The 140,862-nt window shown below is 33.7% G+C and overlaps 2 protein-coding genes across 6 annotated transcripts; both read right to left on the bottom strand.

The window, feature by feature from the left end:
- Positions 1 to 33,023: 33,023 nt before the first annotated feature.
- LOC114328787 (uncharacterized) lies at positions 33,024 to 104,770 on the bottom strand. Of its 5 annotated transcripts, XM_050645855.1 has the most exons (4): positions 104,184 to 104,770; positions 102,493 to 102,600; positions 100,148 to 100,242; positions 88,670 to 89,793 (listed from the first exon to the last, which is right to left on the bottom strand). In XM_050645855.1, the coding sequence occupies exons 1-4, from the start codon at positions 104,636 to 104,638 to the stop codon at positions 88,745 to 88,747; spliced, it is 1,707 nt and encodes a 568-aa protein (XP_050501812.1). In that variant the 5' UTR covers positions 104,639 to 104,770; the 3' UTR covers positions 88,670 to 88,744. The 5 variants fall into 5 exon arrangements, with proteins under 5 accessions (XP_050501811.1, XP_028133548.1, XP_050501812.1 ...); XM_050645854.1 differs by lacking the exons at positions 88,670 to 89,793; positions 100,148 to 100,242; positions 102,493 to 102,600; positions 104,184 to 104,770 and adding exons at positions 33,024 to 34,290; positions 37,538 to 37,645; positions 93,600 to 94,089; XM_028277747.2 differs by lacking the exons at positions 88,670 to 89,793; positions 100,148 to 100,242; positions 102,493 to 102,600; positions 104,184 to 104,770 and adding exons at positions 33,024 to 34,290; positions 37,538 to 37,645; positions 39,000 to 39,496.
- LOC114328786 (uncharacterized) lies at positions 62,379 to 68,686 on the bottom strand. Its single transcript, XM_028277744.2, has 3 exons — positions 68,193 to 68,686; positions 67,315 to 67,422; positions 62,379 to 63,649 (listed from the first exon to the last, which is right to left on the bottom strand). Exons 1-3 carry the CDS (start codon positions 68,648 to 68,650, stop codon positions 62,461 to 62,463), a joined length of 1,755 nt encoding a protein of 584 aa, XP_028133545.2. The 5' UTR covers positions 68,651 to 68,686; the 3' UTR covers positions 62,379 to 62,460.
- Positions 104,771 to 140,862: the final 36,092 nt, after the last annotated feature.

Genomic DNA, 140,862 nt, shown 5'->3' with positions numbered 1-140,862 from the left:
GTAACTGACTTAATTAAGGTTTGTAGACTTATTCGTATCTTTTATTATTACTTAAAAAATAAAAAATACTTTTTAACTTCAGTAATATGAGAAAATATTATTTTTTAGTTTAGGACATGAAACATTTTCTGAAACAATTTTAATTTGGCATGTCTTAGTTGAGTATTATGTTTTTTTTGTGGGATTAAGTCATAATTGATTGTAATGTAAACTACATTTTATACTGATTGTAATAACTATTTTAAAATAAACTCTTTTTGAAAACGATTTCCGGAGAGGAAATTGAAACGACAAATAACAATAATAAAATATAATTTTGCAATACAATCAATTTTGAAGCTTAATCCCATATAATCATTATATTTAACTTCAAAACTTTACTGTAAAATTCGTGAGATATAATATATGGTCAATGAGGTAGATATTTTCTTAATTATTTTTTTTGCTTCGTTTTATGTTAATTCCTTCCGGAATGGGGAGCAGTATTTGAAATAATAATATTGATACTGTTGGTATTTATATATATTAAGGATTTCCACAGTTTTCGCCTTCTTTCTTCATTCAATTGTTTTCTGCAGTCCGTTTTGCTTTGCCAGTCCCTTTCCTGCAGATTTTTTTCTTTCCATTGCTTTATCTCTGGAAGATCTTCGGGGTCTGCCTCTCTTCCTTTCTCCTATCGAGCTACACTGTGTAATTCTGTTTATCCAACGGTTTTGGTCTGCTCTTCTGACATGTCCTTACCAGGTTAATCTCTTCTGTACCTTCTATGTAGTCTATCATATCTAAGCTCATTTCCATTCTTTTTTAATACCTATGTTATTTATTCTGTTTCTTCGTGTTACCCTGCAGCTTCTCCTTAGGAACTTTATTTCTTATTGTTGTTCTGAACCTATTTTCTTGTGGCATTTTTGAAATTAACTAGTTTTGATGGGAAATAAATTTTTTTTAGTAAAATTGTGGCTTATTTTCCATCAAAACTAGTTAATTATATTTCTGTTGCTCATATTTTTTGGTTTTCTTATTTATTAAACAATTTTCACACCCATAAGTCAAGATACTTCTTGTCATAGTGATATATATATATATATATATATATTTTTGTATTTATACTGATTTTTTTATCCCAAAGTACCTTCAATTTTCGTATGCAGTCTCTTGTTTGTCTAAAGCTATTTTTTAACCAAGGCCAGAATACAAAACAAAAAATATCAATTTTATTTTATTAACTTTTATTGTTTTAACGTATTTCATGTATTTTGAGTGCAATGTTACAAATGTTTGTAACTGTTGTAAATAAAGTTAATATAATGTTTTTTAAGGTTTACCTCAAGACATAATTAATTGTATTGTCTTCCTATTTTCGCACACCATCAGCAAAATTCAGAATGCTTTGGTTGCCAATACTTAAAGAAGAAGCGAACGACGAGAATATACCATCAATAGCGAATAAGTAAATGTGAAACACAGGTCTCAATCATACACATTACATACAGTAGGAAAAATGAAAAATTACCCATGAATGAATATATAAACTGTCACCGTGTTCCAAAAAAAAAAAAATTGGCCAACGCAATTACATGTAATACACGAATAAAAAACCGCTAAACGCCGTAAAAATGAGTGGCGCGTACAATATTCCAGCTACAAAAGATCTGATATGAATATTGTGTGGCGCAAAAATATATTTTCATTTTGATGCAAAATAAAAATCTAGATTTATTTTAAAATATTTTTTATAATATTTGCTAAATTTGATCTAAAACGTGCCACAAAATAGTAACTTTGATACAGTTTGAATTTTGAAGCTTTTTTTGTGGTGCGCGTTTACTTCAAATTTATCAAATATCATGAAAAAATCTTTTAAAATAAAACTAGAATTTTATTTTGCATCAAAATGAAAATACATTTTCGCGTCACATAATATTCGTATCAGATCTTTTGTAGCTGGAATATTGTATGCGCCACTCATTTTTACGGAGTTTAGCGGTTTTTTATTCTTGTATCATGAATTTTTCAAAGTTATTTATAAATTAAATGTATGAAGTTGAATGTAATGTTTCTCGATTACGCGTTAAGCTTTATAAATGGTCGCCTTTCTCGCATTATCTCCCAAAAATGATCTAGTGTCCATCGAAAGTAAACTAGATTTTTTTTCTATTCGAAACAGATTAAAAAAATATTGGGATGGCCGGTAAATGAACTAGGATTGCTCGTTGCCCGATAAAATTTAGCGTCGTAACCACTACAACTACATGAACCATTACGGGGGTAATGGTTAATTGGATTATACTTTTGTAGCTTAATAAGTTCTAAACGGCTTAACGGAGTTTGAAAAGTATTGACAAGTAATATCTGATGCATCTAAGATCAATTATGATAACTGAAGGTATTACATGAATTATTGAGCTTCAAAAACCGTTTTTTCCCATAGGAAATAGATTTGATCATACTTATGAAGCCTATAACTTAAAAATTCTAATTTTCCCGGATATAAGGTATACACCGTTAGATGCGCCTAGAACCCTTCTACAAACGCTCAGTTATTGACGCAATTCGTAGGTTGAAATTTTGAGTAATTATCGAAAAACCAAAATTTTCAAAGTTTAGTTTTTCAGTTTTGTATGTTTTTGTTTTGTTTTTTGTTTTGTTTTTTGTTTTGTTTTTTCAGTGTGTATGTCTGATACTGACGGATTAGACACCGTTTGAAAGCTTAATTCAATACTATTGATTTGATGTATTTGCGGTTCTGCTCTCTCTTCTTGAACCGAATATATATACCCCCAAAAAATATGCTGTTTTGTACCTAACAACTCCTATAGCTGGCTTATGGGTTGTCACAAGTCACAAACTACACCGGTTCTGAATCCGCCCTGACCCCCTCTTTAAACACAGAAAAAAATTCAGATCGGTTTAACTTCTCCAAGCAAATTACTGAGAAATCACTAGAGTGTAATAGACCAGCATTTCTATGTCTGATTGACTTGAAGAAAGCATTTGACAGAGTAAGACTCAAAGATATAATTCATCTTCTGTATAATAGATTCCAAGATATCATATAAGCCAGGGGCCATCAATTAGCGGATCGCGGTCCACATCCCGACCGTGAGCTAGTTTTGTGCGGAACGTCAATAAATTCAGAATATACCTAGTATTTGGCAATTTTGAAAATGTTTGGCCATGAAATTGTGTACTATGTTTGGTTCAACTTATGTGTGCAAAGCCACTTTATCAAGAATGAACTTTATTAAAAATCGGTAGAGATCTCACTTAACAGATGAATACCTCAACTCCCTAATGAGACTCAGTTGCACTAAACTCACTCCAAACTTCAGACAGGTTGTACATAAAAAATTGTCATTTTTCTCTCTGATAATTTAATTTTGTAAAGAGTTTTCCCCCTTATTGTTATACTTATTAATACTAATCATTAATTTTGAAATTAAGGTGTAATATAAAATTGTCATGTGTATTTTTTTATATTCATTTCCTCTTTACTATATGTTAAGTGGAATACTTTTACACAGCATTTTACATAATATGTTAATTAGCATTTTGGACTATGATTATTTATTTTAAATTCCTCAGTTTCCTTTCTACAAAATTGAAGATGTCTAAAAACTTCACTAGCATTCAAAATATAAATTCCTAATTTTTAAAATATTCTCAGTAACAATTTACAATACTGCTGTTTTCAAAATATACTGATAATAACATCAAAACAATACACAATGAATTTATATTTAATTTATTGTACCAGGAAAACTTACAGAAAAGTAACAAAAAAAGTAACTCCGAAACAATTTTTTAAGCAAATTCAAAATTACTTTTTTGCCTCGAAAGGCATTTTTAGGTTTCTTGGGTAATTATAAACAATAAAGGCCTCTTGTCATATTTCTGAAGAGTTGATAGTTTTCGAGTTATAAGCGATTTAAATCTGAAAAATGCGAAAATATGCATTTGCGATGTTTGAAAACCCTTAAGTTTTAATAAAATGATAGATCTTTTTTATTTAAGATGACCCAAAAATGCTAAAAACATAATATTTTCGCGGGCAAAAAAGGTGATATTTTGAATTTAAATAAAATTTTTATTTTGTTTTTATATTGGTCTTTACTCCTTCGAGTAGCTAGGTCCATTTTCTGTTGGAATTTACCAGCTGAACAGACGGGATCGTGAATTGTAAATTTTTTGAATTCCCTCTTGTCTTCTTCGCTTCAGCATCCATTTGGCTTGCAAATTTTAGAAGCCTTGGAGGTGTTACCAAGGAAATGCACCAATAAGTTTTCGATTTAAAAATCTTCTAGTAATATTTTAATATTTTCTAAATATTATTAATAATGCTATTAGGATTGAAAACTTCATCTTTTAATTGCCAGATGACGCTAGTCACCTAATATTTTCACTTCAGTTGCAATGGGTGGGAAAACCTCTCAGTGCGGATCAATTGGGATATGGAGAACAAGCCTACGTTCTTTCCGATGAGGCTCCAATAAGAGCCGAAAATCGCGATTCAAGGGACTGGACTTCGCTCCGTATTCTAATTGAAAAGTAAGATTGTTTTGCCTTCGCATTGCAACTGAATTAAAAATAAAATTTTTATTTTGTTTTTGTATTGGTCTTTACTCCTTCGAGTAACTAGGTCCATTTTCTGTTGGAATTTACCAGCTGAACAGACGGGGTCGTGAATTGTAAGTTTTTTGAATTCCCTCTTGTCTTCTTCGCTTCAGCATCCATTTGGCTTGCAAATTTTAGAAGCCTTGGAGCTGTTACCAAGGAAATGGACCAATAAGTTTTCGATTTAAAAATCTTCTAGTAATATTTTAATATTTTCTAAATATTATTAATAATGCTATTAGGATCGAAAACTTCATCTTTTAATTGCCAGATGACGCTAGTCACCTAATATTTTCACTTCAGTTGCAATGGGTGGGAAAACCTCTCAGTGCGGATCAATTGGGATATGGAGAACAAGCCTACGTTCTTTCCGATGAGGCTCCAATAAGAGCCGAAAATCGCGATTCAAGGGACTGGACTGCGCTCCGTATTCTAATTGAAAAGTAAGATTGTTTTGCCTTCGCATTGCAACTGAATTAAAAATAAAATTTTTATTTTGTTTTGAATTTGTTAAAAAATATATTAAACAATTTCTGCCCAAAAATTTCGCCCGGTACAGGGATATTTTTTAACAAGAATCCACAAAGAAACCGAATTAGAATAGTCAGACACAGGCAGCAAAAATCCGGACCCCGGAAGTGTCATAGGTTTTCTAAGCGGACCCTCAGGGAAACAAATTGGTGACCCCTGATATAAACTATTGAAAACATCTACCAAAACCACAAAATGAAAGTCAGAATAGATGGACAACTTACAGAATCTATAGACACTAGCAACGGAATAAGACAGCGATATTCATTGAGTCCTATTAGCCCAGTAAATGAACGACAAATACGGCGGTACCGTGTAATTTTCAGGGGCAACTCCGAATTGCATGAAAATTTGGATTTAGGTTCTACTTACCCTGCACTTCTAAGTTGAAATTGTGCCGTTGGTTGCTTTTACTTGGGGGTGACACTCACCCCTTCTCGGAGGTGAAAAACATACGTTCAAGATAAGAATTTTAAGAAACTTTTGTTCTATAGAGTTTTTTATGTAAGCCAATACTTTTCGAGTTACTTTCAGTTATTTATGTCATCATAACAATATTACAACCTTCATTCGATTATACAAATATTGTTATCCTAGATCACGATTCACTAATAATTGCAGAGTCAATTATAAACACTTTTCATGGTCGATGCTGAATAGGCATTTCTAAATATATAAACAGCAAAACTATAACAAGGGAATTCTTATTATTATATTAGACATTCGTCATTCTATTTTGTGATCAGACGTAATATTTCCACATTAAAGATAGTGTCTCTTTTTCTTCACGAGACGTTCTTTGGGTGCGGTGCTACCAGCTTATGCTCATGCGAGTGTAAATAAAACAACTCAACAAGTAAAAGCGTATCAATTATTCCACCCCTCGGATAAGGGATAACCACCCTCACCGGGAGCAGATATCTTTAATGCCAGGGCTGTCATATGGCGATCCAGACCAGACGTGACCTGATGGATCAAGGATGGGAGGAAAGTCATCCAAGGATGAACTCCAGGAGAACGGAGTGGTGAACAGCAACTTTATCGTCAAGAATAAGGACGTCAAACCCGATACGGAGCTGAAGGTGCTGCTTTACGTAATTACGGCTGTTCTGATTCTTAGATTGGCGTGGTCGTTATGGAAGGCCCACAGGAGGAACCTCAAAAGGAACATTCATCGTGGACTGGCGAGATCAACAGCGAACATTGACGTGTAAAAGTGGTAAGTCCATATTAGCTATTTTTATGGTATTTCCTGATTAATATAAAGTATAAAGTATAAACATTATGTGCTACCTTAATTACATTAATATATGTTTCAAGTTTACCTATTTTTACTTAATTATTCTATTCTATTACCAATATTTATCAATATACAAAGATTTTTTTACCCTCATATTAAGTTATTATAGGACGCAATGATACAATTTTATATGATTTTTTTTACATATTTATCAACGTATACTTTATCCTTGCTGACTTTTATTCATTTATTATTTGACTACTGATTTTTAGTACATTTTTGCAATTTTTTATGATTTTAATATTTGCTATCGTAAATATACCTATCAAAATAAATATACGATATATAACAAATATACGCTATATGCATAATACATTTAAATTATTATTCTAACTACTTATTTACAAGGGTTAATATAACGTTATTTATTTTTGAATTTTTTATTACCACTGCAATTTTTACATATTTTTACCATATATTGACGTATTATTTTATCTCCATATTTTTTTACTATATATCTATATACTACATATCTATATACACCGTAAGACTATCGAATTTATATTTTCGCTAAGAAGTGCAGGAGCTGAAAAAAAAATTATGTATAAATGAGTAGCAACAAAGTTACTTGGGAAGATTTTGTCAAAATAGTTGAGGAAATTGCACAAGAAATAGACAGGCAAAGCAGAAGAGTCTTAAAGAAAAAAGTTCCGAAATCTAAGGACATAAAGGAAGAAGTGACGACACAGCTAATTAAAGCTTATAACAAGTTCACGCAATTGACTAGGAAAAACTGGGAAGCACTTTCGGACAAACAAAGGGAATCGTGCAACAAATATTTTGGAAAAATCAGAGACAAAGTTATACGATCATTTCAAGCAGTAAATGTGAGAACAGTGGTTCCAAGTTCAATACATCAACCAATCGACAAGGAAGTTGAAGAGGAACAAAGCGATGAGGAAATAGAAGAAGGAAAAAGCGACGAGGAAGGAGAAGAAGAAATAATTAACGACGGAATAAAAGAGGAAAAAGGTGACATAAAACAAGATATAACAATATTAAACATGGCTTTGACAATCAATGAATTTTTGAATATCGCAAGCAAGATATTGCCCAACGAGTTCGATGGAAGCGCAGGGAAATTACAACCATTTTTAGACGCATTAGAACTACTTGGAAAATTGGCAGAAGGTCATGAAGACACAGCTGTAACGCTAATAAAAACGCGACTCACCAATAAGGCTAGGAACCTAATAACCACAGAAGATACGATTCCACGGATAGCTGAAGCACTAAAGAAAGAATTAAAAGGTGATAATCCGAAGAATTTAATAGCCAAATTAGCCAAAAAAAGGCAAGGGCATAGAGATGCAGCAGTGTACGCATCTGAAGTGGAAGAGTTAGCAGAACAATTAAAAGTAGCATACATAGCGGAAGGAATGCCACTTGACTTAGCAAAGAAATATACGACGGAAGCAGTAGTAACAACAATGAAACGAAACGCTAATGCAGAGAAAGCTAATACTGGAAGCAGGTAACTTTACATCACCGCAGGAAGTAGTATCTAAATTTTTGTCGATCGATACGACTGAAGAAAATGCACAAGGAAGAGTCTTAAATTATAGGACAAACTACGAGAATAGGAGAGGACAGCAGCAATACAGAAGAGGATACCATAACAAATATGACAGAGGAAGAAGAAATAACTTCGGACAACGGAACGAAGGAGAAGCAACGGACAATCAACGAAATTATTCGAACAGAGGATACAGACAATTTAACAATCAAACATACAGAGGAAACCAGAGAGGCGGACGTAACAGGAACGTAAGGTTACTAGAAATAGAGGACAGTCAAGAAGAGCAAGAAAACCAGCAGTTGGGGTTTTGAATGAACAAGAAGTTGGAAGCACACAGGCAGAAATAAAATATAACATTTACAACTTCGACCTAAACCTAACGAACTTTGTACGAATGAAAACAGGAATTCTTGAAAACACAAGCACTTTTATCATAGACACAGGAGCTGACATTTCAATACTAAAATGTTCACAAGATTTTATGAAGGAACAGGTGAAACCAAACACAAAGGCGAAAATAAAAGGAGTCACTAAAGGAGAGTTGCAAACAATGGGAGAAGTTGAGACAACACTCGAAGTAAAAGGAACTCGATTCGAACACATCTTTCAATTGGTAGAACCTAACTTTCCAATTCCAACAGACGGAATCATTGGGAGAGACTTTATTTCTAACTTTCAATGTATACTAGATTACGCAAACCTTAAAATGCACATTAAAGAGGACAACGATTGTTACATTAGTACGAAAATTCTGGATAATATAGACAATGACACCATAATAATACCGCCTAGATGTGAAATTTACAGAATCGTAAAAATTTTTCAAACGTTAAAGAAAGACAGGATAGTGGAACAGCAAGAAATACAACCAGGAATATTCATAGCAAGAGCAATTATTTCAAGTAATAATCCATAGATCAAAATTTTGAACACAACGTACGAAACAGTAAATGTAGACGCAAGCACAATCAGGACGTTGGATATTAAACTATTCAATATATATAGGCTAGTCAACTACAGCAAGGACAGAAAAAAAGAATTACGAGAATCACTGAAATTAGACATACCAGAATACATACGAGACAACTTAGTATCGTTATGCGAGGAATATTCAGACATATTCGCCCTAAGGCATGATATGTTAACCTGTAACAATTTCTACGAACAAAAACTAAGAGTTAAAGACCAAACTCCGGTATATATCAAGAATTATAGGACACCTAATGCGCAAACAGAGGAATTAAATCGACAAGTACAAAACCTAAGAGACCAAGGAATCATAGAACCATCTACATCCGAGTACAACAGCCCAGTAGTACTGGTACCGAAAAAAGCTATAGATGGAGGAAAAGCATGGAGATTATGCATATATTTTAGACAACTGAACAAGAAGATAGTTACAGACAAATTTCCATTACCAAGAATAGATTCGATATTAGATCAACTAGGAAGAGCAAAATGGTTTTTAGTTATAGACTTAATGTCAGGCTTTCACCAGATACCATTAGAAAAATCATCGAGAAAATACACATCGTTCAGCACAGAAAATGGAGCATTTCAATTTACCAGATTACCTTTTGGATTAAATGTAAGCCCAAATAGCTTTTCAAGAATGATGTCAATAGCATTTTCAGGATTAACACCAGACAAAGCATTTCTTTACATGGACGATATCGTAGTAATTGGAATATCCGAAAAACATCACTTAGACAACCTGAAAAAGACATTCGAGACATGTCGAAAATTCAATTTGAAACTTAACCCAGGAAAATGTCAATTCTTTAGAAGGGAAGTAACATATTTAGGACATGATCTTTCTCAAGAGGGAGTATCACCAGACAAAGCGAAGTATGCAGCAATTGAACAATATCCGACACCTAAGACAGCGGAAGAAACAAAGAGATTTGTAGCATTTTGCAACTATTACAGACGTTTTATTAAAAATTTTGCGGAAATATGCAGACCACTCAACAAATTATCGAGAAAAGGAGTAGGAATTTTCGTGGACCGAGGAGTGTGAAAAAGCATTCAAAAAGCTTAAAGCATCTCTGACGAAACCACCAATTTTAAAATATCCTGATTTCAACAAACAGTTTATCTTAACAACAGACGCATCCAATGAGAGTTGTTCAGCAATCCTAAGTCAAGATTATAACGGAATTGACCTACCTATAGCATATGCATCAAGAAGTTTTAGTAAAGGAGAATGTAATAAACCTATAATCGTTAAGGAATTACTAGCGATTCGTTGGGGAATTAATTATTTTAAATGTTATCTATATGGAGCACCAACATTCAAAGTAAAAACAGACCATAAACCTTTGACACACCTATTTGCAATGAAAGAACCAACCTCAAAACTCACGAGGATCAGATTAGACCTAGAAGAATATGACTTCGAAATAGAGTATATAACAGGGAAAAGTAACTACGCAGACAGCCTTTCAAGAATAACATTGCATCAACTAAAAAACCTATACATAGACAACGCCCATATACTAGCTATAACAAGAGCTCAAGCAAAAGAAAAGGAGAAAGAAGCAAGACAAACAAAGGCTGAAAGTGAACTCGCACTACAGCCAGAAGCCACCAAACAGACAGTAAGGAAGGTACTAAATAATTTAGAGGCGCATAGACTACCAATTTTGTCCTTTGGAGCAGAACTAATCTCACCAAGACTGAGTATTAGGGCCAAAAACAAAATAAAATGCAGCAAAAGCATAGCCACAGGATTGAATCGTTTCGATTTAAACCAAGCGTTGGTACAGCTTGATAAGCTGGCGGTAGAGAATGCAGTACGTAAAGTAAAAATATACGTAAATGATATTATTTTTAAAATGTGCACAATTGATGAATTTATTAAAGAAGGAAATAAAAAATTGAAGAATATAGAAATATACATATGTGAAGTACCAGAAACAATAAAAGATGACAAAGAAAAACACAGATTAATAGGAGAATACCATAATCACCCGATGTTCGGAGGACACGTAGGGAATAACAGACTAATTAAGAAGCTAAAGGCAAGATTCCGATGGAAAAATTTGGAAAAAGACGTAAGAAAATACGTAAAACAATGCCACAAATGTCAAATTAACAAACCGAAAAGAACACATGTCGAAGAGTTCGTGATATCGGACACATCTTCCAAACCATGGGACATAGTATACATAGATACAATAGGTCCATTCACGAGAAGTAATGAAGGTAATAAATACTGTATCACAATGTTGTGTGAACTGACAAAATACGCGGTCAGCATACCAGTGTGCAATAAAGAAGCAGAGACAATAGCAAGAGGAATCTTTGATCATTTCATACCAACATACGGACTCATGAAGCAAATAAGAACAGACCAAGGCACAGAGTATAAGAACGAAGTAATGCAGGAATTAACAAAGCTATTAAAAATAGAACACAACTTTTCAACGGCATACCACCCACAGTCCATTGGAAGTTGCGAAAAACTACACAGAACGTTGAACGAGTATGTAAGAGCATTCATAGACGAAGACAGAGAAATTGGGATGTGTGTTGCAGAATGTTCACATACTGCTACAATACAACCCCTAACGCGTATCATGGATACACACCGTTCGAACTGCTATATGGCAGGAAGGTTAACCTGCCGGAAGACCTTACACATGAGATTCAACCATGTTACAATATAGATGCCTACTACAATGAGTTACGATACAAACTACAAAGCGCACACGAGAGAGCCAGAACCTTCTTATTAAAACACAAAAAAGAGCGGCAAGAAAAGAATAAGCTCAAAGCAACACCACAACACTTTAAAATAGGAGACCTAGTCCTTGTAAAAAGGGAAGAGAATGGTAAGTTTGATAGTCTTTATGTAGGTCCTTTCACGATAACAGAAGTAAATAACGTTAATTGTAAAATCAGAATAGAAAACAATAAAATCAAGGAAATACATAAGACTAGATTATATGCTTACAATCCGAAAACACAGTGAGTGACAAGTGTTACGAAACAATGTTGTTAAACGAACATTTTATATTATTTATGTATTTGCGTAGGCTTAGGAAGTTTGTATATAAAATAAATTTTTTGTATTGATTACAACACAGTATGGGTTGGTAGCACGACTTGCAAATTTCCCTCCCCGTAGTCGGAAAATTCCTAAAAAGGGAAGGTGTACAAGAATTCATCTGTACTCAGTAGATATATCTTAAAAACACCCTGTAATTATCTACGATAATTACTTTCAGTTATTTATGTCATCATAACAATATTACAACCTTCATTCGATTATACAAATATTGTTATCCTAGATCACGATTCACTAATAATTGCAGAGTCAATTATAAACACTTTTCATGGTCGATGCTGAATAGGCATTTCTAAATATATAAACAGCAAAACTATAACAAGGGAATTCTTATTATTATATTAGACATTCGTCATTCTATTTTGTGATCAGACGTAATATTTCCACATTAAAGATAGTGTCTCTTTTTCTTCACGAGACGTTCTTTGGGTGCGGTGCTACCAGCTTATGCTCATGCGAGTGTAAATAAAACAACTCAACAAGTAAAAGCGTATCAATTATTCCGCCCCTCGGATAAGGGATAACCACCTTCACCGGGAGCAGATAGCTTTAATGCCAGGGCTGTCATATCCTCAGCAAAAGTGTAGCTAATAAAAAACCGAAAAAATGGTGTATCAGTAAAGTCTATCAATCGAGTAAAAACAAAGTTGTAGCTCATGAAAAATACGTTGTTATTCGTCTAATTCCAAATCGAATATTTCAAGGTGAAATCACCGAAAAATTAAGCACTTTTCGGGAAAATCCCATTCAAACTTTTTTAAAGTGTTTATAGAAATCTTTATTTTAATTGTTTATAAAAGTTTCTAGTATTAAAAATAAACGAGTTGCGCTCAAAATAAAGTTGGCCCTCTTTTTTTTTTGGTAAAAAGAATCATGAAAATCTCCCCGTGTTTAGCTCCCAAAATGAAATTAATCGCTACCGCTTTACAAACAATTTACTTACTTATCTATTTTTTATGTGATCTGTCAGTCTCACGGGTTTAAAGTGCTTATTTTTGAAAGGTTTAAAGTTGAAAAAGCTTGAACGGGTCACTAATCACGAGTGTATGCAAATTTTGCACAGCCATATCTTAACCAATTTTTGTCTTACGGAAAAACAAAAGAAACTAGCATATTTATAATAGCAAAACCTACATTTTTTTACTCTTTAAGATTTTTCTTATCACTAATACTTTTTAAGTTATTTTGAGAAAAGGAAATTTTTCAAAAATTTTTAGAAATTTTTTTTTAATATTAAATCAAATTTTTTCAAAAATAAGCACTTTAAACCAATCAAACTTACAGATCATATAAAAAATACACATACAGTTAAAATAAATGGTAAAGCGGTAACGATTAATTTTATTTAGGGTGCTAAATAGAGGGAGGTTTTCACAATTTTTTTTACCAAAAAAAGGGACCAACTGTTTTTTCAGTGTAACTCGTTTATTTTTGATGCTATAAACTTTTATAAAAAAACAAATATAAAGCTTTTTTAGATACTTTAAAAATGTTAATAAGCTTTTCCCGAAAAGTGCTTAATTTTTTCAGTGATTTCGAGTTGAATCATTCGATTTGGAATTGGACGAATAAGAACGTATTTTTCATGAGCTACAACTTTGCTTTTACTCAGTTTATAGACTTTAGTGATACACAATTTTTTTCGTTTTTTTATAAGCTACACTTTTGATAAGAATATTTTTTTCGATAAAATATTTACTTTTTGAGTAATTTGCGAAAAACGGTCTGAAAACGTAGTTTTTTGTCGAAAAATCAACATTTACAATTGCGAATAACTCGAAAAGTATTGATTTACATAAAAAACTTTATAGAACGAAAGTTACTTATAATCTGTCAATTTATCCATTTCCAGTCTTATCTTGAACATATGTCTTTCACCCCGAGAAGAGGTGAGTGTCACCCCCCAAGTAAAAGCAACTAACGGCACAAATTCAACTTTGAAGTGGAGGGTAAGTAGAACCTAAATCCAAATTTTCATGCAATTCGGAGTTGCCCCTGAAAATTACACTCCAAAACGGTCATTTATTGGGCTATATGTAATGCTCTTTAATTTAACCATGTATGAAATCATGAAAAGCGCAAAGAAAGAAAGAGGATAGAGAATGGGAAATAAAGAAGTAAAAATTCTCTGTTACGCAGACGATGAAATATTGGTAGCCCAAGATAAAATTAGTCTGCAAAGATTAGTCCACGTATTGATCATAAGAGCAAAATAATTTAATACGGCAATTTCATCTCAGGAAACTAAAACAATAGTCATCAGTAAACAACCTTCTTCTTCTTCTTTTTCTTCTTTTGCCCTTTAATTCGTCCAATTTTGAACATAGGCTTCCCCCAGTTTCCTCCATTCGCTTCTGCTTAGAGCTTTCTGTTTCCAGTGCGTTCCTCCTATCTTTTTAATGTCGTCTTCCCATCTCATCTGGGGTCGTCCTCTTGCTCTCTTTCCTGTTCATGGCCTACATTCTTGTATCGTGGTATTCCACCTATTGTCCATTTGTCTTGCGTTATGACCTGCGAAGCTCCATTTTAGCCTGGCTATATGTTGTCCTGCGTCTTTGACTTTTGTTCTATTTCTTACCCAGTTGTTTTGCTTTTTGTCTGTTAATTTTACTCCTAACATTGCTCTCTCCATGGCTCGTTGTGTCTTCATTATTTTATCCATGTTTGCCTTGGTCAAGGTCCATGTTTGGCATGCGTATGTGAGAACTGGGAGTATGCACTGGTCAAACACTCTTGTTTCTAAGTATTGTTGTATTTTTTATTATTTAGGACCCATTTTAATTCCCCAAATCCTGCCCAGGCTAATCTGATCCTTCTTTTTACCTCCGCTGTTTGGTTTTCCTTATTTATTTTTATTTAAATAAAAAATAAGGTAAACAACCAATCAGATGTAAAATAGAAATTGATTATATCCGTATTGAACAAGTCATGGAAATAAAATTCCGAATTACATTGTCAAGCTACGGAGACCTGGACAAAGAAGTGAGAAATCAACTACAAAAAGAAAATAGACTGGCAGGATCTTTTAATAACACTATAGTGAAATCGACATATTAACACTGAGATAAAGTCAAGATTTTATAAAGCCAGTGTAAGACCAATAATGACATATGCATCAGAAACAAGATCCGAGAGAGCCACAACACAAAGACTACTGGAAACGGCAGCGATGAGATTACTGAATATAATTACAGGAAATTCGCTGAGAGATAGAAAGATGAGTGAAGACTTTCAAAGACAATGTAACGTACAATGCATAAACCAATGGACACTACATAGAAACAGAGAATGGAATAACCACATAAGCAGAATAGGGGAGGTGAGACACGTGTGGTCAAAACAGTAAGAGAGAAATCACCAGTGGGTAGAAAAATATCGGCCCACCGTACCAAAGATGGAATGAGAACCTTCCACAGAGGTATAAATCTGTCAATCTTCTTCTTTAAGTGCCATCTCCGCGGCGGAGGTGGGCAATCATCATAGCTATTCGTATTTTAGAGACGGCTGTTCTAAAAAGTTTATTTGATGTACATCCGTACCACTCTCTCAGGTTGCGCAGCCACGATATTCTGCGTCTCCCTATGCTTCTCTTTCCTTGAATCTTTCCCTGCATAACCAATTGGAGCGAGCTGTATCTCTCTCCACGTGTAATATGTCCGAGATATTCCAATTTTCTTGTTTTGATGGTATTTAGGATTTCCATTTCTTTATTCATCTTTCTCAGAACCTCTTTGTTTGTGACGTGTTCTGTACACGATATTTCAGAAATCTTCTGTACACCCACAGCTCGAATGATTCTAGTTTTTTCATTGATGCAGCATTCAAAGTCCAAGCTTCCATTCCATAAAACAAAGTCGAGAAAACGTAGCACCTAGCCAACCTAACTCTTAGCTCCAACTTCAAATCTCTTGTGCAGAGCACTTTTCTCATTTTGTTAAAATTTGCTCTAGCCTTTTCTATTCTGATTTTCATTTCCTGTAAGTAATCTCCTGTGGAGTTGATCATTGTTCCAAGGTATGCATATTAGTCGACTCGTTCGATATTGTATCCGTTTATGAAGAGATTTTCGTTATTTCTTTGAGTTTTCGATATTCTCATAAACTTTGTCTTCTTGATTGTTAGCCCGTATTCTTGTCCAAACTCTGCTATTATGGTCACCAGCCTCTGAAGATCCCCAATATTTTCAGCAAAGATGACAGTGTCATCCGCATATCTAATGTTGTTAATGGGAACTCCATTTACCTTTATTCCAGCTCTTTCACCCCCAAGAGCTTTTTCAAGAGCTCTTCCGAGTAGGCATTAAAAATAATTGGCGACAACACGCATCCCTGTCTCACTCCACGTTCGATTTCAATTTTCTCTGACAGCTGGTCGTTAACACGTACTTTTGCTCGTTGTTTATAGTATAAATTTGATATAATCCTGAGGTCATTGTAGTCCAACTTCTTTGATTCCAGGACATGTATTAATTGTTCATGTCGTACTTTGTCGAATGCTTTATTATAGTCAATAAACACGCATATATATCTTGATTGACGTCCAGGCACCTTTGTATAAGTATGTTAAGTGAAAAAAGAGCTTCACGAGTTCCCAGACCTTTGCGAAACCCAAACTGCGTATCATTAATGTCTATGTCCAGTTTATGATATATTCGGTTATGGATGACTTTCAGTAGCAACTTTAGCACATGGGACATCAACCTAATGGTGCGGTAGTCGCCGCATTCTCTTACGTTTTTGTTTTTAAGGAGGCAAATAAAGATCGACGTCAACCATTCTTTGGGTTATGTGCCTGAGCTATAAATTTTGTTCAAGAGTACCACTAAAACATCAATATGCTGCTCATCTATAATTTTTAAAAGGTCGATAGGAAGCATGTCAGGTCCTGGGTTTTTCCTGTTCTTCATTGTTTTTAACGCATGTATTATTTCTTCCTTTGTAATATCTGGACCTATTTCTCCCGAAGTAAGTTCTATGTGTTCCAGGTACCCTCTTTCATCATCGAACAGTTCATCGAGGTATTCTGCCCAACGTTGTACTTTCTCATGGGTCTCTGTTATAGCAACCCCGTGTCTATCCAGAAGTGCACCAGTGAGATTTTGCTTTCTTAGTCCAGCCATTTCTTTGACTTTCTTATGTAGGTTAAATAGATCGTATTTTTTGGAGGTCCTCGATCTCTTTGCATTTCTCTTCAAAGTGTTTTTCTTTTGCCTGCTTTATCATCTTCCTTATCTCGTGGTTAATCTCCCTGTATTTATTGTCATCTTTGTTCTTATATTGTCTCCGTTGTTCCATCATATTCAGTATCTCGTCGTTCATCCATTGCTCTTTTCTCCTTGTGGAAGTCTTTAGTATATCTTTACAAGGTTCTAGTATGCAATGTTTTAGTTGCTCCCAGTGCTCATTAATGTCATTGGTGTCTATGTTCAGCTATCTACAGTTCGTATGCAGTTCGTGTTGAAGACATTCTTTTGCGTTGGGTTCTTTAAGCTTGCTTATGTCTATTGTAGCAGTTCTCTGATGCCTTTTAATATTTTTAAGTGTGAGTGTAATTTTGGCGATAAGTGGGTTGTGATCTGAGGCCACGTCTGCTCCGGGATATGCTTTTACGGCTATAACAGCATTACGGTATCTTTCGTTTATCATAATGTAGTCTCTGGTTCCTAACTACTTTTTCCGATGAATCTGAGGGCGATCGCCATGGATACAGTCGTCTGTTGGGTAGTTTGAAAACTGTGTTTGTAATAATGAAGTTCTGCTCTTGGCAAAATTGTAGTAGACGATCCCCTCTCTCATTGCGATTTCCCAGACCATATTTTCCTACACACTTTCCGCTTTGCCCCTTTCCAATCTTTACATTGAAATCACCTAGGACTGTCGTGATTTCTCTGCTTTTTTTTCAGTGCTTCTTCGATATGCTGATAAAATAATTCTAGTTCTTCTTCATTGGCATTCGTCGTAGGAGCATATATTTGTATCAGGTTCAACGTGGCGTGAGATGTCTCTAATTGTAGTAACATTACTCTTTCTGAGATGGGGACAAACCCTTTCACAGATCTATTAGATATTTTATTAACAATTATTGCCACGCCGTGTCTATGTTGGTTGTCATCGCTACCTGAATAATATATTGTAGCTTCTGCTGTTGAGAAGCAGCCCGAGTTAGTCCACCTGGCTTCACTGATACCCAGTACATCAATGTTCATCAACGTGTTTATCTCTTGAATGATATTGTGCATCTTACCAGGCTGAAACATGCTCTGAACATTCCAGGTTCCAATTTTAGTATTGGACAGTCATATTTTCTCGTCTCCGCTTTCGTGACAAGGAATTCGCTGATTAACGACCTGAGAGGCCTTGTCTTTTCCTCCCTTGCCGGATCTTGGCTTCCGCGGGCCATCATCAGTATTACTGTTGTTGGTTTCTACCACCATGATGATTGTACTAGGGATATCCATATGGATCTTTAATGTAGTGGTTTCCCCTTGCCTTCTACAGCCTTATGCCGTTGACCATTACTTGGTTCTTCCGCCTTTGGGGCCGATTTCTCCAAAAGGGTGCCCTACCACTTTCTAACTCCGTCCAAAGCCGTTGGCCAGTAAGTGGGGGATTTCTTATTCCGGCGATCATTCGGTGACTAATTTGATTCTATATTACCCCTAAAATCGAGGGTTGCCATTTCCGCCATCTGCACCGTACCGAAGCTCCGCTTCTCCGCCGTAGCTGCCGTTGTGGACTTCATCCGTAACCCTGGACAAGGGACCCTAAACAGGTACTAGTTCAATGAACAAGCAGAATTGTTTATAAAGAGGAAGAAGAAGAATCAGAAGAAGAACAGCATACTACTAGTTGCCCTACTCTAGTATAAGTACATTTGGGAGTATGTATATAATAAGAAAACAGAATATTATACAATTTGTGTATTTATTATAAACAATCAAATATGTATAATATTTTACATTAATATATTTAATTAATAAAAAGTCAGTCTTCAATACAGGCGTTGTACTTTTTAGTACCGGTTTAGAGTATACCGTCCCTGTCTACCAGTAAGTCTATCTGTCGTTCTAGGGGAGCCGTTTTGGTCAATAATTTTTGAGGAACAGAATTTATTTGTTGGAGTGAAAGTACGATCTGTTGATGGATCAGTTCTTGTTCGTATATCAAATCCTTGGGTACAACATCGCCTTGTTGAATCACTTGGAGTAATTCGTCATAAATCATAAAGTATTGGGAAATCATCTCCTGAGGAATTATAGATCCTTGTCGAACATAGAACTGGATTGCGTGTCTAAAGCAGGCTTGTTGGTGAACTAATTGTTTGATTAAAACATGAAGAAATTTTTCCACATACTGGTAGGTCATTTTTTGAAAGTCAAGTAATCCCTCGGATATAACTTGACCCTCTTGAATCAATAGTTGGACTTTTTCATTAAGGTGAGTTTGTTGAAGGAATATTTGTTGGATCAATGTTTGGATCTGTTGATATATACTTCTTTGTTGAACAATCAATTTTTGATTAAAAGCTGTATCTAGTTCAGTGATGCGCTGAACTTTGCGAGTGATAAATAGCTGTTGGTAGTGCAGACGTTCCATTAATTCATGAATTTGGTGGTATAACAATCTCTGTCTGTCAAAGATCTGCTGAGGAACTGTAGGTTCTTTATCAATATGTTGTTTAACTTGACTTGTAATAAGGTTTTGATGGTATCCTATTTGTTCAATTAGTTTTTCGACTTGTTCGTTAATATGTTGTTGTTGGTGGAGAGTATGTCGAGTGATGGGTTGTTTTCTTTCGATAATTTTTGTCCATTTTTTGTTAACTCGTTTTTGTTTATCAAAAACTTGTTCAAGAATTTGTAAATCAATAAATTCCTCAGGAACTCCAAATGTTTTTTGTTCATTTAGAAGTTTCCGAGTAATCAAAAAATGTTTTAAAGGGATTTGGACAAGCTTTTGTCTATCCATTTGGTTAGTGTTTAGTTTAAAATGTTTGCTATGTTCATGTTTTTGAGACAAATATTGTTGTTGGCCTAATAATTCTTGTTGGAGTTCATGTGGCTTTTTGATTTGCTTGCTTAAAGGTTGGTAATGTTTGAGTGGAGAATTGTTTTTGAGCCATGCTTGGTTAATATTGTTGCTATTGTGTTGCTCTTTGATTTTCTCGTTTAAAGGTTGGAAATGTTTGAGTGGAGAATAGTTTTGGAGCCATTTGTGGTTAAATTCCCTGAAAAAAATTGTGCATAATAATAAAATTATTTAGTACAAGGCAAAAGGTTAATTCACTTTGGAGTAAAACCAAGCTCTGTGCTCTATTGACAGCTAGGGACATCTTGTGGTAGGGGAGCCCAAGCGGGGATTTTTGCAGTTATTCGAGAGGGTCAGATTATCATATGGGGAGAAACCTGGTACCCTGCAGATGTACCTCTACTATATATTGGTTCTTAACCCAAGGAAGTTCGTTAAGGGGGGCCCGAAAAAAAATCTGATTAAGATAAGGTAAGTTAAGCAAATGCAAAAGAGTGTATATTTCAAAAATCTGACGATTTGAGTGGGGCGTAAGGAAATGGGCGAGTCAAAAAGTTTCACAAAAAAGCGAATATTTCGCGAAGTCTTCAATATTTTTCAAAAATCTATCGAATGGTACTAAACATGACCCTCTACGGAGAGGGGTGGGGGGTAAATTTAAAATTTTAAATACAAACCACGCGATATTTCGCCAAATGAACATCAGATCGAAAAACTGCAAGGTACACATTCAAAATGTTTTTGAAAAATCTATCGAATGGTACCAAACACGACCCTACACGGAGGTAGAGTGGGGGGTTACTTTAAAATCTTAAATGGGACTCCCAAATTTTTATTGCAGATTTGGATTCCTTACTTAAAAATAAGCAACTTTTATTCGAGACTTTTTTTCGAGTTATGGATAGATGGCGCTATAATCGGGAAAAACGATTGTTGGAAATGGAAAATTAAATTAAAAAATGGAAAGTCGCCACTAAAATGGAAAATTTTATCTAACTTTTTTTGGTTTTAGGACCTAATAATCACAATCCAATAGGTCCCCATAACTCTCGAGTGACTGCAAATTTAGCATACTTTGCTCCCCTACCATTGGTGAAATATAAAAAAAGAGCAGATTTTGGTACAACTAAACAATTAATCGACAGAGACAAACAGTATCTGGTTTGAGTTAAAAAGTGGAAGTACGTTATATTTTGGCCAGAACATAATAGCATATTAAATTGTTCAGCACTTATATATAGGCTATTGAAAATGAATGTACGACACCCAAAAAGAAAACAAAAAATAATAGGAAAAACAAAACAACAAGATAGAAAATTCAGAAATTCCATAGATTAAACAAGTTAATAAATATTGGGGGCCCTAATTCTTAAGGGATACAAAAGATCTTGAATAAAATACTTTACATTAGAGCATAATAACTATTAGCGCATAAATAGAGGTTCAAAATTATGGAATAAATTAATTTTTTGGAGAATAGGCAACTTTTGAGAAAAATCCTGAGACAGCTCGATTTTCATTTTTAAATTATGATTTTTGACATATATTATATGTCGATCGGATAGCTCAGTGCGACTAGCGGCTGACCCGCACTTCACTTCGCCGTGAGGTACGAGAGTTCAAGCCCAGCCCAGGCCATCGGAAAACAAAAAGGCAAACGCGTCAGTATAAAATTCTAAATATGAATCTGGCGCTTAGACCTGAATATGCGGGCATCTGATCGACCTATGAGGGAGCAGTACGGCAAGGGATAAGGGCTTGCGGCTCGGTGATACTCCCCCATAGATCCCTACCGAAGGGCGTTGACGCCTAAGAACGGTGTATATACATATACATATATTATATATCATACTAGTGACATCATCGATCTGGGCGTAATGACGTAATCGAGGCTTTTTTAAATGAGAGTAGGGGTCGTGTGCTAGCTCATTTGAAAGGTTATTCAATTCTATATCTAGTAATATAAACGTTAACATAATTATACAGGGTGTCCAAAAACATATTTTTAAATTAAAATTATTGATATAAAAAGAAAAATGTGTTTAATTTATGTAATTCAAAATACATTCTATTGTTCTCAGAAAACAGAAAAAAAGTTTATTTGACAAATAAACATTGCGCTTCGCTTAAATTAAATGTTTAAACTGACAAGAGACAGTTGGATGACAGCTTGAATATTGAATTTAAGCGAAGGGCAATGTTTATTTGCCAAGTAAACATTTTTTCTGTTTTCTGACAACAGTAAAATGTATTTTGAATTAAATAAATTACATAGATTCTTCTTTTTGTGTCAAATAATTTAATTCAAAACAAATTATTTTGGACACACTGCATAAATAATTAGGTTAATGCTTATATTACGGTATAGAGAATTGAATAACATTTCAAATGAGCTAGCAAGCGATCCCTGTTTTTATTTAAAAAAAATCATCGGTTACGTCATTACGCCCAGATGGATGACGTCACTAGTATGATATATTTTACAAAAAATCATAATTTAAAAATAAAAATCGATCTGTCTCAGGATTTTTCTCCAAAGTGTCCTATTCTCGAAAAAAATGAATTTATTCCATAAGTTTAAACCTCTCTATAATAATATACGTATACTCTATGCAAATACAAAATTCAAAAGTATAGGTACTAATAAGAAATAAGTGAAGAAATTTATTTATGTCGTTTTTTGTTTTTAACACATCTTTAGAACTGCTAGAAACTGCTAGTATAGTATTTTTACTACAAAAGCGATATTACGTAGGTCAAAATTTTTGACGTAAGAGAACTGTCAAAACATTAGAATGTGACTTTTCATTATTGCCATGTTTATAATAAACATGGCAATAATGAAAAGTCACATTCTAATGTCTTGACAGTTCTCTTACGTCAAAAATTTTGACCTACGTAATAAACGTTTATAATAAACATGGCAATAATGAAAAGTCACATTCTAATGTTTTGACAGTTCTCTTACGTCAAAAATTTTGACCTACGTAATATCGCTTTTGTAGTAAAAATACTATAGTAGGGGAGGAAAGTATGCTAAATGTGCAGTCACTCGAGCGCTTTGGTGACCTATTGGGTTGTGAAGGTTCTAAAATCAAAAAAGTTAAGTAAAGTTTTCCATTTTAGTGGGGACTTTCCATTTTTAATTTAATTTTCCATTTCCAACAATGGTTTTTTCCGATTATAGCGCCATTTATCCATAATTCGAAAAAGTGTTTCAAGTAAAAGTTACTTATTTTTACGTAAGGAATCCGAATCTGCAATAAAAAATGGGGGCTCCTATTTATAATTTTAAAGTAACCCCCCAACCCACCTCCGTGGGGAGTTGTGTTTGGAATTAGTCGAATGATTTTTGACAAATATTAAGCATGCATTTTTTTAGTTTTTAGATCTATTGTTCATTTCACGAAATATTCGCTTTTTTCTTGTGAAATTTTGTGACTCATCCATTTTCTTACGCCCCGCCCAAATCTTCTGATTTTTGAAATATACACTGTTTTGCAAGTACTTAACTAACCTTATCTTAATCTGACGATTTTGAGCGTTTCTAAGGATAGATTATTTTTTCGCCTCCCCCCCTTAACGAACGCCCCTGTGTTTAGAGCCAATATATGGTAGAGGTACATCTACAGGGTACCAGATTTCTCCCCATATGATAATATGACGTGCTCGAGTTACTGCAAAAATCCCCGCTTAGGCTCCCCTACCATAACCAATCTCAGTTATGTAAGAAAATACTACTAATTCTAAAATAGTAAAATTTTACCGTTTTTTTTGTTTTTCACACTGCAAATTTTCTCCATCGTATTGGTTAAGATTTGTTAATATTTGGTCGGGTACAATGTCACTGAAAATTAAATTATTATTAAAGAACTGTGGCTATAACATAATAATATTAAATTTTTGATCATTTGTGTTTTCTTTGAATAAATTAAAATATCTCATAAAACTTTTAAATATTTCAGAAAAAATTTTCACAAAAAAGCAGTCAATATTGCAAAAAGGGAAACCTGTGAAAACTTGGTGGCGGCTTGAACGAATGATATGTAAAATGAATAATAGACAAATCTGGGCTTACACAAAGACCTTAGAAGGCAGCAAAGAAAATAAATAAGAGCAATAAAAGACAAAAACAGACAACTAAATACGAAGAGAATAGACATATTATACACTTGGAAATATATTGGATTATACAAAATTATTTGGGGGTGAACTGACACAAGAATACTTAGAGGAAGACGAAGATATTGAAACTTTCCCAGGGATAACAAGGGAGAAAGTGGACGAAGCAATAACTAGAATACAAACAGGAAAATCATATGGGATGTGGATGTGGGATGGATGAAATTGAGCCAAAAATGATAAAGTAACTAGACGGAAAGGGCAAGGAAGGACTGTGGATATCTTGTAAATAAGCTTGGAAAAATCAAAAGATGCTTAAGCAATGGGAAAATAATTTAATCGTATCAATAGATAAAAAAGGAGGAGAAACCCAACGTAAAAACTACAGAGCAATGCGCATACCCTAAGTTAGGTAAAAATATACAATAGAGAAAGAACTAAGGGAGTACGTTGAACCAAAATCAGATAGAAAATACATACAAGATAGTCAGAGGAACAGTACGAGTGGGGGGGCCAAAGATCCATTAAATTCAAAATAAACAAAGGAATAAAACAGGGAGATAGGGAGATAGAACTATAAAGTTAAAATTACAGAGTTTACTCAAAGCAAATGATATTAGACTGGAAACGAACAATAAAAATAAAACGCAAAGGCTGACGAATTCGTGGACTGACGAGATACAAAAAATAATAATGGATATGAACATAAATACGACAAAAACAATGTTAAAACAGTGCCAATAATAACATACGCAAGCGAAAACTGGGCAATTCATAAAAAAATATGAATAATAAATTACCGTATTAGAAATGAAACATTTAAGAATAATATGTGGAAAAACAAAATGGGACAGAATAAGAAATGAAGATATAAGAAAATGACAAAGCAGAAACCTATCACTGAGTACCTACATCAAACAGAAGCAAATGTTCTGGTTGCGACATATTAATAGAATGAAACCAGAAAAAAATACAAGGCTAGTATAATGAATGGGAAGTAGAAGAGAAAGACGCAGAAGGAAATGGATAGATTGGATAGAAGAAATAATAAAGAGAACGGTATTGAAGAATTGAAGACGATAGCGAATAATAGAAATGCATGGAAAAAATGGGTTAAGCAAAAACCGGAATCGTAATCCAAAGCCTCAGAGGGAAAAAGGATATGAGAAGAAGAAGAAGAAGAAGAAGAAAAAAAAAAAGATTGAGAAGAAGAAGTGTTTTCTTTAAATAAATTGGTATATCTAGCAAAACAGTTTTTAAATATTTCAGAAAAAAATTGAGTTTTACCTAACTCCTTGCATACGGTATTGAACATCCCAATTTCTGATAATATCGTAGACAGTTTCGTTGATAAGCCCGGCTTCAACCAACGATTGAATTCTGTTAAGAAGGCTGTAATATTTTCTATCACTAACTGTGCCTTCATGTGGGCGGAAAATATCTGCAAGAATATCACCTTGGTTATATTCTGATTGAGCAACATTGACAGACAGAAAGTTAGTGTGTCTAGGTCTGAGTGATTTCCCTATTTGGAAAACTATGGTTCTTGTGTTTGGACTCTTGAGAATGACCTCTACTCCTCTAGGGTCGGTACTGCTCTTAAGGATCTCTATTTGAAAACCTTCTGAGTTAGAGAGGATTATAGTTCCATTGCTTTGAACTTTTACGGTTCTACTGAAAAGTTTAGGCAGAGTAACGCAAAGTGCTACTAAAGAAAACAGAACAAACACCTTCATCTTCGTGCTGTGTTAGTGAGTATGCCTTAACATTGGTGTTTTACCAATTTTATACACCTTTTTTTTGGACGATACTTATTTTTGAACTGTTATCACACCTAATAAAAAATACCAACTAATTTGCAAAACGTAAGTCAACTTGGCCACAAACTTAAGATTATTATTTGTCATAAAATTTTTTTAAATACCTACCTATATCTGCAGCATATAGGTAAACAATTATTTTGTTAAATAAACGTGTTTTTAATTTGAGTTAGTAATAAGTAAATATTTGACAACGGTCTTATGAAGTATGGAATAGAAGAAAAGTTAATATTATCTCTATTATATCTCGGTTTAAACAATAATCTTTAATATTATGGCTTAATATTTATGGCGAATGGACATTGACTCCGAAGCCAATAATGCTCAAACACACACACACACAAACAATAATCTTCTTAAATTTCTTATCAAATTAATAGATTAATTCCTGATATAAATCAAATATTTTTGTTCTTTTTCAGCAGTATTTTTTTATTATTTGTGAATTAAACAAAAAACGGATGGCGTCTGCATAATGTTATTCGTTACAATCCTCGGACAAATGTCGATTTTGTAAAAAAAAAGAATGTGTGTGTACTTTGTACGCACGTAAGAAGTTATACTTCTATTATATGATTATATGATTATAAACGAAATTAATATACTTTTTATTTATATTTTATTTAAATATTAAACTAATTTATACTTACTACTTCTCAAACATTTTTATTAAAACAGTGCCAAAAATTAAAATAATAAAAGAATAAAACACACACAAACACATTAAAAATGCCACAAATAATTTTTGAACATTAATTGGCGGAAAAATTTTTAACTAAATACGTATTTTCTGAAAATAAAATTATATAATAAATATACCTACAATCATAAAATGTATAAAAAAATAAAAAAATAAAAGTTTCTATTGGGATTCGAACCAACTTACCAGCGCGGCTAGTATTGGCGTTGTATTGGGGTTCACTCGCATTAAACGCTTCGCCACGGAGACAGTGTGTCATTATGTGCGAAGATCGACTAACTAAACGGATTAAACTTTTGACATTTTTGAATTATGTAAATCAAATTATTTTGATTTTGAATTGAAATGATTTAGAATTGAAAAAATACAACAAAACATAGAGTAAGAAAACAATATATTAGGTGAATATTGATAGAAATTTTGATGGTAATCAAATTATGTAAATAAAAGTATTACATACTATGTATTTTGGTAGGTTCAAAATTATTACGTACCTGTTGCTTTAAAAACTATTTAAAAGTCACTACAATTATAAACTTTTTTGTTTCTGTCCCCACAACAATAAAACTAATATATTATACATTTGTTTACCTTCATATTGAACAATTATTTATTATTGACAGATCATTTCAACACCCAATCAGAGCCCGTATAACGACTAATAAATTTTGCAATCACTTGCATCGTGCAAAGTGGCTATGTTCAAATATCATAACAAAATGTGCAGTGTAACATTCTTTAGCTTTGAATAAGCGAGATTGTAGATCGTCTCGGTTGATTGTTGTTATCCACAGTTCTCTACGCCTTCGAGCTAATAGGTTTTTTATCAGTAATTTTGCGGCACTCATACTAGTCACAGTTTGATGGGCTTTCACATTGGAACAATCATCTCTTCTATGTTAATAAGTCCAAAAATATAATATGAAAACTATTTAAACTTTTATATAACAAACTTTTTGTTTGTTGTTTCTCTTCCTACAAATTTTAAAACGCAACAACCATACATAACGAAACCACAGTCCCACAGCTGTGCAACAGCTGCCATATTGGATAATTTTTGTCATGTCATTTGAACATCCAATCAGAACAAAGTTGTAATGCGACTGCGCCGGGATCAAAGGTTTTAATCCTATTAAAATTCACCCTCATATCGCGCGTAAAGAAGTATAACTTCAATAACTTTTGCAGTTAGTAGAACTAGAAAGAAGCTTAAGCAAAGCTATACCAATTGAAGAACCTAAGACATACAAAATGGTATAGCCGCATAGCAGCGGTCAAGAAATGCTATGAAATGGAATAAAAGGTATACAATTCATATAATTCTTCGAATGGTCTTCTTCTTGTAGTTACTTCTCCTATAGGAGGTTGGCTCTCATCACAGCTATCCGTACCTTATTGGCGGCTGCTCTGAAAAGATCTACTGAGCTGCAACTATACCACTCTCTTAGTTTCTCAGCCAGAAAGTTCTTCGTCTTCTTAAGGATCTTTTACCCTTATTTTACCTTGCATTATGAGCCTTAATATCTCATATTTCGCACCTCTGGTAATGTGGCCTAAATATTTCAGTTTTCTTGTTTTGATGTTCTTGATGACCTCGCAAATACTTCTGTATTTGTAACTCGTTGGATCCATGGTATTTTCAAAATCCTTTTATAGCACCACATTTGAATTGTTTATAACTTCTTTATAGTCTATTTACTTACTTTTAGTGTCTAGCTTTCTATTGCATACAACAAAGTCAAGAACATGTAGCATCTTAAAGCTCCTATCCTCAGCACCAGAGGAAGGTCTCAATCACTTTTTTCATTTTTATAAATGCTTGTCTTGCAATTTCAATGCGTGTCCTGATTTCTCTACCTTGCTTATTGTTTTCATTTACCCAAGTTCCCAGATATCTGTAGTTATTCAATCTTTCTATTGTCTTATTCTATTGTTTCTAGTTCTCGTCTTAATCCAAACTGGGTGTGATCTATATCTTCTATATTTTTTATATAGTCTTCCATGTATTATTTTGAGGAATATTTTAAGTGTATAGCTTAAAGGAAATTGTCCTGTACTGGCAGCATTCTGTCTCATGTACCATGTACTGACTTTGGTAGTGTTACAAACGTGGACAGCAACAAATCCTGTTGTATGTACCTTGTTGAACAGATATGAAAGAATATGCAGTGTTTGTTCGTCAATGCATCTAATTGGCTGTCTGGTGGTGAACAATTTGGGAAGGACCAACCATTGACTTTCCCCCGCCATCCTCCTCTGGTAGTAGCCAGAAATGTTTATTTAACATAATTTAGCAGGGAGTAGGTACAGTACCTACACTTTCTGCCAAGTATGACAAGGATATGTTAAATGATTTTAAAGTACTGTTAAATAATACACATTTTATTTTAGAGGATCGGTACTTATTTTCGGCTGCAATGCTATTCAAATGGGGATTCATTTTTTTCGAATCCTGAGAAAACTAATAAGTATTTTTGAAAAATTTAAACGCAGAATGAAAGATTACGTTATTAGCGAGGGCTGAAAGTCCCTGAGAACTTCTATAATGTTTATTTTAATAAGATACAGGGGTGAGACCCTAAGAGACAATGTAGTGTGATTTTTAATTTCCAATACCTCATTCGAAAGGAACTTCTTATATATTCTAAGGGACTTTCGGCCCTTGATAATAATTTAGTCTTTCATTTTGTGTTTAAATTTTTTAAAAATATTTATTAGTTTTTTCAGGATTCGAAAAAAATGGACACCATGTCCGTGGAAATTAAACATTCGCTATCTTTGTCATACAATGCACTCATTCGAATATAATGTTATGACAAGACTCAAGACAGTGACAAGTAGAGATGTGTCCGACCCGCTATTTTGATATAGCAGTTCATTCTGCTACTGCTTTTTAATGCTTTTACGATGATCATAAAATCAATCAAAGAGTTGTTTATTAAATAGTATTGATAGTGTATTTGAAAAATAATAATTGATTTAAGGCGTACAATTAATAAAAAGTTATTTATTGTTTATATATTATTTATGGAAAATCCAAGTATTTTAAGTCATTAAAGTTCAAATAAAAGTATTATTTTATAAGAGTTTGTTCCGATAACCGTAAATAGGTACGAGTTTAGCTATAAAGTAAAGTGCCCATGGTGGCATAAAATGTAGTAAATGCTAATGTTTCAAGTACGTACTACATTTTTGAAGATTTCACTACACTTAAAAAGCATTTGCGTTTCTCCGTAGTATTTGCTACTATTTACCAGCCTACATATAAGAATGTACTAAGCTTTTGAAATATGTGCTTGTTTAGTAGTATTTTGCTTCAGTTTAAGTGAAGTTGGTGGGTGGACGTCTTCGGCGTATGTATTTTTTTGTTACAATATGGCAGCATTTATGAATGTGTGTCATAGGACAGAATACCTGAATGAATTATTTGAAGACGATAGAAACAACTTAACTCAGATAATCAATGCAACTGGGCCAGACATATTGAAAGAAGAAGTAGAATACGCAATAAGAAACGCTAAAAATGGAAAAGCAAACGGACCTGATGAAATTCCTACAGAACTGCTGAAGCTTTTGAATGATAAATCCGTAACCATAATATTGCATATATTCAATACAATATACAGTACTGGTATAATACCGCAAGAATGGTTGCTTTCTACGTTTGTCACCATACCGAAGAAAACTAAGGCAATGCAATGTTCAGATCATCGAACAATCTCCTTGATGAGTCACCTGCTTAAAATATTTCTTAGAGTCATTCACAACCGAATCTATCAAAAACTAGACATCGATATTAACGATACACAGATGGGATTCAGAAAAGGATTAGGTACAAGGGATGCTCTCTTTGCCTTGAACGTTCTAACACAGAGATGCCTAGATGTTAACCAACAGGTACACGCCTGCTTTGTAGACTTTGAAAAGGCCTTTGACAAAGTACGCCACAGTAAACTCAAAGAAATCCTGGAGAGTAAGAACATTGACACCAGAGACATACAAATAATATTAAATCTGTACTGGAATCAGCGAGCTAATATAAAAATAGAAGAACAAACATCGGACGAAATAGAAATACGTAGAGGAGTACGACAGGGTTGTATATTGTCACCGCTCTTATTTAATATCTACAGCGAACAAATATGCCAAGAAGCTCTCTCATATGCAAACGAAGAGATAATAGTCAATGGAGAAGTTATCAATAACATTCGATATGCTGACGATACTGTGATAATGGCAAGAACAGCGGAAGATCTACAACATTTAGTTGAAACTATGAATGAGATATGTAATAACTACGGCATAAGGATGAACGTCAAAAAAACCAAATATATGACCTTCAGTAAGAATCCAATAAATGACACTAGTATCACAATAAACGGTACCCAACTTGAAAAAGTAAACGAATACAAATACTTGGGAACCCTTATCAATGAAACAGGTGACCAAAATCACGAGATAAAAAGACGTATTGAAATTGCCAGGTCTACTTTTATAAAAATGAAAAAATTATTTTGTAATCGTGATATTAGTATTCATCTACGAACTAGAATGTTAAAATGCTATGTATTCAGTACTTTGCTCTACGGTGTGGAGTCATGGACTCTTAAACAGAGGAATATTAAAAATCTTGAAAGCTTTGAGATGTGGTGCTACCGCCGTATACTACGAATAAGTTGGGTGGATAAAATTACAAATGAAGAAGTAATACGCAGAATAAATAACGAGCCAGAAGTTCTACGGAGTATAAAAAAGAGAAAACTTGAATACTTAGGCCACCTGATGAGAGGACAAAAGTACACATTCCTACAAAATATAATGCAAGGAAAAATCCAAGGACGAAGAAATCCAGGCCGTAGAAGAATGTCCTGGATGAGAAATTTGAGAGAGTGGTTTGGCTGTACCACTAACGAATTGTTCAAAACAGCAGTAAATAAAATTAGAATCGCCCTAATGATATCCAATCTCCGATAGGAGAGGCACTCAAAGAAGAAGAAAGTCATAGAAAAATTTACAAACTAAGAAGAAGATTCTTAATTTTTGGGGTTATTCTTTTATCAAATAAAATTTTAATAATTGTGAAGAAGATTAACAAATAACAATTGTTCATTCTTATCCTCCCGTAATTCTTTTCTCGCTTCGGATCTGAGTCACTCATTTTTACTCATGTACTACAATTCTAATAATTTGGTACGTAAAAATGTGAATTCACAAATCACAAGCACATGGAAAACTAATTCCATCACGATTGGTGTAATGCAGATACGGCTGGCGCTACGCTTTGTAGTGATCATAGTAATAAATAATTTGATGTGATCATTTGATATGACCACAAACATATCTACAATCGGCAAAAACTTCCAACAATCCAACATATAGTTTACCCCTTTAAACGAGAATTAAATTTAATGCGAAAATTATTGGTTTACCGATAGATTTTATAGATCATATTTTCACTATAAATTTAAAATTAATTTGAAAAATACAAAAGTAATTAATTTGATTTATGTAAAAAAGTACTTACTTCAACTGAGCTAACCGTCTATTTCTTCGCTTTTCAGTAACACATTTCTTGTAACAACGTCCCATATTTTAATTTGCGCAAATAAAGAAATAAATAAAGTCTTTATAAATTAATTGAGTAATACTACATTTATACAACGCAGCTTTTCACATGTTCAAACCTTATCTAAGCTTTCCTGGGTAACAGGACATTATTAAAATACCTTTACAACTTTTTTTCTTTTTCGACTATTTGTATAGTATATAAATAATGGTAACGACTGAATACATAATTAGTGAAAAAATAATCCTATCATTTATACAAGTAAAGGTTATCCAAGAACATTCAAAAACTGAACGAAACCGAAATTGCCATCTCTACCTTTCTAATGACAATGTCACTGTCAACCTAATGTTTACATCTGCAGTTTCCATACCAGTGAGAATTTTACTACACGTAATTTGCCGTGTAAAGACAGAAAAAGTAGGGATAACCGTAAAATATTTGCGAATTATGTACCCATAGCCTTAAGTTGTTTTATGGTTTTAGGTTAAATGTTCTGATCTTCTTCTAAGGTTTCTCCAGTTACTATACGGACAATTCTTAATGAGACTAAGATGAGACTTACGGGCATAAGGATAATAAATAGTATCTTAAAGTTTATTTCGAAAAATAGAAGCAAGGCCAAAACAATGGAGTGAAGATTCCTACTATTTGAAGTTTTTAATAATATTTAAAAATATATTATCATAATGTTATATTAGTTCTAAAGTTCTCTTGTAAGGACAAAGACGATATAAAATCAAACAAAGACATAATATACAAAAAATATTTATTTATTTGTAGCAATCATAACAAATATTTTAAACAACATATTAAAAATAAACCAGTCTTTACATCATGAGTGGTACTCTTTGGTAAGTTCTTTGCATCATAAGTGGTACTCTTTGGTAAGTTCCTTGAGTTTGCCACATACGGTCTTGTGTGTTGAACACGAGTTGGTTGACTAATTGTTGGGGAACAACTTTCAATTGTTGGAGCATGAGTACGATCTGTTGGTGGATTTGTCTTTGTTGGTAGATCAATTCTTGGGGTACAATATCTCCGTGTTGGATCAATTGAAGTAATTGGGTGTACATAGCGAAATATTGGGAAACCAATTCTTGAGGTATGGTGTGTCTTTGTTGTCCCAAAATTTGGATCAACTGTTTGTAGTTGGTTTGTTGATTTACGAATTGTTTAATCAAAACTTGAAGAAATCTTTCAACATATTGGTAGGTAATTTTTTGGTAAAGGACGAGTTCCTGTGGGATAACATGTCCTTGTTGAATTAGTACTTGGATTTGTTGCCTTACGTGAGTTTGTTGGTACAAAACTTGTTGGATCAATTGCTGGATCTGCTCGTTAATAATATTTTGTTGTACAACCCATCTTTGAATTGAAATAGTATCGACTTCAGTTGCTTCAGTGCTTTCGGCTAGATGATTCAAGAATATTTGTTGGGAGGTCAAACGTTCAATTACTTCATGAACTTGTTGGTAAACCAATCTCTGTTGAGAGACAAGCTCCTGAGGAACTACTTGTCCTTTAACAATGTATTGTTCAACTTCACGTGTAATGAGGTTTTGATGGTAAGCTAATTGTTCAATAAGTTTTTGGATCTGTTGGTTAATCAGTTGTTGCTGGTAGTGAACGTCTTCAGTGATTGGTTGTCTTCTTTCGGTGATTTCAGTCAATTCTTGGTTGATCAATTCTTGCTTGGCGAAGAGTTGTTCGAGAAGTTGAACGTTAACGAATTCTTCAGGAACTTCGTATACTTGCTCTCCGTTTACAAGTCTCATGTTAACCAAATAACGGTTCAATGGAGATTGTCCAAGTTGTTGTCTATAAATTTGGTTCAAGATTTGGTTAGTGTTCATTTGATCTTCAAGAAGGTATTCCCCAGATAGATATTGTTGAGGTAAATATTGTTGTTGGGTCAATAAACCTTGTTGAAGTACACGTTGCTGTTGGATTTGTCCGAGCAGAGTTTGGAAATGTCTGAGTGGAGAATAAGTTTGCAACAAACCTTGGTCAAGAGCCCTATAAAAAATTACACATGTTAATAATCAATCAATAAAATACGTATAAACATAATAAAGTAAGATCTTACTACCTTGGGTGGCTTTTGAAAGATATAGGGATATAGGAATTATATCCCTACATCTTTCAAATTAAGAAGATAAAAAAATATAAAAGTGTTATAAAAACGTTCATTTGAGTAAAATTAAAGATACAGTTTTGACAAATATCCAGTTCTGGCAAAAGTAGATTAATTCAAGTATTATACAGATATAAATCTACAAAAAAAAAAAATGAAATAAAACGTCAAAGAACAAAACACAAAGAAAAGGCAGAGTACAAAAATGGTATGGAATAAAAAACTGAAAAAAGAAATTCACTAGCAGATTTTGGCAACTGTTGGGATCTTCAACAAAAAGACACAGACGAATAAATAGTAGACGTTCATCAGAAACTTGATACATGGAGAATGTACAAAGTAATAGAGTCTATAACAGCAGGACACAAATTCCACCATAATTGTAGCCCAGTCGGGATACCATTTGACCTTGCATTAGGAGCTGCCTCAAATTTTATTTTTCTAATCTTTAGGGGGGGGGGTCAATAGTATTATAAATTTAAAATCTCAACTGAATTTGACCGTTGCGTTAGCCGCCATCTTGATTTTAAACGAGAACCGTTATTGCTCAATATCTCCGCCATTTTCAACTTTTCGACAAAAAATATACACACTGAAATTGTTGAAAATACGATTTTATATAATTTCGTCTATTATAATTTTTTCCCTGCGGTTCATATTTTCCGAGTTATGGGGAAAACAGTAACAGTTAAAGCATAATTATTGATTTATTGAATTATCTCGTTTATTATTACTTTTATAACAAATTTTAACCTATACAAAAATGAAGAGAATTAAATTTTGTACAATTTTAATCTCTTTAATTTTTTTGATAAAATCAATATTTAAGGTAGTACGTATGCGGTAAAAGCGCGAGCGTAAGACCCGATTGATTTTAAAGCAATTGTTTTTGTTCAATATCTTCCCCATTTTCAACTTTTTGACAAAAAGTGTAAAGACTGAAATTGTTGCAATTACGATTTACTACAATTTTTCGAGAGAACCAGTGGCGGGTTTAAGAGGGGGGGGATGGGAGAATTCCCTTCAACGGGGTCCAAAATTAAAAAAAAATTGTTGAGATATTAAAATATTATGTTAGCTGATATAAAACTTAATTATCGACAGACAAATTCAACCAATAAAACCCGCTAGTTAATAAAATTACGGGAACTTAATGCATATAAGTTATTATTTATCTTATGTCTTTTATGTAAGTATCTTATGTCTTTATCTTATGTCTTTTATGTAAGTACTTAGTTGGTTGTTGTTTCATTGGAAGTTTCAAAAATTGTATAAAATATAATTCTCTTTATTTTTGTTTATGTACAATTATGTCGTAAAGTTAATAATAAATGAGACAATTCAATAATTATGCTTCCCCTCTGCTTCCACTATTTTCCTCCTTAACTCTGAGAATATTGATCGCATAAAAAAATTGTGGAAAAGGAAATGTAGGAAATTGTGTTTCTTAGTTCCTACCGTTTTTGTCGAAAAGTTAAAAATGGCGTAGATATTAAGCAACAACGGTTCTCCTTTAAAATCAATATGGCGGCTAATGCAACCGCGGAATTCAGTCGAGATTTTAAATATACACTACTATTGATCTCCCCTAAAGGATAGAATTATAAAATTTTGGGCAGCTCGGAAAAAAATTCAATTCAGTAATTATGCTCCCCCCACCATTTTTTACTATTTCCCACTTAACTCGGAAAATATCAACCGCATGAAAAAAAATGTTAAAAAGAAATTGTAGGAAATCATATTTGGAACAATTTAAGTTGAAAATGGCATAGATATTGAACAAAAACATTTGCTACAAAATCAATCAGGTCTTACGCTCGCGCCATTATGCATACATACTACCTTAAATATTAACTTTAGCAAAAAAATGAAAGACACTAAAATTGTGTACAATTCAATTCTCTCTATTTTTGTATAGGAACATTTTTGTCGTAGATAATTCAATAATTATGCTCTATTTATATATAACTGTCACTATTTTCCGCTATAACTCGAAAAATATCGATGTCACGAAAAAATTGTGCAAATAGAAATGATGAAAAATTACATTTTCAACAATTTTGGTTGTTATACTTTTTGTCGAAAAGTTGAAAATGGCGGAGATATTGAGCAAAAACGGTTCTCGTTTAAAATCAAGATGGCGGCTAACGCAATGGCGGAATTCACTCGAGATTTTAAATTTACACTACTATTGACCCGCCCTAAAGATTAAAAAAATAAAATTTGGGGCAGCTCCTAATGCAAGGTTAGGCCTGTTATTCGTCTAACCCGACTGGACTATTGGGAGACTAGTTGAGTAACTGAAAACTAAATTTGTGGAGGCATTAAAACCTGAAAAAGTTCCAGGTAAACGGATAGTGTAGGTATCTGGAAAAAATTGAAAAAGTCAAAAAAGAAAATATGGATATCACCGTTAAGCTGTTCCAAGGAAACTTCTCTAGAGAATACATCACTCAAGATTATTTGAGAATAAGCTTTCTTGGAATTTCGTTTCTTAAAGTTTCTGACTGATCACACATTTGAGTTCGATTTTTAAAATACAAATTTAAAAACAAACAAAATACGAGACACAGAGATGGGATTCCTAAGGAGAAGCTGCAGAGTAATAAGAAGATGTATAATAAATAAGATAGGGATTAAGAAAATAGTGGAAATGAACTCAGATATAAAAGACTACATCGAAGAGCTTTTAGAGATGAAGTGGACGATAGAAAGAAGAAATCTACAGGAAGGGGACTGGCAAAACAGAAGAACTGAAAAAAACGGTTGAGTGAAGGAATTCAGCGAATTCTGTGAAAATCCTTAGTAGATATAAAAATGCTAAATCCTTAGTGTTGTGTATGGTCTATTCTGTTGTACGAAGTGAAAGCATGGGCATTAAATCCGGATCGCTTAATAAATTAAAGCTTTTGAAAGCGTTGAATTGTCCTTTCTGAATATTGAATACTCATAATATCATGAAGAGACAGAATCAGTAATGAGGAAATGTTATGTAAATATTGTAATCGATATGGAGAATTTTTTACATAAATATGAAGAGTCTAATGTAATAAAAAAACAATGTCCTATTCGATCAATCTCAAGAAACTACAAACATAATAACTATATTCCAAAAAAATTATATCTTACCAGTTTCTTTGGTTTCCATATTGCAAATTTTGTCCAAGAGGCATAACATCTCCTACTTGTTCAGCATATTGGCGGAGGGTACGTACTCCTTGGACGGGGACAATGTCACTAAAAATAGAGTTACACTATATACATCGCATTTATTACCGTATGAAAGAAGAATAATAAAAAATATGATAGAAGAGTAGGCTTACATTTGAGAAAAAGGGGCAAAAGAGAACAAAGTGGGTTATTGAATACTAACTATAACGAAATAATCATGACGTGTATAAGGGTGTGCGAGAAGATTTCAGTAAATGGAATGAAATTGAAGAAACCACCTCTTTTAAGTACTTAATGCATGGGATACGCATAGGAAGATATAATCAAACGTGCGAACTAAGCCGCCGCATAACTTGGGTGGCAATCGGCAGGCTGAGCTATGTTCTTAAGTCAGAACTGCCTACGTGTCTCAAAATAAAAGTCTTTGATCAGTGCGTGTTGTTAGTACTTACATATATGGTGCAGAAACTTTAACAGTAACCAAGAAAATAAGAAATGAAATTTGTGTTACCCAAAGAGCCATGGAACGCTCCATGTTAGGCATTTCTAGTAGGGATCGGATTACGAACAAGGAAATAAGACGGAGAACAGCAGTGATAGATACCATAGAAAGAATTATGACCCTTAAGTGGAACTGAGCAGGGCACATAACTATAATGTCGGATAACAGATGAATACAGCAAATAATACACTGGAGACCAAGACATGAAGCCTTTCAAAATAGAGATCGTCCGCCAACAAGATGGTCTGATGACAAAAAACGGATCGACATAAATTGGATGCAAACAGCACACAACAAAAATACATGGAGAAAACATCATGATGATGATGATGATGATGATGATGATGATGATGACGCAATATCTGAGTTTCCTCATCCTCATCAATGATGTTTGACCAATCGTGGGCCTTTGATATCTGATAATGAACGACCCAAATTTCTATGTTAAAAAATTATTTGTTGTTCTTCTTCTTCTTCATGTTCCTTGTCCGTTGCGGACGTTGGTTATCATCGCAGTTGAGATTTGCAGCCATGAGTGTCTTCTTCTTCCGGGTCGGCGTTTGCTTTCTATTTTACCCTGTATTATAAGTTGGAGTATATGATATTTATCACGTCTCATAATATGACCGAGGTAATCAAGTGTCCGTTTCTTAATTGTGAAAGAGATTTCTTTTGTTTTCCCATTTGGCGCAATACCTCTACGTTGGTGGTGTGAGTCGTCCAGGATATTTTGAGGATACGTCGATACATTCACATTTCGAATGCCTCTAGCTTCCTCATTAATGTTTTCCGTCAGTAAACATATAATTTTAGCAGCCGTATTCTTAGTGGGAGAGGTATGTCCAGAATTTGTTGTAGAATAAATGAATATTTTTCATAAAAAACTTTAAATTTGTCGAAATAAGAGACTATTCTTACCTAATTCCTTGCATACGGTATTCACGATCCCAGTTTCTGATGACATCGTAGATGGTTTCGTTGATGAGTCCAGCTTCAACTAACATTTGAATTCTGTTAAGAAGGTTGTAGTATTTGGTGTCGTCAAGAATACCTTCATACTGACGGAAAATATCAGTAAGAATATCAGCTTGGTTGTAGTTTTGGTAAACGGAAACACCAGCGAGGGTACGACGGTCGATAGCTTCTCCAGTTCTAAGTGGTTCCCCAACTTGGAACATCTGGGTTCTTGTGTTTGGACTTCTGAGAACAACTTCGACTTGACTGGGATCGGCAACACTCTTGAGGATTACGAGTTGGTATCCTCTAGAGTCGAAGAGAGATACAGTTCCATCTTCTTTGACTCTTACGGTTCTACCAAGGAGTGTTGGTAGAGCAACGCTGAGTACGACTAAAGAAAACAGAACTAGTACCTTCATCTTCGTGCTGTATTAGTGAATGTGCCTTCTTGTTTGTATAGCCTTCTTTTTATACAAATTCATTGGAAGATACTATTTTGTTTTTTAAGTGTTATCACTCCTAACAACACAATTAAGTATATGTCTAATTTGCCGAGGGGCAGGTCACCGTGGTCAAAAACTTAAGATTATTATTAATAATAACATTTTTAAATTTAAACACCAATATCTGCATTATATCGATAAACAATTTCTTTGTTAAAAAAATAACGCTTTAAAATTGTTTTTTTATAAATAAGTATTTGATAACCTGCGTAACAAATATGGATTATAAAAATTATTCTTATTTCTAATATATCCTGCTTTAAAGAATAAAACAAATTATAGGAAAATATAATGATAACTTCATATCTTTTTAAAAGTTAACTTAACATACTGCTGCTATAAAGTTAATCCATATAGAATATCCCAACAAGTTGCTATTTTGATGTTGCATAAGTCATTATTTATTAATTTGGATAAGAATATTGCTTAAAATAGGACTGAGAATGAATTACAATAAAACAAAGATTATGACCAACACGGACGAAAACAACTTAACGATCACGTTAGGTCAAAATGTAATAGGATAAGTTAAGGAATATAATAAATCTTCAGGACAGATCTACCAAACGCTCAGCAAGGAAAACGAAACGTATATATGTATCGGTTTTAGAACGTCTTTCGACGTTGTCCGATGCCTAACTTCCACGTCCTTCTATCATCCCATTGGCCATCTCTAAGATCCCTTGCACTCATTGCTTTGGTTACTCCTTCTTTCCATGTCTTTTTGGGTCTTCCTCGTTTTTTGCCGTTTGGTGGTACCCACTGCATGATCTTTTTGGGAGATCTTGTGTCTTCCATTCTTTGAACATGACCATCCCAAATCAACTGTTTCCTCTAAATTTCTGTTGTTAAGTAACCATCTATTCCAATTCGTCGTCTTACTTCCTCATTTCCAACTCTTTCCCTACCGGATATACCTAACGATCTTCTAAACACATCCATTTCTACAGCTTCTAATTTTTTCCTGTTGTTCTCGGTTATTCTCCAAGTTTCTGCTCCGTAAAGTAGGCTGCTTTTAATAAGTGTTTCATAGATATTGTATTTTCGCTGTATTCCTATTTCGGAGCTCCAAAGTATTCCATTTAGGCAGCCAATTGTTCTTCTAGCTTGTGTTACCCTTTTCTTTATTTCCTCATCGTCTTTTCCTGTTTTATCGAAGATTACTCCCAGGTACGTGTAGTCACTACAGGGTGTGATTTGTTCATTATCCTCTAGTTCGATATTGGATAACTCAGCTCCTATGGGTAGGTATTTAGTTTTTTCCACATTAATTTCCAAGCCCCACTGTTAATATTCCTCATTTAGTTCTCTTGCCATATACTGTAGGTCGTCTTTATCATTAGCTATGATCACTTGGTCATCAGCAAATTGTAAGGTATATAAACAAACCTCTCCGAGGTCTATACCCATACCGTGGCATTTACGTTTCCACTGGTTTAGTGCTTTTGCAACATATATCTTGAACAAAGTTGGTGAAATACAGCAGCCCTGGCGCAGACCCTTGTTAACTATGAACTTTTTAGATAGTGTGTTGCCAATTTTTACTTGTGATGTAGAATTTTCATATAGATTTTTAAGGCGTTGACTAGAGTGTAGCTGATGTTAGTTTCTTGTAGTGATTTCCACAATTTAGTCACAGGAACGCTGTCGTATGCTTTACGGAGGTCAACAAACATGAAATAGGTCTCTTGATTGGTTGCTGATTTTTTCAACTAAATGTTTTAGGCAGAAGACATTATCTGTGCAAGTCCTTCCAGCGCGGAAACCAGCCTGTTCTTCTTCTTGTTCCCTATACTCCATCTCAATGAGATTTCTAAGAATGCGCCCGTACACCCGGCTTAGTGTACTAGTTACCGATATTCCTCTGTAATTTGAGCAATCCAACTTATTTCCTTTTTTATGAATGGAAGAAATATAAGCTACTTTCCATAAACTGGGTGGTGTGACACCGTTTATATATATTTGTTCATACACCAAGTAAGTGCTTGAAAGAGTTTATCTGTGCCACATTTTATTAATTCGGCAGGAATATTTTCTGGCCCTGGAGCTCTACCATTTTTTAGTTCATTTACAGCCTTCTTCACCATATCAACTCCCACTACTATCTCTTCACCTTCAACGAATACTTCTGTTGGTGATTGGGTGGTATATTCGGCTCTACTTTCTGTTAGCAAACTCTCGTAGTATTCTTTCCATTTTTCTGTTGATATTAACTGAATAGAAGTAGTATTTCTTTCTGTGTCCTTTATTTTGTTTAAAAATTTCCATGTCTCTGAACACTTCCTTCCGCCTATGTAAGTGTTGATCTCTTGGCATTTCCTATCCCACATTTCTTTTTTTGGTGCTGTTACTGCTCTTCTTGTTGTTCTTCGTAGGTCCAAATATTTGTCTTTGTCTACTTGATGTTTAGTACTTAGCCACCGTGCGTACGCTTTCTTTTTCTCCATTATTAGGTTTTGTATGTCTTCGGTCCACCATAGCTTTTTACTGTGGCGTTCGGATTTTAAACCAAGCGCTTCTTTTGCGGCTGTTTGCCCATTGTATTATATTATATTATATTATATTTGTCTATTATATTTTTGTACACTTCTTCCACGGATACATTTTTTATTATATCTTCTAATGTTTCATTTAGTCTTCGTTGATATAGTGTTCTCGTACTTTCATGTTGTAAGCTGTCCAGGTTGTAATTTGTTGTGTTAAAAATTTCTGTGGCTTCAGTGGAAAACGAAACGGCAGAAATAAAATGGCGAGTCGGACTGGCCTGGGTAGCATTCGGTAACTACATTTTGAAAAACAAAAAATATCCGCAATATCTTAGAACGCAAATTTTTAACCAATGTATACTTCCTGTTTTCACATATGGCTCCCAAGTTTGGACACTCACTTCCAAAGGAGAATATCGATAAAGTGACAAAAACGCAAAGATCGATGGAAAGACAGATGCTGCATATAAAACTTAAAGATCGCAAAAGAAACTTCTGAATCAGAGAAGTAACCAAAGTGAAAGACGTTAAGGAACAGGTGATAAAACTTCTAAATTTGCAGGTCGCACCATCCGACAAGCAGATAAGAGATGGAACAAGCAAATAATCTACATGGGAACATAAGAGAGGAAGAGGAAGGCCTCAGATGAGGAGCGACGACCTAAAAAAGCATGCCGGGTCCAGATGGATGACCACAGCGCTGGATAGAAACTAGTGAAAAAGAGAAGGAGATGCCTATATCGAAAGATGGATAGATTAAGGCTCGAAGATAGATAGATACGGTACATTCCATGTCAAATCACTCAGGCAAAAAATTTTGGATTTCCGATTTGTCTGAAAATTGGTATATAGCTTCTGCGGGACGTAAAAATAAGATATTTAAGTTAAAAAAATCTTCTTCTTCTTTTTTTCTCAAAATGTTATTTTATGCGATTTTACAGTGATTTGGTGTTTATATAACTTTGCATTTTCTATCGTAAAGTATCAATGAAAAACAAAATATTTTAATAGAAGGTACTTAAAAATGTCATTATATGGCACTATAACAAATTATTTTGATACAAAACAAGTTTTTGATAAAATTTTATAGTGTAAAAAACTTTCACTTACGTTTTTTACATTTTCCTCCATTGCCAAAATACATCATGATCGATTTGGCTGAAAATTTGCTCACAGATAGCCAAAATATAGGACTTTAAGTGGTTAGAAGGATTTGAATTATATTACAATACCAAAAAAGTTACATGCAGTAATATCAGACTCAAAAGTATATTAGTCCAATCGGTATAGTATTTGACCCTGCATGCCGAGCTGCCCAAAATTTTATTTTTATAATCTTTAGGGGAATCAATAGTAGTCTAAATTTAAAATCACGACTGAATTCCTCCGTTACGTTAGCCGCCATCTTGATTTTAAAGGAGAACCTGTTTTACTCAATATATCCGCCATTTTTAACTTTTCGACAAAAATGTTAGGAACTGAAATTGTTCCAAATAAATCGTATTTACAATTATTACAATTTCTTTTTTAACAGTTTTTGTCGTGAGGTCGATATTTTCGAGTTAATTGTACTTACAGTAGACGCCTATATTTTTGACTATGTTATTGCATGTAACTTTTTTGGTATTATAATATAATTTAAATCCTTCTCACCACTTAAAGTCCTATGTTCTGGCTATCTGTGGGAAAATTTTCATCCAAATCGATTGTGATGTATTTTGGGAATGGAGAAAAATGTAAAAAACGGTATTTTAACGATTTATACACTATAATATTTGATGAAAAACTTGTTTTGAATCAAAGTAACTTGTTATAATGCCATATAATGACATTTTTGAGTCCTTTGTATTAAAATATTATGTTTTCCATTGATACTTTACGATAGAAAATGCAAATTTGTTTAAATAAACACCAAATAACTGTAAAATCTCATAAAATAACATTTTAAGAAAAAAAGAAGATTTTTTTGACCTTAAATATCTTATTTTTACGTCCCGCAAAAGCTATATACCAATTTTCGGACAAATCGGAGATCCAAAATTTTTTTTTGCTCCAAAATTGAGTGATTTGAAATGGAATCACCAATACTTATTGCATTTTTGTCAGAAGTCAGAAGTCATTTGTCAGAAGGAATGAATAATGCAGGATTGATTACAGATATAGAATACTCCTAAAATACATGTATACAACAATGCATCTATGCAAATTAATGTAGCAGGTCTAACAACAAACAAAATTAGAACGGAGAGAGGAGTTAAACGAGGGAGCCACTATCTCTCCAAAATTATTTACTCTTGCATTAAAAGATGTGTTCAAGAAGTTAAATTGGTAACAAGGCGAAATTGAATTGGTGGTAGATTTTTAAGTCATATAAGTATTACCGATGACAGAGTACCCATAAGCAACAATACAAAAGAACTAATTTACATGCTAAAGGAGCGTAAACAAGAATCTGAGAAAATCGGTTTAAAAATGAATTTCAATAAAACAAAAGTAATGACAAATCAAAATATCACAATTGAGAGATCAAAAGTGTGGAAGAGTATATTGAATATCTTCGTTACAGGCAATCCAGGATTAAGAATCTTGAGGCCCCTAGGCAACCCAAGCTATGAGGCTCCTTAAGGCCTCCGCCTTCTACCTCCAAAACCACCTCGGTTAACCCCTCTATCTCAGTCCTCTACCTGCAGTTTTAAGTTCAATATCTTCTCTCGGTAATGATTGACTGACAGCGTTAATGCGTTCTAAAATTGTTGCTCAAAACTCATTCATTATACATGTTTTTTTTGGCAATTCTTTCAACAAACACTTATTCTCATGAACTGCTTGATCCTTTTGATTATTGTTTTCAACAAGAGAATGCACAGCAGATTTAAAGGCGCTGTAACCTTTAGACACAGCTCTTGTTGATTCAGCCCTTGCACTCCATCTAATGCTGCTTCTTCTTTTAATGACCAGATCGTGGTTAATGGGATCGCTTAGTGGAGTTTCATTTAAACATTTGATCATAACTTTACAATGGTGGGTAGAGGCTGAAAAAAAGTGTTACATGGACTGAAGAAACCCAACATACGATCACATAAAATCCTTTATAAAAGGTATATTTGTTAAAATCCCTATACAGGGCTACATCAAAGACAGAACTCGTTTTCGATCGGTAGACCGATCATCATCAGTTTATTTAATCTTCAGGGTCGCCGCTAAAGTGTTGGCCGCCCGTGTGCAACTTAATATTTGCCCCCCCCCCCTTCCAACACTTTAAGACGTTTCAACATAGGTATTTTACTAGTATTTCAAGAAATGTGCAGGAGACCGTAACGCGTATATAAATGTTATAGTCAAAGCCAGAATTTCAGGCACTCCTAGGTTTGACTAGGCAATCCTCAGGTCTGACTGACGGTCTTAGTCAAAGCCCGAAATAAATTACAGTTTCATTACAGTTCCATTCAATTACAGTTAAGCTATTAACAAATTTTCAGCTTGCTATTAATCACCTTTTTTTTCGTACGCGGGATCCAGGCCTATTTGAAATACAGTAGTATGCAAAAGAAACGGGCACACTACTACATGTATATTACAAACAAAATCGTTTATCAAAAGCGTGTCTAAAATCATCATCTTCTCAACTTAGACTGAACTATAACCCATCTATAACCATACATAAGCATAAAGGAACAATATAACAGAGCAACCATCGAGTAATAAAAATGATTTTTTTAAACCATCGAGTAATAAAAAAGACTTTTTTATTACTCAATGAGAGCAACTTAACAAGCCCTTATCTAAATTCTCGGAAAGTATCCTAGTGTCGTATCCTACTCTCTTAACAAATCATAAATGTTCAGAATTTTAAAAAATCGCATATGAACCAAAATATCAACGTCCTAAAGCCGCCAGCAACTTTGAATTACAAAGCATTCCCTCCAGGGGTGTAGTCGCCAATTAAGCAGTACTGGAACGTTATGACTTTGCGATATTATTTGTCAGTACAGTGGTCAATTTTCCGCGAGGTTTGAGGAAACCAAAAAAGCAGTACCGGAACGGCGTTCCGGTGCGTCCCGGCTCTACTACATAAGGGGAGTGCATATAGATTTTCACCTCGGAAAAAATCAAACAAGATAGAACTTTTTGTAATTTCATTAAGAAATGTTTAATAAACAACATATCAAAAAGTTCTACTCGAGAAGTGGGAAAGTGAGAAATGAACTACGAAATTAGATGTTTTTTAAATAACTCTGAAAATATAAATTTTAGAAAAAAACTGACTTGACCATTGAAAAATTCAGAAAATTTTACAAAAAAAAACTTAAATAAAGAATTTTCTAAATTTAAATCTGTATCTTCTATAATTTGTTATTTATAACGCTAAAGTCACCCTTCTCACAAACATTGGCGCACTGTAAACTAACGTACGGCGAAGTGCACGGTTGAGTTATTTTAATGTAATTCTTTAACTAATGGATCAAATGAAATTTTACAAATTGAATATGAAAGAAGAATAATTAAGCTATCTTATGGTTATAATAGAAAGAAATAAAATTTATGGGCATAAGTACGGTGTGGGCGGAAAGTGAGCCTTACATGAATTTTGTTTAAAAATGATTTAAAAATGTGTAACTAATACAATTTTTCTTATAAAACTCTCAATTTTGCACAGCTTACCTTTCAAGCATCTTCCTAAGTGATGTTTCATTCAAAACAAATCTCAAAAATTTAATTCAAATAATATGACGTCTCAAAAAATGTAATTTTTGAAATCTTCGTAGTTTTATATAATTACCACCAATTTAAGACGGTATTACTCAAGTTTGAACAGATCTATTACAGTTTTATAAGTGCATCGTATATAAGCTATGATGCAATCATCAAATATCAAATTTAATTAATTTTATACAAGGTATGTCAAAAAATATAAATTTCACTCAAGAGTAAAGTACCGTTACATTTCACAATATCGAAAATTGTTATTAGGAAAAGTTGTTTGAAATTAAAAAATTTGTTTTAGTGTTCAATTACATCCTTCTAATTAAAATATTGTGAATAATAAAGGCACTTAACTCTTAAGAAAAATTCATATTTTTTATATACCTAGTACAAAATTAAAAAAGTTTGATATCTGATGGTTGTATCTTAAATTTTAGACCAGGGAGAGCATTTTATGAAGAATAACTTTTTTTCGTAAAAGTGATAATAAAATAGTTACCATAATTGTAATAAAATGATGATGAGTATCCGTAATTTGAGAAAAAAGTTAATTTTTATTTCGATTAGATTGATGTAATTGTATATTTAGACATAGTTTCTAATTTTAAACATTTTTTAATAATGTAATTTTTTGATATTCTGGAATATAAAGGTACTTTACTCTTTAACGAAATTCATATTTTTGACATAACTCGTATAAAATTGATAAAATTTGATATCTGATGGTTGAGTTTTAGATTTTTGACCATCCAAAGTATTTTACTAAGAATAACATTTTTTCGTAAGAATGATAATAAAAAAGTTTTCCATGTAGTTCCTAGCTACGCAGACACACAGTATAAGAGCTTCTGTATAAGAATTTTCAAATTGCAATGCCATATTCGGATTCAGCATAATCAAAAACAAAATAGAAACATATTTGATCAAAGTAAAATGATGAATTTAACGATATTTTTAAAATTATTTATACAAAACAATTGTTATTGTTTAAACAATTAGTAACAAGTAGCCAAATCTGCGAGTAGAACTTTTCACTTTAACATGTATGTAAACTAACAAAAAAAGTTTTAGAATTATTCCCGGAACTACTTTATTACTACAGCTGCAAAAGGACAGTTCATGTAATAAATAACATTCTCTGGCATTTTTGTTTAGATTGTTTGGAATATTAGAGTTTATAGAAATATCTGAATCATTACTATTTAATTTTTTGAATTTATTTTGGTTTTAAAAAAAGTATTCTCATCAGTGGCCTGCTTTTGGCCGCCCCTTTAATCGACCGCCCGTGTGCGATGCACACTTCGCACACATGGTAGTGGCGGCCCAGAATCTACATGCTAACCACCAAAGTAAAAATATTTGGGTAAAAACCCTTTACAATTGATCCGTCATAGGAACATATGAAGAAGGATTGGAATATGGCTTTCCAACATACGATATTGGTCCAACGCAACTTTTAGCAGCACTTATTCCAACTAAATTAAGCGAATGTGCGGCAAAAGGAATCTAAATTGCTTGTTTGTTAATCTTAGAAAAATGAGCCTAGATACCATTTTATTTGCCTGGCACGTTTGCTGAATGATTGTCCCCTCATGTCGTTTACATTAATGCCACAGTCGATTAAAATAGCAGAAAAAAGATTTTCTCCAGTCTGGCTACTCATGGGTATAATGTAAGAAAACCCTCATACAGTTTACCATCAAATGGACTAAAATATATTACTAAATAGTCAACTGTTCAATATGAGACAAATCTGGTATTGAATCAACAGTTAAGGAGTAATATCCTTAATTTCTCTAACAATTGTATTCAAAACGTGTTTTCCCATTACTTTTATTATTTCTTCAGACCTTTGTAGATAAGTAAGAAGGTCTTCCAGTGCCCTTATTGCCATACTTAGCTAAATGAGAGCCCTAAGAGGATCGTACTCTGCAAGTAGCTCTAACTCTAATCCGCGAGAAGATAAAAACTTAACCAAAAAGACTCCTCTTTTTAGAATTTGAATCCAGTAATCTCGTTATTAATTAAATTAAATTTTCAACGAGCTATCAATACGACCATGAAGGCATTGCCTGTCGATGAGTGTTCGCCAAATGTTCACCATGTTCGCCAAAAAGAATACATGGAAAGTAGTAAATATTTCCATTTCAGGGAGAGTACGTTAGCCAACCTCTTTTAATTTTTGTTACACTGATATATTTTCGGAAAACCATAGATTGTGTAAAAAATTTTGTAATGCCTTCAAAATTTTTTTTGATGCTGAAAAACTTTCATCAAGCTTTTTACATTCTGAAGAACCTTTCCCAATTTTTCCAAAATTTCCATATTTCTTTAGTTATGGTACTCCATAATCCTATGTTGTTTCCGAATTCTGAGCCCAATTTACCTTTAACTTCAATTTCTAATTTAGTTTCGGTTTCTGGTTCTTTTCTTGAACTGGAATATGTATAACAAACTGTCGTATGTTTTTCAATCTTCTTTAGTTACGGAAGCTATGTTTTCCTCAGCTGTTTCTATTCTATCACGTGCATTTTCATTGGTTGCAGCTTCACTAGCTGTGGATTTCCGTGTGAAATCGACTTTATCGAATTATTTTTTTCATTTTGGGCCTCTTTTGGGCCGAGGTCCCTAGCCAACTGCTACTTTGCCTAATGGTTAATCCGGCACTGGTTACAGGATCAAACTAGGTGGTGAGGCAGTGGACTGTCAAATGGATGGTTCCCTTGAACAACTTCGTCGACGGAAGGATGGGTGCACTGGTAGGGTGTATTATTACCAAAATCCGGATGCAAACACAATTTATTTTAAGCACAAACTTGGTTACATTTTTAGCGGTTACAAGTACATACAATTTTTTAATGGATATTATTAAGGTCTACATTCCCATATCACGCCTGCGCGCGACGCTACCATGCAGATCCCTACACAGGTCGATAATAATGATTTCTGCAATCAATCAAGTAGCAGCTCGCTGCGTACACACACATTTCTACCTTTTTATACGGGATGGCGCAAACATGGCCCCCACGTTGATATGTCGTACATTTTTCAGAAAAAATAAAACTAGACAAAGCGTAACTAACAATGTGCGCATATCAATAAAATACAAAAAACTTGGGCATTATACAGCAAAATTGTCACATTAGCCAAAAATTAGAAAAAATTAAATTAGATTTATACCCCTGAATAAAAATCAAAATTAACATTAAATTATCATTAAAAGTACATTCAGAGACGCTTGTAAGTATTAGTCCTTTATAAGCGCCTCACTTGGAAACACTTTACACCTTATTATCGCCAAGAGGCAAAACACTTAACTTCACCACAGGTCTTTTGAATAAGGTGCCACTGGAGTCCTTGACGGTGGCAGCACGAATTATGCCGTCCCTTCCAGGATGGACAGCTTTAATACGGCCTAGATGCCATAATCGGGACGGTACGTTGTCTTCATGGATCAAGACTAAATCATCGACGGCCACAGGTTGGCCTTTGGATGTTCGCCATTTAGGACGAACTTGTAGCTGAGTCAGGTAATGTTTGCTCCAGGTTGACCACAATTCATGTTGCAGCCTTTGAACTCGGCGCCAACGAATGGTGATCGATTCCTTTGGCTCATTATAGCTTGTACAAGGTACTGACCTTAACTCAGTGAATGCAAGAAAATGACCCGGGGTCAAATACTGTAGGTCATTAGGATCAGAGGAGAGGGAGCACAAAGGTCGGGAGTTTAGGATAGCTTCAGCATCTATTAATATATTTGTTAATTCCATAAATGTCAAATTGGCAGTACCAGTTTTTCTGTTAAGAATATTTTTAAAGCCCTTTACGGCGGCTTCCCAAATTCCGCCGAAATGGGGGGCTCGGGGAGGAATGAACTGCCAGTCTATACGAAGTCGTGATATTTCCGACCTTAAAAGCGTTAAATTATCTAATAGGAATCGGTAGGCTTCATTCAAAATGCGGCGAGCACCTACAAAATTAGTCGCATTATCAGTGAATATACACGAGGGCAACCCACGTCGAGAGGAAAGCCTTCCGAGGGCCGCTAAAAACGAGTCCGAGGACAAACTGTCCACCACTTCACAGTGTACAGCCTTCGTACTTAAGCAAACGAAGACACAGCCATAAACTTTATAAATTCGCTTAGATTTAGGATAATCCTTTACATTAAAGGGACCAAAGAAGTCGATACCAATATTAGTAAAGGGTTTGGTGAGACTGACACGTTCAAGCGGCAATTGTCCCATTATAGGATATGTGAAACGAGGACGAAAACGGATACAGGAGATACAGTTTCTTAATACGTTCCGAGTAGAACTACGCCCGTTCAATATCCAAAAACGGTTTCTCACTAGAGCTAAGGTGGTTTGAGCACCGACATGACCATTCAAAGTATGAACACTGCGAATAATCAGCTCAGAAAAATGACCTTTCGGTAACAATATAGGATGTTTTTGGAATTCGGTCAGATTAGACAAAGCAAGACGACCTCCTACGCGTAAAATACCCGCAGAGTCGACAAACGGATTCAGGGATAATAAAGATGAACTCTTTGGTAGATCTCGGGATTTCATTAAGTCATCCATTTCGGATTGGAATGCACAACCTTGAACTAACTTAACTAAGGTAAGTTCAGCACTTCTTAGTTCTGGGACAGAGAGTATACCGAATAGGGGAGGTTTAACACGACAGTTGTGAGAAAATCTTAAGCACCAGGCAGTTACTCGTATGAGTTTCTCTAGGTTTGAAATTCTCTCGATGAAAGAAGAATCTATTGACTTGGTAGCCACGGTTAGAACCCGCAGTTCAGGTAATTCCTGCGGAATCTGGACGGGATTATCGGGGAATTCATCGGGACCGTTCCACCAAATTTCGGAATCCTGTAACATCGAAACCGAGCATCCACGAGAGATTAGATCTGCTGGATTCAACCGACCGGGAACAAAAAACCAATCATCTGGGTTGGATAAATCAATAATATGGCTTACTCTATGAGCAACGAAAGTTTTCCAACGACTTGGACAAGAGCGAATCCAAGAAAGTGTGACTGATGAGTCGGAAAAATAACGTTTTCTCGATATTTTTAAGGGTAAGGCGTTAGAGACTACATTCATGAGGTCAGCTAGTAGTACTGCCGCGCAGAGCTCTAACCGGGGAACGGAGATAGTTTTAAGTGGGGCTACGCGCGATTTGCCGCATATAAGGCTATGAGTGACGTCGTCACCGATACAGGAAACAAGATAAATGCAGCAACCGTAAGCCTTTTCACTGGCGTCACAGTACCCCCTTAAATCATAGGTACTGGAGCAACAAGATATGCATCGAGGGATCGTGATTTCACTTACTGAAGACCAATCTAGACTTAGATCTGACCATTCGGATAATAAATCTTCAGGCAATACCTCATCCCATGAGTAATTAGATTTCCAAAGTTTCTGCATGAATAACTTGGCACGAACAATGACTGGGCCGATTAACCCAAGAGGGTCAAACAGTCGGGATATTTCGGCCAACATGCATCGCTTTGTACGAGCAGATCTGGAATTTATGTCACAATGGTATTTTAGATGATCACCACGATTCGACCAATATACCCCCAAGACTTTCGGTAATTCATTTTCCGACGCATCCAACATTTTTTCGGTAGCTAGATCGCTGGAGGGTATGGCTTCACCAAATTTGGTGGAATTGGTACACCATTTACTCAATTCTAAACCAGCTGTGGAGAATAAACTTACCAAACGGTTACACAAAGAGATTAATTCCTCTTCGGAATCAGAGCCGGTTAAAGCATCATCCATATAGAAATCATTACAGACTAATCTAGCTAGATCAGCGTCAGAATGAAGAACAGATTCACCCAAGACCTTTAAGCACCTTGTGGCAAGAAATGAAGCGGGCTTGGTACCATAAGTTACGGTATTCAATCGATATACTGAGATTGGTTGGTCAGTATTAAATCGATATAAAATATTTTGGAAAACTCGGTCGCCTTCTCTTATTAAAAATTGTCGATACATTTTGCGAATGTCTACGGTCACAGCCCACTTGTAGCAACGAAAACGTAATAATAATACAAATAGATTATCTTGGATTACAGGACCTTTCAACAATATGTCGTTTAAACTGACACCATTGGAGGTTTTAAACGAAGCATCAAAAACAACTCGGATTTTGGATTCAATACCGTCTTTCAAGACAGCATGATGTGGAATATAATAACCAGAATCACTCGCACACGAAATGTCATATAAAAGGGACATGTGACCAAGTTTTAAATATTCCAGGATAAATTCGTCATAGTGCAACTTAAGACTCGGATTACGCTCTAATTCGTTTTCGAGATTCAGAAATCTCTTCTTACAACCAGTAAGAGAATCTCCTAACCTTTCGGGGGATTCGACAAAGGGCAGCGCAACTACAAACCGACCGGAATCATCGCGATGAGTATGTGAGGAAAAATGACTTTCAGCAATCTTGTCTTCAACGGCTAAGATAGGGCTTGCGTTAACGAAATGTTCTATTTCCCAAAATCTGGATATGGATTTCTCTACTTGAGATAAATTTAGTAAGTGACACTTAGAATGGGATTGGGAAATTTCAGTGTTCACAGCACCATTAATTAACCAGCCAAAAACACTGTTTTGAAGTAATAAATTTGGGTCGATAACGATTCTATCTTGTTTGAGGCATCTCCAAAATAACTGAGCACCTATCAATAAGTCAATTTCATTGGATAAATTATATTGAGGATCTGCTAGCCTTATTTCAGCGGGAATATTGAATACACTGCGATCCACTGGTTTAGCAGGAATACAATCTGTGATGTGATCTAATATATAACAATTCAAGGAGGCAGAGAAATTTTCAGAAAAGGATGAAACTTCAACGCTGATGATTTGGGCAGCAGTAACAGCTTTACCTCCAACACCCTGTATGGACAGCTTCGCAGGATGGCGACATAAGTTTAAGCGATTTGCTAATCTGGAAGTGACCACGTTTACCTGTGAACCGGAATCCAAGAGACCGCGCGCAGCGTGAATTTGACCGGTGTGGTCCCTTAGCCCGACTATGCAAGTGGTGAGGAGTATGTTTTGATTTGGTACACCAAGACTGGATAAAACATTACTTACGGGGGTTGGTGTAGTACTATTCACATCATTATTGGCCGTATTGGAATTAACCGTGTTCGAATTAACCGGCGGAGTTCTGTCTACGTGCAGTACCGTGTTATGTCGACCACTGCATATAGTACATTTTGACTTTCTGCAGTTTTTACTAAAATGTCCTGCATTAAAACAATTTAGGCAAACACGCTTGCTTATAATTAAAGCAACTCTTTCTTTTGGATTTAATTTCAACAAATCAGGACATAAACGCGTGAAATGAGGAGACATGCATACGGCACATTTAATTTTCCCACTGGGAGGATCGGAATTTATACATGCTAAAGACTTGCAATTTTTAGTACTATTGTCACGAGTGTGGGTTGGAGTGGTCTCAAGGAGCTGACATTTTTTCACTAAAAAGGATCTCAACTGTTCAAAGGTAGGAAACTCATTACCCTTCAAGGTGGCGTCCCATTCATTCTGCATTGAACGAGGAAATTTTTCATGGATAATTTGGATAATAAAATCATCACAATGCTCTACTGGGCGCTTTAAATTTTTAAGAGATCTATGGCTTTGAACTAAAGTATCTAACAAATATCTGATGGCGTCATATGACTCCTTTTGGATAGGTGGGATATGACATATTGCCTTTACGTGACCGTACACTGTGACCCTGGCATTGTCAAAACGTTCAATCAAAGACTGCATCGCAATCTTGTAACTACCAGGAGTAACGTCTAAACCACGAACTACGTCTAGCGCGACATCGGAAAGGGAGGATAGCAAATATTGCAACTTGTCAATCTCGGACAAACTACCACGACAATCTACTAGTGTGTCAAATCTGGATTTAAAGGAAGCCCACTCGGTTATTTTTCCCGAAAATTTAGGCAAGGATAGAACTGGCAATCCAATTCCGGAACCCGTATACCCCGTCTCGCGGGAGGATGAAGAATACCCATCTTTAATTTTAAGAATTTTATTGTCTAGTTCGGCATGACTTTCAAAGTAAGGAGCGTATTCCTTATCAAATTCTTCAACATAATTACTCTCAATTGCCAGAAAAAATGAATTTAAAGCTCGTTCGGCATTTTTAATTGAATTTAAAATTATATGCACATTCTGTGGATCTTTCTCAATGGTATTACTTAAAATAGTGAAAAACCTTCTGGCAGAACCTCTTTTATTATTTAATTCGGATAAATTAACATTACTTTGTTCTGCTTCAGCCATAATTGCAGATAAATCAAAAAATAATACTGCAATACTACGAAACTTTTATTAAAAATTAAATTATTAAAATAGGAATTTTTGGTGGAATCAACTCGAGCTTAAACAAGAATTTCTATGCATTTATCAAAATTGTTGTTGGAATATTAAAATTGCTGTAATAAATTTTTGGTGGAATGAACTAGGACAAAATCTGGTATTAAAATGGCGGGAATAAAATAAATAAATTGGAAAAAAGGTTGGTTGGGTATTAAATACGGTTACAGTGGATATCAACAAGCAAAGGATATTATGGATATGGTAATAAAACACTCGGATCATTTAATAACATTAGCTGAGACAAGTACTCACCTATTTACAAACGTGAATTCCACAATGGCGAAAGCTTGCCGGCGATGCGTTCAAAAGATACGGCTTCGAATGACCAAATGGTGAGGCAGTGGACTGTCAAATGGATGGTTCCCTTGAACAACTTCGTCGACGGAAGGATGGGTGCACTGGTAGGGTGTATTATTACCAAAATCCGGATGCAAACACAATTTATTTTAAGCACAAACTTGGTTACATTTTTAGCGGTTACAAGTACATACAATTTTTTAATGGATATTATTAAGGTCTACATTCCCATATCACGCCTGCGCGCGACGCTACCATGCAGATCCCTACACAGGTCGATAATAATGATTTCTGCAATCAATCAAGTAGCAGCTCGCTGCGTACACACACATTTCTACCTTTTTATACGGGATGGCGCAAACACTAGGCAAACAGAATCAAACGGCGGAGATAACTAGAAAAATTTGAATGACTTGGGCAGCAGTAGGAAGACTTAGTGATATGTTGAAAACAAAAAGATATCAATAAATCTAAAGAATAATTGTTTTCTATCAATAGTTGTTTTCTACCAGTTTTGACCTATGGAATGGAGACAGTGACACTACAGAATTATCCTCCCATATATTAAAAACGACACAGAGGGCCATCGAACGAGCTATGTTACGAGTATCTCTGAACTCTGAGAGAACATAATATATGAATTGAGGACGTGCGAATCAGGATAAAGGTAAAAGATGTAATTGGAAGAATTTCTCAAATGAAAAATGGAACTAGGTAGGACACATCTTGCCTGCAAAGGTAAAATAGTATACCTATGTAAAAAAAATCGATTTTTGAATTTGCCGCCGAAACTGGGTAATTTTTTCCGCTCTTTCTTATGCAATTTTTAGTTTATTTCTATCTCATTTAGTTTTCGAAATGTGACACTGGTAAAACAGTATATGAGTACGTGTACTTGTGTCTCTGCTATGGTAAAACAGTATATTCGACAAACTCTACAAAGGCAGAATAGTATACATCGTCATACACTGCTTATCCCTGGTATTATGTTATATCTATTTTTTTGAAACTCTACTGGTTTACCCTATTCCACGAACATACGCCTGTTTTGGATTACTTCGACAACGAATATTTTACTGTACAAAATAAGAAGAACGAAAGTAAATTGCAAATTAAACTGTTGTTTATTGGAATAATTATTAGCGCCATTTACTTTCGTACTTCTTGTGTTGCACAGTAAAATATTCGTTGTCGAAGTAATCCAAAACAGGCGTATGTTCGTGGAATGGCCCATAAAACAGGATATATATGTGGTATATGCTGTTATACGGTACCATATTTCATAAAAACGTTGTCTTAATTCCAATGGTAAAATAGTATAACATTTCATATACTCTTTTACCATAGTATGGCCAATGGGAATTTTTATCTCCCCGACGGTATATACGTATAAAGTCTTTTATATACCCTTTGGGTATACTGGAAAAATGGTAAAACAGTATATGTCACTTTACAAGCACATTTGCAAAACTATACCTATTTGCTATTATAATAATTATTATAATAACACACTTTTTTTATATTCCAAATTTCACTTGTCTAACTTTATAAAGGACAAAACGGCACGGTAAAAGGACAAAAAGTCATTTATCTCAAAACCCACTTTTTTCACATATACTGTTTTACCTTTGCAGGCAAGACATGGCACAGCAATAAAACGAAAGGTGGACCAGAAACATTCTATATTGGAGACCACGCGAGCACAGTCGTAGTAGAGGAAGACCACTCTAGAGGGAACTCATGAGAAGGCCTTTGTCCAGAAGTGGATGTAAACAAGCTGAAGAAAAAGAAACGATTACAACTTGGGTAATTTACTAATAATATATATTTTTTTGCAAAATCTCACTGGTTCAATTTCACTTATAATATATAGGGTGAGGCAGATAACTGGCCTATTAGAAATATTTAGAGAACTAAAGGCAACAGAATCATGAAAATTGGAATGAAGGGGTTTTGAAGCGTGATCTATTTAATGAAAATATTTTCATCAATTTGCCACTTCCGGTTATACCGGAAGTGGCTTAAAACTTCGTTTTTTTAAATGGGACACCCTGTATATTTTTACATTTTTAGATTCTACTCGATGCTTTCTTTCTTAAAATATGCAGTTTTGTAATGTTATATAGGGTAGTTTAAAAGCTAATTACGTTTTTTTTTATTAATTTCGTAGCAACTTTCACACCCTGTAGACTTGTAGTAGTTGGATATAAAAAACTCTATTTATGTTAAAATGATTTTTAACATAGTCTACTATTATTAAAAATTATTAGTATAGCTAAATGTTAAATTTTAGTATACAGGGTTGGTCGAAACTCGGAATGAGGCTTTTCTGAATATTCTTAAATGGAACATCCTGTATTTTAGTATTGCAATGAAAAGACATTTTATGGTACTTTTTTATTTCTTAAGCATTCCCTATACCAAAATGCTTTAATTTGTGCTTAATTGTTAATCGCGCCAAGAATGTTAACTACGTAGGTGTTTTGATAGCTCAACCATTATTGGCAATTTTAAAGATCAGTTAAGATTAATATGTATTTATTTCCGAAAAATTATTTGTGATTGAATATTTTCACGGCCAACCTAATAAAATTTCACGTATTTTTTGTTAAAATTAATGTTTGGCTTGAATCACCAATAACTCACAAATTAAAGCAGTTAGGTATAGGGAATGCTTAAGAAATAAAAAAGTAGCATAAAATATCATTTCATTACGATAATAAAATATGGGGTGTTCCATTTAAGAAAACTCAGAAAATACTCTTTCCGAGTTTCGACCAACCCTGTATAGTCCAATTCAACATTTAGCTATACTAACAATTTTTAACAATAGTAGACTATATTAAAAATCATTTGAACATACATATAGTTTTTGATGTCAAACTACTACAATTCTACAGGGTGTGAATGTTGCAAGGAAATTAAGAAAAAAAACGTAATTATCTTTTAAACTACCCTATATAACATTACAAAACCTCATATTTTAAGAAAGAAGACGTCCAGAAGAATCCAAAAAGGTAAAAATATACAGGATTTTCTATTTAAAAAAACGAAGTTATAAGCCACTTCTGGTATAACCGGAAGTAGCAAATCGATGAAAATATTTTCATTAAAGAGATCACTCTTCAAAACCCCTTCATTCCAATTTTCATGATTCTGGTTCCTTTAGTTCTCGAGATATTTCTAATAGGACTTTTATCTGCCTCACCCTGTATATCCAAGGGTTATAGTTTTTTCGTGAACAGATTAACGAATGCCGCTAATTTTTCTTTATTATTTTAGATTTTTTTTAGTATTTACACAGTTGTGCAAAAGTTTACTTAAACTTCTTTTTTGTACTTACAATGGAAAATACGAAAATGTACGAAATGTACGAAAAATGTACGAAAGAAAAGAAATGATTATCTTATGTATGTTAAGTTTGAGACACCTTGTCGGGAGGACGAGGTACAAATGTGAGTGTACATCATAATCGTATTGTAGTGTTACGTTTTGTGTTTAGTGTTATGACATTTTTTTAATGTCCCTGATATCTTTAGAAACAAAGAAAATAGGTGGTTTTACTCTTAACATGTGTTCTAATTGAAACAAAACTAAATTAACAATAAAAAATAACAAAACTTTAAAAACAGAAAGGCACTTAAGGGGATGGGTACATATTTCCGACTGCAATTCTATTCAAATGGGGATTCATTTTTTTCGAATCGTGAGAAAACTAATAAGTATTTTTGAAAAATTTAAACACAGAATAAAAGATTACGTTATTAGCGAGGGCCGAATGTCCCTGAAAACTTCTATAATTTTTATTTTAATAAGTTACAGGGGTGAAAAACTAAGAGAAAATTTTGTGTGATTTTTAATTTCAAATATCTCATTCAAAATAAACTTTTTATTTATTCTAAGGGACTTTCTTAGTCTTTCATTTTGCGTTTAAATTTTTCAAAAATGTTTATTGGTTTTTTCAGGATTTGATAAAATTGAACACAATGTCCGTGGTAATATTTTCCAAATCTATTTTTTGTCTTACAACGCGCTAAGTCGAATAGAATATTGTCAGCATATTGTCAGTCAGACAGTGACAATCAGTGACAATTTTAAATATTTGACATGGCATCGGGAATATTTTGAGTTGTTGATTAAATAATATTGATATATAGTGTATTTGATATATAATTGATTTAAGACGTGAACTTAATAAAAAGTTATTTATTGTGTATTATTTGTGGAAGATCCAAGCAGAGAATACATCAGGATAATATTCTGTGATCCAAGTATTTTGTTGTTAAGATGTTCAAAATTGTAAGCGTTCCACATTAACAATATATTATTAAAAAATCACTTTAACACTTTTCCTCTTTTCTCGATTGAGTATAAGTTTTTGTTGTACATATAAATTATTACAATCACTGAATACATAGTTAGTGAAAAAATTATCACATTTTTAACTGATTTAAAAATTTGCAATTATACAAATAACAGTTATTCAAGAACATTCAAAAGCCATCTCTTTAAGATAATGATATTTTCAAGTAGGATGACATTCTAGTAATGTTTACGTATCCATACCAGTCTGAATTTTACTACACGTAATTTGCCGTGTAAAGACAGAAACAGTAGGGATAGCCGTAAAATATTTGCCAATTATGTACCGATGGCCTTAACGTAAACAGTTGTTCTGATCGACACCTGTAAGAGTTATTTGTTGACCAGGTAAGCGCTATGCCAAGCGCAATTTAAGAGAGACAAGATTGTTTAATTGAGGCTCTGTGATGTTTTGGGATGGAATTTCCTTAAGAGTAAGTACGGATTTTGTGTCTACGTAGAGGCTCTTTAAATAGAGATGGGTACAGTACACACATTTTTTTCTTTGAACACTCTGTTTCTTTCACACTATACATAGGAAATAATTTTGTCTTAGTGGTATGATAAGACATGGCCTCCTCACGTATCGAGACATGCCTCCTCGAATTTAAACACATATTAAAGAGTAAAAGAATCTAGTATCTTACAACACGCAACTAAAACTTCCCCTGTTCCAGTGTTCCCATACGTCAAAGTTTGTCCGACTAGATACCGTTAAGCTTTTAACAAATTTTCAGCTTGCTATTAATAAACTTCTTTTGGTACTCGGGATCCAGGTCTATGACGATGTAGTCGATTTTACATATTTTATCTTCTACCAATACCTACCAATGAAGAAGTACAAGAGAAGTACTATGGTGGTTCGACAAAGATAGAGAAATGCTTCTTCTTCTTAAAGTTCCCTCTCCTATCGGAGGTTGGATATCATAAAGGCTATGGTCACTTTGTTGGCTGCTGCTCTGAACAGTTGTAATGAACTACATTTAAACCATTCTCTAAGGTTCCTGAGCCAGGAGATGCGCCTTCTTCCTATACTTCTTCTTCCTTGGATCCTTCCTTGCATAATAATTCTCAGCAACTCATATTTTTCTCCTCTGGTAATGTGACCCAAATATTCCAGTTTTCTAGTTTTTATACTCTTCATAATTTCTAACTCCTTATTTAAACGTCGTAGCACTTCAACATTGGTAATCCTTTAAACCCACTGAATTTTCAATATTCTTCTGTAGTAACACCACATTTCGAACGCTTCTATTCTTCTTATGTGTTGTCGTCTCTTCAATGTCCAAGCTTCCATTCCGTATAGCAATATAGAAAATATGTAGCATCTTAGAGCCCCCATTCTGAGAGCCAACTGAAGGTCTTCCTTTGTAAGCAGTGTCTTCATTTTTATAAATGCTTGCCTTGCAGTTTCAATTCGGACTTTAATTTCTTTGCTTTGGTCATTTTTGTCATCAACCCAGGTTCCCAGATATTTGTATGTCTTAACTTTTTCTATTTGGGTTTGCTCGATCATTAACCTTTCATTTCCATGTTCTGTTTTTGAGACAATCATAATTTTAGTTTTTTTCTTGTTTATTTTTAGTCCGTATCGAATGCAATAATCGTTAATTTTATTTAGCAATTCTTGTAGCGATTCCAGGGTGTCTGCCATTATAACGGTGTCATCAGCGAATCTTATGGTATTTACTATTCTTCCGTTTATAGAGATTTCATCACTTAGCTCCGCTATCGCTTCCTGAAATATGTCTTCACTGTACAGGTTAAACAGTACCGGCGACAGAACACCACCCAGTCTTACTCCTCGCTTTATATCAATATTCTCGGATTCTTGGTCTTCTATCTTTATATTGGCCTTTTAATTCCAATACAAATTAATGATAATTCGTAAATCTCGTCTGTCTATATCTCTGTTTTTCAATAATTCTATTAGTTTTTCATGTCGGACCCTGTCAAGAGAACTGCTAAAGACTGTTAAAAGCCGGAAAATGTCTTATCTGGGACATATAGTGATATGATAAAATATTAAAACTGATCCTTAAAGGCAAAATAGAGGACCATAGAGGTGTAGAAAAAAAAAACAAGTTGCTTGGTTGAAAAAATTCGTGAATGCGCTCAGATATTAAATTCAGGACAGTTATTGCATATTACAGAAGATCAGGAGGCATACGCAGTGGTGATCGCCAAAGTCGGATGATTCTGATAGGGCACGTGAAGAAGAAGAAGATAGATTCGTAAATATTCGTAAATCTTTATCGTTCAATTCAGCTGTTTTCAATATTTCTAGCATTTTGTTAGGTCGAACCTTGTCAAAAGCCTTTTCAAAATCGATTGCACAGATGTACACATTTTGATTTATATCTCTGCATCTCTGTGATACTACTTGGATACTAAACAAGGCTTCTCTTGTACCCAAGTCACTTCTTAACCCAAATGATATTTAGACCTTTAATGAGATTTAAAAATATATTATCGTAGTGTTTTATTAGTTCTACAGTTCTTTCTCTAATATATCAGAGGCAAAGGAAAGATAAAATTAAACAAAAATTAATATACAAAAAATATTTATTTATTTGTAGCAATCATAACAATAAATATTTTAAACAACATATTAAATATAAACCAGTCTTTACATCATGAGTGGTACTCTTTGGTAGGTTCCTTGCACCATGATTGGTACTCTTTGGTAGGTTCCTTGAGTTTGCCACATACGGCCTTGTGTGTTAGACATGAGTTGGTTGAGTAATTGTTGGGGAACAACTTTCAATTGTTGGAGCATGAGTACGATCTGTTGGTGGATTTGTCTTTGTTGGTAGATCAATTCTTGGGGTACAGCATCTCCGTGTTGGATCAATTGAAGTATTTGGGTGTAAATAGCAAAGTATTGGGAAACCAATTCTTGGGGAATGGTGTGTTTTTGTTGTGCCAAGACCTGGATCAACTGTTTGTAGTAGGTTTGTTGATATACGAATTGTTTAATCAAAACTTGAAGAAACCTTTCAACATGTTGGTAGGTAATTCTTTGGTAGAGGACAAGTTCCTGTGGGATAACATGTCCTTGTTGAATTAATACTTGGATTTGTTGCCTTACGTGAGTTTGTTGGTACAAAACTTGTTGGATCAATTGCTGGATCTGCTCGTTAATAATATTTTGTTGTACAACCCATCTTTGAATGGAAATAGTATCGACTTCAGTTGCTTCAGTGCTTTCGGCTAGGCGATTCAAGAAGATTTGTTGGTAGGTCAAACGTTCAATTACTTCATGAACTTGTTGGTAAACCAATCTCTGTTGGTAAACGAGCTGTTGGGGAACTACTTGTCCTTTAACAATGTATTGTTCAACTTCACGTGTAATGAGGTTTTGATGGTAAGCTAATTGTTCAATCAGTTTTTCGATCTGTTCGTTAATCATTTGTTGCTGATAGTGAACATCTTCAGTGACTGGTTGTCTTCTTTCGGTGATTTCAGTCAATTCTTGGTTGATCAATTCTTGTTTGGCGAAGAGTTTTTCGAGAAGTTGAACGTTAACGAATTCTTCAGGAACTTCGTATACTTGCTCTCCGTTTACAAGTCTCATGTTTACCAAATAACGGTTCAATGGAGATTGTCCAAGTTGTTGTCTGTAGATTTGGCTCAAGATTTGGTTAGTGTTCATTTGATCTTCAAGAAGGGATTCTCCAGATAGATATTGTTGGGGCAAATATTGTTGTTGGCTCAATAAACCTTGTTGAAGTTGACGTTGTTGTTGGATTTGTCCGAGAAGAGTTTGGAAATGTCTGAGTGGAGAATAAGTTTGCAACAAACCTTGGTCAAGAGCCCTATAAAAAATTACACATGTTAATAATCAATCAATAAAATATGTATAAACAAAATGAAGCAACATCTTACAACCTTGGGCGGCTTTTGAAAGATATAGCGATATAGGGATTATATCCCAATATCTCTTAAATTTTGTGGAGTATAACAAGAGCAATGTTGGGAATAACAAGAAGAGATATGGTACCAAATAGAATAGTGAGAGAGAGGACCAAAGTGACAGATGTCATTGAAAAAATTTCACAAGCCAAATGGTGATGGACTGGACATGTAACACGTGTAAATTACAATCCATCCATCCAATGCCACTACAGCCCAAATCGAGCCTTGACCTCCTTCAACAAGCTTCTCCAAGTAAATGACAATGGCTGGACCAAAAGACGCGTAGAGTGGAGATATATAAAAGATAAAAAACACCAAGGTAGACCACCAAATGGTGGTCACCATGGATGGATGACTTGAGAAAAACAGTGGGAAATTGAACACAGAAGGCACAAGATAGAGAACAATAGAAGAATATGGAGGAGACCTATATCCAACAGTGGATGCAAGAGGTTGAGGAATGATGATGACGATGATGATGATCTTTCAAATTAAGAAGATACCAAACATTAAAATGCTATAAAAACGTACATTAGAGTAAAATTAAAGAGACAATTTTGACACATATCCAATTTTTGCATAAGTAGATTAATTATGCCTGGTTGCACCAACAGATCTTAAGCTCCAGCTTAGCTAAGCTCTACTTATAGATAAGACCTTCTTGAGTATCACTTACGTTGCACCATAATTTTAGATTCTTACTTATTTATTATCAATTATATCTACTATTCTATTATGGCATTCTTATTGTAATATATTTATTATAATTATATTATATTAATTCTTATGATATTCTCGACTTAAGCTTAAGATCTGTTGGTGCAACCGGGCATTAAAGTATTATACAGATCTAATGAGTGAGAAAAAATTCAAAGGTAAATCTATAAAAAAATCAAACAAAATAATTAAAATAAAACGTCAAAGAACAAAAGACAAAGCAAACGCACAATAGAAAATGATATGGAATTAAAAAACTGGAAAAAAATATTTCACTGCAGATTTCGTAAAATGCTGGGACCTTTAACAAAAAATCACAGGCAAATGAATAGTAGACGTTCATCAGAAACTTAATACCTGGAGAATGTACCGGGTGTCCCAATAAGAATGGCTCTCGTCAATATCTCAGGAACCGTTTATAGTAGAGCTTTGAAATAAAAAAATTTATAACAAAAGTTGCCTCAGGAAAAGCCTGGAAATTATTTTCATAATTGTGGGATCACCGCTAGAGGGCGTAATTGAATATCAAAAATTAAAAAATCTAAATTTTACAAAATTTTCCTAATGAAGGGGCACTGGAAATTCGATCGTCGTATTCTTCATAAAATTCTACGCATATTTGATTTAACAAGTTTAGGTCTACCTTTGGAAATAAGAGGTGGGGGTGAGTGGGAACCTTGTTATGAAAAACTGGCTGTGAGTCCGGTTCTGTTTAATCAAATTTTGCAAACTTGGTCTTGTTGAAGACAAATCTTTTTCGTCAATGTAAAAGTTATGATTTTGAACCAACTTACTGAGTAATATGCCAGCTAGAAGGCGTTATTTAACTTTTTTTCAGAAATCTAGTGTTCCTTGGAAAATATTAAATACAAACATGCATTTTTAATACCATATTACAAAATTAGACAAAATTAGCAACGGAATAGCGAAAACCGCATGTTAATACCTTTTTCTATCTCGAGATATCTTACAAAACGTGTAAATTTAAAAACATAACTGTTACTGTCACCGGTAAACGAAATAATTCATTAAAAGTAGTGTGCTATGGAAACAACAAAGAAACATTTTCCAGCTGTCAACGTATATTAGGTCTTTTCAACGCTTCTCATTTGTTTCGAGCCTCGTTCATGTCTCGTATATTAATATTATACACGGATTATACGGCGTATGACAGAGGCTCGAAACAAATGAGAAGCGTTGAAAAGCCCTATTACAAAGAAATAAAAACAACTATTTAGTGATGACATAAACGTTCAAATTTTTGCCCATCATTTTCGTTGCAAACATTTACGCTTTCAAGAGTAGATTAAACAGTAGTCTCAATTTCTGCTCTCGATATGCTTTGAATGGCGTTTAATATTCTCTGGATAATGTATTCTAGAGTAGTGTATGATGGGCAACAATTTGAATATTTAGGTCGTCACTAAGTAGTTCTTTTTGTTCTGTGTTATATTTAATTTTAATAGTATTGTTTCTCTTTATATTGTTGTTTTAATTAATTATATTTTTATACGTTGAAATCTGGAAAATGTTATTTTGTTTTTTTCCACAGCACACTACTTTTCATTAACTTAGTTTACCGGTGATAGTAACAGTTATGTATACAATTTACACGTTTCTCGAGATATCTTGAGATAGACAAAAGGTATCGACATGCGGTTTTCGCTATTCTATTGCTAATTTAATCTAATTTTATAAAGTATGATTAAAAATGCATACTTGTATTTAATATTTTCCAAAGAAAACTAGATTTCTGAAAAAAATTAAATAACGCCTCCCAGCTGGCTTATTACTTATTAGGATGGTTCAAAATTATCACGCTTACATTGAAGAAAAAGATCTGTCTTCAACAAGACCCAGTTTTCAAAATTTGATTTTTAGCAGAACCGGACTTACAGCCATTTTTTCATAATAAGGTTCCCACTGACCCCCACCTCTTATTTGCAAAGGTAGAGTTAAACTTGTTAAATCAAATATGCGCAGAATTTGATGAAGAATACAATAATTGGATTTCCAGTGCCCCTTCATTAGGAAAATTTTGTAAAATTTAGATTTTTTTATTTTTGATATTCAATTACGCCCTCTAGCGGTGGACCCACAATTATGAAAATAATTTCCAGGCTTTTCCTGAGGCAACTTTTGTTATAAAATTTTTTATTTCAAAGCTCTACTATAAACCGTTCCTGAGATATGGCCGAGAGCCATTCTTATTGGGACACCCGGTACAAACTAAAACGGCTCTATAACAGCAGAACACAAATTCCACCATAATTGAGAGACTATTTGAGTAGCATAAGCACTTTGAAAATTATTTGTGCAGACTATGAAAACCTGAAGAAGCACCAGGTAAAGGGATAATGTAGGTATCTGTAGAAAAAATTGAAAAAGTCAAAAAAGAAAATCTGGATATTATCGTTAAGATTTTCGATGTAAAATTTTCTTGAGAATATAGCACTCAAGATTCTTTGAGAATATGCTTTCTTGGAATTTCGTTTTCTGAACGATTTTGAATGATCACAGATTGGATTTAATTTTAAAATATAAAAATGCTAAATCTTCAGTGTTGCGTATGGTCTATTCTGTTGTACGAAGTGAAAGCATGGGCATTAAATATATCTCTTAATAAATTAAAGCTTTTTAAAATATTGAATTGTCCTTCCTGAATATTAATATTCAGATCATGAAGAGACAGAGTCAATATTAAGAAAATGATATGTAAACTTTGTATTCGATAGGAAGATTTTTTTTACATAAATAAGAAAAGTTTAAGGTGATCAGAAAACTATTTCCTATTTAATCAATCTCAAGAATCTACAAACATAAATAAATTCCAAAAAATTTATCTTACCAGGTTCTATGGTTTCCATATTCCAAATTTTGTCCAAGAGGCATAACATTTCCTACTTGTCCAGCATATTGGCGGAGGGTACGTACTCCTTGGACGGGGACAATGTCACTAAAAATAGAACAGAACAGTTATGTACGTTCGATTTATTACCGTACGAATACAGAATAATAAAAAAATTGATGGAAGAGTAGGCTTACATTTGAGAAAAAGGGGCAAAAGAGAACAAAGTGAGTTATTGAACACAACTCTACACGAAATAATCATGGCATGTATGAAGGAGTGCGAAAACATTTCAGTAAATGGCATAAGTATTGAGGAAACCACCTCTTATAAGTACTTAGGGCATGAGATACGGATATAGATAGAGAAGAATAGATAATAATTAGCTCCAAAGAGCCATGGAATTTTCCATGTTAGGCATAGAAATAATTATGACCTTTAAGTGAAACTGAGCAGGGCACATAGCTATAATGTCGGATAACAGATGGATACAGCAAATAATACGCTGGAGACCAAGACAAGAAGCCTATCGAAATAGAGTCCATCCGCCATCAAGATGGTCTGATGACAAAAAACGGATCGACATAAATTGGATGCAAACAGCACACAACAAAAATACATGGAAAAGAGAGACCTATATCCACTAGTGGATAGATCCGGGTTGAATGATGATGATGATGATGATGACGCAACAATAATTTCCTCATCATCATCAATGACGTTTGACCCATCGTGAGTCTTTCATATCTGATAATGAGCGACCCAAATTTCTATGTTAAAAACTTATTTGTTGTTGAATAAATAAATATTTACAAAAAAAAAACTTTAAATTTGTCGAAATAAGAGACAATTTTTAAAATAAAATAAATTATTCTTACCTAATTCCTTGCATACGGTATTCACGATCCCAGTTTCTAATAACATCGTAGATGGTTTCGTTGACGACTCCAGCTTCAACTAACATTTGAATCCTGTTAAGAAGGCTATAGTATTTGGTGTCGTCAAGAGTACCTTCATACTGACGAAAAATATCAGTAAGAATATCAGCTTGGTTGTAGTTTTGGTAAACTGAAACACCAGCGAGGGTACGACGGTCGATAGCTTCTCCAGTTCTCAGTGGTTCCCCAACTTGGAACATATGGGTTCTTGTGTTTGGACTTCTGAGAACAACCTCGACTTGTCTGGGATCGGTAACACTCTTGAGGATTACGAGTTGGTATCCTCTAGAGTCGAAGAGAGATACAGTTCCATCTTCTGTGACTCTTACGGTTCTACCAAGGAGTGTTGGTAGAGCAACGCTGAGTGCAACTAAAGAAAAGAGAACTAATACCTTCATCTTCGCAAGTTATTAGTGAATGTGCCTTTTGGTTGGGATTACCTACCTTTTATACAAATTATTTGGAAGATAGTAACTTGTTTTGTAACTGTTATCACACCTAACAACAATTTGATGTCTAATTTAGCAGGACATAGGTCACCTTGGTCAACTTAAGATTATTTTAGGTAATAAAATTATTTTAAATACTAATATCTACAGCATATTGATAAACAATTATTTATTTGTTAAATACATAATAGTATTTTGTGTCTGTAAGAAATAAATATTTGACAGCATTTTATTAAATTTTGATAAAAACTTTTAGTGATATCTATGTTTTAAACATTTTTTTAAACATTGATAGAATCATATTTTTTGTAGCTAGTTCAACGCACTCCTATTTTAGAACATACGTTTTTTTCTTAATATTATTACTTATGCTCTTTGGAAGCCATTCGACATATTTATTTTTCTTTTTAGATTTTATATAAAAAATATGCTCTGAAGCTATTTTCTTGTGACATCTTAATACAGTTCACTATATTTACAAAATAACAAACTAAATAATTTAAAAAACAAATTTTGTTTTTGTTACTTGGTAAAAAAATTTTTTTAATAATTTAATTCTATCTGAGTCATTCATATGGGCCCGGATAGCCAGAGGCTATTTTACTTCAAATCAGGCCCGAGGCACTACACAATTTTTGGGCCCCTAAACATCATTTAATAATATGTATCTAATAATAACTTTTTCAAATGTATTAATAATTTAATAGAAATATAGTTGCACAAGAAAATAAAATTTTTATTACCAATAAATTAAATTTATATTTACACAATTAAACATTGTTTAAGGGGATAGGCGCAAACTTTCGGCTTCAATGCTATTTAAATGCATTCGTTTTTTTCGAAGCCTGTTTTTTACATGTTATGCTTAAGGAGATGGGTACGTATTTTCGGCTGCAATGCCATTCAAATGGGGATTAATTTTTTTCGAATCCTGAAAAAACTAATAAGTATTTTTGAAAAATTGAAACGCAGAATGAAAGATTACGTTACTACCGAGGGCCGAAAGTCACTGAAATCTTCAATAATGTTTATTTTAATAAGTTACAGGGGTGGAAAAAGAGAAAATTGAGTGTGATTTTTTATTTTAAATACATATCTTATTCAAAAGAAACTTTTTATTTATAATACGAGATATTCAGCCCTCGGAAATAATGTAATCTTTCATTCTGCGTCTAAATTTTTAAAAAATATTTATTAGTTTTTTGAGAATTCGAAAAAATAAACGCATTTAAAGAGCATTGAAGCCGAAAGTGTGCGACTATCCACTTAATTATAACTCTTATGGTTATCATTTACCATTGCCTGTTCGTAAAATGAAAGAATTTTAAAAAATTGTTTTGTTATTGTTATAAACATGTTTTGTTTGGTGATCTTTCCGGGCCCTATTCAAATACGGACCCGAGGCAGGTGCCTCACGGGCCTAGTGGTAAAATAGGCTCTGCGGATAGCTCAGGCGGTAGTATGTCTGACTTCCACGCAGGTATGCCGGGGTTCGAAACCCATCGTAGGCGAGAAGATCTAGACATTTTAAATGTGTATAGGCCTCAGGTCGACTCAGCCTGCATAAAAATGAGTACCTTGGGTAAAATCAGGGGTAATAATAGGCGGTTGAAGCGTAGCACTGACCGTTACCTTCCTTGTATACCGTAGGCCCTAGATATAGCAGACTTTCTTCTTCTTTAAGTTCCATCTTCTATCGAAGGTTGGAAATCATCATGGTAATGAGGACCCTGTTGACTGCCGCTCTGCACTACTGCATTCGAACCATTCCCGTAAGTTCTTAAGCCAGGATGTTCTTCGTCTTCCCACATTTCGCTTTCCTTGGATTTTGTCATCACATGTCCCAAGTACTCAAGTTTTCGTCTTTTGATAGTTAGTATTATTTCCGGTTGATTTCCTATCCTTCTAGTTACTTCGTAGGATTCTTCTGTAACACCAAAATTCAAAGGCGGCCAACTGATTCAAATGGACTCGTTTCAACGTCCACGCTTCCAAGCCATAAAGAAGAGTAGAGAACACGTAACATCGAAGCATCCTTAGACGTAGTTCTAACCTTATATCCCGACAACAAAGAAACTTTTAAGTTTAATGAATGATGCACGTGCTATTTCAATACGTGTCTTAATTTCTTTGGTTTGGTCTACATTAATTTGATGTTATCCATGTTCCTAAGTATTTATATATTTAATTACTTAGGCTCCGTTATTTCTATTACTAACAGTGGAGGATGCGAAGACGAGATCCGTAGGCGCATCATAATGGCCAGATCGGCAACAGCCAAACTCACAAAAATATGGAAGAATAGTGAGATTACAAAAAACACAAAATTACGCCTTGTTCGAACGTTAATATTTCCTATCGCCACCTACGCTTCAGAGACTTGGACCATCAAAAAAGCAGATGCAAAACGTATAATGGCATTTGAAATGTGGGTCTACCGGAGAATGTTGCGCATACCATGGACCGCACATCGCACACATAATTCAATATTAGCCGAACTTAACATAAAAACTAGACTCAGCACAACTATCAACCAAAATAGACTGAGATATTTTGGACATATAACTAGAAGAAGGGAAGGCATGGAAGGAATGTTAGTTGAAGGCAACGTAGAGGGCAGAAGATCCAGAGGAAGATCTCCATTACGATGGTCGGACCAAATAAGGGACATGACTGGTTACTCGTTCTCCGAAGCAAAACAACACGCACAGGAGAGAGAGGATTGGATAGAAATAGTCAAACGACTTACATTACGCCACTACATCCTTACGAAGGATAACAGATAGAGGAGGAGGGAAGTATTTATAGTTATCCACACTCTCAATCACAGTATCTTCAATAGTTAATTTGATGTTTGCGTGTGCTGATTTAGTTATTATCATGCATTTAGTTTTCTTTAAATTCATCTTCAGTCCGTACTCATGACAGCGTTCATTAAGGCGTTTCATTACGTTCTCTAAATCATTGTTGTTATCCGCTATTATTACTGTATAGTCTGCAAAACGTAAGTTGTTCAAAACTTCTCCATTGACAGATATACCTTCTATTGAATCTGAGAGCGCTTCTTGAAATACCGCTTCACTGTAGACATTGAAAAGTAGTGGATACAGCACGCAACCCTGTCGGACTTCTCTCTGTATTTTGATATCTTGGGTGTCTCGGTTGTCATCTCTTACCTTGGCAGTTTGATTCCAATATATATTAGATATAATTTTCATGTCACGACTGTCAATATTTTTACTTTTTAATATATTGTTGTGATCTGCTTCTTATTTAATTTATATTAATTATTATTTATTTGATTAATTATTTAATTGTCGCAAATCATACATCAAAATTGAATAAAAAATCTCAGGGTGTTTTTTTATACTATTAAAAAAAATCCAAATTATCTCACGTTATACTTATCTTCTCTCGTGGGTTCAGTATCTCTGAGTTGATCCTAATTGGGATAAAATAGGGAAAAGAAATAAAGCAAAATATTAAAATAAAAATACAGAATTGTCTTTTATTTATCAAATTAATACTATGAAATCTATCGAATCTAAAAACCTGTGGACACAGATGTCCGAATGAAATTTATACTACTTAAATTTATTATCGTTACAAAAAAAAAAACAATTTATCGGTTTGTTCCCGATGATTTTGGTAAAACAAACTAAACCAAACAAATTTATGTCTTCGCAAGATTACCTATATTTACTATTTATATTTTGAAATATTGGAATTTTAATTCATATGCTTTTTACTCAAAAATCTATTTCCCGAACATAAAAATCTCTTTCACATAAATTGACTGACCTTTTTGCTTCCCTCACTCGGATGTCTTCTCGTGACCCCAAACAGCTCTCCCTCGTTGATTATGTTAAAGGCTACTCATCAAAGCCTCTCTCCGTTGTCCAGCTTTAAAACTATCAGCACACCAGCACTATTCTCCAACAAACCGTGTCTCTTTGACCCGTTCTCGATTCAAACAAAACTCCAAAAATTCTCTGCTCTCCTTCTCACAATAATACAGAATCAAAGAGGTATTTCGTCTCGATTTGATCTGTCTCTCGTTCCACTTTTCAACACTATTCTCCACTATCAACCAGCCACTGATATATGCTAACTATCTCTGCACTTAACACGTCGAGACCGCTCTTTCTCGCTGCCAACAACACAATGAATAATTTTTCAACCTCTCTCCATCATCCAATCCATCTTTTCCCCTTCCACATTCCAAGAATCAAAACATTGACTTTTCCATTTGACAAACAACAGTCACCCTCAAATTTGTTCCGACAATCCTAATTACTTTCGGAGAAACTCTCCCACATATACTCGTATTGAAATGAAGATATTAAAATTCCAACTTTCTTTTCAATTATCAATTTTGAGAAATATTGATAATTACTATACAGTAAACAATTTTTTTCCATTTAAAATCTAAATACATAGTTCTTTTCACTTTAATTATTCACAAAAGTCTTTAATGGTTCCGCGGAAAGCTCGTTAAAAGAGAAATCTATTTACATCCTAACTAAATTCTAATAAATTTTAAAACAGCTCAATATACAGGGTGTATCAAATTTATGTGCCCGCGTTATTAAAAAAAATTTAATTTAATTTTTATTTTGCTTTTGATTGATAAAATGCAAACACAATAACATTCCCGCCTTGTTTTGAGATAAAATCAGTATTAATAAGTGCAACAAAAATATGATTTTCTCTCGACAACAACACTTTTCTATTGTGTCAAAATATTGAGTCCCACCTGAAAAACAATTGCTTTCTTTTTCCCGGTGTCTGTACTTAGATGGGATAGGGTAAGTTTCCGATCGAAAATTTCCTAAGTCTTTAGTTTCAAATGAATTTCCATACTTTTTGGCTACTCTGTTTTCTTCATTTATTAAATTTTCACATTCCCTCAATTCTCTACACATGTTTATTATATATTCTGTCTTCTCCATTTTGCATACTTCCTCTTTAAATACCGCAGTCTCAATTGTATCTTTTCCGCCTTCTTTTTCTATTCTGATCTCTTCTTCTTCTGGGCTCATCTCATCTTTTGAGGAATTCCAAGCTTCATTTTCCTGGGTCAATCTTTTTTCTTCTTTTTCTTCTTCTGGGCTCATCTCTTTTTTCGAGGAATCGTAATCTTCATTTTCTTTTATCCATCTTCTTTCTTCTTTTTCTTCTTCTGGGCTCATCTCTTTTTTCGAGGAATCCCAGGCTCCATTGTTTTTATTTATCTTCTGTTGCTTTCTCCTCTTTCTTCTCTGTCCCTGCTTCATTGCCAAAATCATTTCCACCGTTTGTTTTTTGTCTGCATTATCCTTTTTCCGTTTCTCATGTTCCTTGTCCATTTCCAGAATGTTAGGTTCTTCTTCTTTTCCATATGTGATTTTCATCGTGTTATTTTTGAAATCTATCACCACATGCTTTTCTGACAATTCATCCACTCCTACGATCATATCATGCATCATGTTTGGCATTATAACACATTGTAGTGCATAGAATTTCTTCCCCAATCGAACCTTTATTCGTATTCCTTCATTTATTGTCGCCAAAGTCCGTTTATTTGCGCCCACTAAAGTTACCTTAGGAATTTTGTAAATTAAATTCGTCAAATCAACCTCTTCTATTACTTTCCTGTTAATCAAAGTAATTTCTGAACCAGTATCAATCATAATTTTAATCGGTTTCTCATTTATAAAACCATCTACAAATTTTAAATTAGATCCAATTTCTTTATCATTATTTCCTGCTAATTTAATAAATTCCTTCGGTTGACAAAAAATTCCTGTTTGTTCTTTTGTTTTTAGTGAGCGCCTTCGTGAAAAAACGATTGCTGTTCTTCTTCGCTTATTCTTTCATCGCTTTGTCTCTCATCCTCATATTCGCCTATTTGCGTATTGTTTACCGCTCTTCTGTTTTCTCTCGGTCTGTTGGACCCGTATCGGTTTCCACGATTTTCCTGTTCATTCCTTCTATTATCATTTCTGTCTCCTTGATTTGTGCGTGTATTATTTCTATTCTGGTTTTCTCGGTATCTGTCTTCGTTCCATTGCCGATTTCTTTGTTCATAGTTTCCTCTTCCATTGTCTCTATTTTCGTTTTCACTCCTCGGAATAAATTCTCTTCTTGTATAGTCTCTCCGAAAGTTTTGTCTTCTATCTCTATAGTCTTGATTTTCGCGTTGTCTATAATTTTCTTGCGATCTTCTTATTTCTCTTTCCCTCATTTTTGCTTTTCGTATTTGTAAAAATTGGCACAAACTGTCGATATCTTTGTAGTTTTGTAGAGTTATGTGATCTTCTAAGGAATCTTCAAAATGTCTGGCTATCAGTTCTACTAGCTGTTCGGATGAATAATTGTACTGTAGGTGTTTTGCATTATTATATAATTGTAGTGCATATGTTATCTCTGAAATACCCATTCTATCATGGTACCTCCCATTTTGCAATTCCTTGTTTATTTCTAGCTGTTGTATTTTTCCCCAGAAAAAACTCAGGAACTTTTGTTCGAATTTATGCCAATTGTCCAATTCTTCTTCTTTGCTATCGAACCATAAACTTGCCTCATCTTTAAGATGGTTCCTTATCGCTTCTTTGGCTGTCTCGAAGTTACCGATGTGTCGTATTTTCTTTTTCAAATTGTTTATGAAAATTACTGGGTGTAATTTTTTTACATCCCCGCCAAATCTTATTTTTACATCCTCTGTACTATGGATAATCGTTTCCCTTCTTTCTCCGAAATTTTGTTGTTTTCTGATATCATCAATTAGTTTTTCATTATTTCGGCATCTTTCTCTATTTCTTTCTTGTCTTCTTGTAAAGCATTTTCAAATTTGTTTTCCAACTTATTCTCCAAATTTTCTAGTTCCTTTTTCTGGCAATTTGTTAACTCCTCCATTTTATCTTGAATTTTCATTTCTTGTTCTTTCATGTGATCCTTCATTCTCATTTCTTGTTCTTGCATGTGATCTTTCAATTTTCATTTCATACTTTTCTATGCGTTCCTCCATTTTCTTGTTGTTCTCTTCTATGGCTTGTTTTGTTTCCTTCTGATTTTCTTGCATTATTCTTTTTGTTTCATCCATTTTTTGATCCATTTTTTGTTGTGTTTCATCCATTTTCTGTTGTGTTTCATCCATTTTTTGTTGTGTTTCATCCATTTTTTGTTGTGTTTCATCCATTTTCTTTGATGTTCCTTCCTGATTTTTATCCATTGCTTGTTTTGTTTCCTCCTGATTTTTATCCATTGCTAGTTTTGTTTCTCTTTGATTGTCATCCAGTTTTTGTGACTGGAGTTGCATCAGTTGTAATAGTTTATCTATTCCTGATAATTCCTGATTTTCTGATGCCATGATTGTTGTTTCGAAAATATCTTCTTGTTCTATAAGTTCTTCTTGTTCCAAATGTTCTTCTTGTTTTTTGTTTTCTTTGCTTTTGCTTCTGGTTGTTATCGACATGTAGTTAAAATTTATCCCCGCCTAATATGAAATTCGAAAATACCTTGTATGCTGTCGAGACGAAAATTTTTCTCTCCCCAAATATAATCAATTTATCCCACAAATTTTTAAATATTTCAAATCCCAAATCAATCAAAAATAAAATAAATATGTAAAAACTGTACCTAGATAAAAAATTAAGTCAAACAAATATTTCAAATATTTTAAATATATCAACTTTTTCCGACGGGCAAATAAATTTTCCTTCACCTGTTTTTCCGTTCCATATTCCCTTCAAATTCACAACCAGAGATACTTTAATGCCCTAACGTTGGCTCGCCATGTTGTTGTGATCTGCTTCTTATTTAATTTATATTAATTATTATTTATTTGATTAATTATTTAATTGTCGCAAATCATACATCAAAATTGAATAAAAAATCTCAGGGTGTTTTTTTATACTATTAAAAAAAAATCCAAATTATCTCACGTTATACTTATCTTCTCTCGTGGGTTCAGTATCTCTGAGTTGATCCTAATCGGGATAAAATAGGGAAAAGGAATAAAGCAAAATATTAAAATAAAAATACAGAATTGTCTTTTATTTATCAAATTAATACTATGAAATCTATCGAATCTAAAAACCTGTGGACACAGATGTCCGAATGAAATTTATACTACTTAAATTTATTATCGTTACAAAAAAAACAATTTATCGGTTTGTTCCCGATGATTTTGGTAAAACAAACTAAACCAAACAAATTTATGTCTTCGCAAGATTACCTATATTTACTATTTATATTTTGAAATATTGGAATTTTAATTCATATGCTTTTTACTCAAAAATCTATTTCCCGAACATAAAAATCTCTTTCACATAAATTGACTGACCTTTTTGCTTCCCTCACTCGGATGTCTTCTCGTGACCCCAAACAGCTCTCCCTCGTTGATTATGTTAAAGGCTACCCATCAAAGCCTCTCTCCGTTGTCCAGCTTCAAAACTATCAGCATACCAGCACTATTCTCAAACAAACCGTGTCTCTTTGACCCGTTCTCGATTCAAACAAAACTCCAAAAATTCTCTGCTCTCCTTCTCACAATAATACAGAATCAAAGAGGCATTTCGTCTCGATTTGATCTGTCTCTCGTTCCACTTTTCAACGCTATTCTCCACTATCAACCAGCCACTGATATATGCTAACTATCTCTGCACTTAACACGTCGAGACCGCTCTTTCTCGCTGCCAACAACACAATGAATAATTTTTCAACCTCTCTCCATCATCCAATCCATCTTTTCCCCTTCCACATTCCAAGAATCAAAACATTGACTTTTCCATTTGACAAACAACAGTCACCCTCAAATTTGTTCCGACAATCCTAATTACTTTCGGAGAAACTCTCTCACATATACTCGTATTGAAATGAAGATATTAAAATTCCAACTTTCTTTTCAATTATCAATTTTGAGAAATATTGATAATTACCTATACAGTAAACAATTTTTTTCCATTTAAAATCTAAATACGTAGTTCTTTTCACTTTAATTATTCACAAAAGTCTTTAATGGTTCCGCGGAAAGCTCGTTAAAAGAGAAATCTATTTACATCCTAACTAAATTCTAATAAATTTTAAAACAGCTCAATATACAGGGTGTATCAAATTTATGTGCCCGCGTTATTAAAAAAAATTTAATTTAATTTTTATTTTGATTTTGATTGATAAAATGCAAACACAATAATATCTACAAGCTTTTTATGTTGAACTTTATCAAATGCCTTTTCAAAGTCTACAAAACATAAGTACATATCCTGATTCATGTTCATGCATCTCTGGGCCAGCACATTCAAGCCAAACAAAGCATCTCGTCTGATCATACCATTTCTAAAGCTAAATTGTGTGTCACAGATTTCATATTCGAGAGTTTTAACAATTCTGCTGTATATTATTTTCAAAAATGTGTTAAGTGTGTGACTCAATAAAGATATTGTTCTGTGATCCGAGCAGGTTGTTGCACTTGGCTTTTTGGGAATTGCTACAAAGGTCGATTGCAGACATTGTCTGGGGATTGTGGCAGATATATTAGATTAAAGAGTTCAACCATTACATATGTATATCAATACCATCTTCATCAATAAGTTTTAATAATTCGATGGGCACATCATCTGCTCCAGTAGCTTTACCCTCTTTCGTGTTTTTAATGGCATAGATGACTTCTTCTCTTAATATTGGTGGTCCGGTATCGTCTGTGATTTCTAATGACAGTTCTCCTCTTTCATCATTAAAGAGTTGTTGGATGTAATTGGTCCAGTGACACAACCTCTCGTTCACGTCAGTAATAATATTCCCTTTATTATTTTTAAGGGTATTCGTTCTTGTGTTTTTTATAGAAACTGTCATTTCTTTTATTTTTTTTGTGTAAATTAAAGCTGTCATACTTTTTATCCAGGTCTTCTACTTCTTTGCATCTGTCGGAGAGTCACCTCTCTTTTGCCTCTAGAATTTTCTTTCTGATGTTTCTCGGAATTTCTTTGTATTTATTCGGGTCTTTTGTTTTATATTTTTTCGTTCTTCCATAAGTTCAAGAATTTCTACTGTCATCCAAGATTTTGTTTTTTCTCCAAGTGGTTTGAGGGTTTCTTTTCCAACTGACACTAAGGCATGTTGAATTTTTCCCCATTTTTGGTCCACAGTCAGAGTTTCCGCACTATCTTCTTTGACTTTCCTTAAGTTCTCGTTTATTTTAAATTTCGTTTCCGCATATGTGTTGTCTTATTTGAGCCGCCTTGTATCCATGATTTTATTGGAACTAGGGCTCTTTACCTCCTTTAGTTTCACTGTCATAGACAAAACAACAGGGTTGTGATCGGAGGAAATGTCCTCTCCTGGATAAGTTTTGGATGATATTATAGAATTTCTATATCTTCTGTTAACGAAAATATAATCTATTTGATTTCTAACTACTTTGTTGTTATTGTCAGCTGGTGACTTTCATGTATATAGTCTACGTTTAGGAAGTTTGAACAAGGTATTTGCAATTATGAGTTCCTCATTGATACAGAAATCAACAAGCCTATCGCCACGTTCATTTCTTTCCCTGAGTCCATATCGCCCCACACAATTCTCCACTTCTCCTTGACCAACTTTAGCGTTCAAATCGCCCATTATAATATTTATGTCATGTCTTTTAGTTAGCTTTAAAACATTGCCAATTTGTTCCTAGAAGGCCTCTATGGTGTCTTCATCCTTGTCTGCAGTGGGTGCATATACTTGGATTATATTTATTTTACGATTTAAATGAGAGTTGAGAGACAGCATTAACACTCGATCAGAATAGGGAACAAAGTTACAAACGGCTTTCCGAGAATTTTTATTAACTATAATTCCAACTCCCTGTTTGTGATTAGGGTCGTTGTTTCCGGAATAATACATTGTTCCATTTCTGGTATTAAATTTTCCTGATCCAGGCCATTGTATATCGCTAAGGCCCAGTATGTTAATCTTCATTCTGCACATTTCCGACACAGCGTTATCCAGTTTGCCTGATTGGTGTAAACTTCTTACGTTCCATGTTCCAATTTTCAATGCAATAGAGATATTCTTATTTGTTTGACAGGGATTTACCTTGATGACGACCTGAAAGGCCCTGTCGTCTAAATCTGATTGTCCTCCCCTGTCGGATCTTGGATTCCGAGCTCCATGATCATTAAATAAATTATCGATTAGTGGGTCCATGATGATTTTTACTAAGGATATCCATGCGGATCTTTAATGTGGTAGTCATCCCGTGGCTTTCCACATCTCAATGCCGTTGACTAATTTAGCTCTTCCGTCTTCGGAGTTAATTTCTCGACTTCAGGGCAGTGAAGTGCCCTACCACGTGTCGGTTCTTCCACCCGTAGCTGTTGACCAACAAGTGGGGGATTACTTATATCGGCAATCGGCAATCGTTCGGTTATTTTAACAGCTCTAGTATCCAATAATAGACCGATCCAGGATCATTTCCCTTACGCTCTATTTTGGTACTGATGCTGCTGTCTGACAGAGTAAAATATGGATAAGGGAAACTTTGGTAATTCGTTGGGAGAATGGGTTTAGGATATAATTTCTCCCAGGTACCAGGAGATTGGGAGATAATTATGGCTCGCGTGGGCAGGGTTGCATCCCTGAAGTAGATCTATCTTCCACCGGGAACATAAAAGAGTATCTACCCGCTACCGCTTATAGCAGACTACTCTGCTATAATCCCAAAGCCGTGTTACCGGTATAAACGGGAGTCTATTATTATTATACTCATAAATATTTCCAATTCAGATATATACTATACATTTTAACCCTTAATTACTGAGGTGAATGTTTCAGGGCGTCTCTGACATATGGTATGCCATACCGTTGCCTACTCTCCTTTGTTTTCAATATGAATTTGTCTTATATCACTGTATTTGTTTTTTTTTAATCAACTACGGAATGATTCTTCACACTGCCGTAGAATAAAATACATTCCTAATAAAATATAAGCTTTGTTTTTACAAGAAAATTTATTATATAAATGAACACATGCATGGTAGTTCGTACAAAATCCTTTATAAACTGAATTACAAAAAACTTGAGGATTGATAAAAAATAGTAAAATAATGTTGAAAGTAGTTAAAAATAGAACCAATGGATGAATCTGCTGCCATACTATAGCGAAAGGATACACTGGACTGTAGTGATGTTGATTATAGTTACTTTCGAGGATTCGTTACAAATCGTTACTTTTGTATAAAGTAATCATTTAAAGTTAAAGTATTCGTTACTTTGATTACTTTTGTTACTTTTGTATTTGAGTACCGGTTGAGAACCGCATTTCTCAGTATTTTGTATAAGTATAAGATCCGAAATAACTACCTTCACCGATCTATTTAATGGATAGAAATTAAATAATATGTAATTCTTCTGTCATTGCTGCTCTACAATATCACTAATCTCGAGTAATAGTCCAGAGAAATAAGGTTTTTCTCGTGACACATCGCCCTCCAGGCCGAAACCAAATTTTTTGAGTAGTATGGACATCTATATTATTAACCTATATGTTTCCTGCAGCCGACTTTGATGATATACATAGTTATAAACAAATGAAGATCGAAAAACGGTAAATTATCGCTTTTTTCGTCTATTACCAAAAAGTTAAGCACTTTAAACAAATTTGAGAGTAAGAAACTCATAAATCGTATAAAAAACTTCAATATGGCATTCGCTGAATATGTCCAACCTTATTGGTTGCTTAGAAAATTGCAAAATAAATCATAAATATTGAGTTTTTATAAATATTCGTAACTTAGGTAAAAATTAACTTAGAATCTTCTTATTACGCGGAATGCCGAGACTTCTTGTTCTTAAATTATATTTTAAATTTCAAAGCAATTGGTCAAATAGTTTAAAAGTTATTTAATTTATTTTTCCCAAATTCATTTTTTTGCAACACTTAAGTCAGAAAATTATGAGGTTACAATAATACTTCGGACAGTTTATGAGAGAAGAACATTTATACTATTACCTTAATTAAAAATAAATGACAAAAAATAATTTTAAACAGTGTAAAATTATTTTGCAAAAACATGTCCATTTTTTCCTTACTTATAAACAATTAGAATAACTTTTTAACCGTTACCCGTAGAAAAATTATTTTTTCATATTTAGAAACATTGGATTTTTATACACATTTAGAAAGAAAAACAACTGTTCTAGGACATTTAGGGACAAAGTTAGCCCCCCCATTTTTTTAATTCACATGTTTTTGCAAAATTATTTTGCAATATCTATAATTATTTTTTGTCATTTTTTTTAAATTAAATTAATACTGTAAATTTTCTTCTTTCATAAACTATCCAAAATATTACTGTAACTTCATCATTTTCTGACTTACAGTGTTGCAAAAAAAATTAATTTTGGAAAAACAAATTAAATAACTTTTAAACTATTTGACCAATTGCTTTGGAATTTAGGGTGTAATTTAAGCACCATAAGTCTCAGCATTTCATGTAATAAGAAGGTTCTACGTTAATTTTTACATAAGTTATGAATATTTATAAAAACTCAAAATTTATGATTTATTTGGCAATTTTCTAAGTAACCAATAAGGATAGACATATTCAGCGAACGCCATATTGAAGTTTTTTATACGGTTTATGAGTTTATTCCTCTCAAATTTGTTTAAAATGCCCAATTTTTTAGTAAGAGACGAAAAAAGCGAGAATTTACCGTTTTTTGATTTTCATTTGTTTATAACTATGTATATCATCAAAATCGGCTGCAGGAAACATATAGGTTATTATTATAGATGACCATATTACTCGAAAAATTTGGTTTCAGCCTGGAGGGGGATGTGTCACCAACACGATATTGTTTTTCCTTATTTCTCTGAACTATAATCTGTTTGCATCAATAAGTACCAAAAACAAACCCTTGAAACTCTAGATGACGTACCTTAGCAGTAACCCTGGGCACCCAGGTGCTTCGGAGGTCGGTTCTGATTGCAAATTCGTATTCAGTGGCCCCAAATACCCCGAAATAAGAAAATCTGGCCCATAATATACTGATTTTAACATGTTTATGCATTTTTCGATGCGTTTTACACACTTTAAAATGTAATAATGCATTTCCACCTATTTTTGTATTGTAGATTTTTTCCAGACGTCATCCTAGTCCTAAATACAATGCAAAAAGTTGCAAGTCTCTATGTACCTACTATATTTAAAAATAGATTTATTCCTGTGATTTTAGTATTAAATAGGGATGGCGGTTGTTGACAAAACACCGGTTTTCGGTTATACCGTTTTTTTTGCTTACGGTTTAACCTGGCGGTTATAACCGGCCAAAAAAAGCGGTTTTTGGAAAAACCGGTTTTCGGTTTTTTTAATCCAATTGGTTACAAAGTTACATTTACAATGCACTTTAGTTTGCGATATTCCATTCGACTCGATATCAGTATGATCAAAATTAGTACTATCGAAGGAACATCAATATCAATATACATAAATAAAACACAATTTTTAATAAAACCATTTTATTCTAGTAATTAATATATTTATTTATTGTTTTATTATTATTATTATATATTTATTATAATACGAGAGATGTGCTAAATTGCGTCTCAGAGGTGGGTTCATTGCATTGCGATGGTTTGCCTTAAATTGGCAGAATTGTTTGTATTTCCTTCAGAGTTGAGACTTCTGAGCTTCACTGATGAGGCATAAGGATGCTGAAATAGCTATATGGAGATGGTGGTCCAACTCTGAATCAAATATAAACAAAACATGCCTTGATCCTTTTTTATCTTTTTCATTTTTACTCAGTTTGAGTATTTAGAAACTGTCTTTCGGTCCTTTTCCTTGACGAAGGGAAGGTAAATGCGTAGCCTAAGCGTCCTCTATTTGCTTTCTCCTACTTTCGTCGTCTCTTGTGATTATATATTGTAAAATCCGGAGATACGGGATGCAGCCAGAAAGCAGTTTATTAACGAAAAGTCTTAGATTTAAAATATTGTTTATTATATTTTTATTTCAATTATTCTAATTGTTTAAAAGGTAGTAAACTTTGTATCTGGGGCTTTTCGTTGTTTTCCTCGTAATACGAGAGATGTCGCTAAATTGCGTCTCAGAGGTGGGTTCATTGCATTGCGATGGTTTGCCTTAAATTGGCAGAATTGTTTGTATTTCCTTCAGAGTTGAGATTTCTGAGCTTCACCGATGAGGCATAAGGATGCTGAAATAGCTATATGGAGATGGTGGTCCAACTCTGAATCAAATATAAACAAAACCTGCCTTGATCCTTTTTTATCTTTTTTATTATATATTTATTGATTGTTATTAAATATAATATTATAGCGTAGTATTAATCATTAATTGAATAAAATAATTGCATATTATATTCTACTCTCATAATATATTCAATGAAGATAGAACCTGAATTATTTCAGCGCTCTCTGTTGAGCAGTAGTATAATAATTTTGGTTTACTGTTCTCTACATCTGACTACTGAAATTCACAAATCTTTGAGATTCACACAAATCAAATTCGGATCGAAATAAAATTTGAATTGTGTGAATCCCAAAGATTTGTGAATTTCAGTAGTCAGATGTAGAGAACAGTAAACCAAAATTATTATACTACTGCTCAACAGAGAGCGCTGAAATAATTCAGGTTCTATCGTCATTGAATATATTATGAGAGTAGAATATAACATGCAATTATTGTATTCAATTAATGATGCAAATTTAATTAACCATTTAAAAATATAATCCTCTAAAATACCCACCAATTTTCCTCTCCTCCGGAACCCAAAAACCTCCCCAACCATTTCAACTTATAAAAAATTTCCCAGACTCTTTGAAATGGGATTAAAAAAAATAATATCAACATAAATATTTTACTTAAAAATAAATTGGATAATGCAATTTATATTTTATTTTTACTACCATCAAAAAAATTTATCATGTATTACGTTTAACACGTTTGTATATTTGTACAGTAGGTACATTTTAACTAATTTAATACTTCCTGTATGGGTGTATCGTTTTGAAAACCTAGGGAAATTCTTGGAGATTCGTATTCGTAATCAATAATTCGATATTCATAGTCAGAGCATTATTTTGGTAATCAGAAAAAGTCATTCGCCCACTTTCAATGTCAAGAGTTAAGTGTGAAAAATAGATTGATGATGTTTGCATCTTCTAATTCAACCAGATCACTTGTTATGTAAATATTATGATTACAAATACCTTTTCAAGGAAATATTATAATAAAACTTAATAATTGTTTCTGGCTGATGTGAGATTGCACTTTCAGTTTGCTTCTGTATTTATAAAATAAAATTTGAATTATGGTTTTGTTTGGAATAATTACTTGAGAATAATAATTATGATTGTGATCCAAAATAATACCTAACCTAATCCTAATCACCGTAAAAACCTAATAACCGGTTTTTACTGTAAAAAGAAAAAACCGGTTATAACCGGGACAAAAAACAACCGGTAAAACCGGTTATTGCGAAATAAAAAACCGGTTTTAGGTTTAAACCGGTAGGTTTTTCCCATCCCTAGTATTAAATGCCCTGGTCTAATAAAAACAATGCCATACCTACATGTAAAATTAAAGTTGATGATCACAGTCTAGAAATATTATCATTTCTACATATTTTCTGGTCAATCTAAGATATTTTTTTCTAGGTATTTTTAATTTTTTTTCAGAAAAATACATGTTTTTAACCGATATTTCATCAATAACTCAAAAACTATAAGATTTTACAAAGAAGTTATAATTATCAAAATTGAAGCTAATAAAAAAGGAAATAAACCCCTTACTAGAAAAACCTTTTAATGTTAACTAAAAATGAGTTAGAGGTAATTGAATATATATTTTTTTCGGCGAGTAAAAAAGTATTCAAGCTGAAATAACTAGACCAGTGCAAATAGCAAAAAAACAATAAAAAATTAATAGCAGGATGAGACCAATTCCAAATGAAAGTACACATATTAGATAACATGTGGAACATTTTTCACCAAATCTGGATGAGGGGAACATGGGTTGGGGGAGCGCTTTTAGGGGTGAAAACGGTTAATTACGATTTGCGGCAAAACGGCACATCCCATCAAAAAAAGTTAAATCGCAAAGTTGTAGGTTATAAGAAGATCTATAACTTTTGTAAATAAACATTTTTCACATAACCTCAAAATATCCCAGATAATTGGAAAATTCGATGTTTTTGATTTTATTTTTTTTTTTCTCACTGAAAAAAATTTTTTTTTTTACCAAATATGGTGGAAACTTACCTCTTTATGTCCCAAACACGCTGTAATTTTTTTGTATAAAAATATTTTAAAAACTCTTGTTTTTTATGTTTAAGAGAAAATGTAAGCATTTTTTCAATTGAAAAATCTCCCGAAATTTTTTAGCTTTTTTAAAGAAGTTGGCATTTTTTTTGTTTAATGAAACCTCTATTTTCTGATGGTGTAAAAAAATATATACGTTACTGTGGAAAATTTTGTCACAAAAGGCAAACATCGGAAATTTATTTTCAACCCCTCACCATTTTCAGATTCTCAGACGTAATGTAAGTTGCATAGCTGCGGAAAGCTGCATAGAGGAAACTGCAGAATCTGTAAGCATTATCGAATGTGATGAAGAAATGCCATCAAAGAAGCAAAAACTTAATTAATTGATGAAAAATTGGCCATTAAAATTATAATAATTACTTTCTTTTGTATTAAATAAACTTCTTCGTTAAAAAAGTTGTTGCGACTTTTAATTTGGTTCATGAGAAAAGAGTTTAAAAAAAATGTAGCCTATAGGTAAGTAGGCCGACTTTAAAAAAAAATATAGTTTAAAAAAAATAAAAAACACGCTTTTAAAGCACTAAAAATTTAAAAATAACTTTTAAAATTAAAGCTAGTAATATTTTATTTTTAAATGGTTAGTGCTTTAAAAGCGTGTGTTTTATTTTTTTTTAACTATAATTTATTCACAAAATTAAAAATCACAGACAACGGCAATAGTGTACTAAATTTTTAACAGAGGTTCGTTGGTTCCTGCTCGCTATGCAACTTATATTACGTCTGGGAATCTGAAACTGGTGAGAGGTTGAAAATAAATTTCCGATTTTTGCCTTTTGTGACGAAATTTTCCACAGTAACGTATATATTTTTTTACACCATCAGAAAATAGAGGTTTCAATAAACAAAAAAAATGCCAACTTCTTTAAAAAAGCTAAAAAAATTTCGGGAGATTTTTCAATTGAAAAAATGCTTACATTTTCCCTTAAACATAAAAAACAAGAGTTTTAAAAAATATTTTTATACAGAAAAATTACAGCGTCTTTGGGACAGAAAGAGGTAAGTTTCCACCGTATTTGGTAAAAAAAAATTTTTTTCCAGTGAGAAAAAAAAAAATAAAATCAAAAACATGGAATTTTCCAATTTTCTCGGATACTTTGAGGTTATGTGAAAAATGTTTATTTACAAAAGTTGTAGATATTTTTATTGCCTACAACTTTGCGATTTAACTTTTTTCGATAGGATGTGCCGTTTTGCCGAAAATCGTAATTAACCCTTTTCACCCCTAAAAACGCTCCGCCAACCCATGTTCCCCTCATCCAGATTTGGTGAAAAATGTTCCACATGTTATCTAATATGTGTACTTTCATTTGGAATTGGTCTCATCCTGCTATAAATTTTTTATTTTTTTGGTCCATTTTAGAGCTATCTGCACTGGTCTAAACGGGAAATGAATGCATTTTATAACATAAACTTATTAAAAATTTGTCAAAGTATTTAAAAATATCTATCAAATGAGCCCCGAGCATGTTAATAGCGTTAAAATTTATACACCAACAATTTTTCAAAATTTATCTTTTAAAAATTTTTCCAAAAAATGTTATTGTTTTTTTTAATAACTCCGTTCATCTTTAAGATATCACGCTAAAAACGTTTTCAAAAGATAATTCTAAATTTTAAACCCCTTATTTTTTTTTAAATAAAAGGTTAAATGGTCCCGTTTGCATGGTTCCCACAGCAAGATTTAAGATTTAAACGTTTCTATCTCGGTTATTTTTTACCCTATAGAAATAGTAGAACTAACAAAATATTTGGTACAGAAAAAACTAAAATTTGATTATATATAATTTTTTACGTATATTGAGTATTTTGAAGTTATTATCAAAAGAATATGAGAATTAAAATAATTTTAAAAATTATGATTTTTTTAAATTATATCTTTTTTCAAAAATATGCTTTCTAAACCGGTCAAAATTATCGGAAACATTACTTATGCTAATATAAAGAAGTTCTTGTAAGGATTACTATAAATTTTAATTTTTGTGGAAATGGCGTATGTTATATTTTTCACTTTTTCCTAAAAATTTCCAAACAGTTCTTTTATTTTCATCACAACTTGCTTAATTTTGACGCTATTACCTTGTTCTGAAGATCATTCGACAGGTATTCCGAAGTACTTTTACAAATGTTTTGTAGGAATTTTTTATACATTGCATCGTTTTCCCGTTATTTAAGCTTGAATACTGATTTGAGTACTCGTCGAAAAAAATACACATTCAATTGCCAATAACTCACTTTGAACTAATATTAATTTAGTTTTTTATGTAAGGAATGTATTCAATTTTTTATTATCTTCAATTTCAGTAATAATAACTTTTTTTTGTAAAAGCTTATAGTTTTTGATTTATACGTGAAAAAAGGGTTGATTTATTTTAATAACTTTATATAACAAATTTTTCTTATAATTTGTCTCTCTATCGACTTATGGTATTATTTTTAATAAAATAATTTTCACCCCCGAGAATAGGTGGCATCCACCCCCAGGGTAGAAGCGCAAGTTGGCATCATGTCACCTTTGTTCCTTGAGGTATCCTCTAATTACATCAATTTTCATGAAAATCGATGGAGGTTCAACGAAATCGGAGGTGAAAACCTTCAGTGACTGCACTCTACACCGTACTGACGATGACCAACATGTAAAACTATAAAATAAAAATCTAAGGTGAAAAAACAAATGTTTATATATTTTCAACAATTATAACAAACATTTTAACAACAAATTACAAATAAAGCAGTTTTTAATACACGCGTGGTAGAGTTTGGTATTGAGTTTGCCACAAACGTTCTTGTGTGGTAGGAACCATCTGGGTCATTACTTGTTGGGGAACAACTTTCAATTGTTGGAGCATAAGTACAATCTGTTGGTGGATTAGTCTTTGTTGGTAGATCAATTCTTGGGGTACAACATCTCCGTGTTGGATCAATTGAACTAATTGGGTGTAAATAGTGAAGTATTGGGAAACCAATTCTTGGGGAACGGCGTATCTTTGTTGTCCCAAAAGTTGAATCAACTGTTTGAAGTAGGTTTGTTGATATACGAATTGTTTAATCAAAACTTGAAGAACTCTTTCAACATCTTGGTAAGTAATTCTTTGGTACAGGACGAGTTCATGTGGGATAACCTCTCCTTGTTGAATCAATACTTGGATTTGTTGCCTTACGTGGGTTTGTTGATACAAAACTTGTTGGATCAATTGTTGGATCTGTTCGTTAATAATATTATGTTGTAAAATCCATCTTTGAAGGGAAATGGTACCGACTTCAGTAATGTTTTCGGCTAGGCGAGTCATGAAGAGCTGTTGGTAGTATAAACGTTCAATTACCTCATGAACTTGTTGGTAAACCAATCTCTGTTGGTAGACAAGTTGCTGAGGAACTACTTGTCCTTTAACAATGTATTGTTCAACTTCACGTGTAATGAGGTTTTGATGGTAAGCTAATTGTTCAATAAGTCTTTCGATCTGTTGGTTAATCAGTTGTTGCTGATGTTGAACGTCTTCAGTGATTGGTTGTCTTCTTTCCATCATTTGAGTCCATTTTTGGTTGATAATTTCTTGTTTAGCGGTGAGTTGTTCGAGAAGTTGAACGTTAACGAATTCTTCAGGAACTTCGTATACTTGTTGTCCGTTTACAAGTCTCATGTTTACCAAATAACGGTTCAATGGAGATTGTCCAAGTTGCTGTCTGTAGATTTGGTTCAAGATTTGATTAGTGTTCATTTGATCTTCAAGAAGATATTCTCCAGATAAATATTGTTGAGGTAAATATTGCTGTTGGCTCAATAAACCTTGTTGAAGTTCACGTTGCTGTTGGATTTGTCCAAGAAGAGTTTGGAAATGCCTGAGTGGAGAATAGTTTTGGAGCAAGTCTTGGTCGAGGTTCCTGTAAAAAACAATTAATAGTTACTTAGTATAATCAAACGATACCTATTTTATATACAGAAAATATTAATAAAAAAATGTAGTTTAAAGGATACCTGTATAAAATAGGCATATAAAATATGTATGTGTAATATGAAATCATGTAGACAAAAAAAGAGCGAAAATGGAGCATGGAATATTATAGGTTGAGCTTTTAGGGAGAAAATTGGATATATTATAATATAATATTGGATATTGGATATTTATTGTAGTATTGTTTACAATATGAAGTTAAAATAAAGCGCGCATTTGTTAAAAATAAAAACAATCATTTATTTAAGTAAATGTAGTTTGGAAAATCCCCTCTGAAATATAATAATGGGATATCTGGAAGTGTTGTGAAAGAGATTTCGAGAAGGCGGGTGTTCTGGAGAGAACATACAATCAAAATGTCTATTCTGGAAAAAAATATTATACAAAACGGTCGATTAAAAAAAGTGAACCGAGCATACCTAATGGTAGGCCAGCCCAAGCGGGGATTTTTGCAGTTACTCGAGCGCGTCAGATTATCATATGGGGAGAAACCTGGTGCCTTGCACATGTACCTCTACCATATATAAGCTCTTAACACAGGGGAGTTCGTTAAGGGGGGCCCGAAAAAAACTCTATCCTTAAAAATACTCGAACTTGTCAGATTAAGATAAGGTAAGTTAAGGACATGCAAAACAATGTATATTTCAAAAATCTGACGATTTGAGCGGGGTGTAAAGAAATGAGCGAGTTAAAAAGTTTCACAAAAAAAAAGCGAATAATTCGCGAAATGAACGTTAGATCGAAAAACTAAAAAATACAATTTCAATATTTTTCAAAAATCTATCATAAATAGATCGTAAATTTAAAATTTTAAATACAAATCCCGCGATATTTCGCAAAATAAACATTAGATCGAAAAGCTGCAACATACACTTAATCGATATTTTTGAGAAATCTATCGAATGGTACCAAACACGACCCCCCAGGGATGTGGGGTGGGGGGTCGTGTTTTGTGTCTTAAATAGGAGCCCCAAATTTTTATTCCAGATTTGGATTCTTTACGTAAAAATAAGCAAATTTTATTCTAAACAATTTTTCGAATTATGGATAGATGGCGCTATAATCGGAAAAAACCATTGTTGGAAATGGAAAATTAAATAAAAAAATGGAAAGGCCTCACTAAAATGGAAAACTTTACTTAACTTTTTTTGGTTTTAGGACCTACTCTTCACAACCCAATAGGTCCCCAAAGCGGTCGAGTGACTGCATATTTAGCATACTTCGCTCCCCTACTATAAACTACTTCCGCCACATATCCAGAAAAACGAGGACTATAGAACTAGTGGTAGTAGAAGGAAAGGTAGAATGCCGAAGACCAAGAGGAAGATCTCCAACAAGTTGGAGAGGACAAGTGAAGACTGTTGTGGACAAATTCCTACATGAAGCCGTTTATCTGACACAGGAGGAGTTTGGAAAAGGTGAATATTGTTAAAATGACATAGTGAGAAACAAACAAATGCAAAGATAGATAAATGCAAATCATAGAATTTAAACTGATCTTTGCATATGACAAAAAACGACTGAATACTATGGCATAAAATTTTTAACTAAAGTCATGTAGAATATCCAAGAGAGAGAGAGCAAGAGAGAGAGAGGGAGAGAGAGAGAGAGAGAGAGAGAGAGAGAGAGAGAGAGAGAGAGAGAGAGAGAGAGAGCGTGAGAAATGAAAGAATAATGGAAATCATCGGGTCCGATAAGACAATGGTGCAATACGTAGAAAAGTCACATTTAAAGTGGTACGGGCATTTGGTTAGAATGGAGAAGGAAAGTCTGCCGAAGGCAGCATGCAAAAGCATGGAATTGGAAATCCACCGAAAGAAGTACACTAGAATAAATTAACACCAGTAAAGGAACTAACATTAAAAAGGTAATGAATGCGAGCAACTTGGATGAGGAGATGTTCTGGGATAGACGAGTGTGGAGGAGGAGTCTAGAAAATGGACCTCCTCGGTAGACGCTATAAAGTACATAATATATTCTTAAAATGTTTCTTACCAGTTTCTGTAGATTACAGATTGTACATTTTCACCAAGGGGCATAACATCTCCAACTTGTCCAGCGTATTGACGAAGAGTACTTACTCCTTGGGTGGGGACAATGTCACTGAAAATAGATTTATTATAATTAATTACAATTATGCATAGTTACTTAATATGTAGTATAGGTATAATTTAAAAAATTATTTTATTGCAAAAATTATAAATATAAAAAATATAAAGACTGAAATGGTTTTGTATACACTTACGACTGCAGATAAACAGGGAGAATGTACTTTTGAAGTGTGTAAAATATGTATATAATTCCTAGCTGAGCGCTTTCGGCTTATAAAGCCATCTTCAGAGCTATGGTCAAAAACTTCAAAATACCACTATGAAGAGAGATGATCCCATGTACGATATAAAAAGACTTATATTTCTTATGCAGTTTTTAATGATATAAAAAAACCTTGTCTGTCTGTTGAAAAAAATTGTTCAATGTTGGTTTGTAGCCGGACTTTCACACAAAAAATTACAGAATGCACCGTGCATATTCTGCAATATGAAACCGTACACTTCAGATGGTAGGGTTTTTTGACATTACCATGACCAAATATTCGTTATCTGTAATGTAATTTTTTGTGTGAAAGTCCTTTGTGCTCGTATTTGATGTTTTTAATTTACCGGCTACAAACCAACAGCAACATTGAACAATTTTTTTCAACAGACATACAAGGTTTTTTCTATCATTAAAAACTGCATAAGAAATATAAGTCTTTTTATATCATACATGGGATTCATCTCTCTTCATATTGGTTTTTTGAACTTTTTGACCATAGCTCTGAAGATGGCTTTATAAGCCGAAAGCGCTCAGCTAGGAATTATATATTTTACGCACTTCAAATGTACACTTCTCCCTGTTCATCTGTAAATATAAAGAAACACGGAATTCATAAGATCACATGGTTTTCAAATGCCTCCAATGGCATGTGAATTACAACTAAGATTAGTATGCCCTAAAATTCTGCGTAATGATTTTAAGAAAGAAAAAATTAAGCATATAGCGGATCAAAGATAGAAGGGAAAATGTCAAGGATAGACGAGTAAATGAAAATTACACATTACCTATAAATAACGATAAATAAATACTTAGGCCATGAAATCCAAATTTCTAGGTACAATAAAACTGCTGAACTGCAAAGAAGAATCACTTTAACATGAGACGCATATCGAGCTGTATAAGATATTTTCAACAGCAATATGCCAAATTATTTGAAAACGAAGACGTTTGAGAAATGGGTGCTTCCCGTCATGACTTACGGTACTGAAACACTTTTCTTAATTCAGGCAACAGAAACTTAACTCAGAGTATCACAAAGTAGAATGGAACAGTCTTTACTTATACTGACTCTTAGAGACAGCATTACAAACGAGGAAATGAGAAAAAGAGCAAAAGTCACAGATGTTATAGAGTGCATAGCATGGGTGAAGTGGAGCTGGGCAGGCCATATGGCCCGAATGAATAACAGGCAGTAGATTCCAAAAATTACAGTCTAAAGACCATGAAGAAGGAGAAGTAAACCATCTAGAAGTACCAGAAGATGGCAAATTGAAAATTTGTCGAAATACAGTAAAATTTTTAAAATGACAGAAATTACTCTTACCTAATTCCTTGTACACGGTGTTTAAGATCCCAGTCTCTGATAATATCGTATATGGTTTCATTAATGAGTCCAGCTTCAACTAACATTTGGATTCTGTTAAGAAGGCTGTAGTATTTGGTGTCGTCAAGAGTACCTTCATACTGACGGAAAATATCAGTAAGAATATCACCTTGGTTGTTGTTTTGGTACCGTGAAACACCAACGAGGGTACGGTCGATAGCTTCTCCAGTTCTAAGTGGTTCCCCAACTTGGAACATCTGGGTTCTTGTGTTTGGACTTCTGAGAACAACTTCGACTTGACTGGGATCGGCAACACTCTTGAGGATTACGAGTTGGTATCCTCTAGAGTCGGTGAGAGTAACAGTTCCATCTTCTTTGACCAGAGCGGTTCTACCAAGAAGGGTTGGTAGAGCAGCGCTGAATGCGACTAAAGAAAGAAGAACTAATACCTTCATCGTCGTGCTGTATTAGTGAATGTGCCTTTTGGTTGAAGTGCACCTCATTTTATACAAATTGTGTTATAGATAATAACTTATTTTGCCAGTTTTATCACCCTTAACAACACATACACATCTAATGTAACCGAGGCATAGGTCAACTTGGTCGAAACTTAAAGATTGTTATTTATAAAAAAACAGTTACGATACCTACGAGTATATTTAGATACTAAACTATTAAACAATTCTTATGTAAACGACCTGATAATAATTTTTAAATTAAAAGATATTCTCTTACTCTATTTACGTACAATAAGTAAACATTTTAAAATACCTTTTAAAAACTGTTATACTCAGCAACAGTAAAAATAGACCCTAGGTCAGGGGTCACCAATTAGTTTCCCTGGGGTCCGTTTCGAAAACCTATGACACTTCCGGGGTCCGGATTTATTCTGCTTTTGTCTGACTGTTCTGACTCGGTTTCGTTGTGGATTATTCTTAAAAAAAATCCCCTATAAACAAATCAGAAGGGTGCCGGGCGAAATTTTTGGGCAGAAATTGTTTAATATATTTTTTAACAAATTCAAAACATCACCTTTTTTTTGCCCGAGAAAATATGTTTTTAGCATTTTTGGGTCATCTTAAATAAAAAAGATCTGTCATTTTATTAAGAGTTTTCAAGCATCACAAATGCATACTTTCGCATTTTTCACATTTTAAATCGCTAATAACTCAAAAACTATCAACTTATAGAAATATGACAAGAGACTTTTATTGTTAATAATTACCCAAGAAACCTAAAAATATATTTTTCGAGGCAAAATAGGTATTTATGATATAAGTGTTAAAAGTACACGTTTAAGGCACGCATGTGAAAGTTTGCAGAATGAGCGATAGCGAGTTCTGCAATTCACACGAGTGCCTTAAAAATGTACTTTTTAACACGCATATCATACAATAGTTTTTCTACAAACGTAATTACAGGACAATATCTACAAAAACTTTTACTTGAACGTGACTAACATTCCATTTTTATATTTTTTTGACATTACATCAAAATTATCTATACGGTCAATACGAACTGCAGTACCTTAAAAATATTTTAAAGCACTAGTGCCTTAAAGTAGCATTTTTAACGCTCGTATGGAGTATTAAAAATTTCATTTTTAACACGGTTGTAGAAAAAAGTAATTTTAAATTTGCTTAAAAAATTGTTTCACCCGGCACTCTTCTGATTTGTTTAAAGGGGACTTTTTAGGCCTTTTAGACCTGTTTAAAGGGAACATTGGTCTGTGCCCAACTTAGTTGGTCTGTGCCCATTGAACTGGCAAGTACCTAGTTATTTTTCAGGCAGGGAAGCATGTTACCCTTTAAGCATGTAGGTACTGATTTTAATCTTTTAATATCGACTGGCATTCATCATACTTTTATTAAATCTAACGTGTAAACCATATATTATGATGTCACCACTTTAATTAGTGTGCTAGTTTTAACTACTTAGCAGAATACACTGAAGATGTTGTGAATTAGAACGAAAACCGAGGCATAGGTCAACTTGGTCGAAACTTAAAGATTATTATTTATAAAAAAAAACAGTTACGATACCTACGAGTATATGTAGATACTAAACTAGTAAACAATTCTTATGTAAACGACCTGATATTAATTTTTAATTTAAAAGATATTCCCTTACTCTATTTACGTACAATAACTAAACATTTTAAAATACTTTTTAAAAACTGTTAAACTCAGCAACAGTAAAAATAATACCCTAGGTCAGGGGTCACCAATTAGTTTCCCTGGGGGTCCGTTTCGAAACGGAATGGGACGTTTCGATGCCGCCGGTTCATCGCCAGTCCATTTCATCGCCGTCATATCTCGCATTTCCTAGAATTCCTAATTAATACTAAAAATAACTAATAATTGTAACTGTCGAAAATTCGGAAATATATCAGATAGCGATTAATTGATTGGCGATGAATCGGCCGGCATCGGCATCGAACTGGCGGCATCGAAACGGCGGCGATGAAACGTCCTAGACCCGTTTCGAAAACCTATGACACTTCTGGAGTCCGGATTTATTCTGCCTTTGTCTGACTGTTCTGACTCGGTTTCGTTGTGGATTCTTCTTAAAAAATATCCCCTATAATCAAATCAGAAGGGTGCCGGGCGAAATTTTTGGGCAGAAATTGTTTAATATTTTTTTTTTAACAAATTCAAAACATCACCTTTTTTTGCCCGAGAAAATATGTTTTTAGCATTTTTGGGTCATCTTAAATAAAAAAGATCTGTCACCGGTTGCTTTTGGTGAGAATACGAACTTATACATAGACCAACGGATTTAAATAGAAGTTCAGCCAAGTAGAAGTTTAGCCAGAATAGAAGTTCAGTCAATAGAAGTTCACAAGTTGTGCTCGACGAGGGCCACAAAGGTCTTGCTGTCTCGTCCGCGATAACTAAGCTATTCTTGGCAACTGTAGAGAGTAGGTAACTGGCGACTCCGATGACGCGATATGCAGTGCTGCCAGCAACCACTGAACAACTGGTTGAGTTGAATTTGAGGTGCCTTTTGTGTTTAAATATTCATCATCTGCCCACAGTCGTCCACTGCTGAACATAGGCCTCCTCGAAAAACTTCCATTCAGATATATCCTGCGCTGCTGCAATCCAGTTGGTACAAATCCTCTTTATGTCGTCAGTCCATCTTGTGGGTGGTCTTCCCGGGTTTCGTCTATCCGCTCTCGGTCTCCATTCCAAGATTTTTTTGGTCCACCTATCATCTTTCATTCTAGCGACGTGTCCTCCCACTTCCATTTAATTTTGGCTATGTGTTTTATTATGTCTTCTACACCACTTCTTCTACGAATTTCTTCGTTTCTTACCCTATCTCTTAACCAACAATGATCTTTCCATTCTACGTTGCGTCACTTGTAGTTTTCGTGCAGATGTCCTTGTTAGGGTAAGTGTCTCTGCGCCATATGTAAGAACAGGCAGGACACATTGATTAAAGGCTCTTCTTTTTAAGCTGATAGGTATATCACCTTTAAAAATATCAAGTAGTCTTCCATATGCTGCCCATCCCAGAGTTATTCTTCTTAGCAGCTCAGCAGTTTGATTGTCTCTGGTAATTTTTACCGTATGTCCAAGGTATACGTACCTGTCAACAACTTCAATTTCGAAGTCTTCTACCTTTAAAGGATGGCTCGGAACTAAATTCGTCATCATTTTGGTCTTTTGTTAATTAATATTTAGACCTACTTTACGTGCTGCATTATTCAACATATCATTGGCAGTTTTTAGGTCATCTGAAATCAGAACGATATCATCTGCGAATCGTAGATGACTAAGCATCTCACCATCGATATTTATTCCTTTATTTTCCCATTCCAGTAATTTCAAAGCATGTTCAAGTACAGTAATGAACAACTTAGGCGACATAGTATCTCCCTGTCGAATAGCTCTCCTGATATATATCTTATTGGTAGGACAGTGCAGATTTATAGTTGTTGTAGAATTTCTGTATATATTTTCTGTAATATTGGTGTACCTAACCAATGATCAATTCGACACTCTTCCAATGCCTTAAGTAGTGCGGGTAGTTCGATAGTATCAAACGCTTTATGGAAGTCTATAAACGTTAGAACTAGAGGTCTATTGTATTGAATTGATTTTTCAATCAAGACTTTGATGCACTGTAGGTGGTCATTTGTACCGTAGTTGGGGCGAAAACCAGCCTGTTCTTTTGGTTTAAATATTACGTTTGGTTAATTTTAGAGTGAGATACGGACCCTTAAAACAAAAAAAGGTAAACATATTGGAAATACTTCAACTGTGCCGTTATCGTCGAATTATTCTGTAATTTCGTGAACGACACACCCACCTACCAACGAAAATGTGTTTAGAGTGGTGAATACAGAGATAGTGGCCAAATACAATTATTTTTCTTTGAAAAATTGTATGTACAATAACAAATATCCAGAACAAAGGATTAACAAAACAACTGCAGTAGAGTATCAGGAAATTTCATACATGTGGGAACGTCAGAGATTTGCCTAAATCAGGACGGCCAACAACGATGAGCAAAAGTGATCGCCAGGTGTGTTCGCCTTCAACTCTTGCCCGGTCTGATAACGATGATTCCAGTAAAGTATTCCAATTATTTTCAGATTTTGGTTAATAATTCATGCTTCTTTTATTTAGTATTTGCATTATCCTGGTGTCCTGTACTCCATTAAACGCTTTCTTATCATCAATCAGACATGCGAAGATGCCGCAATTGACGTTTTTGCATCTTTTGTATTGAAAACAAAGACCCTCTTGTACAACACCATTCATCAACCTGAACTGGTTGGGGAAAATTTAACTTTCACACAGCTTGGATTATCTTTAAGAACAATGAGACATTTAGATGTTTAGATGAGACATGAGGCTTGTTATATGTTATTCTGCATTGTTATTTGCATTTTTTGGCCCATGTTTTTTTTTTGAAGGGCAATAAACTCAGACTTCAGAAGTTCTGTTGGTAGTTTTCCAGACTTGTATATGTAGTAGTGTGATTATTGCTATTGTTTCGTTGTCCATTAGTTTGAGTAGTTCTGTTTGTATATTATCGGAGCCTGCTGCTTTGCCATCCTTAAGCTGTGTTACTGTAAAATAAACTTTCTGCCTTAATATTCTTGGTCTATCATTTACCTCTTCTTCTAGGTCAAAGATGTTATCTCTTTGGTATGTAAAAAGTGTCTCCAGGTATTTTTTTTCCACGTTATTACTTTACAGCTAACCCAAAATTACGTTTCTTTCAGAATACTTCAGTTTTTCTTTCTGTCTACGTCTTAGTTTACCTGTCAGTACTTTAACTTTTTTATAGTATACATGTCATTATGACGAAGTTTATTTTATTTCTTCAAACTTGGCTACACCGTACTGATGCTGACCAATTATAAAACTAGAAAATGGAAATTAAATTAAAATTCTAATATGCAAAAACAAATGTTTATTTATTTTCAACAATTATAACAAACATTTTAACAACAAATTACAAATAAAGCAGTTTTTAATACACGCGTGGTAGAGTTTGGTAAAGGTTTTGAGTTTGCCACAAACGTTCTTGTTTTGTGGTAGGAACCCTCTGGGCCATTACTTGTTGGGGAACAACTTTCAATTGTTGGAGCATAAGTACAATCTGTTGGTGGATAAGTCTTTGTTGGTAGACCAATTCTTGGGGTACAACATCTCCGTGTTGAACCAATTGAAGTAATTGGCTGTAAATGGTGAAGTATTGGGAAACCAATTCTTGGGGAACGGCGTATCTTTGTTGTCCCAAAAGTTGAATCAACTGTTTGAAGTAGGTTTGTTGATAGACGAATTGTTTAATCAAAACTTGAAGAACTCTTTCAACATTTTGGTAGGTAATTCTTTGGTAGAGGACGAGTTCCTGTGGGATAACCTGTCCTTGTTGAATCAATACTTGGATTTGTTGCCTTACGTGAGTTTGTTGGTACAAAACTTGTTGGATCAATTGTTGGATCTGCTCGTTAATAATATTGTGCTGTAAAATCCATCTTTGAAGGGAAATAGTACCGACTTCAGTTATGTTTTCGGCTAGGCGAGTCATGAAGAGCTGTTGGTAGTATAAACGTTCAATTACTTCATGAACTTGTTGGTAAACCAATCTCTGTTGGTAAACAAGTTGCTGGGGAACTACTTGTCCTTTAACAATGTATTGTTCAACTTCACGTGTAATGAGATTTTGATGGTAAGCTAATTGTTCAATAAGTTTTTCGATCTGTTGGTTAATCAGATGTTGCTGAGAGTGAACGTCTTCAGTGATTGGTTGTCTTCTTTCCATCATTTGAGCCCATCTTTGGTTGATCATTTCTTGTTGAGCGGTAAGTTGTTCGAGAAGTTGAATGTTAACGAATTCTTCAGGAACTTCGTATACTTTTTGTCCATTTACAAGTCTCATGTTTACCAAATAACGGTTCAATGGAGATTGTCCAAGTTGTTGTCTGTAGATTTGGTTCAAGATTTGGTTAGTGTTCATTTGATCTTCAAGACGATATTCTCCAGATAAATATTGTTGAGGTAAATATTGCTGTTGCCTCAATAAACCTTGTTGAAGTTGTCGTTGCTGTTGGATTTGTCCAAGAAGAGTTTGGAAATGTCTGAGTGGAGAATAGTTTTGGAGCAAGTCTTGGTCGAGGTTCCTGTAAAAAAACAATTAATAGTTACTTAGTATAATCAAACGATACCTACTTTATATACAGAAAATATTAATAAAAAAAGTTTAAAGGATACCTATATAAAATAGGCATATAAAATATGTGTGTAATATGAAATCATGTAGACAAGAAAAAAGAGCGAAAATGGAGCATGGAATATTATAGATTGAGCTTTTAGGGAGAAAATTGGATATATTATATAATATTGGATATTGGATATTTATTGTAGTATTGTTTAAAATATGAAGTTAAAATAAAGCGCACATTTGTTAAAAATAAAAACATTCATTTATTTAAGTAAATGTAGTTTGGAAAATCCCCTCTGAAGTATAATAATGGGATATCTGGAAGTGTTGTGGAAGAGATTTGGAGAAGACGGGTGTTCTGGGGAGAACACAAAACCAAAATATCTATTCTGGAAAAAAATATTATACAAAACGGTCGATTAAAAAAAGTGAACCGAGCATACCTAATGGTAGGCGAGCCCAAGCGGGGATTTTTGCAGTTACTCGAGCGCGTCAGATTATCATATGGGGAGAAACCTGGTGCCTTGCAGATGTACCTCTACCATATATTAGCTCTTAACACAGGGGAGTTCGTTAAGGGGGGCCCGAAAAAACTCTATCCTTAAAAATACTCGAACTTGTCAGATTAAGATAAGGTAAGTTAAGGACATGCAAAACAATGTATATTTCAAAAATCTGACGATTTGAGCGGGGTGTAAAGAAATGAGCGAGTTAAAAAGTTTCACAAAAAAAAGCGAATAATTCGCGAAATGAACGTTAGATCGAAAAACTAAAAAATACAATTTCAATATTTTTCAAAAATCTATCATAAATAGATCGTAAATTTAAAATTTTAAATACAAATCCCGCGATATTTCGCAAAATAAACATTAGATCTAAAAACTGCAACATACACTTAATAGATATTTTTGAGAAATCTATCGAATGGTACCAAACACGACCCCCCAGGGATGTGGGGTGGGGGGGGGGTCGTGTTTGGTGTCTTAAATATGAGCCCCAAATTTTTATTCCAGATTTGGATTCTTTACGTAAAAATAAGCAACTTTTACTCTAAACAATTTTTCGAATTATGGATAGATGGCGCTATAATCGGAAAAAACGATTGTTGGAAATGGAAAATTAAATTAAAAAATGGAAAGGCCTCACTAAAATGGAAAACTTTACTTAACTTTTTTTGGTTTTAGGACCTACTCTTCACAACCCAATAGGTTCCAAAGCGGTCGAGTGACTGCACATTTAGCATACTTCGCTCCCCTACTATAAACTACTTCCGCCACATATCCAGAAAAACGAGGACTATAGAACTAGTGGTAATAGAAGGAAAGGTAGAATGCCGAAGACCAAGAGGAAGATCTCCAATTGGAGATGACAAGTTGAAGATGACAAGAGGAAGTTGGAGAGGAAAAGTGAAGACTGTGGTGGACAAATTCCTACATGAAGCCGTTTATCTGACACAGGAGGAGTTTGGAAAAGGTGAATATTGTTAAAATGACATAGTGAGAAACATACAAATGCAACGATAGATAAATGCAAATAATAGAATTTAAACTGATCTTTGCATATGACAAAAAACGACTCAATACTATGGCATAAAATTTTTAACTAAAGTCATGTAGAATATCCAAGAGAGAGAGAGAGAGAGAGAGAGAGAGAGAGAGAGAGAGAGAGAGAGAGAGAGAGAGAGAGAGAGAGAGAGAGAGAGAGAGAGAGAGAGAGAGAGAGAGAGAGAGAGAGAGAGAGAGAGAGAGAGAGAGAGAGAGAGAGAGAGAGAGAGAGAGAGAGAGAGAGAGAGAGAGAGAGAGAGAGAGAGAGAGAGAGAGAGAGAGAGAGAGAGAGAGAGAGAGAGAGCGAGAGAGAGAGAGAGAGAGAGCGTGAGAAATGAAAGAATAATGGAAATCATCGGGTCCGATAAGACAATGGTGCAATACGTAGAAAAGTCACATTTAAAGTGGTACGGGTATTTGGTTAGAATGGAGAAGGAAAGTCTGCGGAAGGCAGCATGCAAAAGCATGGAATTGGAAATCCACCGAAAGAAGTACACTAGAATGAATTAACACCAGTAAAGGAACTAACATTAAAAAGGTAATGAATGCGAGCAACTTGGATGAGGAGATGTTCTGGGATAGACGAGTGTGGAGAGGAGTCTAGAAAATGGACCTCGTCGGCAGACGCTATAAAGTACATAATATATTCTTAAAATGTTTCTTACCAGTTTCTGTAGATTCCAGATTGTACATTTTCACCAAGGGGCATAACATCTCCAACTTGTCCAACGTATTGACGAAGAGTATTTACTCCTTGGGTGGGGACAATGTCACTGAAAATATATTTATTATAATTAATTACAATTATGCTTAATTACTTAATATGTAGTATAGATATAATTTAAAAAATTATTTTTTTGCAAAAATTATAGATATAAAAAATGTAAAGACTGAAATAGTTTTGTACACACTTATGACTACAGATAAACAGGGAGAATGTAATTTTGAAGTGTGTAAAATATGTATATAATTTCTAGCAGAGCGCTTTCGGCTTATAAAGCCATCTTCAGAGTTATGGTCAAAACGTTCAAAATACCACTATGAAGAGAGATGATCCCATGTACGATATAAAAAGACTTATATTTCTTATGCAGGTTTTAATTATATAAAAAAACCTTGTCTGTCTGTTGAAAAAAATTGTTCAATGTTGGTTTGTAGCCGGAAAAGTTAAAAACATCAAATACGAGCACAAAGGACTTTCACACAAAAAATTACAGAATGCACCGTGCATATTCTGCAATATGACACCGTACACTTCAGATGGTAGGGTTTTTTGACATTACAATGACCAAATATTCGTTATCTGTAATGTAATTTTTTGTCTGAAAGTCGTTTGTGCTCGTATTTGATGTTTTTAACTTTACCGGCTACAAACCAACAGCAACATTCAACAATTTTTTTCAACAGACATACAAGGTTTTTTCTATCATTAAAAACTGCATAAGAAATATAAGTCTTTTTATATCATACATGGGAATCATCTCTCTTCATAGTGGTTTTTTGAACTTTTTGACCATAGCTCTGAAGATGGCTTTATAAGCAGAAAGCGCTCAGCTAGGAATTATATATTTTATACGGAATTCCTAAGATCACATGGTTTTCAAATGCCTCCAATGGCATGTGAATTACAAGAAACACGGAATTCATAAGATCACATGGTTTTCAAATGCCTCCAATGGCAAGTGAATTACAACTAAGATTAGTATGCCCTAAAATTCTGCGTAATAATTTTAAGAAGGAAAAAATTAAGCATATAGCGGATCAAAGATAGAAGGGAAAATGTCAAGGATAGACGAGTAAATGAAAATTACACATTAACTATAAATAACGATAAATAAATACTTAGGTCATGAAATTCAAATTTCTAGGGACAATAAAACTGCTGAACTGCAAAGAAGAGTCACTTTAACATGAGACGCATATGGAGCTCTATAAGATATTTTCAACAGCAATATGCCAAATTATTTGAAAACGAAGACGTTCGAGAAATGGGTGCTTCCCGTCATGACTTACGGTACTGAAACACTTTCCTTAATCCAGGCAACAGAAACTTATCTCAGAATATCACAAAGTAGAATGGAACAGTCTTTACTTATACTGACTCTTAGAGACAGCATTACAAACGAGGAAATGAGAAAAGAGCAAAAGTCAGAGATGTTATAGAGTGCATAGCATGGGTGAAGTGGAGCTGGGCAGGCCATATGGCCAGAATGAATGACAGGCAGTGGATTCCAAAAATTACAGTCTAGAGACCATGAAGAAGGAGAAGTAGACCATGTAGAAGTACCAGAAGAGGGCAAATTGAAAATTTGTCGAAATACAGTAAAATTTTTAAAATGACAGAAATTACTCTTACCTAATTCCTTGTACACGGTGTTTAAGATCCCAGTCTCTGATGATATCGTAGATGGTTTCATTAATGAGTCCAGCTTCAACTAACATTTGGATTCTGTTAAGAAGGCTGTAGTATTTGGTGTCGTCAAGAGTACCTTCATACTGACGGAAAATATCAGTAAGAATATCAGCTTGGTTATAGTTTTGGTAAGCTGAAACTCCAACGAGAGTACGGTCGATAGTTTCTCTAGTTCTAAGTGGTTCCCCAACTTGGAACATCTGGGTTCTTGTGTTTGGACTCCTGAGAATAACTTCGACTTGTCTGGGATCGGTAACACTCTTGAGGATTACCAGTTGGTATCCTCTAGAGTCGGTGAGAGTAACAGTTCCATCTTCTTTGACCAGAGCGGTTCTACCAAGAAGTGTTGGTAGAGCAGCGCTGAATGCGACTAAAGAAAGAAGAACTAATACCTTCATCGTCGTGCTGTATTAGTGAATGTGCCTTTTGGTTGAAGTGCACCTCATTTTATACAAATTGTGTTATAGATAATAACTTATTTTGTCAGTTTTATCACCCTTAACAACACATACACATCTAATGTAACCGAGGCATAGGTCAACTTGGTCGAAACTTAAAGATTATTATTTATAAAAAAAAACAGTTACGATACCTACGAGTATATGTAGATACTAAACTAGTAAACAATTCTTATGTAAACGACCTGATATTAATTATTAAATTAAAAGATATTCTCTTACTCTATTCACGTACAATAAGTAAACATTTTAAAATAACATTCAACAACTGTTATACTCAACAACAGTAAAAATAATACCCTCGGTTATATGCTAGGCATAAAGTAAAGGATAAAGTAAAAATTATAATAAAAATGGCTAATAAAGTGCCAGTATAAGGTTCTTGCATTCTTGCTATCCAAAATGTGTATTCCAAAGCGTATTCCAAAAATTAGTTGGAGCTTTTTAAAGAAGACCTCCTGTATCGGAGTGGGCAAGGAAGATTAACAAAAATAGATAAATAGATGAATTTATACAGCAGTGTACAGAAATTAATTATAAAGACGGTATACAGTGCTTTTCAGATAAAACTATTTACCTTAAATAACTTTTGAACCACTAATTTTTAGAAAAAACGCAAAAACACGTCAAATAATACTTGAAGCGGGAGACATTATGCCGTATTTATGGTTGCCGGAAAGGCACCCTTTCACCCCCCGTATCATCCCTTAATTTGTTTTAAATTACTACCCCCTTTTTTATTTTATATTTGGATTCTCCTCTTTGCACTGATTTCAAAAATGTAGAACACTTGATGCTTAAAGTAATTAGTTTCTGGGAAAAATAAAAACAAAACTGGATTGAAAAAAATTATTTTTTTAATAATTTTATGTACAAACAATTAGAATGATTATTTCATTCATAGGAGATTCAGACCAATAGAAAGCTACAGAAATAAAAATTAAGGTTATTATTTTTTAATGATCTTAACTTCCAATCTTATAGTAAGATTTTTGATCACGTGTTTAATTCTGTCCAATCAGATTAAAATTATACTGGGAATAATCTACTGTAGAAAATTACCGATAGAATTTTTTAAGTAGATTGCTTTTGTTTAATTGCAACCAATTTCCTAGTTTTACCAACTGTCAAATTTAAGAAAGTATCCATAATATACTTTTAGTTCTGCATCTAATGTCAAATTGTCACGAGGAGAACACAAATAGGCACATTTAAGCGCTTGATTTACTTTGGTAAGATTATTTCATGAATAAAACTGTATTTTTAAATAAATTAACTAATATTTTATTAATATCTTCATCCATATATTTGCTAACCTGTGCTTTTCACTTTGACAAGTTGAAAATGTGTGTCACATTAATTGGGAATAATGTCACTGACTGTTTTTATACAAAGACTTGAATTTTATATGTAAGTATTAAAAAATAATCTTACAAATATCCCACGACAGTAAGAATAAATAAGAAAATAATGCTTCGTTTTTTCTCAAATTTGTTGTCATTGGGCAATAGCGACTCGAGCCCTGCGGACTCTCGTTAGACAAGACGGAAACGGCTGGTTCGTTGGAAAAAATATTCCCATGAGATTTTTTTGCATAATCACATTCGTGAGACATCCCAGAATAAGGTTCAAGAAGTCGCCCACGTGAAAAGTGGTCCAATTTTTTTTTACAATTTTTTTTTTGATCAAATTGCAAAAATCAATATTTTTAGCCCGGACATTTTTTTTAGGTTTTTTGGACCATTCTGGACAAAAAAGGTCTCATAATTGTTCTGTAAAGTTGATCATTTTTGAGTTGTAAGCAATTTAAAATTGAAAAATAAAAACGAAAAATGGCGATTTTCAAAGCTAACTCGGTTAAAAGTTATTATTATTTATGAAAGTCATAAAGTGACTAGATCAAAGTTTAAAGTCTCCCCTACAAGATCCTGAAGAAATTTTTGTCATTATTTTATTACTGAGCTGTTATTTTTAAGTAATAATACTGAGCGCCATGTAAGTGTTAGGCGGCCGTAAATGCTGAGTGCGAGAGAGATGCCATTCTAGCAGTCCAATTGTGCATCTTACTCGCACTCACATTTACAGCCGCGTCAATACGATCTAACCGCTCATTGTCATAAATTAAAAATAACAGCTTAGTAATATATTATTGACACAAATTTCTTCAGGATCATGTAGGGGGGCTTTAAGCTTTGATTTAGTCAATAATAATTTTTAACTGAGTTATTAAGTCTTAAAAATTGCCATTTTTGCGTTTTTCAAATTTTAAATTGCTTATAACTCGAAATAGATCAACTTTAGAGAAAAATTATGAGAAACCTTTTGGTCCGGGCCAAAAATATTGATTTTTTACAATTTGATTAAAAAAAATCGTTAAAAAAATTTGGACCACTTTTCACGTGGGTGACTTTTTGAACCTTATTCTGGGATGTCTCACGAATGTGATTATGTAAAAAATCTCATGGGAATATTTTTCCCAACGAACCCGCCGATTTCACCTTTTCTAGGTGTCTATTGTCAGACAACAAAATTTCGAAAAACTGTCGCATTATTGTCAATTTATTCTCACTGTTTTGTGATATACACGATAATTTTTGATAATATCCAGTCGTCAAGTATATTACGTCAGATACCCTTCGTTACTACGAGAAAATACATTCAGTGACATTAATGACAATTAATGTTTTAAAAATTATGTTAAAAGTGATGACCGTCAAATATTTATAACAACTGTGTGTTTAATTGTACTAATTTGTACTTACATAAATAAATTACAATAAAATTTTGGTTTTAAACAGTTTTATTCATGAAATAATCGCAGCAAATTGCACTCGATCTCTAAAACTATTATCGAATTTTTGCCCTCGTGACACTTTGACATAATTTAAATTAAAACTGTCAAAGTGTCACTCGGGAAAAATTCGATAATTTTAGAGCTCTTGTGCAATTACTACTGCACACTTTACTACCAAAAATTTTAATAATAATTATTCAAAATGACTTTTGAAAGCTTGAATAATTATTGTTAAAATTTGTGAAGAATTAAAATTTTTGTTAGTGAAATGTTCACTATAAACGTTATAAAATTGTTAAAAAAATAATTTTTATTCAATCCAGTTTTCTTGCTTTTGTATTTATTTTTCTCATGGACTAATCACTTTAAGTATCAAGTGTTATACCATTTTTGAAATCAGTTTAAAGAGGGGAATCCAAATATTAAATACAAAAGGGGGTAGTGATTAAAAAAAAATAAGGGGGTGAGAGGGTGTCTTTCCTGGCAAGCTTCAATAATGCATAATGTCTCCCCCTTTAAGTATTATTTGACGTAGTCATATATTTCTCGTAAAGAAAGGAGCAAAAAATTATGAAACATTCATGTTTGACCAGTAATTTTTTTTAAAATAACCATCAAAAACAGAAGGTCTAGGACTGCGTCAATAGTATATCTGTAATTTGATAAAAATAAATTTTTACCCAAATTTAACACTTGATAATGTAAATTTTATAAACATACTAATTATAGTACACAAAAGTGCTTTAACTGCAGTTTTGTAGAAAAATTATTGAACTGTTTATTATATGATGGTTTTTTACTACTGTTACTACTTTTGTAGTATCAGACGAAATGGAATCAACACGATGGTCATAAAAAGGCTACGGAAATTATAGTATATGCTGACGACACGGTAATAATTGCAAGAGACCAAAAAAACTTATTCATGACTCTGATAGAAGAAGCGAAACTTAGAAAAGCAAAAATAAATGGAGACAAGATGAAGTTATATGCTAATCTTAAGGGGATGGGTACGAACTTTCGGCTTCAATGCTATTTAAATGGGATTCTTTTTTTTTCGATTCCTGAGAAAACTAATATGTAAGTATTATGTAATATGTAAGTAAGTATTTATTTTTTAAAAATTTAAACGCAGAATGAAAGATTACGTTATTACCGAGGGCCAAAAGTCCCTGAAAACTTCTATACTGTTTATTTTAATAAGTTAAGGGGGTGAAAAACTAAGAGAAAATTTAGTGTGATTTTTAGTTTAAAATATCTCATTCAAAAGAAATTTTTTATTCATTCTAAGGGACTTTCGGCCCTCGGTAATAAAGTATTATAATATGTAATTAGTTTATTATGTAAAATTGAAGTAAACCTGTATACAGAGTAGGTATATTGTTAATATATATATATATATATATATATATATATATATATATATATATATATATAAAGTTTTTGGTTATTGGGTTATGCAGCAATTGATAAGTGTACTCTTTTAAGTCTTTATTCCGAGCTTTCGTTCATGATTATGAACATCGTCAGGGTGCTACAATTATATTATATTTATATCTCGGAATAAAGACTTAAAAGAGTACACTTATCAATTGCTGCATAACCCAATAACCAAAAACTTTACATTTACTGTCAGCAAAGACTCATTGTCTTCTTAATATATATATATATATATATATATATATATATATATATATATATATATATATATATATATATGTATATATATATATATATATATATATTTACTCCCAGCGTATGAAGTGAGCCACATATCAAAAGAAACTGCGGTTGAAGTGAGGTCCTGTACAAAGTGAGGTCCAGTATACGGACCTCACTTAGTCAATCAATGTAAGACTTTTTCGTAGACATGTACTGATAGCAAACACTGTTTTTTTACAAAAAAAAGTGGGACCTCACTTTGTATGGTCCACATCAATTTTTAGTTCAGAGATTTTCCGCATAGAGGCGCTGACTTTGGCGTATATTTTCTAACCATGTATATTCTATGCCCTGTTGAATAACTTACGATACACATAGTGAGGACCATACAACTGGCAACATCTGTTCAACCAATCTTTAAAACAGTGGATCGTCAATCGTCGCATAAATTCAAACAGTACAAAAATGTTTAATACTTTAATCCTTTTTGAGAGCGTAGGCGCAAAATTTCGGTCGAGTTCTTTTTAAACGCATTTATTTTTTTTCGAATCCTGAGATAACTAATAGGTATTTTTAAAATATTTAAACGCAAAATAGAAGACTACATTATTCCCGAGGGCAGAAAGTCCCTTATAATGAATAAAAAGTTTCTTTTGTAATATATATTTAAAATTAAAAATCAGACTATTTTTTTTCACCCCTGTGACTTATTAAAATAAATATTATAGAAGTTCTCAAGGACTTTCGACCATGGATAATACAGTAATATTTCTTTCTGCGTTTAAATTTTTTTAAAATACTTAAGGTTTTCTCAGTATTCGAAAAAAATGAACGCATTTAAAAATAATTCGAGCGAAATTTTTGCGCATATGCTCTCAGAAAGGCTTAAAATACTATAAATTTTTGTAATCAGTATTTCAATAGTTATTTATGATATAAGTGTTAAAAGTACACGTTTAAGGCACGCATGTGAAAGTTTGCAGAATGAGCGACAGCGAGTTCTGCAATTCACATGAGTGCCTTAAAAATGCACTTTTTAACACGCATATCATGCAATATTTTTTCTACAAACGTAATTACAGGACAATATCTACAAAAACTTTTACTTGAACTTGACTGACATTCCATTTTTATATTTTTTTGACATTACATCAAAATTGCTTATACGATCAATACGAATTGCAGTGCCATAAAAATTTTAAAGCACTAGTGCCTTAAAGCAGCGCCGGATAAAGGGGCGGGCGAGCCGGGCGACCGCCCGGGGCGCCAGAATTTGGGGGCGCCAAATTTTGAGAGACGCTGATATATAAATATAATATTTACCCCCCTCCGTGGCTCAGTGGTAAGAGCGCCTGCCTTTGGATCGAAAAAATCCGAAAGGTTGTGGGTTCGAATCTCACCAGGGTCGGAAATTTTTCATTTATTATAAATTAATAAATGAATATAGTTTCTGTCCTCGTGGGATCGGTTCTCACCGGAGGGACCGCAGACGTTCGGATACAATTAGCGTCTCTTTGCAAAGACAATGACGTCAACATTGCAAAGTAACAAGCCACTTACTCAACACCCACACTACTTACACATGACACTAGGTACCTAACTGTTCAAAATTACCGTACCTACCATGCCAATGGCCATTAGTTGTCGAGGCATTAGCTAAACAAAAAAAAAATATAATATTTTTTACATTCACTGTTTTTTTGGACTTTATAGATTATCTTTGGGCTAAGATTACTCCTAAGACAATTAATATTAAATAATTGTAACAATAAGAAAACTATTTCTAGCTCACAAAAATTCTCTAATAAAAATAATGCAACCTAAAAACTGTTATGGCTTTTAAAGGTCATTTTTGTCAGGTAATACCTATCACTTTTATGGTATTACAATGTTATACATACATACTTAAAATACACGAAGATCAGATTTACGAAGTATCAACAAATTTATGAATAGTCAGTGATATTATTATACTGCTACTTGTCATTATAGCCTCAATGGTTAGATAGTTTTGTCTTCCTGTTCTGTAAACTTTGCTTTATCAACATTGTCGTGTGTCCGTGGGTGTGTAATTTGAAATAAAAAAAAAACAAACCAGGTATATCTATATGAATTAGAATTGACAAGTTCTTTTTCATAATATGAATATATAGAAATTTATTTCGAATACTTTGTACGCGTTAAGATGTTTCACTTTTTGCATAAAAACGGCACGAACGACGTATGAAAAAAAGGAATAATAGATTTTTGTATATATCATAAATTGAACGAGTAATTCCAAAATGATTTGTTATTTGAAATATCTCAGTGGCGTACTATGTTTTTCTTTAAAAAAATTCACACCATTTCAACAGTAGATATAAAATTATTAATTTTATGTCAAAAAATGCGCAATAATTACCTCTTAAAACACATCAAATTTCATTTGCATATCTGAACCGGTTTTAGAACAATAAAGAAATCGTCAGTTTGTAAGAAAAATGTCAACACCCCATATCTCGGAAACGAAGTATTTGCTGACATACGCTTATAGAGCAAACTGTCATCATTTTTTCATATAGAATTACCCTTTAAAGTTTGTTGCATTTATTTAGAAACATCCTGTTTTTTCTTGACCACCCTGGATTTCCATAGTTTTTCCTGTATTATTTCACTTGACCGTTATTTTCAGTTCTTTCTGTTTTTCCAGTCCTGCAGGTTTCTTTTCTAATATTGCTTCGTCCATTTTATCTCTAAAAGATTTTCGGGGTCTGTCTCTCTTCCTTCTTCCTATCGGGCTCCAATCTGTTATTCTGTTTATCAACGATTTTGGTCTGCTCTTCTGCCATGTCCGTACCAGGTTGAGGTTAATCTCTTTTGTTCTATGTTGTCTATTATCCCTTGAATTCATTACCATTATTTTCTTAATCTCTATGTTATTTATTCTATCCCTTCTACAGCTTCTACTTAGGTATTCGATCTCTGTTGCTCTTATTTTGCATTTGGTTTTCGTATTTTTTATTCAATTTTCACACCCATTATTCAGAATACTTTTTGTCATGGTGTTATATTATATTCTTCTTTTTGTTTTTATACTGATGTTCTTATCCCACAGTACCGGGTTTAATTTTAGTATGCAGCATATTGTTTGTCCTAGTAACTCGATACCTAAAACCATAGCTTGGTTCTATAGGTATCGAGTCATAGAGATAATAAAAAGCTCATGAGATAATAAAAAAAAAATAATGAATGATTTTATTTGAATTTGCATAGATGATTGTAAGGCCAAGGATATCACAACGGCTCTAAAAGGAAGAGAAAAAATAAAGATGTACAAGCTCGCGTTTGCAAAGAATATCCGCATGTTATTTTATGCTAAGTGGATGCCACTCCCTCAATTTAGTTATTGGGGATGCAGCTATATCTTGCGCACAATCAACATGTTTTTTGGTCTTGTAGAAGATTTATACACACTAAATGATATAAATGAGTCAGATTAAATAAATTATTAGACGAATTTTTTACTAAGCAACAACATTTTTGTTTATTTTAGTAGTATTTTGACAACGACACCCGATTTGGGCGTCGAAACGATAATAAAATTATTTTTTTCAATTTAATTGTGGCTTATTTTCCATCTAAATAGTTATTTATACACATTTTTTACTGGTTGTTGATAATGTGCATTTATCTTTTACCTCGCTTCTTCGTCGCTTGAACTTAAAATGTGCTCGCTATGCTATGCCCTATGTTGGATAAGTTGTAAGTAATAACTATCCTACTATTTTTTAAATAAATATATTGTTACATAGTTCTTTATGGTAAAATTTTGATTTTTTCCTATTTTTTTATATTTGCAGTAAATTTGTATATTCTTATATGAAGGGGCGCCAAATTTTATTTTGCCAGGGGCGCTCAGAACCCTAAAACCGGCACTGCCTTAAAGTAGCATTTTTAACGCACGTATGGAGTTCTAAAAATTGCATTTTTAACACGGTTGTAGAAAAAAGCCTTTAAATGAGGTGTCACATGATGTACTTACTTTCCTATTTAAAAAAATCAAAGTTGTGCCTGTCACCTGAAGAAGAGGGATCGCGTAAAGTTCGAAACATTTACGCTATAATATACTATGATTATTTTAAAAATCGACCTATCCGAGCGTTTTTCTTATGTGCTAAAAATAAATAAGTTAATAAGGGGGGTAAAACTTATTCCAGCGAACTGTATTTGTAACAACCAAGGTAGGGATGGCGGTTGTTGAACAAAAAACCGGTTTTCGGTTATACCGGTTTTTTACTTACGGTTTAACCTGGCGGTTATAACTGGTCAAAAAAAGCGGTTGTTCCAAAAACCATTTTTCGGTTTTTTTAATCAGAAGCAAATACTCGATAGGTTATAATGTTAATATAATGTTATGTGTTACATAATATTGTGTTTTCAATTTTATCAATCAAAGGCAAAATAAAAATTAAATTAATTTTTTTTTAATAACGCGGGCACATAAATTTGATACACCCTGTATATTGATCTGTAAATATTTATTAGAATTTAGTTTGGATGTAAGTGGATTTCTTTTTTTAATGAGCTTTCCGATGAACCATTAAAGACTTTTGTGAATAATTAAAGTGAAAATAACGATGTATTTTGATTTAAAATGGAAAAAGATTGTTTAGGGTAGAGGTAATTATCAATTTCTAGAAAAGTGGTTTTAGGAGAAAGTTTGGAATTTTAGTATCTTTGTTTCAACACGAGTAAATGTTGTATAGTTCTCAGAAGGTAATTAGGATGGTCGGAATGGTTTTGAGGGTGACTGTTTTGTTTGTCGAATGGAAAAGTCGATGTTTCAGATTCTTGGCAACGTGGAAGGGGAAAAGTAGTTTGAATGATTAAGAGAGTTTGAAGGGGAAGTCATTATGTTTTTGGCATCGCTGAGGACTGGTTCGACGTTTTAGTGGATAGATAGTTAGCAGATACCAGTGGCTGTTTGATAGTGGAGAATAGTGTTGAAAAGTGGAACGAGAGACAGATCAAATTGAGACGAAATACCTCTTTGATTCTGTATTATTGTGAGAAGGAGAGCAGAGAATTTTTGGAGTTTTGTTTGAATCGAGTACGTGTCAAAAGAGGCCCGGCTTGTTGGAGAATTGGTGCTGGTATGCTGATAGTTTTGAAGCTGGAGAACGGAGAGGGCTTTGATGAGTAGCCTTTAACATAGTCAACGAGGGAGAGCTGTTTTGGGTCACGAGAAGACATCAGAGTGAGTGAAGCAAAAGGTCAGTCAACTTATGTGAAAGATATTTTTATGTTCGGAAACTAAAATTTTGAGTAAAAGGCATATGAATTAAAATTCCAATATTTCTAAAAGTAAATAGGAAGTATAGCTAATCTTGCGAATACATAAATTTGTTTTGTTTAGTTTGTTTTACCAAAGTCATCGGGAACAAACCGATAAATTGTTTTTTTTTAACTATAATAAATTTAAGTGGTAAAGATTTCATTCAGACATCTGTGTCCACAGGTTTTAGATTTGATAGAGTTTAGAGTATTGATTTTGACAAATAAAAGACAATTCTGTATGTTTATTTTAATATTTTGCTTTATTTCTTTTCCCTATTTTATCCCGATTAGGATCAACTAAGAGATACTGAACCCACGAGAGAAGATAAGTATAACGTGAGATAATTTAGATTTTTTTTATAGTATAAAAAGGCACCCTGAGATTTTTTATTCATTTTTATGTATGATTTGCGACAATTAAATAATTAATCAGATAAATAATAATTAATATATAATTAATAAAAAGCAGATCATAACAATACATTTATATTGCAATTCAGTTTGCTCAATTTTCCTCCCGAAAAATTCCCCAACCAATTCAACCTATAAAAATTTTCCCATGTGCTTTCAAATTACCCTAAAAATGGGCGAAAGTACCCCAATCTGGCATCTCTGATTCGTCGCTCGTTGTAGACGGCGTCGGTGTATATTGCGTTGTCAATTGGGATATTCCCAAAACTCCCAAAAGTGATGATCCTACCGATCTACCGACATGTCCCTAGGATCTATCGAGTTTAAAAAAACATCCAAATGACATATTTTACTTAAGAGGAAACAGTAGCGATCAACAGGTAGCGAAAACGCGTTCCAAGATTGCGGCTGTAATTTTGAATATTTTTTCGAGATATGTGGCACACGTATTCGTAATATAATAAAGAATGGCGGTACAGAGCCCAATTTAAAAAATATATTAATATGTGGAAATTACTCTGTAATTAAATACAATATTAAAAAACGAGCCTGTACCGCCACTAAGAAGAACAAAAAAATACATTTTCTTCAAATAAACTTTTTTATCCGATGCCTAGATTTTGTGTCATTTTGGAACTACTAAAATTTTTTATTTCATTAGTAGTTCCAAAATGACACAAAATCTAGGCATCTGATAAAAAAGTTTATTTGAAGAAAGTGAATTTTTTTGTTCTTCTTAATGGCGGTACAGACTCGTTTTTTTAATATTGTATTTATTTACAGAGTAATTTCCACATATTAATATATTTTTCAAATTGGGCTCTGTACCGCCATTCTTTATTATATTACAAATACGTGTGCCAAATATCTCGAAAAATATTCAAAATTACAGCCTCAATCTTGGAACGCGTTTTGGCTACCTGTTGATCGCTACTGTATTACCTTAAAAATAAATTCGATAAACCAATTCATCATTTATTGCCATCAAAAAATTTCAGTAGGTAGTATTTTTTAACACATTTGTATAATACCTTTCATTTCCTAAGAATTATGTATTATTTAAAAATTACATAATGGAGATTCCTAATCGTATTTCGGTATTCACATTTCATACAAGAGTCTCAAAGTACTCAAGTATAAACAATTTTTAGATGATTTTGGGAATATCGATTTCAAGCAGATCACTTACCTTTTTATGTAAATATTCATGCGTTTCATAAAAGCTGATGTGACACTTTCGTCCAGTTCTTTATTAGTAAATAAAAGTTGAATTATGGTTGTTTGGGTTAATAATTACTTCGCATATTATTTATAATACATATATAGTAGGGGAGCAAAGTATGCTAAATGTGCAGTCACTCGAGCGCTTTGGGGACCTATTGGGTTGTGATTATTAGGTTCTAAAACCAAAAAAGTTAAGTAAAATTTTCCATTTTAGTGGGGACTTTCCATATTTTAATTTAATTTTCCATTTCCAACACCCGTTTTCTCCGATTATAGCGCCACCTATCCGTAATTAGAAAAAACGTTTCGAATAAAAGTTGCTTATTTTTACGCAAAGAATCCAAATCTGAAATAAAAAAAAGGAGTTCCTATTTAAGATTTTAAAGTAACCCCCCCCCCACCTCCGTGGGGTCGTGTTTGGTACCATTCGATAGATTTCAGAAAAAATATTCAGAAATTGTAGTGTATTACCTATAAGAAGTTACCGTTAAGCTGGGTCCAGACTATGTAACAAAACATGTTAAATAACAAAGTTTTGTAACTTGTTACAAAATTTTAAATAAACAAGTTTTAAAACACAGTGTTGTATAACATTTTTCTGGTTATATAGCATGTTTTATGTTATCCAACAGATGTCGGTAAACATCAAAGAAAGTTATAAAACCGCACCGCGACTGATCTACACCTAAAAACATGTTATTGAAACATTTCTCTGGCATAGTACCTACGCGAGCAGCAACCGTTGGAGTCATATCGCCTTGTTCATTCTGGAGTGATTGTGCTAGATTTTTCTTTGCTCTGTTCACGTAGGGTTATTTACGCGATGAAATTGTCGAAAGAACTGACTACTCATTTAATTGAGCTATTTCGTAAGTAACGAGTATTATGGCATTGCTATGGGATGAGCTACATTTATTAATTTAAAAAACAAATAAAAAACACGATGAATAGACTGAAATAGAAGTGAAAATAGATACAGAAACTGTAGTTAAAACTAATGCAATGCACGTACGCCTATAACTCAAGCCAACAAAAGAAAAGCAGTACGCGGAACCTTAACAGCAAATCGGTGCAAATCAACTCTAAATTTGACATAAATACTATTCTCTACAGAGCAGAGTGTTCAGACATAAAACCTGTAACATTCACTTCATTCGCTACACAGATTCAGACTGCTTCATCAGCTACTCAAACAGGCACTCAATCATACAATATATCTGAGCCTTTCTATTCCGTCCACTACACCTACCTCCGCTACTTCTCCAGCTACACCAATTCAAACAGACAGTGACACTCAATCATGAACAGGTGAAGACGATAATACTGAGGAATTAAATTCTACAGAAATGTTATACTTCCTCTCTGAAACAATGAGTAAAAAGTTTAAAAAATATGAGGCGTTCTTTCCAAAAACCCCATATGTCACTTTTTACAACATCGGAGATATTTAAAAAAAAGTTATTTAATTGAACCCTATTAAGTTTACGGAAATTCTCAAATTAGTGATTTATTATTTTGATGATTACACACAGTTTACAATATAAATAACATTATTTTTTCCTTTTGTTTATTTATGAAGGACATTTATTCATTTGACATATGGGGTTTTTGCAGGAATTTTTCATTAATTTATAGGAAAAACGATATTTATAGTAATAAACCAAAATAAAAAATGAACGAAAAATGGTGTTTACTTATAATATCACGCAACACAACTATTCGAAGGATATTTAACCTATAAAAACCTACTGACAGCCCACGGTTCTGACAGCCAAGCGATAAAGTTTCCCGCAAAAACACCAATAACAACTATGGTTTTGAAGGGAATTGCGCTTGACATATGGGGTTTAGGCGGAATCGCCTATATTTTGTCGCTTATATTTTGAACTACTGTAATTTTAATGCAAGTTTCTTACGCAAGGAACGTAGGTAATTAGTCCTTCAATCCATAGAAGCCATAAGTCCATTTCTGAAAAAAAAGGACAACTGGGGTTTTTGCAAAGAACGCCTCATATACTTTGCTAATAATATAACTGTTAATCTTTCTCTTACTGGAATTGCATCTCGAAATGTCTTTCCTGCCTATTTTATGGCCGATTTCATTTATAAGAAATTCAAAATCAGAACTTTCTATTCTTAAGAAGTTTTTAAAACTGCCATCACATTTAATGTCTCCTGTCGATGGGTCTATGTTATCTCTTTCCAGATCAGCTAAAAGAGCTGTACCACTACCTATATTTTGCTCGAGCTGCTAATGAAGGACACATCCAAAATATTAATTTAACACGCCGGTGTCGCCTCCACAATATTACACAAGCTGCTGTTGTTATGAAGAGATCCTCCATACTTATATGACGCAATTTTATATACTACCTAACCCACCAGCTATCCATCTAAAATGCTGCAAACTTTATGCTCATGTTGTTGTTTTGTTTTTTGTTATATAGTCTGGATACTCATGCTATTAACAAGTTACATAACAAAGTTGTACAACAAATTTGTTGTACAACTTTGTTATTAGCATGTTTTGTTACATAGTCTAGACCCGGCTTTAAAAGTTCCCCGTTTCAGGAAAAAATATTGTCTAAGAGCGATAGCCTAGTGACCTAGTGGGTAGACCTCGGATCTCGAATTCGTAAAGCAGAGGTTTCGATTTCAAATCCGGGGTGTGGATCTCCGATTTTTTTATTTATTGTTACTGCATTCATGTCTGTAGACAATGTTGCAATCTATTATGAGCACAATAAAAAAATATAGTAATAAAATAATAAATAAATATTTCAAAAAAAAACAAGAAAAAAAATACAATCACTGGAAGCGAAACTAAACAATACGGAAGAAATATAACCACTGGATTCGGAACTGGATATGGAACTGGATAATATTAGAAAACTGATATTATAATATGTAAGCACTACGAGCCTAGTAGGCCCATGGCTTGATGTACTATTCTTTTCCACTCCCTTTTGTCAGTCGCTTTTGTTTCCCAGTTCCTTAAGTTAATTCTTCTCATATCTTCTCTAACTCCATTACTCCATCGTGACCTCGGTCTTCTTCTTCGTCTTTTCCCTGCCAATGCACTAGATAGTACCATTCTGGGAATTCTAGATGGAATCATCCTCTGCACATGGCCCAACCATCTAAGTCTTTGCGCCTTAATTACTGCTAGTATGTTAGGATCTTGATAGAGCTCAGTTAGTTCCTTATTTGTTCTTCTTACCCATTGTCCATTTAAGTTTTTCCCACCGAAGATTTTGCGCAGCATTTTCCTCTCCCAAACTAATAACAACTCTTGATGTTTTTTGTTGTGACCCATGTTTCAGAAGCATACGTTACTATCGGCCTTATTACGGTCTTGTAAGTTCTTAGTTTTGCTCTTCGTGATATATGTTTACTTCTTAACAACCCATTAAAAGCAAATATAGCGCGGTTGTCCGACATAATTCTCTTTTGTATTTTTTCTTCACAGTTAGGATCTCTTGTGAAGACAGTTCTTAAGTACTCAAATCTCTCAACTTCTTCGAATTTATACTGTGTTCCCTTCGCTGTTGTCATTATTATGTATTGCCCCCGAACGAATTGCTTATTTGTCCATTCCATATACTTTGTTTTTGCTTCATTTATATACAATCCTTTGGTTGCTGCCCTCTCCTCGAGTTTCATGAGTGTTTCTATAAGTTCTATTTTGCTCCTAGCCAAGATTACCAAATCGTCTGCGAATGCCAAGCACTGATGTTTTTTGTGGTAGATCAGACCTGTTCTATTAATGTTTGATTCCTGTATAACCTTTTCTAGTAATATGCTAAACATTATAGGCGATAATGGATCACCCTGTCGCAGTCCTTGTTTGACCTCAAAGCTTTCTGTTATAGTATTGTTTATCTTGACTTTATCATACTGATATATCATACTGATATTGTTTAAAAACACTAATAATATTGATATAAAATGTTAATCAATTTTATTTATTGTTATAAGAATCAAAGGTAAATATGATTAGGCGAATGAAGCCTTAGGTTTCGCAGTCAATATCCCAACCACGCACACATGTTGCAATCTATTTCAATACGGTTTATAGTACAAAATATACATTTAATATCAAAATAGTGGGATATATTTTTTTATTTGAGGACACTTGGTCACATTGCATTGTTTCAGGATAAGGTGAAATATCTTCAATAAATGGAAAAAAGCATGTATGTCATATATTATAATACTTTCTATACTCTTAATATGTAGTCTCGTATAAATTTGTAGTGACATGATTTTAAGTATAAGAACAAGAAGCTTGCAACAATTTTCAGAGAAAATAGAAAACTAAAACTATTTTAAAATGATTATTCGAAATAAAACATATGCAAATATTCACTGTATTTGCCATCTAGTGGAATAACTGTAAAATTAAGTCAGTAAAAAAGGTACATTAAGTTTAATTAAATTAAGTAAATCATCTTGTATACTAAAATTAAGGTTCTAAAATTTTCATTTCAAAATGAAAATCGACAGGGGCAACAGTACCTATACTAAAATACACTCTGTATAGATAATTATGTCAATGTTAATAATACTGGATAGAGAATTGAATATCCTTTCAAATGAGCTAGCACACGCCCCTCTTCCCTATTTAAAAATAAGGGGTGGGGGAAATGCAAGGGAGGGGGTTGACAAATGACAGATATGTATGTACCGTAAAAACTTTGTTCCCCTTAGATCAAAAGTCGGGCTTTTATATTTATATGTTAAGTTCAATATAAATTTCACATAACTGAACTATCACTGTGTCCTCCATTTTGATTATTATTGTTCTCAACTAACGCTATTTTCAAAATTCTTGCTTTCCTATCCATCTTTAACGTAAATTATTAAAAAATATAAAACTATTTCTTTATTAACGCTAGTCTCCGATAAGGCTACCGTGATTTAATGCTGAGGTACTAAAATGTTATAAAATTAACAAACAGTACGAGCAAGAACAAAGAGTCCACATCTTCTTATAACTACAAGTGACTGAAACATCGAAACAATAATAATTCTTACTGTGTTATACAGAAAAAGGCAGTAGAAACGATTAATCTCATATTTATCGACAACACTGTATGGTCCTCACTTGATGAGCTGTAAGGAAATATACACGTAAAGTTGTCCTCACTTTGTGCGCATAACGAAAAAGTATATACAGTCTCACTTTAATAGCTGCGTATAATGGCCTCACTTGGGTGGCAATATACTTGAACAATACGGGGCACATATACGTAATTTTTTTTTGTGTATACTCGTCATTTTTTAATTGCTATTTACTTGTCAAGGTCACTATGAAGAGTTGAAACGATTATGTCTACGTTTTCTACCGGTCCTCACTAAGTGCGCGTAATGTCAGGACCTCACTTTGATATCTGTGCATAAATATATATATATATATATATATATATATATATATATATATATATATATATATATATATATATATATATATAACAGGTATATAATATTTGCTGAACAGTTAGGAAACAAGGCTGAAATATTGGGGTAGCATATATATAAATATATATATATATATATACACCGATCTCTATATATATATATATATATATATATATATATATATATATATATATATATATATATATATATATATATACAGGGTGTAACAAAAATACAGGTCATAAATTTAATCACATATTCTGGGACCAAAAATAGTTCGAATGAACCTAACTTACCTTAGTACAAATATGCACATAAAAAAAGTTACAGCCCTTTGAATTTACAAAATGAAAATCGATTTTCTCGAATATATCGAGAACTATTAGAGATTTTTTATTGAAAATAGACATGTGGCATTCTTATGGCAGGAACATCTTAAAGAAAAATTATAGTGAAATTTGTGCACCCCCTAAAAATTTTATGGGGTTTTGTTCCCTTAAACCCCCCCAGACGTTTGTGTACGTGCTAATTGAATTATTATTGTGGTAGCATTAGTTAAATTCAATATTTTCTAAACTTTTTTGCCTCTTAGTATTTTTTCGATAAGGCAGTTTTTATCGAGATGCGGCTTCTTTTTAATATGTTTACATACAACATTTATGGGGGTTTTGTGCCTTTAAACCCCCCCAAATATTTGTGTACGTTCCAATTAAACTATTACTACGGTACCATTAGTTAAACACAGTGTTTTTAAAACTTTTTTGCCTCTTTGTATTTTTCCGATAAGGCCCCCTTTAGTGAGATGTGGCTTCTTTTTTAATATGGTTCAAAATATACCTAAAAATGTAAATCATAAATAAATTTTCATATTATTAACAAGTCTCCATAATCGTACTTAACCATATACAAATATCTGGTGGATTTGACAAATATTCAACATATCTCGATAAAAACTGACTTTTTGAAAAAGTACTAAGAGGCAAAAAAGTTTTTAAAACATTGTGTTTAACTAACGGTACTACAATAATAATTAAATTGGAACGTACACAAAAGTTTGGGGGGTTTAAAGAACAAAACCCCCATAAAATTTTTAAGGGATGTCCAAATTTCATTATAATTTTTTTTTAAGATACTACTGCCATAAGAATGCCACATGTCCATTTTCAATAAAAAATCTCTAATAGTTTTCGATATATTGGAAAAAATCGATTTTCATTTTGTAACTTCAAAGGGCTGTAACTCTTTTTATATGCACATTTGTACTAAGGTAAGTTAGGTTCAATCAAACTATTTTTGGTCCCAGAATATGTGATTAAATTTATGACCTGTATTTTTGTTACACCCTGTATATATATATATATATATATATATATATATATATATATATATATATATATATATATTAATGTGATATTCAAAGATCGGTGTGCTCAAAGCAATTGATTAAATAATTAACTAATTAATTAAATTTAATTTTAATGATGCACTTATGATTTAATCACACTATTTAATGCTCTAATCTCAGGGTTTTATATTCTCGTGCTTCAATATCTCCTTTGCTTTACATATGATAAATAAGGTCAAAGATTAACGGAATAAAACACATATATGGTACAAAAGCATCTATTAAAATAAATTCACCCTCAAAATATCCTCTAAAAATAATATCTCCTATTCTGATTATTGAAATAACCCTACCACTATCTAAAGTACTTATTGAAATTTGCGTTATGAATAATTCTACAAAAAAAAATAAAACTGTCTCTCGGATGATGAGTTGTCCAAATTCTTGTCTCTGGTCGCCTACAATTTACTCTTAGCAGCCCCCGATGTAGTCAGCAATCTCGCAACAAATTATTGCAAGCCTATTGTCATTAATGACCCCCTACAGATGCACGTATCTTTCAAAAAACAATGCTAGCCTTTTCTCCTCTCGATAAACTGAATCTATTTCTCGTTCCGGCATGCAACGGTGACTCTTGGAATATAAGTAGAACAATATAACTTACAATGCTTTACGTGATGAGCTTCCGTCAGAACACTTATTTCAACAAACTCACAACTATTCACTTATCTGCCTTACTACTTCAGGAGACTCTTAGAGATCACCACTAGTCGACTTAACGATCATTTAACAACTGACTCTTCTTCCACCCTCTAACATTTCGCTAAACTCCCATTCTTCATACCTAGCCCCTCCTTTTTCCTTCTTCACCAATCCGAGTTCCTCAATTTTATCCCCATCTACCTTTCAGATAACAAACACCAATTTTCCCTACCATTAGAAATTTCCTAAAACTAATTACATGCCAATCGGTTTTTTTTCCTTTCTTAATATCTAAACAAAGATTACATTCATTTAAATTTCTAAATACAATTGTTCCCTCGCCGCAAAAGTCCATTTGGGAAACCCGGTCTCATTGTCCAAACACATAACCACTTTCTTATCATACTAACTGTACAAAGAAAATACTTAATCCCTATTTAAATTTTGTTTACCTACGGCCATCCAAAGATAATTGACTTTCATTTCTTCGAAATGAATTTTGGTATATTTTTATTATATGTTTTAACTTTTCTAAAATATTAAGATCGAAACCATATTAATTCAAATTTTACATATCTTAACAACTCCCCGCCATTTGATTTGCCGAAAAAATTCTGTTATTTATTTAAATGACACAAGTTTTTTTTAGGATCAAATTATTCCATTATGTTACCAAACTCTACTCATGATACTTATAAATGTCGTGAATGTTAAAAATACCCCGTATCTTGCCTGTCTCTATATGCGCTAATTCATAACTATTTACCCCATTTTCCGTATTGACCCTATATGGACCTTCAAATACCGGCATCAATTTAGCACAAATACCATTTTGTAAATTGGACACCCTCAGTGCCCTCACTAAAACTTTATCCCCTTTCTGGAATGTAACCGGCCTTCTTCTTCGGGTCCTCTCTTGCCTTTGGAGATATTTCTCTCCACTTCGTCTCAATCTTCGTTGAACCACCTCGATCACTTCTTCGTATTGTCTGGGGGCGGTGTCTTCCCACGGTCTCGTAGGCATTGTTCCTTTCATTACATATAAAGGCGTCTCCTTGGTAACCGTATTTGGTGCACAGTTCAAATACGTCTCTATTTCAAACACTTTTCTGTCCCAATGTCGATGATGTTCTTCCGCAGCAATTCTTAGAAATTTTGTGACTTCTTGTATAAAACGCTCTGATGGGTTGCTCTGTGGATGTCGGATGCTTACAAATTTTGTATTTATGCCTCTCTCTCTTAATTCCCCTTTAAAACGGTCATTCCTAAAGTATGTCGCATTGTCCAACAAAATATTGTCTGGTCTTCCCACTGTTTCGATAAAATCGTCTATCTTCCGAAGTATTTCAGCTCCTTTCGTGGTTCTACATGGGTACAGTTTTAAATACTTTGAGAAAACATCCACCATAACTAATATGTGTTTATTCCTCTGTGTTGTTGTTATTAAATCGCTCAACATATCAATGGCGACAATATCCAGTTTCTTCCGAGCTATGACGTTTTTTGTGATGTTTTCGTTTTTTAAATTCTTACTTTTACACTTTTGGCATGTCTCGCAATTTCGAGTCATCTCTTTGGCTATTGTATAGTCCTGTCGACAAATGTAGTTCTCCCTGAACATAAGCCACACCTTCCTGCTTCCAATGTGTCCGTTGTCACAGTGTAATTTTGCTAAAACTTCTTTTGCCATCTGTTCCGTGATTACATATAGTTCTTTACCATCGACCCTCTTAAAATATAAGTTATCTTCTTGTTCGGCCCTTTGCTTTTCTCTTTCATCCAGTTGTTCCTGATTTTCCCTGATCTGAGCCAAAGAAAATAAGCCTGCTTCTTCTCTCATTATGTTCATGCCAACGTGGAGAGTTTTGTGGTCCTCTTTGCGGAATTGTTCATCTCTCGTCAACGCATCAGCCAAGATATTGTCAGTTCCTTTGATATATTTAAATTCAAAATCATACTCTTGAAGTAAAAGAATGCCCCTATGAATTCTATTATTTACCAGCCTATTTTTCATTATATGTACCAAAGCTGCATGGTCTGTTTCAACGGTGAATTTTGCCCCTAGTAGGTAAAACCGTAATTTATTTACACAAAATAACACACTGGCGAACTCTAATTCAGTAACGCTGTACTTTCTCTCATATGTTTTGGTTACACGGGAGACAAAACAGATTGGCACCTCTACATCGTCTTGGATCTGTGATAACACCCCTGCGAATTTTGTTATGGAAGCATCGGTCCGGAGAATGAAAGGTTGATCATATCTTGGGTGGTGTACTCTTACAGCTGTGGAGAAAGCTCCTTTTAAATTTTTGAAAGCCATTTCTTGTTCCGTTCCCCATTTCCACCTAACATTTTTCTTAAGTAATGCTATCAACGGTATTTCTTTTGTGCTGATGTCTGGTATTAGTTTTTTGAAATAGTTTACCATTCCCAAAAATCCCCGCAATGTTTTTAAATTGGTTGGCCTAGCGTAGTTATTTATAATTTCGATTCTATCTTCTGCAAGACTAATCCCTTTTGTGTCTAATTTGAATCCTAAATACAGTATTTCCTTTTGAAAAAACTGACACTTTTGAATATTTAATTTCAATCCCGCTTGATCCAGTTCTTCCAGCACAGTGTGAATATGTCGTAGATGGCTTGTTATATCTGGTGAGAAAATTAATAAATCATCTATGTAATGTACAACAAATTCTTCATGCCTATTTAAGATTGTGTTCAATGCGCGAACCAAAGCAGCGCATGCACTCTGTAGGCCAAATGGTACCACCCTAAATCGGTATACCACTCCGTCGATCGAAAAAGCGGTATAATTTCGACATTTCTCTGCCAAAGGTATTAACCAAAAACTATGTTTCAAATCGATTTTGGAAAAAATGTGTGACCCTGTGATTCGTCCAAATATGGCTTCGATGTTCAAAGGCGCTTCGTATTGCGCGATTGTGTGTGAATTAATGTTTCTTGCATCTAAACATAATCGCAAATCACCACTCGATTTTTTAACGCATACTATCGGGTTGATATATGGAGAGTCACATCTTTCTATCACCTTGTCTTCGATCATTTTTTCAATTTCCTGTCCGACGCTTTGCCTGTATTTATACGGGATTGGATATGTCTTGGATTTAAAATTTTCTAAGTTTTTAACTTTAAAAGAATGTTCATAATTTTTAGCCACTCGGCTTTCTTCATTAATCAAATCTCCATAATTTTCTAGAATCTTCTCTACTTCCTTTTCCATGTTTTCTCCACATTTTAATTTTCTTTCATCCTCATTTTGTTCGCATGTGTTCACTGTCCATAATATTTCTTCATAAAATTCTGGATTCTCGTCCATTATTGCCATTTCTTCTCTGTCCTCATCCTTTATTTCTTCTTCTGTTTTTTTTTATCTTCAATTTCCATTTGGTATCCCGAGCACCATGTTTCTACTGCTTTCATTTCTCTTATGAGAACTTCCTTTTCTTCCTGCTTCCTTTCTGTTTTATCGTCGATTGCCGACAATTCTTCCGTATCTTCGATTTCCTGTCTTTCTCTTGTATCCACCGTGTTTTCCTTCTTTCTTTTTGAACTCTTCTTCTTTTTCTTCCTTCTTCTTTTTTTTTTTGGTTGATTTTTTTCTTGTACTTTCGGTTTTTCCTCTACAGTCATATTGATTTCTTTATGTTTTTCCTGTTCATTTATCTTTTCAACAATTATTTTCCTCTCTATTTCCGTTTCTTCTTCTATGTTGTCTGGTTCTGCTCTGATTTCCAGTTTATTCTCCGAAAAATTTATGGTGATATGTTTTTCACTCAATTCATCAATTCCCGCTATCATATCATGGTTTAAATCTTCGATCACCACACATTGCATAATATAGTATTTGTCTCCCACTCTGATCCGCACTCCCAAACCTTCATTTACTGTCGTCAATTTTTTGTTGTTTGCACCCACTAAAGCAACCCTAGGAATTTTATACACAAATCTGTCCAAATTTAATTCTTTTACTAGTTTCTTATTGAGTAACGATATCTCCGATCCAGAATCAATCAAAATTTTAATCGCTTTATGTTTTATAAATGCATCTAAGAATATTAAATTGGAATTAGAACTTTGTCTTTCATTTCCCGCCAACTGTATAAACTCTCTCGGATGACAAAATATACCGGAGAGTTGTTTATGTTTGTTCAGTGGATGCTTTATTGAAAATCCTGTCTGGATTCATTGCATATATCTTCTTCCTCGTTTTCTATTGTTACATGATTCATCTCCCTTCTATTTTGTCGTTGGAAATTCTGATTGTTTCTACCGTCCCTTTGTTCGTTCGTATTCCTAGTCGGAGGATTTTGTGCATCTCTGTTTCTGTTGTGATTTTCATATGTTCTATTTTTTGCGTGATTCCTGTTATCATAATTTTGTTGTCTATTGTAATTTTGGTATTCTCTCGGCCTATCTTCGTTTGTTGATTGGGCATGTCGGTTTCTCTGGTCATAATTTGATTGATACCTTCTTGCCGGTCCATTATATTGTTCATGTTGTCTTCTGTTTCGCATTTCTCTTCGTTTTGCTTCCCTTACTTGAAGGAATTGGCACAAACTATCAATATCTTGATAGTTTCTCAAAATCACGTGGTCCTCCAGCGTTTCTTCGAAATGTCTGCTTATCATTTCTACCAGTTGTTCGGTAGAGTATTTGTAGTCTAGATATTTGGAATTGTTATATATCTGCAAAGCATATCTTTCCTCCGATATTCCCATTTTCTCGTGATATCTTCCATTCTGTAGCTCTTGGTTGATTTCCCTCTGTTTAACTTTCCCCCAGAAATAGTTGAGAAATTTATTTTCGAAATCTGTCCAATTTTCAAACTCATCTTCTTTACTTTCATACCATAACGCTGCTCCTTTCAGATGGTTTCTAATTGTTTCTTTGCAGTCGTCAAAATATCTAATATGTTGCAATTTGGTTCTCAAATTTTTAACAAATGGTACTGGGTGTGTTTTTCTAATATCCCCGCCAAATTGTATTTTCGCGTCGCTTGTACCATGGATAATCATTTCCCTTCTTTCTCCACAATTCTGTTGATTCTTGAGTTCCGCAATTTGTTTTTCGTTTTGCTTAAATTTTTCTTCTATTTCTCGCCTGTCTTCTTGTATTGCATTTTCAAATTTGCTTTCTAACTGTTCTATCTCGTTTTTCATTGTTGTCAAACATCCTTTTATTTCCTTTTCATACTTTTCTATGCGTTCCTCTATTTTCTTATTGTTCTCTTCTATTGCTTGTTTTGTTTCCTTTTGATTGTCATCCATTTTTTGCTGTGTTTCCTTCATTGCTAGTTTTGTTTCCTCCTGATTTCTATCCATTGTTCGTTTTGCTTCATCCATTTTTTGTGACTGGAGTTGCATCAGTTGCAATAGTTTCTCTATTCCTGTTAATTCCTGTTCTTTTCTCTCCATAATCGTTGTATCTCCTTCATTATCCAATCCTTCTTCAACAATTTTTTCCTCTTCTCTGTTTTCTTGCATTTTGCTTTGCCTCCTTGTGGTCGACATGTTGTTTCTTTTCGTTACTGTTTTCTTTGTCCCCGCCAAATGTGAAATTTTACAACACTCTATAAGTTGCAGAACACGACAAATATTTCTCCCCAAATTTAATAAATTTTCGCCACAAATATCAAATATGCAATCAGTAAATTTCAAAATAAATATCAAATGTACGATTGGCAAAAAAAAATCAAATAATTCAATGGCAGTAAATATCAAATACCTACGATCAATCCATAAATCAAAATTATTTTTACACCTGGAAAAATTGTCAAATTATCTCTGGATCACCTGTAGTTATTCCTTATCTCTTTCCCTACCATCAAATGCAAAGCTGCGATATTTTTAAGCCACCACGTTCTGGGCTCCAGTTAATGTGATATTCAAAGATCGGTGTGCTCAAAGCAATTGATTAGATAATTAACTAATTAATTAAATTTAATTTTAATGATGCACTTATGATTTAATCACACTATTTAATGCTCTAATCTCAGGGTTTTATATTCTCGTGCTTCAATATCTCCTTTGCTTTACATATGATAAATAAGGTCAAAGATTAACGGAATAAAACACATATATGGTACAAAAGCATCTATTAAAATAAATTCACCCTCAAAATATCCTCTAAAAATAATATCTCCTATTCTGATTATTGAAATAACCCTACCACTATCTAAAGTACTTATTGAAATTTGCGTTATGAATAATTCTACAAAAAAAAATAAAACTGTCTCTCGGATGATGAGTTGTCCAAATTCTTGTCTCTGGTCGCCTACAATTTACTCTTAGCAGCCCCCGATGTAGTCAGCAATCTCGCAACAAATTATTGCAAGCCTATTGTCATTAATGACCCCCTACAGATGCACGTATCTTTCAAAAAACAATGCTAGCCTTTTCTCCTCTCGATAAACTGAATCTATTTCTCGTTCCGGCATGCAACGGTGACTCTTGGAATATAAGTAGAACAATATAACTTACAATGCTTTACGTGATGAGCTTCCGTCAGAACACTTATTTCAACAAACTCACAACTATTCACTTATCTGCCTTACTACTTCAGGAGACTCTTAGAGATCACCACTAGTCGACTTAACGATCATTTAACAACTGACTCTTCTTCCACCCTCTAACATTTCGCTAAACTCCCATTCTTCATACCTAGCCCCTCCTTTTTCCTTCTTCACCAATCCGAGTTCCTCAATTTTATCCCCATCTACCTTTCAGATAACAAACACCAATTTTCCCTACCATTAGAAATTTCCTAAAACTAATTACATGCCAATCGGTTTTTTTTTCCTTTCTTAATATCTAAACAAAGATTACATTCATTTAAATTTCTAAATACAATTGTTCCCTCGCCGCAAAAGTCCATTTGGGAAACCCGGTCTCATTGTCCAAACACATAACCACTTTCTTATCATACTAACTGTACAAAGAAAATACTTAATCCCTATTTAAATTTTGTTTACCTACGGCCATCCAAAGATAATTGACTTTCATTTCTTCGAAATGAATTTTGGTATATTTTTATTATATGTTTTAACTTTTCTAAAATATTAAGATCGAAACCATATTAATTCAAATTTTACATATCTTAACAATATATATATATATATATATATATATATATATATATATATATATATAAAACAGATGAAATAGAGAATGTGGAAAAATCCCCTTACGAACAATTCACACATCCACCATTTCGGGTTGGGAAAAATTTTTTGAATAGAATCAAAGATCCAAACACCAGTTCTTAGAAATGTGTTTCGCCCTCTTAGGGCATATATATATATATATATATATATATATATATATATATATATATATATATATATATATATATATATATATATATATATATATATATATAGATAGATAGATAGGAAAACATTTACATACGTACTGAATCATTTTCATGTTTTAAAAAAGTCTTTGATAGATTTCTGCGTCAACTTCTGGCCTCGTTTTGACGCTGCGATGTTGCGCCAACGCTGAAGATGAAGGACATCGGTAGGGGTTGACTTTTCCTTTTGTTCAATGTAGGCGAGGGCTGCTCCAATCGCCTTCATTCCTTCGGAGTGAGATATTTTCTCAATTATCTCATCTGTGTCATCCTCAGTGACATTGTGTAGGTTGATAACCATGTCGGCGACTGCATCATCAGTCAGTTCCATTTGCTGATCTTGCATAATTCACTCGTTGACGTCTTCATCATTTATCGGCATTTCCGTTGGTAACTGATTAGCGAGGTCTACTATTTCAGCAATACAGTTATTATTTTTTCCATCACTTTTTGCTTCAATTTGAAATAGCTTTCGCCATGACTTTTGCAAAGTTGATAGTCTCACATCATCCCACGCTGAAGCTATCCAGTAAGACACATCCTTAAGGGTGATCTTTTTAAGGGCTGCTGTCACAGTCATTCCCTCATCCAACCAGGTCAACAACACCTGGAGAAACCTTCGATGATAGTTCCGTTTCATAGCATCTAAAACTCCTTGGTCCAGAGGTTGAATGAGAGATGTGACGTTTGGTGGCAAGAACACAGCTTCAATGTCACCGCTAACCAACGAACTTGCATCTGGATGAGATGGCGCGTTGTCCAAAAGAAGAATAGATTTTCTTGGTAGATTTTTCTTTTTTAAGTAGGCCTCAACAACGCAAACGAACTCGTCCAAAAAACCAATCTTCAGAAATTTGGCTTTTTGAAAATTTTTTCAAAAATTTACTACCTCGGTTAATCCAGAGGCTCGGTTAGTCGGGACTCGGATAATCGCGATTCCACTGTATTCTAATTATACTCTTGTTTATTGTCCTTAATTTCCTATAAATAATAGGTTAAACTATGCCACCCTTGAAAAGGGAATCTGCCACCCATGAAAAAGAAAAAATATGTAGAATTTTAAGATTAGTCTGAAACTTCAATGCCGATGGAGATATTTTAGAATATCTTAGAGGACTTGCTCATAATTATGAAATGTAACTTTTTTAAATATTTTTAATACTGTAAATATTTTATTTTTCAGACGAAAACAATGTATAGTTGAATACAAAAATATAACTTGGTTTTACTAGCAACATCAGCATTTTAGTTACACTGACATTTAGTATAAAAATAGTTAGTATGTTATCACGTTCTTGTAAACTTAACCAATGCCAGGATGGCGACGGCGAAACGGCTGACGGCGAACTGGCTCGACGGCGAAACGGCCGACGGCGAAGTGGCTCGACGGCGAAGTGGCTCGACGGCGAAACGGCGACGGCGAAATGGCGACGGCGAAACGGCGACGGCGAAACGTCCCAGTCCGTCATTTCTTTTCTTCCGATATTTTTATTTCTCGATACATATTGTTTTATTCAGGCAACCTGCGGCTGTGTTTGCTCTATTCACTTGATGTTCGACTTCGGTTTCGAACTTTCTGTAGCTAGATAGTGTGATGCAGAGATATTTAAACTTCATCACTTCTTCTATTATCTGATCCTCCAGCTCTAAAATTTACATCTTAAAAGATTTGCTGTTATAACCATGACCCACACACACAGTATAAATCCATCGTCAGACCTGTACTAACATATGGTTGCGAAACTTGGACCATGACCAAATCAAACGAAGAAAAGTTCAGGCGTTTTGAACGACAAATATTTAGAAAAATTTTCGGATCTCACCACGACATTAACACAAACCAGTATAGGATCAGAACCAACTTCGAATTAAAAGAACTCTACAATAACACCGATATTGTCCAAGAAATTAAATCACAGCGACTAAGATGGGCAGGCCACGTGCACAGACTTCATAACAAGAGACTTGTAAGACTGGTATGGGAGGAGATTCCTACAGGCAAAAGACCACTCGGACGTCCCAAAATGCGATGGAGAGATAATATCCAAGCAGATCTCCGAAGGATGAACATTCCATTTGACCCTAGGTTGATGGAAGACCGAACAAATTGGAAGAAAGTTGTACAGTCAGCCAGGACCCATCCAGGGTTGTAGCGCTACGTGATGATGATATTATAACCATGCATTTTTTCTTTTTTGGGGAAATTAACATGTTAAATTCTCTGTCGGTTATATTAAATTGGGGCAGCATACGTTGTAAATCATTACATACATGCTGACTGTAAGTTATTAGTATTGCATCGTATGCATAGCAGATTATTGTAAGGTGTTTCTCTTCCATTGGGTATCCTTTTTTAGTTCTTTTTTTTTTGTTATTTCATCCATAATCAGGTTGAACAATAGAGAACAGGGAATCTTCCTGTCTTATTTCAATGCCAGCTTCAATTGGGCCAGTTAGTTCTTCTTCTACATTTACTTTTATTGTGTTGTTCTGGTAGGTATTTTTAATCGTTTTAATTATTTCTAAAGCTACGTCTCTTGTGTATAATAAACGGATAACCTTCTTTAATTTGACCCTGTCAAATGCCTTCCTAAGGTCCACGAAACACAAATATGTTTGTTGTATTCTAATGAGTTCTCTTGAACCTGCCTTATTATAAATATAGCGTCGGTGTCGCTGTTCTTCTGCCAATGTTATAATTTGATTCAGTTTGTTATAACTTTGGTTGTTAATTTTAACACCTTGGCTACGTTACGGGACAAATAGACCTCGTACTACACTAACGGTTGGCTGCGTTGACTGTGTCGTAATGCACGGTTGTAAATGGGTTATACGTTATACGGGACATACATATTTGCCTCGTAACGCACCCAACGTAAGTTTATAAATATCTCGAAATGCAGCCAACATGTTAATGTTATTTTATATATAAAAATCAATTGCTGTTCGTGTGTGTCGCTAAAACTCGAGAATGTGGATGGAGTTTATTCGTAGCAAATAAATTGTACATAACAAAATAAACTCAGTTTCTCACTGAAGTTGTAGGTAAGTACAACTTGTGCGTGAGAGTTAAATTTGGATGGTATTAAACACTAATTAATTTTAAAATTACAAAAAGGAATCAAATAAATAAAGTATTTCTCGTTCATTGGTCTCCAAATTTGGGCTTCTCTTCTTACTAATTTAGTTACTTTTAGATGTTGTTTATCGGACCTATGAAAATATCTCATACAATTCACGAAAGTATGGTAAAACATTTCCTATGGGACTCTTATGGCGGGACTTCGTTTTCTAACTGAATTATCATTACCTTTCGAATATTTTTATCCATTTTTACAATAATTTTTACAATTTAAATACTTATATGTGACTTTTCAAATAAGTCATTTTTGACTTTTTTGACCAGTGAATTGAAAACTCGTCGTTTATACCCCGTTTAGGCTTAAGCCTCTTCAGGGTGAAGGATCCTCCTTTTCAGGAGTGTGGGAGATTGCGTCGAAAGGTATGTGGAGAAGCAGAATTGCTAGTGGATTGGGTTAAGAAGGTGGTTTTAGCGCAGAAGCTGTAGAAGCGAAAGATAGAAATTGCCATGCTCAGCAAGCGACCAGTCAGTGAGGGGGTTCCAAATCTGTCACCTTAGAGGAACGGCTCTTAGATCAGCGTGTGGGGATGCAGTTGTTTATCTGCGATATATTAAGGGAGTTTGTTCAAGTATTTCGTAGTACTCATCGGGAAGTTCGTTTCTGGCCAATTGTAGAAGATTGGCCGGAGGGAATGGAACTTTGTTTTTGGGAGTCCCGGTGAGTATATGCCCTCGCCGATTGCAAGGGGTAATTAGGACATTTTTAGCCCTTTGGTTGTTACCATTAATCGTTCGTATGACATATTTGTTGCTGAGAGAACGGATTCTCTCATTTATGGGGGGTAGTTTAGCGAGTGGATGTACCAATACCGACGGATATCTCCAGTGTTTCCTGAGGCACTTTCTGAGAATTCTACGCTCGCATCCGAGGATTTTATTAGTATATTGTTGATTTAGCGAAGCATAAAGGAGCGCTCTGTAGTCGATAATGGGCCTTATGAAGGTTTTATAGGTGTGCAGGAGAGTCTTGCTAGATGTGTCTCCAAACGTTCCAGATAACGCCCCAAGGAGTTTAGCTCTGTTTCTTACCCTGTTTAGGGTGTGTTGGATGTCGATGTTCCAATTGAGTGTCCTGCTGAAGTGGACTCCCAAGTAGACCACCGACGGACGATATTCAAGAGTTTCTCCTTGAAGGGTTATTCTGGTTGTTTCGTACCTAGCACTACGAGGGTGTCGGAAGGCAATCATTTGTGTTTTGGCTGGGTTGAGGGTGACTCTCCATTTATTGCACCACCTCACTACCTTGTCTAATAGAGTTTGGGCCCTATCGAAGGCAGAGGGCCGTCCTAGCGTGCCTCGCGCAGTGCCTGCAGTAAACAGTGCAGTATCGTCAGCGTAAAGTAGGATTGACTCTGTTCGATTAATGGGATGGGGAATGTCACTGTTGTACGCTGTGTATAGTATAGGTGACCAAATGGCTGGATCCATTTGGCTAATTTTGATGTTGAATTATTTGTAGAAGTTCAGGGAAGGTTTATACGGTTTTATGTAGTCATTTTGGTAGCCACCAAAATTTTTACATCTATATGTATAAAATGCTCTTTTCACAGTGTTTGTTGCCATACTCCTCCGAAACGGTTTGACCGATTTTTATGAAATTTTACGCCTATATTCGGCAGGACTCAGAATAGGTTGTTATCTGTTTTTCATACCCGTACGTCACAAGGGGGGTTGCCGATGACGCCATAGCTCTCGTAATAATAAAGTGAAAAATACAAAATTAAGTAGGTAGACTCTTTGCTCTTTACTGTGGTCTGAAGATATAAGGCAAGAAACGAAATTGACAATCTATCGTACCTTGGTAGAGCCTATTATGACTTATGGGGCAGAAGTTTGGCAGATAACAAAAAAAGATAGGAAAAGAATAGAAGTAGTAGAAATGGATTATCTAAGGAGAGCGTGTGGTATATCTAAAAAAGATCACATCAGGAATGAAGATATTAGAAGGAGGACACATACTGTATATTCCAGTGTAGATAAAATTGAAACTAGACAACTAGTGTGGTATGGTCACGTGAAACGAATGAATGAAGATAGATGGCCAAAGAAAGCTTTAAATTACATACCACACCAAAGAAGAAGAAGGGGAAGACCTTCAGTTGCCTGGGAAGAAAATGTACGGCACATCATGAAAGATAGAGCCATCAAAGAAGACGAATAGATGGACAGAAAACGATGGCGGTCGAAATGCGAGAAGCGGCAGAGGTTGTAGGAACCTCGCTGATAGAGAGACTCGTTGCTTAATTCCGAGCAGAACCGTACTAAAGTTGCCTTAGAAATATTCTGAGGACAGAAGAAGAACGAGCGACAAATTTCATGAAAGAGAAGTGGAACAGTTTAACTTTGGGACTTAAATTGGGCAAAATAGGAATTTTTTAATTTTGCGAAATTTTCAAAAAATATTTGTAAACGGAACTTTTCTGACGAACCGTAAGCAGGAGAAAAATTCTGAGCACACGAAAAGAACAAGCAGCAAATTATAAAATTAAAAAAAAAACTAAGTTTTCAATCTAATAATAGTACATAAAACAACATCCAAAAATGTTATTCTACATCCTACCAGACTGAAAACAATGGGAACCTTCTCCGGTAACACCTCCGAAGCTTCTACAATTTGCAAGTCATAACGGATGCTGAGACTAAGGAAGATGAGGGAATTTTACAATTTATAATTCACGTCCCATCTACTCAGCGTGGTAAAGTTCCAGCGACAATGGTTCCCTTCGTACTCCAATCAGAGTAAATATGTAAATAAAAAATGAATAACCATGTTCAAGTTCATTGCAACACGAAACTACAGCCGCATTATTATTCCAGTTCAATCAGAGAGTGTAGCAAGCACCTCTACCGGTTTCGAAACTTATTAGTCTCTCATCAGGACACACATATGCTGCTCTCTCTGACCCAACTAGGACAAACCCCGGCGTGCAGTCACGGATTGCAACGAACGAAATGGCAGGGATGCCCTAGCGGCAACTGCTAGCAAAAACTAAGTTTTCAATCTAATAGCACATAAAACAACATCCAACAATGTTATTCTACATCCTATCAGACTGAAAACAATGGGGACCTTCTCTGGTAACACCTCCGAGGCTTCTACAATTTTCAAGCCATAACGGATGCTGAGACTATAAAAGTTTATTTAATTCTAATTAATTTTGTGTAATTTTATTAAATTTTATTTAATTTAAGTATTTTATTTATTTTCGTTTATTTTATTTTATTTCAGTTTTCAACTCCATTTATTTTTTTTATTTTATTTCGTTTTAGTAATTTTTTTTACTTTTATTCAATTTTATTTAATTTTAATTTACTTCATTTAATTTTTTTTAGTTTTATTTAATTTTATGAATTTTTTTAATTTTATTTAATTTTATTTCATTGTATTTAATGTTAATTTAATTTTATTTTGTTTAATGAGCACCTATAGAGTTGGTACCACCCCGAACCCAATCATAAATACAGGGTTGTTTTGAATGTACATAAAATGAAGCTGTTATATTCATTATATTCATGTAATCAATATATCATTACAAGATACACAAATTTAAGATTGTAACTGTTGCACTACAAACTTTATTTTGTTACTTCTAAACTGTATTACTTCAAACATCATGTATAATTAATTAAAAATAATAATAAAACCTCATTCACCTTGAGCATTTTTTGTTTATTAATTACGAATTTATTTTGTTTATTTTAATTTTATTGTACACAAAAGTTTGTTTTTATATATTGAGGCAGTACGAAGTTTGCCGGGTCAGCTAGTGTTTAATAAATTAATTTCTGTGTAATTCTCCGGGTCAGATCTGTCTTCCTTTTTGAAAAGCGGCAAAAGGATGAATTAGAATCCCTTTTTTTTAAGAGGTATTAGGATGCTTAGGAGTCGGTCAGATAGCCTAGCGGTCTGAGGTACTCGATCGACAAATCTAGATTATATGCGATCGAGGTTCGAGCCCCGGTCGGTGAAGAGAAAAATAACAAATGGCTAAAGTCGTAGTCTAAAATTCTAAAGAATCTACGACTTCGTCTGGAATAAGCTGGGGTCTGATCGGCCTATGGGGCTATGAGGGAGCAGTACGGGAAGATGTAAGATCTTGCGGCTCGGTGATACTCCTCCATAGATCCCTACCGAAAGGGCGTTAACGCCTAAAAACTATGTATATATATATATATATATATATATATATATATATATATATATATACAGGGTGATTGATTAGTGCGAGGAAGCTCAGTAGATCTGTTATAGTAAAAATTACAAAAAAAAGTTATTAACAAAAATTGTAGGCAGCTTTAAACTCCACATTTTAAAATTAGTTACAATCTTACAGGGTGTTCCATAAGATGGTGGCAGACCAAACTTATGTTTTTTTAAATGGAACACCCTGTATTTTATTTTAAATTTGAAATCTGCTTCACTTCCACATCACAAAAATGTAAAGTTTTATTATGTTATACTGGGTATTTAAAAAGTTATGACCAATATTACCTGAAAATCGTATCAAGTTTAACTCCCTGTATACTTAAAAAGGAGTATAGGAACATTGATCTATTGCAACCATAGTTTTTTAATAATTGTTAAAAATTATAAAACATATTCGTTTTCATAATATTCGTTAAATCAAATACAGGGTAAGTCAAAATGCAAGTACATTATTTTCTTGGTAATTTTAAATAGAACACCCTGTATTTTATACTCCTATCGAAAAGTACTGCTATCGAACTTAAAATTTTATGAAGTACTCCCTATACCTAAAGTTATCAGTTTTCTAGATATTTTTATTTTTCCATCAAAGTATTAATTTGGTAGATATTTTAACGTTTACCAATAATTATTGTGAGTTGGCCATTATTGATTTGTCAGAAACTGACAGTTTGACATTATTATTTATTAATTCAGGAACGAAATAACGACACAGAAAAGAAAACAATTTATTTCAAATAAAATTTATAAAAAATAACCGACGGAAAAAAAATAACACATAGAAAAATAAAAAACAACAGTAATTTTAACTTATCTTACTTAAGTAAGGTGTTCAAAATGACCTCCCAAAACATCTATGCATACTTGAAAGCGGTCATTGAAAGAGTTGCTTACATTATTAAGCATTTGTAAAGAAATATTTTGAAAGGCAATTCGGATTCTATTTTTCATATCATCCCTTGTTGTTGGAGGTATTTTGTATACTTCGTTCTTAACGTAACCCCAAAAAAATGACTCCATTTTATTGAAATCCGGTGACAATGGAGGCCACCTTACCGGTCCTTCCCTTCCGATCCACCTTTCACCAAACTGATCATTAAGTTCACCACGTACTAATTCATTGTGGTGCGCAGGAGCACAATCATGTGGAAACCACATTTGTTCACGTATATTAAGTGGAACCTCTTCTAGTAATATCGGTAACTGATTTAGGATAAAATCTAAGTAAATCTCACCATTTAAGTTATCTTCAAAAAAAAATATGGTCCTACTACATGGTTACCGACAATACCTCCCCGCACATTTAGAGACCATCTTGTTTGACTATGTGTTACTATGTGGTATGGATTACTTGTTGAATCTTAGTGAAAGTTATGTCTATTAACAGAACCGTTTCGATGGAATGTAGCTTCATCACCAAATAGGACATAATCAAAAAAATCTCTGCTCATTAATTTTTTCTAAGTCCCATTCACAAAATACTATTCATTTGTGCTATTTTTGGTGCTTTTGAATATGATAAGGGTGCATCTTGTTTTTAGATAGAACGTTTTGAACAGAGTAGTAACTAAGTTCTTGTTCATTGGAAATACTCCTTATACTTGTGTGTGGGTTTTCTGTATCTGCCATCAACACACTCATTTCGTTTTCCTCTGTCACACTAGTTTTTGTAAGTTCATGTTTTTCATAATTCACTGAACCAGTGCGGTTAAATAGATCTTTCAATTTTTCAAATGTATCTTGTCTAAGTTGTCGCCTATCTAGAAACCGTTCTTGATCAATTCTAGCTGATAGTAATGAATTTTTATTGCATTCCCCCAAAATCCAGATCATATCTACCATTTTTTCATCAGTAGTAAAATTCATTATTGCTAATTTAAATTAAATTAATAACTGAATTACTAAATAATAATTGTTGCTAATTTACGGTGTACCCCAATACTGAATTAATAAACAATAATGTCAAACAAATCAATCATGGCCAACTCACAATAATTATTGGTAAACGTTAAAATATCTACCAAATTAATACTTTGATGGAAAAATAAAAATATCTAGAAAACTGATAACTTTAGGTATAGGGAATACTTCATAAAATTTGAAGTATGATAGTAGTACTTTTCGATAGAGATATAAAATACAGGGTGTTCTATTTAAAATTACCAAGAAAATAATGTACTTGCATTTTGACTTACCCTGTATTTGATTTAACGAATATTATGAAAACGAATATGATTTATAATTTTTAACAATTAATAAAAAACTATGGTTGCAATAGATCAATGTTCCTATACTGCTTTTTAATTATACAGGGAGTTAAACTTGATACGATTTTCAGGTAATATTGGTTATAACTTTTTAAATACCCGGTATAACATAATGAAACTTTATATTGTTGTGATGTGGAAGTAAATCAGATTTCAAATTTAAAATAAAATACAGGGTGTTCCATTTAAAAAAACATAAGTTTGGTCTGCCACCATCTTATGGAACACCCTGTAAGATTGTAACTAATTTTAAAATGTGGAGTTTAAAGCTGGCTACAATTTTTGTCAATAACTTTTTT

Source organism: Diabrotica virgifera, chromosome 3, assembly GCF_917563875.1.
Source record: "Diabrotica virgifera virgifera chromosome 3, PGI_DIABVI_V3a".
Lineage (NCBI taxonomy): Eukaryota > Metazoa > Arthropoda > Insecta > Coleoptera > Chrysomelidae > Diabrotica > Diabrotica virgifera.
This window is presented reverse-complemented; position numbering and strand designations above follow the sequence as displayed.

Coding starts and splice junctions, on each gene's coding strand:
- LOC114328786 (XM_028277744.2), bottom strand. CDS start 68,650: ATGAAGGTATTAGTTCTCTTTTCTTTAGTTGCACTCAGCGTTGCTCTA. Junction 67,423..68,192: donor TACCGTATGCAAGGAATTAG/GTAAGAATAATT, acceptor TTCTATTTTTAG/TGACATTGTCCCCGTCCAAG. Junction 63,650..67,314: donor TATGGAAACCATAGAACCTG/GTAAGATAAATT, acceptor AATTTTTTATAG/GGCTCTTGACCAAGGTTTGT.
- LOC114328787 (XM_028277747.2), bottom strand. CDS start 39,457: ATGAAGGTACTAGTTCTGTTTTCTTTAGTCGTACTCAGCGTTGCTCTA. Junction 37,646..38,999: donor TACCGTATGCAAGGAATTAG/GTAAGAATAGTC, acceptor CTCTATTTTTAG/TGACATTGTCCCCGTCCAAG. Junction 34,291..37,537: donor TATGGAAACCAAAGAAACTG/GTAAGATATAAT, acceptor AATTTTTTATAG/GGCTCTTGACCAAGGTTTGT.